General features: G+C 48.4%; 1 protein-coding gene across 3 annotated transcripts; it reads left to right on the plus strand.

The window, feature by feature from the left end:
* Window positions 1-32520: 32520 nt before the first annotated feature.
* On the plus strand, window positions 32521-97477 carry wg (Wnt family member 1 wingless). Of its 3 annotated transcripts, none has more exons than XM_089545332.1 (4): window positions 32521-32631; window positions 65847-66127; window positions 89291-89559; window positions 94229-97477. In XM_089545332.1, the coding sequence occupies exons 2-4, from the start codon at window positions 65917-65919 to the stop codon at window positions 94736-94738; spliced, it is 990 nt and encodes a 329-aa protein (XP_089401458.1). In that variant the 5' UTR covers window positions 32521-32631; window positions 65847-65916; the 3' UTR covers window positions 94739-97477. The 3 variants fall into 3 exon arrangements, with proteins under 3 accessions (XP_089401458.1, XP_089401456.1, XP_089401457.1); XM_089545330.1 differs by lacking the exon at window positions 32521-32631 and adding an exon at window positions 33354-33767; XM_089545331.1 differs by lacking the exon at window positions 32521-32631 and adding an exon at window positions 33354-33764.
* Window positions 97478-136601: the final 39124 nt, after the last annotated feature.

Here is a 136601-nt window from a genome sequence, read left to right on the forward strand (position 1 = left end):
CGGAAAGTTTCGGTTTCAACTACTTCAGCGCCCCTGGCGACTGGAGGTGAACTGATGCTTAAAACTGAATGATTCCTGCACACGTAAGGAGCGCGATAAGGCTGCGCTCGTGGCCGAACTGTCTGAGTGACCTGGAAACAGGGCTGCTCTTATTTCGATGGCGGTGGTTCCAATCCAACTGGGGGATGAAGTTTTTTTCTGCTGGATACCGTCGTCATGACGACGATGTGACGCTTTAGTTGGCTTCCCTCAGGCCACTGTGTGAGTAATTGGCGCTGACGTCTGTATTTTCTAGACAATGGTGTATATGGAAGTTTCCTAGCCCTGACCTCGTGCCGTGCCTACGTACTAACTATCGCGTCCAGGCGTTTACCTATATGTCGTACATAACAAAATTTGGTATTACGAAATAATCACCTTCTTTTCTATCCTTCAATTGCTTTCTTTACATGTTTCTGGTATCATGCAATAAGTGATGGCACTCATAAATCCTAGCAATAAGGGTTTGTGTGCTTATTCATGCTTCTTTTTCATGTCTCTAATTTAGAGTCGTTGCTTCAATATGAGTTATATTATCCCATTGTTGTCGCATTTTGTGTTTCTGTGTAACCACGCGTATTTGTGATTTTCTTTTATTACTCTATACCACCCTGCCGATCCGGTATGAAAGCTGCCACGGGCGGCCTTTATCTCCGCTAACCGCAAACAAGTACTTTGAATATGTTTTTAATAAACATAGATAATGATGATAACAATACTGCAATATAACAGTCCTGAATTTGCCTGCAGCCCAAGGATAATATTGCTCAGAGGAGTCTGAGCCGAAGGTTACATGAGGGCGAGTCGGCAGGCGCCTTGGAGTGTGAGCCATTTGTGACCAAATGATCATAGTGGGCCCAAGGGTAGGGGCTCTCCCAGGGGCGGTACAGCAATTGCTATAACTTCATGGCGGCGGGAGAAAACAATATGTTCAGGGGTTTCGCCTTAATTTTTTCACCCCATGAGGTGAAATAATTTTTCCTAAATCGCAAAAATCTGAATATAAAACGAGGGCAATTTTCACGAAAATGTTAATTTCCATTGCTTATTCATCGATGTCGGCTCCACTGGCTTCCGAAAGAACCTTGTTCGAATGCCTCTGCCAACGGCAGGCAACACCCGAACAGTACAGAAAGGTAGTTCTTTTTTTTTTTCTACTCTGACTGAATGTTTTTCGAAAGCGCATTTGTTACGAGGCTGCAATATCAGTCTTTGAATTTTATGAAAGAATTACAGTGGTAATTGAAGGCTTCCTTGCTGTAGTTTGCATGAATGAAATTACCGTCAAACCTCTCTGAAAACTTTTTTTTTGGACACAATATTGTTTATTTACTCAAACGACAGGAACTCCAATGAGACAGACAGACAGCATTTGAGGCAGAAGTACTGGCAAAAAAAAAAAAAAAGCAGGTTGCGAGACTGCCACTCTTTTCGTCTTTTCCTCAAGAATGCATGGCTCTTAGCATTCATAAATGCGGGCACTGAAGCCTGGCTCCTATCCTGCTAACTGTGAGCTCGATGACCGATAGCGTTCCAAGATTTGCATTCTAACTTAGAAAATGCTTTTTTCGCTCTCACAGAATAGCTCTGACAACGATAGGAGGTCATTATCGTGTACCAAACAATAAAAATTACAGCGTTGATTTTTTTATCTTCAGTGCCACGCAGCACGCGATGGCAGTCGCACGAACCAGAAGCGTTTGTTTAGATTTTATGGGCTTTGGGAAAACTGTATTGCAAGACGTGAGCCTCTACGAAGAGCTCATAGCGTCAAATCACACATATCGCTACCCTTACGAGAATACAGTAAAATGGCCCATAAATAATTAACGCACAAAAGATTGTACGTAACGTGTGTAATCTTTTATGCTGACATAACCAGTGTTCTTAGTTTTCTTAACATCCAAACAGAACGACACTAATTTCTTTCAAACAGTCGGCGCCAGGATTCAGCCATTTTTATTTAGCGGGCTGGATACATTGAGAACGCGCAGAGCTACGGAGTATCAGGTGGTTACTAAAGGTTTTGACTCCGTTCTCAGCATAAAAAGGGAGGTTCCGTTTTCTATGTCCATAGAAGCATCCCACTTGCAACAATTTGCCTCGCAAAATATTGGCGGAAGAATAAATCTTTTCCTTATAAGGGTCCCTCAAAAGTGTCATCCACGGTACACTGCACCCTTATAAAGGCGCAAACTTCTGTGTAGGAGCCTCAGCGTCAACATTCAAAATACTATAGAGGTCGTAAACGTCACCTTGGGTGAGCTGTTGACTTCACTTGCGTAAAGATGCGTTCAAACTCGTCCAAAAATCCGGCGAGCGAAGCGGATTCACTCGCCGCAAAAACTGTAGGACCTATTCTAATCTGTTGACGCCCGGGCGAGGCGGAACCGCCGCGCCGCTGCTGTTTCCCGCTTTTGCACACCACGTCGACGCTCGCGGCGTGCACAGGTACAGTGAGAAAAGAGCATAAATTTACGCTGTCTGCGTACTATAAGCGCATTCATGCTTACGTACGTTAACGCAGGCGCATTCTTACTTTTAGTTCTGAGCGTATGCTAGCAGAGACGCAAAAATAAACTCTGCCTATAGTGGCGCTATCTGGTTGTCAGGACGGGAACTATTACTGTTAACAAACCGGCTCTGCTCTTACGCCTAGAAGCGGCAGGATCGTCATTCTGAATAAAAAAATAAAGAAAATTTATCACTTATACATTTTCTTAGAGGCGAGGTGAGACGAAACGAAGGGCCGGTGGCCCATTTATATGGCCAGTGAACGCACTGAAAAAGGCAGCGACAACGAGAATTCAGTCCGAAGCGAGGGGTCCGGCTTCGAAGGGCACCACCATGTTTGTCGCCGCGCGGCGAAATCGGTCTGGACCGATCGGCCTCGCCGCGCGGCTTTCCGCCCCGCCCGGCGTCAAAAGCAGCCCAATCGGCTTCGCTAGCCGGATTTTTGAGCAGGTGTGAACGCGCCTTAACTTTCTTGTGGTTGGCTGTCCATGTGGTTTTAAATAGTCGTAATATTCATATTTTTCTAATAAAACTTCATCTTTGTCATATATATAGTCGTGATAATCTTTTTTAGGTATATACACACTAAAACTGTCCTGTGGCTTGGCTGTCCATGTGGTTTTAAATAGTCGTACGGTTCATTTTTTTTTTGAATAAAACTTCATCTTCATCATATATATAGTCGTAATAGTCTCTTCTTTATTGTTTATTGTAATACCCACAGCGCCACAAGTGGCATTACAGTGGGGGGGGGGGGGGATAACACATCATGCAAACGAAAAAAAAAGGTATAAAAGTGCAGCACATACAATGCAACCATGATGCAACTTTAATACAGCCTAAAAACAGCATTCACAGAGGTCAAGAGAATAAATCACCTGACATAATTAATACCACCTCTTCAGAGAGCCGGTTCCAATCTCTTATAGACCCAGGGAAAAAAGCATATTTGTACATCTCTGATTTACAGTTAATTTCCTTAATTTTTAATCGATGGTCACGGCGTAGCGAAATATAGTTTGGTGAATGGATGTACAGGTCACGGTTTATGCCAGTATTGGAACAGTAAATACTATGAAAAAATTTTAACCTCAAACAATATCTACGTTTTTCAAGCGTCTTCCATCCCAGCGAGTTTTGCACGTGAAACGCTAAAGCTCCTGGTATAGTTGTTAAAGACATATCGGATACCCAAGTTTTGTACCCTCTCAAGTTTATCTATATTCGTTTTATGCCAAGGGTCCCATACTGCGCAGGCATATTCGAGAACCGAGCGAACGTTTGTCATGAAAAGTAACTCTTTTGTTTCTAAAGGGAATTGCTTGGTGTTACGCCTTAAAAAACCAAGAACGTGAACCAAGAACCTTTTAGGTATATAGCCTCGCACGACGCATTCAATCGACGCGTATTCCACAAGGTATCCAGTCCGTGAAACCAAACTATTTGCGAAAATAATTGCAAGCTTTGCATTCATAGGTATACAGTATATTCAACAAAACGCATTTCATGTAAATTCTTGCTTTGACCGTCTACGAAGAGTATACGGCTGTTAGCTTCGGGCGTCAGCTTGTCGTTACGATGCCGAGCTTTCACAGCCTTGGCGACTCGCTTTGTTCCTATTCGGAGGCAAGGGGTCCGGCTGAATCGATGAATGAATGAAGTACACGTACTCGCCTATAGTAGGCCGCTATAACGTCAACGCGCGCCTCTTTGGCCAACAAAATTATCCAGTCGCTGCCCTCACGAAGGCGAGGTTTGTTCTCACCGCCTCATCGGATGAAGATGCGAACGCGTCAAGCACGTCGTTCAGCCCAGAACAAGGAACACCGCTGCACAGGCAATAGAATCAACGTGAAATTTCACGGCCATAAGCCGGTGGAGAAGCTAACTGAGCGGCGCAGCTTAAAGTAATACAAAAACAAACAAAAAATATTTGCTCAGGTTTCGCCCGACGCCGGGCGCCCTCTGCTTGTGTGTGCAGCAACATCAAAAGGCGGGAGTTTGTTCAAATGTCAGCGCCGCCTAGCTGCGCGTGGATGAACAAAGAAGACAGAAAGCACTGCACGGCTTCATACGGGCAATGCAAAGTTGGTCGTCACCGACGAGTTGTCAATGGACACATGTATATATACTGTCAGCGCTCCTCGGACCTCTTCAGAAAAGCTGAAGCCTCTGTCCAACGCACTACCCGTCCCTCGTTTCCCTCTCACTCCGCCCATTTTGGGCAAACAGAGCAATCGGAGACGTGCCTCTCTGTTAGCGCGTACAGCAACGACAGCTTGTGCGCCTCCGAGAGCATGCAAGCCGCCGACGGAATGTGCTCCCCTGCGCTGTTCGCGGACAGTCGGTCCTCGTCGCGCCGAATCGCTACAGATTTTTCACGCGCCGTGCGCTCTGTAATGAGATTGGGTCGTGGGCGCCTTCTTCTGAGCGCCCTTTGTGTGCGAACACCCTGGCCGGCCGGACAGCTCGTGCGCTTCAGCGTGTATACGGGGGCGTTGTTCAAAGTTGACGCGAATGGCCGCGCCTCGTTTGACGGCGCCGAAATTGTGCCCGCCGATGGTCGAGCCGTGCGACTTCGTCTCTCTGTTTCGCCGCTGTAGTGGTCGTAGCTCAAATCACCCTTAAAGTTTCCAGTCGTCTGATTCCAGAATACGAACTTGTTCCGAGACGTTCGTACATCGAGAAAGTGTTTTATTCCCTCGACGCTCAGCTTTCATCAGTGTGGTTGGACATGGTTTCATGTCGTCACACCGGAGCTACTCTGGAACAACCGTGAGTGACGAGACACGAAGTACACAGCTCTCTCAGCTGCCTGCTAAACCTTAAAAAAATTTCTTTAGACAGTTTATAGACTGTCAATGCAAATCTATGAAGTCAATATACTCTCTACAGACAAATTCTATCGACTAATCTGTTGGCAATAGAAACCCCATTCGTAGTTTGTAGACAATATGTAGATTTATGGCCATGCACTTTTACCAGACTTATGTCTATAAACAGTCTATATAACAGTCTATAGAACATGGATAAACAAAATGAAATATCTGTAAGCAGACAACAAAGTCCAAGTCTATAGACCATTTTTATAAGGGTTGTCAGCAGTGTGCCACACAGCTTTTCTTGGAGTTACATACACTGTGCCTTGCATGTGCATGGGTCATAGAACCGGCTGTGGCACCTTATTTTTATTTCTTTTTTAGACGTCCTCCCAAAGTTTTTGTATATGTATGCAGTCGGTGGAGACATATCAACCTAGACGCTGATATGCGCCGTTGCTTTGTGAGCAAAGAAAAAAAAGAGGGCACCGCCCTTTGCACGAGAAAGCGGCCGCTATAGAGGTCACTATACACTGTAATTTGCATTATATCCTTAAGTGCGGATGGCTCTTAATTTGTTAACAAAAACCAGTGCAATAGTTGCTATATAGAAAATTGCACCCATTCTTAAAAGGGCATTCGAATGAATCAGCCACCCTTATGAAAGGGTGCAGCAAGAATCACCTCACGAGCTTGCTTGGCATTCCAAAAACAGTGGAGCTCTTCCTACACCATCCACGAAACCCGCGCCACAAACAACCGTTCAGCACGGTGTTACGAAGCTTCAACACACAGGAGCACCAGAACGCTCCGTGTACGTTATGCAAGCATACTAGGAAAGCATATAAGGCCATATATTCGACTTTGCCGTTGAAACTAGGGGCGTTCAGTCTCTGTGCAAATGTTTTCTATTTCGCGCTAAACACGATCCACAAAGTTTCAATAGAATTGCACGCGTCAAGCTATACTTATCTGTTCTGAGAAGCAGAGTGTTTATAGCGCCATATTGTATGCATCTGTATCATCATCCATGAGAGGCCTTCGAGACCGCTTGCATCCCAGCAATCCCACAGGACGCAATGACAGTAGATCAACCCATTAGTGTTCTGAAAATAAGGGCGAGTGCAGAATTCATGTTACCCTGACGAGGACACCTTTTCCGCTAAAACTGCGGCTATTATAGGGGATATACCCTTAAAGGCCCCGTGCCCACCCCAGCGCAGCAGACACTCTCTACCTCTCTTTGAGCGAGCCTCCTCTCCTTCCATTCCCTCCTCGAAATTCTTCTCTCCCGCTCCTCGTCGAGTAGGCTCGGCAAGGCAAAATCACCCCTTCGTTCTCCGGTGTAAGCCGGAGGCGTGGTGTCTGTGGAGTGCGTCACAGGGCGACGTCATGGCCCCGCCTTCAATAGAATTCTTTTCTTGGTTTTTGCATTTTCTCCGCACACTGAACGATCGAGAGGCGCGATCGGCTCGACCACCTAGACTTGTTAGCGAGCGCATCCTTTCATACATCTGTTTGTCATTCCCAGTTAACGAGCCACCTTTTCACTTTCTTTTAGGCCTCCCCTCCGTTTCACGAGCGGAGGGTCGGAAGTCGGTTGTGTTCGAAACACACGGCGAAGCGCGGACCCGGCAACCGCCCGTTTGCTTTTCTCCATGCGTGTTTGTGTTCTGTGTGTTTGTGTCTTTTCTCCGCTCCAAAGCATATGTCATTCATTGGAGTCAAGGCGTACGCAAGATGCACGAAAGATAAGGGGTGTGTGTGCGGAGCGGTCATGTGGGCGAGCGAGGGAAAGGCTCTGCTGCACTACTAATTAAAACCTTGTTTTGGGGGGCTCGCATAGAAAAGAAACTGAGAAGGGAGCGCGCACGCAGAGCGTCTCGTGACGTGATCACGGCGAGGGGGGCGGGGGGGGGGGAGGGGGGGCGAACCAACTCCCTCAGTTTTACTATTTTTTTACTTTTTATGGCTAGGGTTCAAGGCTGTCGCCGCACGCTCCCTCCGCAGTTTTTTTTTTTTTTGTTCCTTCATGCGGGTTTGTAGGCATGAGCCAGAACAGAAGGCGCTGCGGAAAGCCTTGTGCAGACGCCGCGACGCCAAGGCTACGCCCAACCTTCTCCCGTCAGTCAGAACGATGCACCAATGGAGTGCCTTTAGCGAAAGTAGCCCCCCTTGACGTCAGCGGGGTGCAGAGTAGTGGGCCGGGCCCGTTTTTGAAGGAAGGAAAGAACGAACGGGCTTTGATTTGAATTTTCGCAGCTTTTCGGGGCGCGCATGGCTCTAATATTTTGCAGAGGTTATCTTCGATGCCTCATCTATGCAGTGGGCTTGTTTTTCAAAAATGTCCGGACCCTGGTCCGTGGCCCTTTAAGGGTGTAGATTGGTTTACAGTCGAATCTCGATAATTCCAACTTAAGAGAGGCTGAGAATTGGTTTATATTGCAGGAGGAAGAGAGGTAAATGATGCAGCACGCGTTAAGCCTTTCGCGCGTACGCGGCCCCTGAGAAATCCGTGCAAGCGGCGGATCTGTGGGTGCTCGAGACAAGCGTCGGCACCACATTGATGCTATACTGGACCGCCATTTGCTCCCTAATGGCTGCCGAAATAAGTACCCGCATTGATAAACGAACAGGCAGAAGAAACGAAGGGATGAAGAGGTGGACGTCGGGGCTTTCTGACTTGCCGTGATGGTTACGCGGCAACGTGGCCAGAGCGCGCGCAGAGAGCGTATACGGTTGGCGATAAGCGGTGTGCGCTGACAGCAGGTGGCGCTCAAAGTAATCACGTGATCAGTTACCATGGTTACTGGCGCACGGAAGTTCACTGCTGGGTCGGAGACGCACCGCTGCGCTGTCATCCTTCGCCGGCCGGGCTGCGCGGCCTGATCAAATTACCTGTTGCATACGCCTATATCCGTTCGAATTATCGGGATTCTGAGCTCAGTACACAGTGGATTGTGACATTACAGCGTGCATGTCTTTGTCTGGTGTTTGCTCATCATCCCATTTACAACTTCCCTCTTTGTTTTACCCATCGCGGTGGCTCAGTGGTTAGAGGGTAAGGCTAGTGAGCCGGATGACCCGGGTTCGATCCCGGGCTGAGTGGTCGCGTTTCGATGGAGGGGAAACGCAGAAGACGCCTGTATGCTGTGCAGTGTCAGTGCACGTTAAAGAACCCCAAGTGGTCTAAATTAATCCGCAGCCCTCCACTACGGCATCACAGCACACTAGTCGCTTCGGAGCATTAAACCCAATAATTTGGCATTGCTTATCTTTCCTTTTTACGCCCCATTTTCCTCTTCCCCCGCACAGGGTAGCCATTCGGAACACCCTTCTGGTCAACTTCCCTTCCTTTCTTTTTCTGCCTCTCTCTTGCCCCAGCACCAGTTCGTGTAAAGCGGAGGTACGAATTAAGCCAATTTGGACCAGCGAGATTTCATTGTAAATCTAAAAAGTCTGCATGCGATTTCAATCCATGTCAAGTCTAATTTAGATGCGCGGTGCCACTGGCCGGCAGAGTGAATTGCATACGAGTCGACATGTACACAGCCTCACGAATGCCATTTTGCGCTGTCAACAGAAGCGAATTGTCGCTTAGTAAGAATGCCAGTTCGCGCCGATATCTTGGTGGACCAAACAAAATTTCTTCAGCCACTTTTGCAGAATTTGCTAACGCACGTGCTGGTGTAATGCAGCACACCAGCTAACAACTCCTTTGTTGATAAAAGTGTAATGTTTATGTACCGCTGCAATTACAATATACTATCTAATGCCGAAAAAATAATGATATATATTTTTTATAGAACAGGAGAACAGACACGTCAGCAAAAAACAAAGAAAAATCGCTTGGCGCAGCTGCCGGAGAAAAGCGTTCCTACAGATCTCTCATAGGCTGTAAAGGCTATCGTCTGCTTCTTCTACTGCTTTAGTTTATTCCCTTTTTCCTTGCCGTAGTTTTCCAGGCTCACCTGGATAACATGGATCACATATCCTCCTACCTACGCAGCCTTGTACTATGGTGTATGGTTTTGAAGACGTGTGCGAATTTTTGTAATCCAGAGGTGAGTTCGGACATGTGGATGGTCTTTGTTGTTATGCAGAGTTGAGCTTGGACATGAGGGTAGACTTGGTCGTTATCCAGAGGTGAGCTTGAACGGGGATCATTACCTAGGTTAGATCTGCAGTACGGACGCATAAGTGAGTGAAAACTTGGCGTGTCAGCCATGGATTCTGCATTAAAAGTTTAATTCTGGACTGAACTTTATTTACATAGAGCGGGACTGAGAATGGCTCTCAGTGGAAGGGGAACGTCTTCGTCAACCGTAGTCGACTGGAGCTAGCAGGCTTCTCTCGGCCACACTCACGGCCGAGTTAAATATCGTTCGGTTTCCCCAGATCCCTGGCTGGGGAATAAAGGTCGACGAGCACTGTCCAATCGGATGGACCGAAGGGGACGTTCTTGTTACCACCCACGGCTGGGCAGGTGCGGGCTTTTCCACTCTCTCGCAGCTGGGTCGATGAGAGGGGGAGATGCTGACTCATCCAGCCCTGCGGGAAAGGAATCTCCCGAAGTCCTCCAGCAGGTGAATGAACTTGCTTCCCTGGTGCACGAAAGCGTTAGGAGTTTAATACCTATTTTTGTGGAATGGGTTGTTTTCTACTTTACATTCATAGATGCCTAGGACTCTTCATACCCCTCCTGGCGCAGTGGTGCAGCGGTTAAGCGATTCGCCACTGCCCTGCGATGGCAAGTGCTGTCACCGGTGGAGCATGTAATTGAGACCCAGGTTGCTATCCGCGAGCAACCTCTCGCGACAAATAATTAATTGAACTGCCACCTGCCACGGTCGGCAGTACTCTCACAATCCAGTGGGCAGGTTTTGTGATGAGGTCACAAGGTCACGTGACCTACATGGCCCACCAGCCGCCTAAGGGGGCCACATAGGTGACAGAAGGGCCACCTAAGGCAGGTTTCCCACAGCCCGGTGGGCACACAGAGCGAACCTATAGACAACGGCTAAACGGATGAATGGAAATTTTAGTGCTAAGCCACTAAAAAAATTTGTCAGGTACTCACAACAATTTTACTGAGATGAGGTTCTTGTGCGCTCAGATGAGCACAGAAGAGCTTTCGTATACGTACCGTCGTCCAACCACATACAACTCATTGGGCTTTAACGCACACGTTCGGCCGGCTCGGGATGAAATACATGCGGAGCCAATCAGGTTATAGCCAAGCTGTCCCGAGTCTACCTTCATGACTGTTCGTCAACGACAACCACGTGATCGCAATGAACAAAGGCGTGCTTCCAAGTTGGAGTCAGGAATAGAATTGTCGAGCTAACTCCGATGCGCGCTCAACCGATTCAGCGTTTTCACCTCATCAGCGCTATATGCGACGCCAAAATTTATACTAATCAAGCTTTCGGGAATCAATTTTGAACATAAAACTGCCCAACTTCAGGAAAAGCGGCCGGACGACTTGCCTTTTAATTGGCTCAAGCTCATACTTCCATCGTCTTCAGCATCGTCGTCGCATCATCCCCATCGCCAAGCTACGTTCAGTTCCGGACAAATGCCTCTCTTAATGATCTCAAATCAGCTTTAAAACCTGCGCCAACCACGGCCATCCTATTCCACCAAGTTTCCTTTGATACCTCCCCCTGACTGTACTGTAACCTGGCCGTAACCGCACCCTAACCGTGCCGCAACCAGGCCGTAACCAGGCCGCAACCAGGCCATATACCGTGACCGCTTTTGTTCTCTTTGAATGCGCTTAGTTTTCACGACACATCATTGCTATGTGTTCTGCGCAATACATGTCCCACGTAATGCACGCCATAGCATGTTTTGGTTTCATTGTACTCATTACAACGCGAAAATTCGACTACAAGAAAATGAAAGAGACTGTATACATAGGATAATTGTAGGGCAGATAAATACAACGTACGGGTCTGCTAGCATAATACACTCCTTGCCAAAAAGAACTAAACATGATACGGGGGTTAGTCTCTGAGGAGTAACTGCGTTGCCGCGACCAGTGCGCGCTCCAATGACTAGCCTTCTCTCCCTCAGAGATTAATTACGAAGTGCCGTCAGCCGCAGTTCTCCTCCGCGAGGCTTAACCGTTCCCCTTGAGAATAAATTGCTGCAGTTTGAAGTTAGTCCCATTACCACCTATTCACATAGACGGTGCATTTGAGGCCTGGAATAACAACTTGACAATTTTATCAACAAAAAGTGCGGTTAGAAAAACCGTTAACAATGAAAACCATTATGAGAGAAAGTCACTTTACTCATCAGCATCCTTCAGCTGGAGCACCGTTTGGCTAAAATTGACCATCACTGAAAAAGAATAAGAAACACTGTGTGCGCACTAATACTCTGTGGTCGCTTAATTTCGGGCCTCGCTCTCTTGAGCACGGCATATCCAGCGGCAGGGTAGAGCAGGTTACCCAGTTGTCAAAAAACGACCAAACCTTGTCAAAAATACGACAGAATGTTTTGTAGTTTTGTCGTAACGACAGACTTTTCTGTCGTAATGTAGTATTTTTCTGTAGTATGTTTCTGTAGTTCCGCTACGACAAAGAACAACACAATACTACAGAAAATTCAGCTGTTACCACAAAAACGTTAGTTGTTATACAAGTTTATGGCCAAAAGTCCAAAAAAATAAATTGTGACGACAGAAAATTTTGTTCTGTTTTCGACAGGGTGTATACTTCCTTTAGAAGAGCGTATTGGCGGGCTAGTTGGTTCATTTGCATGGTTAGGGAAGAACGCACGGACGAGACGCAAGGAACATTCTGCGCCCGCGTGTGTCTTTGAGTGTTCCTCGTGTCTCGTCCCTAGGCTGTTCGCTAATCATGTATACTTCCCTTGTGATTTGCGGCGCTAGCTGTATTATCTTAGCCCCTCCAGTTGGCAAAGTCGATGTCATCCCGTACGCGTTGCCTGTATGCCCATGCAAAAGATAGATAACTATATACATATGCACACAGCTGCCGGCTTGGAGCCGCGGCTACTGTACACCTTGGTCTCCACTCTTCGGCAAAGACCAGCCTAGTATAGGGCTTCTCAATATTCGAAATTATCGAATAGCGAATCGAATATCTTTCAGTTTGATTCGCTGAACGAATGAAATAGTGTGCGTTCAAAATTATTCGAAACTAATCGAATATGCTTTCTTGCTTTCGAATAGTTTTAGAATAATTGACACAAAGTTCGAATAAGGCGCGTCTTTTCTTCGGCGAATGATTAAAAATAAAGCGCGCTCCGACGTCGCGCAGCGTGTTGCTGCGATCGGTTTGCGCGGAACGAAAGGTTCAGCTCCGCGTCGCTTTCCATTCGTGTGGCGCAATTCATAACGCTCATTCAAATCGTCATCACCATTAGCCTAACTAAGTGCGCTGCAGAACAGAGGCTTCTCTCTTATCCCTCGAACTAGTGCCAGCTGTGGCCATCTTATCCTAGCAAACTTCCTCATTTCGTGCGCTCGCCTGTCTCTTCGCCGCCCCCTGATACGCTTGCCTTCATTTGGAATCCAGTCTGTTACCTTTGACGACCATCGGTTATCCTGCCTTCGTGTTACAAGCCCTGCTATCCAAGCCCATTTCTTCCTCCTGATTTCGACTATGATACCATTAATGCGCGTTTGTTCCCTCACCCACTCAGCTCTCTCCCCATCGCTTAACGTTACACCTTCCATTTTCAATTCAATAGCTCACTGCGCTGTTCTCAATCTAAGTTGAACCCTTTTCGTTTCGTCAGCCTCCACGTCTCAGCCTCATAGGTGAGTATGGGTAAAAGACACCTGCTATATACTTTCCTCTTGAGGGGTACTGCTATTCACGACCTGAGAGTAACTGCTAAATGCACTCGAACCCATTCTTATTCTCTTAGTTATTTCATTCTCGTGATACGTATCTGCGGTCCCTACCTGCAGCCCGAAGTAGATGTGCTCCCTTACCCGCCTATCGTAAACTGTGATTTCATTCCGGATTCTTTAATGTTATAGTTTAGTTGTCAGTGAATTAATTTTTAGACCCATTGTTCCGCTTTGCCTATATCGACCCTCGATCATGCTTCGCAGTTTGTTCCCTGAGTTAGTTAGCAAGGTAATGCCGCTAGCAAACTTAAGATTTTTCTCTATTAACTTTTATACCTTGCTCCTTCCAAAAAAATGCTCTAAAAGCTTCCTATAATCAAGAAGAGGAGAGATCGTGTATCCCTACCCGACGCCTTTCGTTATTGGTTGTTTATCACTTTCCCTGTGGGGGACAGTTGCTGTGCAGCCGCTATAGATATTTTCTGGTACTTTTGTACACAGCTCTTCTGCACTCTTGTTACACACACTGGTTATGCTCGCTCATGCACACCTTCCAAGGCTGTGCGGCACGGCAGTGCTCACGAAGGATCAGAAAACCGTGCCTAGATGCCCGGTCCAGGAGACCATGGCTCATACGTAGCCCTCGGCACTCTCAACTACTGTGTATAGTAAATGGTAATTTTCCTATTCGTATAACATGACGGTCAAAGAGTTAATATACTGTAACAAGGTACCCATGTGGGCTAGTTGGTGTACATCAGACATAACTTCACCAGCGAAAGAATAAGACACGAGGAGAAGAATAACACAGGACAACGCTGGACTAACAACTGAAGTTTAATTGAGAAACGGCCAACCTAGGTCACCAGAAGACACATGCGTATCGGACCCACTAAACAAAAGAGACAAATACATAAGTGGCCGATCACCGAGGAGTGGATACACGCTCCAACACTGGCAGACAACAAAATACAGATAATTTGTCTATCAATCTTGCACACGCACACTTCTGCTTAGGAAATTAACTCCCTTGCTAGTGAGATGCAAGGGCGGTGCACTGACGCATGTGTCACTGCCTTGCAGCCTAATATGAAAGGCCTCAAGGATTTCCCTCTCCTCCCTGTTTTTCCCTTTTCCGATAACAGAAATGTTGTTAAAACCTGGAACATATTTTTTAGAACTCCTGCAGTGACGTGAGAGAGTATTTTGATCTGACGAATTTTTCAGGGAATTGTTATGTTCGCGTGCCCGGTCATTAAAGGGAAACTGCATAGGTTTTAGAAATCAGTGAGCTTAAAGGGGTCGAATGTGTGAAACTTGGAGGTAAAGCATGCAAAGTCTTTTTGGGCTAGCACTTCAAATAGTGAAGTAATCGCCGATTAAAATCGGGACGCCCTTCAAGCTTTTCCGCAGCGCACAACGCCAAGTGGGGGGCGCACGATGACGTCATCGAAGGTATCGGTAGATTTCCAACGCACAAACGCCTGCTTTGAAGGAAAAAAACCAATGCTACCGAAGGCGAACCCTGCCGAGAGTTATTTGGCAGCGTCTAACGCGTCAGGGCAGGGTGTGGCTGACGACAGCGGTAGTTTGAAATCATACCTTTCGTGACGTCACGCTGAGTTTCTCTGCACTACTCCGGTGCATTGAGAAGAAGCGCAAAATTCAATCGTTGATTACGTCCCTATTTTAAATGCTAGTGCAAAAACACTTGGCATGATTTACCTACAGCCTACATAGATTTGAATATTTGAATATCTCGAAATTCTCAAAAAAGTGCTGCAGTTGCCCTTTAACACATGTGCGTGTGCAAGATTGATAGACAAATTATCTGTATTTTGTTGTCTGCCAGTGTTGGAGCGTGTATCCACTCCTCGGTGATCGGCCACTTATGTATTCGTCTGTTTTGTTTAGTGTGTCTGATACACATGCGTCTTCTGGTGGCCTAGGTTGGCCGTTTCTCGATTAAACTTCAGTTGTTAGTCCAGCGTTGTCCTGTGTTCTTCTCCTCGTGTCTTATTCTTTCGCTGGTGAAGTTATGTCTGAGTTAATATACTGAATTAGTGCTGCGTAACCACCAGTGGAGATTAGAATTGATACTTTCGGAAGCTATAGTTAAGACTCCATTTAAAATGATTCTCCATCTCCTTCTCTATAATACAGCGCCCACCGCAGCGCCGTCGTTGGCACTTAGCTGTTTCGCACTATAATTCGTTTTGTACGAACATTGTTGCAAGTAGCGAATATTAAAAAAAAAGAGTAATTGGTTCGTATTTCACACGGTTTGAAGAAAAAACGAAAACTTAAGTGGACACTTAAGCCCCGCTTCGAGGGTATAACACGATAACGTTAATGGGTTCCTTCAGTGGCCTGGGATCCTCTTTACGTATCACTACGCATGCACAGACACTTCTTTCTTTCCCCATCACATAACGCTGAACTTACCTTTAGGAGTACAATTGGATAGCATTAGAGATTCCTACCGCCGGGGGCGAAGGCGGGGGGGGGGGGGGGGGGGGGGGGCTTGTTTTGGTGTCAGAACACCCCCTGAAATTTTCTGAGCACTGCATGACCCCCCTCCTCTCCCTCCTTGCGACCTTTTTTTTTTCGTCCATATATTTACACATCGCATCGATATATTAAAATGCAGAAACAAAAATAAGAACAGTGTCGGTTTATTCTCGAGAAGATATTCTCGAGAGGGTCGGTGAATAGTTTCCAGGCCACAGGGTGTGCTTTCGAGCGCTGTAGTCGGAAAGATACGACACCACCGAAGCCCAATATCTCTATAGAGGATAGATGCATCATGCTGACCTCTGAGATTAACCTTGATAACTTTATTTCTATCATAAGTAGCACAATATTCCGCTGAAAAGTAGACCTTGTGGCCTGGGAACTTTTGACTAGCCCTGTACGTTGACGCGGCTCCATAATAGGAAGCGGAGGTTATTGCAGTGGAGGGTTACTCTTCGCCATCGCATGACGTACGACACTTCTTTTAATTGTAGGCCCCGTTCTCGCAATTAAAGATACCTTTTCACGTCAACCTACATTTCATATTTTTCGTTGTCCGCAAGGAATATAAACTATGGCGAAAATAAAAACTGCCTTTTTTTTTAAAGCATCTCTGCGGCCGGGCGGCGTATTCGCCAACTGCAGCCTGTACAGCCACAAGGCTTGAAACCACGGTGAATTGATCACGGTGACTGAAGATTGTCACAACGGCTTACATAAAAGGGATAATAAATCATTTTAAATGGCGTTATATGCCACTAAGCATCACGATTTGCGACCTAAAAGGGAAAAAATGAAAAAAAAAATGAAATTAAAAATACAATAAAATTACAGTACAGAGAGCGGAGTCGAACGGCCGACCTTCCATACGCAACACGTGCCTCTAATCCACTGCGCCATAGCGGCGATGTCAAGCCGTCGTTCTGAATGAATATTTATAACCAGCCTTAATGTGGCTGCTACCTGCCGGTGGGCGGCGCTGTCATCGCTGGCTGTACCGGCTGCATTTGGCGAACACGCGGCCGGGCGCAGGTTCGCATGAATGGGGTAGAAGTTTTGACAAATGCCATTCGTTCACAGTTGTTGACTTTGTTGTAGAGCAGAAGGCTCTGTGTTGTTGTATATTATGTGAAAGTATTGCAAATAGCCGCGATTTTTCGTTGGAGTGTTTTTTTGTGAGAAAATAAATGTTCTTCTAACAAAAAAGCCCTGCTTGCACTCGAGACTAAGTCGTATATTTATGTAGATATTACAGAGAACGAAACAATTAACCCTTCGGCTTTATTAAAGCAGTAAAATTACTATGATATTGTTTGGACGCAGGCTCTTTCTTTTTATTTTTCTACCGGCAGGATATGACACCCCCTGAAAAATATTTCTGGCTACGCCACTGCCTCCCGCACAGGTACTCCTCTGTCGCTTATAGGTTCTGCCTATTCATGGTCGTATATGTAGAATTGGTCATTCTCTACTTTATATTCATAGATGGCGGGGAGTTATCGTATCACATCTGGTGCAGGGGTGCAGTGGTGCAGCGGTTAAGTGATGCGCTACAGCCACCCCGGCAGGTGGCTGTTTCAAACACAGCCAGCGGTGAGGTTTGTTAGAACCATGTTGCTCTTCCCGAGCAACCTCTCGCGACCAGTCATTGTTGAACTGCCACCAGCCACGATGGGCAGTTTGCTTACAATACGCTAGGCAGGTCGCGACTAAGTCACGCCACGTTACCTAGGAGGCAGGTGGACCACTTGCTTTTCTCGACACGCCGACAGTGACGGGGTTGCTGTTTAACAGGACAACTAATGTTAATGCGTTAAAAACACTATTCGTACACGCATATAGCATGACAACCGAATTATAACCGGAATATCTACCCTATACCGTGATGCAGAGTACACTTCCCTACTCTGCCTAATCATTCATAGGCTATTGAGGCCAGTTGTGTTTAATCAGCGGCAGTCATGCAGTGGCAATAGCTTTGCAAACCAGCTATGTAGTTGATTACTCGTCGTATACGCTGAGGGTATTAGCAGCAGTAATTTTTTTGTTGCGAAAGCAACACTACGCGAGTCGCCGAGCCATTTCGCGGAGCTGAGGCAAGGCCATACTGCGCATGCGCGAGGAGCAGTGACCTCACACGGCGCACAGCTGGCGCGCCGCCGCCGTCGCTGCGCGGGTGACTCAGAGGTGCCGCCGCCGCGCTCGCCAGTTTCGCATGCGCAGTAGCGGCGCATAGCTAGCGTGCCGGGGCCGCCACCGCTGCCGCGCGCTCTCCATCGCCTCTCACTCTCTCTCCACGTTGCTTTCGCAATCTTCCAGGTTTAACCAGAGCTAAACCACTGCCAGTTTTTTTTTTAAGTCTATCCCATAGCTTCCCGTACATAAGTGCAAGTCATGTGGAGGTTAGGCATTTAAGAGGCTTTTGGGAAATGCCGGAGGCACATCATTTTATTTTTATGCGAAGCATACTACTTTAGCTACCACTTCAGCCCTTCACCGTGGTTATGCGCCTCCAGATCACGTGATACATGACGTCACACCACGTGACACGATGACGTCACGACAGTGGAGAAACGGGGGCCCACCTCGCCCCGTCGCTGTGATTGTGCGCCTCCAAATCACGTGATACATGACGTCACACCACGTGACACGATGACGTCACGACAGTGGAGAAACGGGGGCCCACCTCGCGCCGTCGCTGTGGTTGTGCGCCTCCAAATTACGCGACACGATGATGCTTCGCATTCTCCAGGCTTAACCAAGTTAAGCCTCAGCCATTTTTTCTCCTGTATGAGCATATCGGCCCGCTGCGTTGCCACGGGACGTGACTGAGTTTAGTCTTACTTCAGGCGAAAGAAGAACCCGCAATTCGTGACGCGCGTGCCTTTTTACGGGGACCACCCTTGCAATGTCTGAATATGCGGGGCGTGAGTCTTTAAACATATATATAAAGTGGAAGACTTATTCCTCGCCACTCTTGCTTTGTCCGCGCTGATTTTTCTCTGTTGTGTCCAACATTCATACAAAAATTTTGAAAATTGGAAAATTTTAAGATCCTCTTATGGAAATATTGAAGGCAATAGTCCAAACTTCTGATATGTAGCAAAATCTTTCTTTTAAAGTGTTTCCATCGATCGCATGGGACAGTTAATACTGCCATAGAAAACCTAAGGGGAATGCGTTTGACGATAATAAAAACGTTAATACAAAAAAAAAATTAAAGAATGGCGTCGGCTGATCGGCGGATATATTGATTGCTATAGTGAAATCTTACAGTATATGAAAAAAATTGCTTTCATTAACGGTTTCCCGCTCAAAAATGCTTTTGTTCAGAAATGTTGGGCATGTTTTGGCTGCGCATCATCAGAAGCGCATTTCTTGTGCCCGCGCGATGATTACTCCTTGTGCTGACCAACCCTGCTGTGGTCGATGCTTTGGGTCAGCCTGATAATTTTTTAATGATCAAGAAACTGCATGGTGAGTTTTTAATGTTGATCTTGCGGGAATGAAATTCGAGAATATTTTTCGCATTTTCTTTTTTGAGCCTTTATGCATGCTTCTTATGAGTGGGCCGGCCACCTTCGGTGGAAACTATCTGGTCACCCAAGATTCATACGCTCACGGGTTGACAGAATGAACAGAGCGAGCAGCATGCGCTTGCGCGTACTTCAAAAAACCAGCGAAGCTACGGAACGGCGCGAAAAAAAAAGGTGTACAATAAAAGGTGTATATATCTTTACTTTTCTATGTATATAAAGCTAGCGATTACCCCAGGATATATTAGGTCAATTTGCCGAACACTACTCACACCAGGGCCTCCGCGGTGGCTCAGTGGTTATGGTGCTCGGCTGCTGACCCAAAAGACGCGGGTTCGATCCCGGCCGCGGCGGCTAGAATTTCTTTGGAGGAGAAATTCTAGAGGCCCGTGTACTGTGCGATGTCAGTGCACGTTAAAGAACCCCAGGTGGTCGAAATTTCCGGAGCCCTCCACTACGGCGTCTCTCATAGTCTGAGTCGCTTTGGGACGTTAAACCCCCATAAACCAAACCAAACCACTACTCACACCAGGAGCTGGACTTTCATCACGCATTATCCTCTTCAGACCTGAGCAAAATTTTGGTTCGCAAGAGTAGATCAAAAATATATTTCTCGTACTTTGTAGCTCGCGTGAACGCAGACACAAAACTTTGCAGCATGGATTCTACAGTTATTCCTCAATAGCCTTTCTTTTTGCTTCATGCTACGGGTCTTTAGACACTGACAGCTCTAAAAACTGTGTTCGGCTCATCATAGCTTTTGTTGCTCTCGCGCCATAAAACCCAGTATAACTAACTTAGACGCTGAGGAGCATGAACAATGTCTTATCCGCCTATTTAGTCAAATATGGAGGCGGCAGAATGCATATTTAGATTAAATTTACAAATAACCTCACTGAGGCTCCAGGAACTTGGGAGCTATATGTGGCCGCTGGGAGCAGGAAACTCATGTATACAAAGCAACCAACCAGCAATATCTCCGGGTATCGAATATAACATATTGATACGTGGCGGCTAGAAGCAGTAATAGAAACAGCAGACGTAATCTGCTACGCAAGGGACCGACGGCTTGGAGTAGTCTCACAGCACACAAGCTTGCACCTCAGCGTCGTCTTCTTAACAAAACCACTTCGTCGTCCTCCCAGCGTCCGTAGCATGACCCCCCTCGCGGCAAAAGCACCGTCCCGGTGCGCACTACACAGGCCAGCTAGACGGCGAGTTGTAAGGTTTGAGGCGGGACACATGGACGATGTCGGTGCGGGGAGCAGCGGCCGAGGATGGCGGATGTAGCGGGGTGATCTCGTACGTCACCGCGGTCACCGGACGTACGACCCGATAAGGGCCTGTATATCGGGGAAGCAGTTTTTCACAAAGGCCCACACGGCGGGAAGGGACCCAGAGTAAAACAAGAGAGCCAGGAGAGTAGGTGACTTCACGACGGCGACAGTCATGACGTCGTTTCTGATTGACTTGGGAGGCTGACAGCCGCTGGCGGGCGACAAGACGGGCAGCGTCGGCGCGAGCGATGGCGTCCCGAGCGTAAGGACTCGTGGAGGCGGTGGCGGGCAGCACACTGTCGAAGGGCAGCAAAGGATCGCGGCCAAAGAGAAGATAAAAAGGGGAGAAACCGGCTGTATCGTGACGCGTAGAATTGTAGGCGAATGTAACAAATGGGAGGCTAATATCCCAGTCGCGGTGATGGTCGGAGACGTACATGGAAATCATGTTGGTGAGGGTACGGTTCAGACGTTCAGTGAGCCCGTTCGTCTGCGGATGGTAGGCCGTGGCGAATTGATGACGGACGGAGCAGAAGCGGAGCAGTTCGGCGACCACTTTGGAAAGAAAGCAGCGGCCGCGATCGGTGAGTAGGTGACGGGGAGCACCGTGGTGGAGTATGACGTCGTGCAGGAGAAAGTCAGCGACATCAGTTGCGCAGCTGGTTGGGATCGCTCGGGTAATAGCGTAGCGCGTGGAGTAGTCCGTCGCGACCGCGATCCATTTGTTTCCCATAGCAGACACCGGAAAAGGGCCGAGCAGGTCGAGACCGACACGGGAAAACGGGTCTTCGGGGATGGGAATCGGCTGAAGGTGTCCGGGAGGGAGAACCGAGGGCGTCTTCCGTCGTTGGCACAGCTCGCAAGCGGCCACATAACGGCGGACAGAACGGTATAGACCGGGCCAAAAGAAGCGGCGGCGCACGCTGTCGTAGGTGCGGGAGACTCCAAGATGACCGGCCGTGGGAACGTCATGAAGCTGCTCAAGGACGCTGCGGCGCAGGTGTTGCGGGACCACGAGCAAGAGGTCAGCGCCGTCAGGCCGCATATTGCGCCGGTAGAGGACGTTCTCATGGAGCACAAACGGAGCAAGGGACGCATCACAGCGGTTGGCAGTGAGGCGGTCGATGAGGGAACATAGAGAAGAATCCAAGCGCTGTTCTTGCGCAATGTTGCGGAAGGCTGAGATGGATAAGACGCAGGCGTCAGCCTCGCATTCGTTGGAGGTAGGCGCATCGACAGGGTAACGGGACAAGCAATCCGCGTCCTGGTGCAAGCGGCCGGACTTGTGGACGACACAAAATGTGTACTCTTGAAGGCGAAGAGCCCAGCGCCCCAGCCGGCCTGTAGGGTCTTTGAGCGAAGAAAGCCAGCATAAGGCGTGGTGATCCGTGATAACAGAGAAAGGGTGCCCAAACAAGTAAGGGCGGAATTTTGCAATAGCCCAAACCAGGGCGAGGCATTCCCGCTCGGTGATAGAATAGTTGCGCTCTGACACAGAAAGGAGACGGCTGGCGTACGCAATAACGCGAAGCTTGTTGCGTTGCCGCTGAGCAAGTAGGGCACCAATGCCATGGCCGCTCGCATCGGTCCGAAGTTCCGTAGGGGCTGAAGGATCAAAGTGAGCCAACACAGGCGGAGCAGTGAGGGCATTGATAAGGGCTCTGAAGGCGTCAGCTTGGGGGGGTCCCCAAGAGAACGGGATGTCCTTCTTGAGGAGCGTGGTAAGAGGTCGGGCTATTTCCGCAAAGTTCTGGATGAACCGGCGGAAATAGGAACATAGGCCGAGAAAGCTGCGCACATCACCGGAGGAGCGCGGAGTGGGAAATGAACGCACGGCGCGGACCTTGTCGGGGTCGGGTTGGATCCCAGCAGAATCGACCAAGTGGCCAAGGACCTTGAGCTGTCGGCGGCCGAAGGTACATTTCTTCGAGTTCAGCTGAAGACCAGCGCGGCGGAAGACGGCAAGGATGGCTGAAAGGCGATGCAGATGGCTTTGGAATGTGGACGAAAAAACAATCACGTCATCTAAGTAGCAGAGGCATGTCGTCCACTTAAAACCGCGCAGGAGGGAGTCCATCATGCGCTCGAAGGTGGCAGGGGCATTGCACAGGCCAAAAGGCATGACTTTAAACTGGTACAGGCCGTCCGGGGTGACAAAGGCGGTTTTCTCCCGATCCCGTGCATCGACAGCGATCTGCCAGTAACCTGAGCGAAGATCGATGGAGGAAAAGTAACTGGCGCCGTGCAAGCAGTCGAGAGCGTCGTCAATTCGGGGCAAAGGGTAGACGTCTTTCTTTGTGACGGCATTCAGATGGCGGTAATCGACGCAGAATCGCCAAGTTTGATCTTTCTTTTTAACAAGCACGACAGGGGACGCCCAAGGACTAGTCGAAGGCTCGATGATGTTGCGGGCCAGCATCTTGTCCACTTCTGCCTGAATAACACGGCGCTCTGCGAGGGAGACCCTATAGGGCCGTCTGTGAATGGGGCGGGCCTCGCCGGTGTCAATGTGGTGGGCGACAACAGAGGTTTGACCCAAGGGACGGTCCCCAAAATCAAAAATATCACTGTAGGAGGACAAGAGGCTGTGAAGAGCAGAAGAATCAGCAGAGGGTAGATCGGCCGCTAACATCCGGGAAATAGAATCCTCACTGGAGGGCTGCGATGTAGGGACATTGGATACGGCAGTCGTTGGGTCAGGAGCCAGGACAGAGACTGTGCAATCGGTCAATGGGGACAGATCAGCAAGTGAAATGCCGGTCGGAAGTACCTGAGGGGACAGGCTGAAGTTGAGGACAGGGAGGCAGGTGCAGTTGTTGGTGATGTGGACAATGGTGTGGGGAAAGAGGACGTTACGATTCAGAATCACAGCGGTGATAGGGCAGGCGACGTAGTCTCCATCAGGGACGGGAGGAGAAGGCGACATAGGGATGTAGACAGCAGCTTGTGGCGGGAGACGAGCAAACTCGGTGGATTGAAGGCGAGGTGAGCTGGTGGAGTCGTCATTGCACAGGGGCAGATCCAATCGGAGAAGGCCTGAGGAACAGTCAATAAGAGCTGAATGGGCGGTTAAAAAGTCAAGGCCAAGGATTATGTCCTGAGGACACCTGGTCAGGACGGTGAACAGAACGGGTATATGACGTCCGGCAATGCTGACTCTCGCAGTGCACATTCCAATCACGGCAGCGGGGCTGCCATCGGCGACGCGAACCGTGGACATGGCGGCAGGCGTTAAAACTTTCTTCAGACGGCGGCGCAAAGACGAGCTCAGGACAGACACTTGGGCGCCAGTATCAATGAGGGCAAGGACCGGGACACCATCCACGAGAACATTCAAGAGATTACGTTGGGCAGCGGGGGTCAAGAGAGGATTTTCAGGCCGGGTCAATGATGCAGCGTCACCTCCGGGGGCTGCATCGGCTAGTTTTCCGAGAAGTGGCGGGAGGTCGAAGGAGAAGGGCTGCGGCGTGTGGTAGGAGAACGGGAGCGGCGGCCTAATGGGGAAGGTGAGCGGCTGGACCCACGAGCTTGCGGAGCGGGCTCGTCACGGAGCGGATCGGGACGTGGGGTGAAGCGGCGCGGGCCGTAGTCGTTGCGGCGATCGACGAAGGAGTAGGGGCGAGGTGGCGGGGACCAACGGCTGCGGCAGTGACGGGAGATGTGTCCGACGCGAGAGCAGGTAAAACAGATCGGCCTGTCATCAGAGGTACGCCATTCGGCTGGATTGCGATATCGGTACCGAGGCGAGAAGCTGCGACTGTAAGTGGCAGCTGCGATCACTGGAGGGTCCGGGCTGGCATGAGCGTTGTCCACGACGCGAGAAGGGACGGCCATGTTCGCAACCTCCTGTCGAACGACGGCTTGGATGAGGGCCAAGGTGTTGTCCGGCAGTGGCAAGGAAGAAACAGCGGGCGTCATCGCCTCCAGTTCGCGGCGCACGATACGGGTTAAGTTAGCAGGGTCGGAAGGCTGCCGCAATGTTGGCAGATCTTCACACGAGGAGCTAGCAGCAGTGTTCGGCAGCCGGTCAAAACGGTGAGAAATGCGCCGGTGTTTGGCTTGCTCGAAACACCGGCACACCTCAAGAACAGAGGCGACCGTGGAACAGTCTTTGCATAGAAGCAGGTTAAAGGCATCGTCGGCAATGCCTTTCAGTATGTGGCCAACTCGATCTGCCTCGGACATGTCTTTATCCACTTTACGGCACAAGACGAGGACGTCTTGTATGTACGCTATGTATGGCTCGGAGGAAGTTTGGGCGCGTGACGCGAGGGCCTTCTTGGCGGCGAGTTGGCGGCCGATGGGTTTTCCGAAGAGGTCGCGGAGCTTCTGTTTACAGATGTCCCATGAGGTCAAGTCCTCTTCGTGGGTTTCGAACCACACTCTCGCGGTGCCGGTCAGATAAAATATGACATTAGCGAGCATCAGCGTTGGATCCCACCTGTTGTGCGTGCTGACGCGTTCGTAAAGGGCCAGCCAGTCGTCCACATCAACGTCGTCGGTACCGCAGAACGTGCCCGGTTCGCGGTGGTGGGCGACGACGACCGCTGGCGGTGTTGACGGAGAGGGAGATGGCTCGGACTCGTTAGACATGGTGGCGAGACGGCGGCCACGGCGGAGAGCCAGCTTGAGGTCGGGGATCGAATTTAGCAACCTCCACCAAATGATACGTGGCGGCTAGAAGCAGTAATAGAAACAGCAGACGTAATCTGCTACGCAAGGGACCGACGGCTTGGAGTAGTCTCACAGCACACAAGCTTGCACCTCAGCGTCGTCTTCTTAACAAAACCACTTCGTCGTCCTCCCAGCGTCCGTAGCAATATTGATGCCAAATAACGAGTACAAATTACAAGCATCTGAAGTTTGGTCTCGCAGCTTCGCTGATGGGTGGGATGAAAACTGCTCTTCCCTTATAATTTTGTCCGATATTATACTTTGTGGTCACTATATGAATCAAGTCAGTAAAGAAAATGTTCAACATTTCTTTGTGGACCTTCCTAACATGAGCGTTGATTTGTGGTTATTGCAGGACAAAGTTTAAAACCTAACAAAAAGCTTTCAACTAAAACGCTCACATGCATGCCATTTTGTTATTTCACGGAACCTGTCGAAAACCAACAAAACTTTTCCACTGAAACTCTAATTTGCGAGATATTTTGTGGTTATTCCGTTGCAACTGTCGAGTATCAAACAAAACTTATCCAGAAATCTTAATATTCATGCTATTTGGTGGTTGTTTCATGTAACCTGTCGAAAAGAAAGCAAGGCCTTTGCACTGATACCCTAACAAGCGTGCTTTTTTATCGTTATTTCATACAATAAGTCTAAAGCGAATTGAAAATTTCCCTCTGAAATTCTAGTACGTACTTTATTTCGTTGTTATTGTATGAAACAAGTTGAAACCCACGGAAAACTGTAACACTGAGCGCCTGTTATGTTTGTTATTTGGTAGTTCATGAGGCCGCCTCAGTGGCTCAGTGGTTATGGTGCTCGGCTGCTGACCCGAAAGACGCGGGTTCGATACCGGCCGTGGCGGCCGAATTTCTATGGAGGCGAAATTCTAGAGGCCGTGTACTGTGCGATGTCGGTGCACGTTAAAGAACCCCAGGTGGGCGAAATTTCCGGAGCGCTTCACTACGGCGTCTCTCATAGCCTGAGTCGCTTTGGGACGTTAAACTCCATAAACCAACCAAACCAACCAGTTACGGCATGAAACTAATTGAAAACCAAGCAACACTTTTGTGCATCCTTAAATGCGAACCTTTCGAACTGAAATCTATGCATCCATAACTCCAGACTAATTTCTGGAGATTTATGTTCTGTTATTTAAGGCGATTACTTACAATTCGATGGCCGATACGATACCTCAGCTTTATCATCTTGTTTTCAGCTCTGATCTTTTGCTGTAGAGAATTCAGCGATAGCAGACCTAATTCACCTCTACATGAGGAACTCAGCTTTGGGGAAAGAAAATTAAGTGAAACAGTGATAATAAACCTAGTCATTATACCGTAAACTCGCATCTGATAAGGAGATGAATAAGATTCTGTCAAATTCATTCAAAGAGTATGGCAGGCAAGCTGAGACGCCCTCTGTTACAAAATTTTTTAGACAATCTATAGACTGTCTATAGACATCTGTCTATAAAGTCTATATACTCGCTATAGACAAATCCTAGAGAACAGTCTATAGGCGATACAAATGTTATATACAGTGTATAGACATTCTGTGGAAAATCTATAGATTTATGGCCATACACTTTTAGGTGTCTTTTTTCTATAGACAGTCTATAATTATGAATAGGCAAATAAATATCTATAGGAAATCAATTGAGTCTATAAGACGTTTATAGACTGTCTGTGGACTATGAATAGACAAACAAATATCTATAGGAAGGCAATAGAGTCTATAAGACGTTTATAGACTGTCTATAGACCACTTTTGTAAGGGCGCCTTGTCGTGGTGCCATATACAAAGGTACTTCGTAAGTTCATATTCAGATAAAACTCGGTTTCACTTGAATCTTGCACCCCGGAGACACTTCTGAAGAACTCGGTCAATCCCAATTTCTTCCCTAAAATACCCCTCATTTAAGCTATTATAATTCGCCACAGCACAAAGCTCTAAGCACCATGCCAAAAATGGCAGTTGTCACGTACTTATTTTATTTATTTTCACACTGCAACGTCGCATGAGGCTATCGCAGGAGGGGACAAAACAAAAACAATGTACGAATACAATCGTAACAATCACCTGCGTATGAAAGAAAACACGCATTGAAAAGGCAAAGCGCAAGAGTGGTCAGGAACGGAGTCCCAAATTGCTATAGTGGGCGGAAAAAAAAACTATTTTAAGAAGTACATAGGAGAATGATGATGGCTTTGAAAAATTTGATTAATTGCTAAATGACTTAAATTACGGAGAATTATATTTAACGTGTTCAAGAACTTCAAACAGTCAATGCGACGACGTGAGGAAGGTTGAGTGAGCGAAAATTATTGCAAAAGTGTCTGCAATATAGCTGAAATATACAGCACACAGCCTTTTGTTAAAACCGATTGAATTCGTTTATATACCCTAAAGCTTGTGGAGATTAGCCCTGTTCGCAGCCGTGTTCTAGGATTGTGTGAATCACTGTTGTTTATGCAAGCAACTTGGTATCTAGTGGAACAACACGCAAAGTGCGGCGCACGTGTTCGAGCATTTCGATGGTTTTGTTAAATCGCAGATTAATGTGCTTAGACCATAACATACCCTCATTGATTGTAAGGTCGGGGTATACTTTTATTCCAGATCTGTATTTAGATAATAGTCTCTGAACGAATATGTGAACAAGGAATTAGATGCGCGCCTGATGAGCAATTTCAAAACATCTTGGAGAAGTTAATGTTAAGTAGAAATTCTTTTATGAATAGCAGTGTTATCAGTTAATTGTGATTTAAAGCGCATTTTAGAACTCTGTTGTTATCGATAGCTTTGCTTAACCTGGAGATAGCTTCTAGAAGTAGATGGGAGACGCCGGAACACAGGCATTGTCCGGCCTTCTTACTTGCATCACTGTAAGAGCACTACCAACACTAACTGCGTCGTTCTTCAAGGATCTGAGATGGATGAGAAGAGAATAAAGATAGGAAGGTTCTCCAAGGCTACTGTGCATTTTTGATGGCTGATTGGATGTTTAATAAGTGTCTTCGCGGTACACAAACGAATACAGGGAGTTGTAGAACAGACGCCGAGATGCTACACATGGGTGCATTAATAATGACTATAGTAAAGGAGAAGAAAAAGAGAAAGACCTGGTTTCTTGAAGGGAACTGTCACTGTTACATTAAGAATATTGTTACCTATATTCACAGAATTTTTCATTCCATAAAAACGAGAGTTGACAGTGAAGAACGTTTGCACCGCAGCGATGGCCTGGTGGTCTGAGCATCCGCCTCGCATTCGGTAGGTGCGAGATTCGATCCCCAGTGCCGCCGGGCACCCACCGGTGATACAACGGGTACAAGCTTACCCCTGATCTGGCGCTCCTCTTCAGAGGGGTGAAATTCTTGGAAAATGACTCTTGGACCCCATCGTATGTAGATCAGGGCGCCTTGTGCCATAGCGCTATTTTAGCAAAAGCTGCCCTTGCGTCATTAAAAAAATATATCACAATGAGTTATTTTTGCTGAAAAATTTACCCGAGAAAACCCGAATTATAACATATTTTGTCGAATAACCTGATTTGTACCCTAATTTTTACACTAAACATAGTACCCAACCTTTACATTGCGAATTAAGTAAACCCCTCCCCACTCCCCACCCCACCAAAAAAAGAAACGATGGCCCTATATATGCAGCGCCAGTACCCAATCAGACTGCTAAGTCTGAAACCCTTTTTTGCGTCTTTAACAATGTATCGCACACATATCTTTCAAAATTAAACAGTTGATTTGGCGGTGATTGTGATAAGATGGTTTGGACATTATTACGTAATTACATTCATTCATATACATGAACACTCTGGATCGATACTCGAAATGAGTGAACACGACTGCCGGATTTGTCCTAGTATGGAGAAAGCTATTCAGTGATGTCTCATCCAAGATTTTTTCCTTTTTTAGGAGATTTCAGAGGTAAATTTGGAAAAAAAAGGAAATTTTCACGGAGTTTAAGAGACTTTAAGGACTTAAATTGTCTCAATTTTCCCAAATTGACGGAGTTTTTAAGCTTCTGTATAGAGAGAGATTCTGAAAAAAAAAATTTTGGGTCGTATTGAGGGGGTTTTCGGTTACAGCGGGGAAAATCACTGGAGCTCTTTTCAAAGGTGTAATGAATGAATGATGCGACCACTGTACTAACAGCGCTTTCCGTGATGCCCAAAATGTGATGAATGACGTTGCTTGCGTTGCATGAAATATTTTGTTCCGACCGACATGGACCACACATATATAACAGACCAGAACGCTGTAGCACACTGCGTCATGGTTCAATATATTTTTGCCAAAGGTTTTGCATTCAGCAACTGCTATTGCACCTAAGTGTTAAAGAGTTTGAACCATGTGGTCTTCTTCTGCAGAGTCGCGCAAAGAACGAGCATAAAAGAAAGAAACCATGCGTTTCAGAAGGAAGATATTGTTCTATGTTAAATGTGTCTGAACACCCCGCGGCTTCTTTCCGTGGAGAATATTCAGCGCGCCTTTTCTAGCGTTGTGAACAAGGTAACGGCACGGATCTGTCTGCAATGCTTATATCTGTGCTTCGTGATGAAATCTGAAATGGGAGGAGAAATCAATTTTACCACGTGGCATTGGGAGAAGCTCAAATGACGCACATTCTGGGTTGGTGTGTAGTCTAAAGCGGTGGATCGAAAGTGTCACATAAAATATATAGTGTCAAAGTTTCAGCCGTAGTGGGCCGAAACATTTCTGCAAGCGTACAAAACTACTGTTAGTAAATATGGAAATGGGTATGATTTTGTTTACATCAACTTCACGCTGCAAAAGCGTAATACGAAGCTAGCATGTATTTGTCATACGATAACGAAGGTCGCCGTTGTATGCCTCCTCCGGAATTTCTCAGGCAGTCTGAAGCGTGTGAAGTCGCTAAACACCTTGCTGTTGTAATCAATCGAATCTCGCGAGAAAAATCGCAATAACTGAGTTAGATTTAATTAAGAAAGAAGTTAGCTGCATTCGTGATCTAACTACATTTATAGCGAGTTAACAGAAACGAGTTAACAGAAACAGAAACGGGGCGAGGGGCAGTCGCCTCGTCAAGCTGCCACTTCGAGCTGCTTTTTGCGACTGCACCATCCTTATTCCAAGGAAAATAAAGATTTGATTTGATTTGATTTGAATAATCAATGTCTCAGCGAGGTGAAATAGCACGTCTCTTTTGCAAATTCTATAGCGACGTAATACATTCAAGCGGAGAATTACCCATCACAAAAAGAACACGCCATCGCACTTGCATAAAGGGAATAAGAAAAAGAACCTTATTTCAAACATGAAGTATGTGGCATTTTTTTCTCTCGGCAACAGCTATCACTGCTTCAGATTTAGGAAGGCGCTTCTAATCAATGGAAGTGCAATTGATGCATCTCAAAGAACAGCGAGCAACGTGAAATGGACAGATGCGTTGTTCGTTCACTTGAACACACTCTCTCTCTCTCTCAAAAAAAAAAAAAAAAAAACAGAGGAACGCCCACCCAAGGTATTTTTTAAAATGGCAAAAAAGACATATCGGCTTCTTCATGCAAGCCTTGTTCACTAAATGAAAAACCCAAAACATGTACCTTAAACAGAGGAACATTGCGTTCCTGGTCATGCTTCTCATGAAATTCATTGATTTTGTATTCATTTGAAATATGTTAATGACCCTTTAGATGAGCTTTAAGTGAATATTGGGCTGATAACGGGTTATGAAAAGAGTGATTCAATGGCTGTACTGACATACAAGTTAGTTAATTAGTTAGCTAGCTAGTTAGTTTTGTTTGTTAGTTATGCGGGCATCACGGCGCATAACTGACACTATCATGAGCTGAATGCGCCCCATAGCGAGAAGTAACGGAAGCGTACACAGATTTTTCGATGCATATCGTTAAGCGAGAAAATTGGAGCGCTGCTGTGTTGCATGTTCAGAGTTAGGGTACATTCAGACGGCGAGGTTGTGAATAGTTTTTTCGCATGAAGTGTAACAGTTATACATTTTTCGTTGCTGCACCGGCCGGCGCAAATAATTCCTTAACGGGTATTTTCATTCGTAATTTGAACACTGATCTCTTTTCGAAGCCGGCTGACACATTGCAGGGAAGCATAGTTGGTGAACAGGACTTTTTGTCCCTGAACACATAGCTGCAATTAATTTTTCATTTGTAGGACGCTAAATACCGAAACAGTATACTCTGAACAACGTTCTGATTATTCGCCATTGCATCTTCTATAGATTTTGGTGTATTAAAATGGCTGCTCAGCGAACATTTTGTTGCTGAGTGTGACCGCATTAATTCGGTTGCGTCATGTTCAACATTCTTAAACAAAAATCTTGAATATTAGAAAATTATAAGGTACTGATATGGAAATACTGAAAGTAATAGCCCATTCTTTCGATGCGCAGCAAAATCTTTCTTTTAAACTATTTCCAGCGTTCGCATGGAGCAGTCAAGATTGCACGTTAGTAGCAAAAAAATGCAAGCCTATCGAAGAGAGATCTACGCATATAATTATTGTTATAGAGAAATCTGACAACATATAAAACAATTGCGTTCATAAACTCTTTCCAGTTCAGAAATGTGTCAAGAATTTTTGGGTATGGTGCTGACCGTACTTCCATGGCGCATGGATCCAAAAAAGCCAATCTGCTCAGACCCATGGATGTGAAAGAAGCCCATTAATAGTGTTTCATTCTTCAGCATCAGTACTGAAATCCCGCAGACGGATTTTTCTTGCCCAGTATGTTAGTTTTCAGTTGACTATTGGCAGCCAATGGGAGTACGAATACCATCCATGTCGGTGAATTTAGTATGATCAGAATTTTCGTAAAGGAAGAAAATAAAGTTTCTGTCGATCGAATTGTTTTCTATCCACGGGGCAATATTCTGCCGAAAAGTGGCAGTGAACTCTCGCCCGTCATGAACTGCGGCGCCGGAAGTCGCACAATAGTCGGGAACCAGTGAGGGAAAAACCCCCAATTAAAGCAGCGGTTGTTGAACTACTGCTGCTGTAGCTGGAGGAGAATTACAACGGGCCTTTCTGCAACACGGCCGCTTTCGGCCACCTCACGGTTGCACTCGACGTGTGTGCGCGGGTGTGTGCATACGCTACGTAAAAAGCTTTCCGCGAACCTTTTACAATCAACATTTCTCCCTTCTGACTCGAACGGCGCCATGTGTGTTGACCAACGCCGGCGGTGATGCAAGCCTGCCGCCGCCGCCGACGAGGCAGTAGTATACGAGTGTGTGGCGCTGGTGAAGCGCATGACTGTTGGTCCCTCCTCCTTTTCTTTCCCTTCCCATTCTTCTCGGCACCAGATTTATGCGCCGAGCGCAAGCGCGAGCACTCAGACGGCGGCAGCCGGATGACCGGAAACGCGGGGTCCGCGATGAATAAGTGAATCAAGTGAGTGGGTTCTCCCGGCGGTGCCGTCGTCGGAAGTACCGACGCCGACGCCCGCGCGCGCGCGCGCAAGCGGCGGCAACGTCGCTCTTCGCGGCTTCGCGATTTCCCCCTCTCCCGCGCCGGCGGCGCGCGCGAGGGTGTCCCTCCCTCCTTCTCCTCTCTTTTTGTCGCGCATTCCGCGTCGGGACCGAGGAGGGAAGCGATTGTCTCTCGAGACGAGTGGTGCTGCCCCCACCACCAGGCTTCCATAATTGAAGGCCCCGCTGCTGCTGCTTATAGTATCATGCGCAGGGCATCACGCCGGGGACAGCGGCAGCAGCAGCAGCCAAGAGTAAGGGGGGGGCGATGTTCGCGCGAGGAAGGGGAAGGTAACGGTATGAGGAAAGGTTAAGCGTATACGGCGCTGGCTTTTTGTTGTCCGCTCTGTTCCACCTCAGCTCTCATTGGAGGGAACAGTGAAGGGCCGGTATCCTGGGGGGTCCTCGTCGGGCCACCCATAAGCAGGCTACGGCGGCGCGCCTCGCCTCCCATTGGCCGAAGCCCCGGAGGTGGGGGGCCGGGAGGGAGGGGGAATCGATGAATCTTTTCGAGTTCGCCGTCTCGTCGTCGTCGCCGTCGGCAGGCAGCGGCGGCGGCGGCGGCGCGCGATCGGAGCCGCAATAGAAAATCAGCAAAAGTAAAGCCAGGTGGGGGGTGGCTGCGGGAAGAGGAAGAAGAACAAGAGAAAGACGACACGCCGGGAGGAGGGGAGAGGGAGGGGTGCGAGGGAGAAGAAAAGAAAAAAAAAGGGGGCACCCGCGCGAAACGTGGAGACGGCCCGGATCCAGAAGGGTCCAGGACAGGTACGGCCGACATGCGCTCGCCCCGGACGACAGCCGCGCGTCGAGGTGTGGTTCGGGCCAGGGTACGACGCTGAGCGGCTCCGGCATGGCGCCGCGACGGTCTTCCAGCGCGCCGCTGCGCCAGCAACGCTTGTGGCCGTCGCCCTCATCGTCTTCGCCGTCGTGGTCCAGCGCAGTGATCGTGATCGTCTTCGTCCTCTTGTGCTTCTGCTGCCTGCCTCCCGGATCAGAGGCAGTGGGCTCCGACAACGTGGCCAAACGCAAACCGGGCCGGGGCCGAGGCTCTAGATGGTGGTGAGTGACCGTGCCACTCGTCGGCGGCGCGCGCGAGCCAGCAGCCACTCACTCGACAAGGGCGTACTCTTCCCCTCGCTAACGGGTTGCCGCGGTTTCTCTTCTTCTGTCCTCCCTTCTCAGGTCACGACTCTGCATAATCCCGGCCGCCTAATTATTATGCCCCGCTGATCGGTATCGCGCGCGCTGCCGCCGTCCGTTCATCCTTCTTCGCATTCTCCTCCCGCGGAATATTCTGCCGGCCGGACGGGGAAAAAAAGCTACTCCTCAGCTTTGCATTGTAAATCAGTGCCCCCATGGCGTCGTCGTCCCCAGGCGCGCTCTTTATCGACCAGCTCGATCGATGGCAGCGCGCCAATAATACGGGCTCACACCAGATTCAATGAACTCGGGTCAGCCGCCTTTTCACTTGAACGCGCTCCAAGTTTTCTTCAGCTCGTCCTTCGAGCAGCCCATAACTGCCCGCGTGCGGGCAATATTTCGTCAGAGAGCAAACACCCTTGCTCACGTAAGTGAGGACGTGTTTTTTGCGCCACACGCCAATAGGCTTGCGCACACTTATTACTTTCGGAAACCACTGTTCATCTTGTTTTGTCACGGCTTCAAAGCAGAAGAGTTGCGAAGAACGTTTATCTCCTGAAACGTCGCTGCTACAAAACGATCAGAAAAACAGCTCAGTGTCCTTGAGAAGCCGTCGGCATCCACAGCCACGGTGCTTGTAAAGACATGCTGGGTCGCCAACGTCCCGCGCTGACGTCGCAATGTGTAGCCATGTACTTGCCAAAAGCGCAACTTAACTTGCCAATGATACAGTTTTATCCAGCACACGTAGCGAAGCTATATATGCCTGCAATAGTGTTTACTGTTCATTTTTCCACTGTAAGAGCTTGGAAGTGAAGCCTGTAGTTACTGCTCGTAGGAACATGTACATATTCCCGAAACATGCTTAACTGGAACACGCTTCTCCTTTTAACTTGCTCCTTCTGCAAACGGAGTTTCCGGCGCAGTTTCCTTTCAGTCACATTCTAATGCAGATATGTTTCCACCTCCTTTTAAAACCGTCAGTGGTGGTGCAATCTATAACCCTCAATGCGTCTACAAAGCAGCCAGAATCGGACGTGCTGCGCTCGTCATAAGAACTGAAAGCAACTGTATGCACGTCATCAGTGATACGTAATCTGCTTACTGCTACACTCAAGTGAACCAAAGTGAATGACGCTCACGTTTCTTCTCATATTTAATTCATTTGTTTAAAAAGAACACTAATTCAGGGGTTAAAAGTGAGATGAACATTTCCCAAGGCACACTTGGGCAGACAGACGTGGCTCTCCCGAGTGTTCTCCAGTCGACAGGAGCGATCGACACCGCGAGCGAATGCTGGGCAGCCGAAAGCCACCTGGCCATGACGCGTCGGCGGAGGACAAACCGTCAGAAAAAGTGTGGGTTTTTCGCTTCCAGCTACACACGGGCGGGGGGAGACCGCACACGCGCTCAAATACACGTGTAACGCACGCACACACACACTCAACCGACGCGGACCCAGCGCACGTCTACACGAACTAATGTTTCGCACCGTCGCCTCGGATAATGAGCGACCGCGCGAATTCGCCGAAGTCACCCGCCTTGAAGCGCCTCGCAGCGCGCCGGCTTCGAACGGAACCTGCCATTTCGGACATTGAGGAGAGCGTCTGTGTGAGCGGCCTTTGAGTGCACATATGTTCATGTTTGAGCACACATACACACAAACAAACTCCCAGCAGTGCGCGTTGACGCGTGGACTTCGCTTTTCGCTGCATGCTTGCTGGCTTGCGTGCATTGTATTGCAGCCACACGCCCACGGAGCGTTCGGCCGTGGAGTAATATATACATATAATGGTTTCAGGTAACAACGTTTTGCTGTTGACCGCGTAATAGCATGCAGGTTTTGGACATCCGGTAGGAAAACGGCGTCGTTCGCAATGCAACGGAAAATGATGCTCCTTCGGGCGTTAACACCATTACTGCTGCTCAAGGTTAAAAGTGACCCAAGGGTTTCAAGGATGCATTGTCCCGTGTGTACTCGTCGTGTGTCCTCGACTGCAGTAGCGCGTTAGTTTCGAGGCCGACAATATGTTATACGCTACTCCCGTCTTTTCTCGCCCTTCTATATCTATCGCTCGTTATTACTATTTTTTTTTTCAATGTCGCAGTTTTTATTGTATTTTTACGTTTTGTTGTTTAATGACTGGTGTGTTCTTTGGAAGTGGTGTGCGAACATCAACTACGGAGAGAGTCAGACGCGGAAAGTTGTGAATTGTCTGCAAATACAATCGCCTTTCAAATCAGGATGTCTGCATGTCGAATTCAATGGCTGCCTCAAATACGATTCGGAGAAGTTGGGTTCTGACGCAATTAATCACGGGCTGGTTTATATACATGCCTACATTGAACAGGCTGGTGTTCGTACGAAACTTGCTTTCAGTCGACATTTTAAACACCATATAGGCCGCTGCAAAAGAACCACATTTCTATACCGATGCAGCGCCTAAAGTGCAATGATTTCCCGCCAAGAAGTTTTACAAGCAAATATTTAGTGCCGAATAACCTCAACAGTCCGGCAATGCCTGTGGGTTTAATAGGAAAATGTTCGCGTCGAAAGCACTGCGTTAATTTAAGACGGCTGCGTTTCTGTATCCAAAGCGGTCGATATTTACTGAGGCACACCTGGTGGCATGAGCGTCATTTGTTCTGGTTTTTATATCTCATTTAAAGCGCTTATTTAAAGCCAATGTTAAAGGGCAACACGAAAGGAGACTGCAAAGCTTTTTATGTTGCTATTTGCATGTGAGCCGATAGTATACGACACGTTTGGTGTGACCGTTTTCTTTAATTGTTAGCCCAGCTTCTCCGCATGAGCACTGAGCTTGCGGAGTAGCATACATGTCTCCGTATGTTCCATCTGTCATCACGTGCGTCCGTTGTCACGTGGACGGCGTCGATTCTACCACGACATATTGCACACCTGTCATGCGCTGTAGCATCAGCGTTCAGCACCTTGTCCTCGGTTGCCTGACGACCATTGAGTTGATTGATAAGGAAAGGTAACATGGAAGGAGAACTTGGGGAGTTAGGGAGCGAGGTGACGGCTGTACATGCCAGGTTGATGACGTCAAAGAGAGTCCCATTACTGTCCCTTTTACCATATGAATGGACGCGTTCATTCTTTCTCTCTCGCGCGGAATTCTGAGAGTTATGCACCCGACAAGCGATCGCATGCTTTGCACTGAGAAGCGCCACAACTCGCCAACGGCGCTGATGTCTTGCGCTTGTTGGCAAGGGACTTTGTACATATGCACCGTCGTTCAAAATCTATGCCTAACGTTTTTCTCCGTGATATACTTAGTATGCTTCGTACGTGTATGAGGTGTGTCTGCGTGCATACAAAATAATGCTGCTATTGGCGATAACAACATTCTGGTAGATGTCAGACATAGAATTCTGTTTTGAGTATTAAGGAAAGTGAACTAAAAACGCTGAGAATGACATTCAGAATGGCAGCGACAAAATAGAGAAATACTAATGAAAAACGCAAGGGATTGTTATGCGATTTTTATTCTTAAATGCGTGCGTTTAAAACGAGCCAGCTTTTGTTTTTTTGTTTTGTTTTATGGGATTTAACGTCCCAAAGCGACTCAGGCTATGAGGGGCGCATTAGTGGAGGAGGACTCCGGATAATTTCAAGAACCTGGTGTTCTTTAACGTGCACTGACATCGCACAGTACACGGGCCTCTAGAATTTCTCCTCCAAAGAAATTCCAGCCGCCGCGGCTTGGACAGACGAGCCAGCGACTAGAAGATTATTGAAACCAGAACGCTGTGCACGCGGTTACCACGCATCATGCAAATAATACCGATTCCGCGCGCACCACAGGGACCAGTACCCACAAATGTCATATATCATTCCTAGACGTTCCAAGAAGAAAATTTCAGACTCATGTCACCCTCATCAACTGCGGACGCACGTTCTTGAGGTGGTTTCAGAAGCGCATCAGTGTAATTTTTATTTTAAAAAATAATCAACGTTCTGTATCTGGCCCAGGGTTACCTAGCCGCAGGTTCTTGGGCGAGCAGAACCATCACACGGCACTGTATGGCGGTGAGAGCATGCAGGCGTGCACCACACACGGAGGGCATTTTGTAAGGTGCAAAGCGGCGTATTGAGGCAGCTATCATCAGCAATTCAGTGGAAGAGGAAGGGAGGCCGCGAGGGAGGAAAAGAAGAAGAAAAAGGAGAAATATGGCGGCGGGTGTTGTGGGGGCACTTGTCAGCCCTGATGGAGATGGAGCGGCCCCAGCGTGTATAAGTGCAGGGCGCACGAGAAAGTACAGCGCGCTCCTCTGTCAGAGCCCGAATGTGCGCATTCTTTTCCGGTGACGATTTGTAAGGGTGCCGTGATAGATGACAACGCCGTGAATGGACGTGCGAACTGGAGGAGAATGGCAGAGGATAAGGCGTCATATAACCACGAGCGAGAAGAGGCTCTCGAACCGAAATTGTTTGGTGAGAGGTGGTGCAGCCTGTGACTGCAAAGCACACGAAGTTGGTTTATAGGAGGCTCGTTCGAGGACACATATATACGCGGGATAGTTTAATATTGAGCTGGTTTGCGTTCCTCATTATCTAGGGTGTTTCCCTTGCCACTAGTTTGTTACATGCAGCCTCCTCTTCCGGAGGTATTCGCTCTCACCTGAACGTCTCTAATCAGTCAGCGTCATAGTATGCAGTGCGACTGACTTTCGCTTATGTCACCTTTCACCTATTCTTACTAAAGCAATTTTTTTGTTTCACTAAATATCTGCGCTGGCACAAAAATGAGCTTCGTAACAGCCGAAATTACGGAAGCTTCATCGACACCAGAATAATTGAAATCTTTGGTGCAGCTGGCTATAAAAAGCTCGCAAACAGAAACTGGATAACTACCATTGATAGGTCACTCCCGCTGTTGCTTGTAAATCGTAACAGAGAATAAGTGCCTGAAAAACGCACTCAGTATGTGCGTGGTCCTCGAATCTTTCCACAAAGCACCACTTCCATTGCATTTGGAACGATAATGAAGAATGAAGCAGCAGTGCGCGCTGGAAGGTGCCCTGCAAATACACAATTAATTTGTTTTACATGCAGTTTCATACAGTGCGAGTTGTCACTTATAAGGTGAGTTCTATATCAGGTGGTCATTTTTGAACACTCATACGTTGATAGGGTGATTGGTCATTAATTGCTTTTTTTTTTCTCATGGGGTAGACGGTGCATATGTTCACGTACCTTTGCCCTGATAAGGCGTGCAAATTACAAGGTTGTAGATTCAGATTGCCTGTGCTGTCCTGTTCTTCGCATTGTTCTCCTTCGGTTAAAAGCTCACGCTCATGTAGTTGTTGTCCAAAGTCAGAAACAGGTAAAAAACAATGTACTCAGGATGCGAGTACTTGAAAGTAAAAGTCGGTTTCATGGGCATTAAGTGCTTCTTTCTTTTTGTTTCCCCGGAAGATAAATTTAACTAACAAGCGCGAAGGATAAATATGCGAGATAATCCCACATTACATAGCGGAACGTTGACTCCGTGATGTCAAAATAGGGGATCAAATGTTAGGGCGCGCTCGTTTTATGAGCATAACTGAAGCAGACTGGAAGGTCTTCAAAATGAGTTCCATCCGAGATGGGGGGAATCGGCTGTTGCAATCTGGAACCAGCAGAGCACAGATATCCACGTCGATGAGAGTGCGAAACAGTAATCGACGAAAAATATCAGGAAAGGGGCATAGGAATGCAATAGTGACTCCGAATTAATCCTTTGTTAAGCCCATATATATCGTTTCTTGAGATTTCCCATGATACCGGAGAATGTGAGTGTGAAAGGTGAAGACGAAAACTAAGAAATACAGAATACGCAGATATGCTTTCCGGCGTGTTGCGCCCACATGTTGTGCTACGCTTTGGGTACGAGTAACGAGGGATCAAAATTGGCCGCAAAGAGAATATAAAGTTGTAAAATAAAGGCAAAAAACATGAAAAAGAATGTGGTCGTTGAATTGCAGTGCAGGCTTTTTGGGTTCTTGGGTTACCAATAAATTGGCATATTATTGCTGCCCTGTAACAAGTGCAGCGTTTTATTTTACAGAATCGATAATACAATTGTCCTTTTCACTTGGTACACGTACAGAAAACTGAAGGGAGCAAATCGAACTCGTCTTTTAGGCCACTCGTTACGGTGGAGCCCTGTGACAGGTGCCGTATCATTCAAACCCGTTATTCTAATGAGAAAAGAATAGTTTGACGATCAGCGTGTTGGCCCGCAATAAGTTTTCGGAAAAATAACCTACCGCATTTCGTTTACTGTGAAGTGAACCACGCCAAATCTATCATGTAAACATCTATAATAATTTACTTACCTATCCACAGATTTAAGTACAGGTGTTTATTTATTTTGTTTTTTTCGTCTTTTATCTCTGGTACCCACGACTCTGATCACTACATAAACAATGAAGAAAAGGATATTAACGTATGCCGAACGATGGGAAACCTCGGTTATGGCCTATAATTATTATTATCTGCATTATGTGTTTAAGTTCTGCTCGTTTTCACCGATTGTTCGCATGTATGAACGAATAACCGTACAAGGGTAAGGGGCCAATTTTTTGCTCCAATTAATTACTCTGCTTAATTAATTTTTTTCTACCAAGTCTTGCGCTACTCAAAGAATGGCCTTCTCTGCCATTCAGTTCATCTTCCACCTGCCACAAATGAGGAGGAGGATATAGAAGAGGAAAGGCAGGGAGGTTAACCGAAATAATAATCGGTTTGCTACCCTACACGGGGGGAAGGGGGTGAGGGGATAAAAATAAAAGAAAGAGAAAGGAGAGTAATAGAAAATTGAAGTCACTATCAAACGTCACTGTTCGTTAAAGTCACAGCCTATCGTGCAGGCCAGAAGTTCTCAAGAAGCGGAGCAGTGCCTTGCAGGCCTTCTCCGCCGACGAACGCCGCTGCCAGGGGCCGAGAATCTTCACTTCCGTGAAAGGGCGTGTATCTAGGCGCTCCAGCGCACGGCTGAGAGACTGCCTTTCGGTGGTGTAGGCAGGGCAGTCACAAAGAATGTGGGTTATGGTCTCGTCTTGCCCGCAGATGGAACATGCAGGACTATCAGCCATACCGATTAAGAATGAGTAGTGATTGGTGAACGCTACACCAAGCCAGAGGCGACACAGCAAAGTTTCTTCTCGTCGTGGTAGGCCTTTGGTCAAACAGACTCTTCCTGGGCTGCTGCCTCGTTGCAGAAATCCCTCCGGCCTCGCGAATGCGCCGTTTAGGGCAAGCTATAATCCACTGCCCGCGACAGTACACCGTCAGCCGAGCAAGCAAGCTAACTGAACTGTATACAAATGAAATGACAAGTGAGGCTATTAGGGAAAGACGTCTGTACTAAACAGCATGTTCTCTTAGTCGTCAAAGGTTTTCGTTACACCTCTTGCGAAAGCTGCCTGAGAAATGTATCCTACTAGACAACCGATAGCAACAGGAACAGCTGGTGTTTGAGAACATATTAGATAAATTTTAGTACTTTCAGCTAACATACAACTGCTTGAAAGTTTCGGTGTGTAGTATATAGGCGTCGTTGCGGTTTCACGAGACAATACAAAGCTACGTCACGTCCGAAGGTTTCAAACGAATTGGCAACCAGCCTTTTCGAAGTCGCTAAGAAGACGGCCCGTCGAAAGCTTAACGAATAAAGGAAACCATGAATTGCTGTGTGTTAACGGAGTTCCAGAAAGGATTTTCGTTCTCGGGTGCGAGTACGGGATAGACGCGCCTTGTTCGCTTCAAAATACAAGAGAAAAAGAACTCCCGAAGTGCACGGTGCATCATGTTTCAAGCGTCAAATATTTGCCTCGTCCACTGCACTCAGATGCACCTGAGCTTCCTTTCAGACTGGGAACCCCTGAAGCACTGTGAGACGATTCCTCTCTTGTTTCTTGGTTTCTCACCGCTTGCTTCCCGCTGCTTCGGTCTGAGGACAACCAAACTGAGCAGTCCCTTCAAAGCCTCTCTACCTTCCTGCCTCACTTGACTGCTACTTTCCTCCACAACATCCTTTGGTCAAACAGACTCTTCCTGGGCTGCTGCCTCGTTGCAGAAATCCCTCCGGCCTCGCGAATGCGCCGTTTAGGGCAAGCTATAATCCACTGCCCGCGACAGTACACCGTCAGCCGAGCAAGCAAGCTAACTGAACTGTATACAGCCCCCGAGTAAAACCAGGCATACTCCCGCAAAGCTGCTGCTACTGCTGGTCTGTTTAGGGTTAGCAATCCAACTTTCAGCAGGGAACGGCTGCAGGTCGTCTCTATATACAGTGCTGTGCGCGGGGCAAGAGGTTTGCTTTCAAAAGTGGCCTGCACAGGTGCTGCACGAGGGCCGAGAGAGGCTGAGAGAGAGAGAGAGAGAGAGAGAGAGAGAGAGAGAGACGAGCGGTCGGAATGTATGCATACAAGGCGTGAGCGTGTGGCATCTTTCGATCGACGATGTCGATGCAGGTGCGTTCGCATCCGTGGCAGACCCTTCTCGCGCGTGCTACGCTGTTTCCCTCATGACCGGCGATTTCCGCGCGCGCCCGTTCTCCGTGCATGCTATACAGCTACAGCCATGTATGTATACAGCATCCGCCGCCATCTATATATATATATTCACGATGTGTTCTTGGCGATCACGACTTGGTCTTTCTCTCTCTCCCTGCTGACCTCTCTGCCTCTCTCAAGTGGCTGCGGCGTTTTCAAGTTCAGGCGTTGAATAACCGCGCCCTTCTCGCGCGATCACGCTGCGTGCGGCGGCGGGCGTGATCTAGGAAATGCGTGCCGCAAGCGGCGGCGGCGGCGTCTGCAGTCAATCTTAGCCAATTTCCGCTCTGGAAGGACCCGTTAGTCTAGGCGGTGGCTGCTGCTCTGCTCCCGAGCTGCGTGTGTTTGCGTGTGTGTTTGTGCGCGGGCGTCGCCAATAAATCTCTTGAATCTACAGAAGGAAGCGAGACCAATGAAGGTGCATGTACTACGTAGGTATATGAAGGGCCACTAGTGCACTTAGCCGTGGTTACGCCTTGTGCTGTCTTGCTCTTTGAGCTGAGCATTTTGTGTATGTTACATGTCATGTTTTGATTGTTCTCGCTGACTTTGTATCGCGTGCTTTCTTGAAGCCGGTTTGTTTTTTTTATTCCTCGCGATCGCAACTAGATAATGATATCTCGTGGTGTTTTGATTGAGATATAAGCTGTGGCTTCAGGAAGGCTTCAAACTGACATATATACTGCGGAAATATGAAACTTACTTTGAAAGTCGTATTCATATAATATAAGCTCTTTGGGCAGGTTCTGATGCAACGCGGAGTATTTTGTTTATAATGTAAGGGGCTTTGCTGTCAAAAGACGCTTGGCCGGGGCGACCAGGCGGAGCAGCAAAATTGCGCGTCCAGGCTCGGACAGTCAGCGCTCTCGTCTCGAGCTAGGCGTTGGCGCTCCCACTGCGGGCGCTGAACTTCTTCTTCTTTACAATAAGGGCAGTTTTTGTCAGTGTGACCCGCCCGGTTCGCTCATAACATGTGAACCGCTGTGAAATCATGCTAACGCGTTGAGATGCGACACAGCACGCAATGCCGAGTCCTCTTAGTCGCTTCGAAGGCTTTTCGGCTGTAAGCGTTTCGGGCTATATGAGACACAGGTATCAAGGGGCGCCTGTCTTCTCAGGCTACTCAGTTCAGCTGTACTGAAGGCCGCAGCAAATTTTTGTGTCGGTGTCCAGTGTCGCATATTTTGCCATCTCCTCTATGGCGCCAACCAATGACAAATTTAGATAGCTATGCGCAGGCCTATAGTGTTGGAGAGCATAGCCTGCTGGAAAGAGATCGCTTTTGGTGCCTGTCATTCAGATAGTTTTGCACTTCTGCCCGGCTTTCACTGCTGGATTTAGTGTTAAACATGCTCCTGTTTACGCTACTGAATGACATGTATCTGTGCTATTCACTGACACATTCTAGGGGCTTTTCTTCTACGTTGAATATGTTTAATGGTTTCATGCTATGCTTGGAATTGCCAGGCCTCTATTGAAGCGCTTGTGGCTAAATTAAATGTCCCATGTTCTCTGTCTCTGTGAATACCTTAAACTTATAGGCAGTGAATCCTTCCAGCAATTCTTATTGTATTCTAAGGTTCGTACTGTTTTTTTTAAAATAAATTATCACGAAACTTTTAAGTAAATAAAATCGTTTAAATATCACTGCTCTAAGAACTAACAGACATTCTGTTGGTGGTTTGAGGCAGGAACTGCTACAAAAACGGGAGCAAAATATTTTGAAAAAAGCACGCTATCTTCATGCTACTATAAAATAAATCTGAACAGACGATAAAAGTTACTCTTTAGTGTTGCCTAACACATAAAGGGCAGCACGGTTTCACACGTTCTCTACGTACATTAAATACAAATCTGCTGTTAAAGATCTTAAAGGGATTTCACTATGTGCGACATAGAACTAACAAATCTCGAATACTTAATAGCCCAGGTTTTGGGAAAGAAGATAACTACAGTGCATTGCTTTGCGCCGAATAGTGCTTGTATAGGAGAAAGTTACGGTGTGACTTATCCACGCCAGAATTTCGAATGTAACCAGCTGCAGTGATCTGTATTTGGTAGAATGGTGGGCCTTAAAGAAAAAAAAATGCTGCTTTCTTGCTACGCTCCACTCTTTCCTTCCTCCTTTCCTGTCCTCTCCCTGCCTCTCGTTTCCGCCAGCCGCAGCTCAGGTGCTTCAAGCTTCGATAGCAGATACCGCGGCTATATATAGCAACATCTTTTCCTTCTCTTTTATTTGGTTTTTAATAAACCGCTAATAATATTAATAATAATAAAAAGGGGACGCACAAATACACACGCACGCACACAGATACGCGTGCTTTCGATATAAATTTGAAACCTATAATGGTCGAAAAATCAGACATTTCTTCGGTATCCGTGAAGAAGCCCTATAGAACACATGACATGTTTCCTTTATAAACGCAGATATTTGCGAATGGGATCTGTGTCACACTCAGTATAGCGGTGGAGGTATTTTGCTTCTCACGTGCGTTATCACGTCTTGCTCACTTATTCTCCTGCAGACTCCAACGTCAGCTATTGCACAACGCCTTGCTTCCGTTGCCGACTTTCTCAGCTGCCAATTTATGGATGATATGGATAAATGTCGAATTATTTAAACAAGTTGTTTGGTTAAAAAATGTAGTAATGAATGGTGCGAGTGATTTAACGCATTCATTTACTACAAAGATTGACCTGAGGGATATATATGTTTATTTTCTGTTTATACGAAAGCTTCAAGGGAGGCGCGATGCGGCGGGACATGTACTATGTTCCGCATGTATAGGTCTACATAAACTGGGTGTGATACATATTTATTTATTTGCACATAGTGCGGCCCTCGCATGAAGCTGTGGCAGGAGGAGATAAAATGTGCGCAAACAAATCGTAACAATCAGCAGCATAATTAGGATGTGATATACTGTGAAGGCACAAAGAAGCGTATACAGTAAAAACACGTCAGCCACAAATCGCGGAATCTAAAAATTATTTCAAAAGAAGAGCGCCAATTTGACCAGGAAGGAAGTTCCAAAACATATGGCCAGGTCGAGCAACAGGCAAAGCGCGCCGGAAATTTCCGAGTCTCTGGAGAGCCATGTACGTATTTATATTACGATATATACTGCGTGAAAAAGGCTGAAGTATTTGTACTTCATTACTTTCTTTACAGGCAATTATTTTTAAACGATTATGTGAACAAAAATTATAGACGCGTGCGCCTTGAACGACATGAAAACAGTTTTGGAGAAATTGATGCTCGAAAATGTAGCGCCCTACTCACAGAAGTTTGAGAACTACTTGTTAAGATTATCGTGATCTGGCCAGAGGTAAACAAGATGTGCCAGATACGCTGTCATTGTCTAGATTTCTTTCGTTCATTTAAGTTTCTCTTGTACTTCAAATAGCCGCAGGTCGCAAAAGTTAACCTGTAACAGTTAACAACCATGTTCCTCATATTCCGAGCGCAGAACTTTCTAACGTAAAAACTCACCAATCTTGATATTTTTCTATCCATTATCCAAAAAAAGGGGTCGGCCTAATTAGTGCCCTTCTTCCTTGGTTGCAACGGTAAAGGCAACCGATTTTACGCACTGACAAAAAACAGCCAGACCTGAAAGGCGTTCTCATTCAATTGACGGTGGAGTAACCCCAGTTAAAAGCAACTTCCATACTTCACCTATCGTGCCGGTCATGTCGGCGCCTCTAAAGCGAGTAGATATTTCAGCGCTAGTCGGACCAGTCAGATTAAACTAATTGACTAAAGCATGACAGAAAGCAAACATGAACTTCAATAGCAAGAGCTAAAGGATCGTAGAAGAAACGTTACATTAAAATTTTTTCATAACATTTATTACTCTATAACAGGCATCAACTGCGAAAAGTACATCCAGGCACGAAATTATATATCGAAGCGACTGGACCAAGATTTGAAGGTCAAGAAATTTTCCTGTGGGGGTGACGTCTTGCGTTGCTCTTTTTTTGTTAGAACTGTGCGAGAATGGAACAGTTTGCCATCAAGCACTGTGTATAATCCGATGAACGATGCTTTTTACTATGCGTTGCAATAATATGTAAAGTGACAGTTAACATTTGTAGCCCCTCTGCTCTAATGTCATACTGGTGATGCAGGTATCCAATAAACGAACAATAAACAATCCAAGGCTGTATATTTACGTCAGAACGATTAAGCTCGGGTCTCTGGAGAACAATGAAGGCGCGGCAAAAATACATACCATAGGGAAAAATGCATGAGTGCGAGCATACGCGGCCGAGAGACTTGGCAAGAAAAAAAATATTCGCAACCTTTGCACTTACCTTCTCACGCGTGGCTTAGTTTGCGTGCTTAAGATTAGGTTGGACGTGTGTAGACCGGTCTGCGTATACCAGTAGCTTGCAACCGAAAAAAAAAAAAAGAAAACCAGACTGACGGGGTTATAGAGTCGGTGCAACAACTAAGAAAGGAAGTTTAACGTGAGGACGAGTATATAGAGCGCTCGTTTTCCCAGTGCATATATGCATATATATGTGCTCGTGTACACAGCTCTCACGAACGATGTGGAACCTTGCCGGATCCGTGCATGCCCGCTCTGTTGCGATTGGCCTCCATGTTCGACCACCATAAAAGCCGTTCTCCAATCGATAAAGAAGAAAGTCGCGAAGGAGCGCCCGAGAATCAGGAGACGCGGTTATTGGCTCGCGCTTAATCCAGCTTGCTATTCTGTTTGAGAAGCACGAAAGTAAAGACGCGTAAAAAAGAAATAAAGACAGAAGCACCGAGAGAGAGAAAGCACATTGACGTGGGACTATAAAGATAAACTTAAGTCGCAGACAGAAGAAAAGAACTAAAGAAAAAAAAAGAATTGCGTAATAAGGCAAGATCAAGGGTAGGCACATATCAGATGAGGGTTCATCCATAGCCCCCAGCATTCCGTTTCCTTCCACTAATCTATATATCACCGATGACGAAGATGTAGAACGCATTCTTAAGTCGCTGGCCACTTCCACGTGCGCTTGTATATACGTTCATCCGGCAGACGCCAGAGACGAGACGGATTATCTGTCGCTATCGCCAGCCTTGTTTATGCTCGTGTAGTACAAGGCGCTCTCGGAGAAGAAGGCGACTTTCCTCCTCGCCACCTTTCCAAGCGTATTTAGTGGGACTCGTGGAAGGAGAGGGGCGAAGGGGGGTGGCGAAGGGGAAGAGGTCGTGCAGGACTGTCGCGGCGAGCGATAGAGATAGATTACGCCGCATGCCCCCTTGGCGTTATGTATCAATTTATGCACCCGTTATCTGCGCCGCGACACTCCTGAATGATTTACAGCGCGCACTGGCCGTGACCAACTCGGACGCGGGGTGCCACTGTAAACTGGTTTCGTTTGTCCCAGAAGCGAGGCAGAGGAGAAAATGTAGAACGCTTCTACTTAACAACTTAGAGAGAGAGAGAGGGGGGGGAGGAAGGAAGACGCAGCAGCTGATAAGCAAGTGTAAATGACTTCGAATTTGGAAAATCCGACTCCTGCTGCTTATCGAAACATCGTGAAACTTTCTTGCTTCGCCGTTTTTCCCCTCACCTTTGCACTGGAGCTGCTTGAGACGTTTTAGTTAATTGAGTTGGCCGAGATGCAACCGTAGAGTTATACTTGGTGTAAAAAAAGCAGGTGTGGTAATGAAGAGTTTTGATCGCGAATAGGGTGGTGTCTTTTTGTTAGAGACTGCTAACCGTTTTGGGAGAGAGGAGTTTCAAAGATGCTGTCAGCCTGTTTAGATCAGTTTAAAATCTCGTTGCTTGTTGTTTTCTTTGCAGCCATCAGCAATCGTTTTGTCCAGCTTTTATGTCGGTTTACTACTGCTTCAGGGAGCAATAATGAAGGTGCTACTAGCCGGCAGCAAACTAGTTAAAAAGACCACAACTCTCTTTAGTTATACTAAGTGTTTCCTCCAACTTGCGCCAGAGTTTGAAAAATGACAACCTGTTCTTCGGCGAGCACGCGAATGCAGGTTTACTGGCAGTCGTCTTGACCAGGTCAACAAATCTTGAAGTACTGCTAATTTTATAATTAAAAAAAAGTAAAAAGACTTCACTTTTTAATTGTTGACTGCATAGCGCCCCGTTTGTGACTAATGACCCCTCTCCTCCGCACACTACAGAAAACGCTGAGAAATATCTACTTCAGTTGCTTTATTCACTCAGCTTTGCATGATACCTTTTTTCGAGTTTTAAACTGTTCCCGCGAGGCATTAAAAATCTCCAAGTTACAAAAAACAGCAATGAATAAACATATCATTTAGAAGACAGCGATGGTTCCACCATAAGCGTCGGCAGTAGGTTTTATTCGTGTAGCCGTTTCACGGCACAACAAAAATAATTCCTCGCAGCACAACGTGGGTATAAGCCTGTGCTGCGCAGCATAATCATGTTAGCAAAAAGAACCGTCGGTGTCCTTCGCAGAACTATCGTTGTGATGGGCAGCGTGTTCATTACTTGAGGCTTTGCGTATCCGGCTTCCTTCCGTCAGTGACCGGTTGGAGATGCTAACATCGTGAGGCGGGAGCGCACATAGGCACATGACATTTTCTAAATAGCTCGAACTCAGTGAAAACGAATCATGCTAAAGTTAATTCGAAGAAATATGGCTTAAATGGGTATTTGTCAATATGCTCTCCAAAAAAGATAGGTAATTTATCTTCGTTAATTAGCAAATCAGCGCCCATTAAAAAAACCTGCTTACCCGGTTAGGAGGACCCTCTAACACTGCACTAGTAGAATCTTCGCAGAGTGTCGTTGTCGTGTTTTAAAGCTTGGCACAAGTTAGCTAAATGGGCGGATGAGATTGATTAGTTTTCGGGGGTATAATATGGTGGCTGCAGCTAGCACAGGACAGGGTTGATTGGAGAGATATGGGAGAGGCCTTTGCCCTGCAGTGGGCGTAGTCAGGATGATGATGATGATTACAAATTAGATGAAATGCCTTGTACATGACACAACGCTGGAATGATATACAAGAAAAAACGAACGTTAAAACTGTTGTACGTTACAAATATATTAAAGCCTAACTACCCGCCTGCGCTCGTGCTAGGTCCAAAGCCGAAACACCTTCATGCGCAGAAAATATCGGTATTAGCAGTTCTCGATAAAAACACACATTCCTACATCAACCGTTACACAGAACCATGGAAGGTGGTCACTGCGCGGGCAAATTATACTAGGTAAAATGTCATACACACTGCCAACCCTTTTAAATTCATTCCACAAATCAGGTATAGATTTACATACGATTTCTGTACGAACCCTACGCAAACATCTCATTAACAATCCTTGCTTGGTGGTGGTAAAACTTTATTTCCCACAGTAGGGGTCCTGAAGGACACTCGGCTAGGCGCCAGGTGTAGAGGGCAGCTCCCACGTAAGCACAGAGAGCCCGAAGCTCTCCGCCGCCGCGCGGGCCTCCTGGACAGCCCGAAGCTGGTCGTGAAGTGAAGCACTCTTTAGTACTTTGTCCCAATGTTCCTTGTTCTGGGCGTAGGCGTCACTTGATGCACAACCGCACAGCATATGGGTCAAGTCTACACGTTCACTGCACTGGTCACACACATGTTGTCCGTCGTAGTCTGGGTCGATGTGCTTCATGCGCCAGGAGTTGGGGTAGTAGTTCGTTTGGAGCAAGCGTAACGTGAACGACTGGCTGCGGGTTAATTTCTTATCCGGGAGGGGAAACGCTCGTCTGCCTAGATAAAAGTGCTTAGTGAGCTCGTTCGGCCGCGTCCCTCCGGTTTCCCCCGCTACTCCACATATCGAGTACAGGAATCAATTATTCACGTACAACAATCCTTGCTTACAATAACAACTAAATCTTGCCTTTTGTTATGTTTACCTCTTGTGACTATCAAGTGTGCGTGCATTAATTTTGAACGTGGTGCTTTCTGTGAGTTCTTTTTTTTTTGTTCTATCGCTGCCTGCATTGTAGGGAGGCTGCGGGCTTCAGTCGAGTCGCTTGTTTCAGAGCGGCTTTTATCCGCAGTCTCCCCCATCATTGATGGAAATAAACAAGTTATTATTATTATTATTATTATTATTATTATTATTATTATTATTATTATTATTATTATTATTATTATTATTATTATTATTATTATTATTATTATTATTATTATTATTTAAAGAAAAATTTTGTGCAGAATGGAAGCCGAACGAAAGACGTAGAAAATGACAGCAAATGAAACGAATTTCGCGAAGAATGCGAACATCACATCTACACCGCGAATCTCTAGAAATCTAAAAAAATGGCTGTCTATACGCCTCCTCAGTATAATGTCAATGTTAGCTCATATTTATGTCTCGCCCTGCGACTCATGGCATGCCATTCAGCCATGTGAAATGTACTGCATGTGCGACACACTCTCGACAATGCGCCCCGCGGGATCATGTGAACCAGGTCGGCCTTGGAACGCGCATTCTTACGAAAGAGAGAAGACGGGAGAGAAGTGCTGGACTTCTTTTTCTTGTTTTTGCTTCGCGCTCTACGCCTGAGCTTCTCGTTACGAAGACAAGGGACCCAGCGGGGAGAACGCTAACGTGACCCGAGTGTCGCCTGTGCACTTGTCTGCGCATGCGCGTGGGCCGCGATTCGGACCGTGGGAAAGCTGCACATTTCTGCCGCCGACTTCTGAGAAACAAAGGCCCGCATCTGTGCACACAGGTACACGCACTCTACTACGTCCCAGCAGGCGCACCCGAGCCCCATAGACTAAATACTTATATACACCGGCGCCAGCGGTACTGAGCTCTTATGCAAACAGCTCGCGACAGTAACGGCAGAAAGCGGTGCTTCTCCGTTTCTCCCTTGTCTTTCCTTCGAGGCCTTCCTTCACCTGGGACGAGCCAGTCGTCCAGTACATCAGCCGCTCGGCCAAGCGAGTCGCGCGACGACCAACCCCGTTCGTCCCCCAAATGGGGCTATAGAAATGCAGACGCCGTGACCGCCGTGTTCGGCGCGCTGCTCTCTCCTCGTGCGCAGACACTGTGGGGGAGAGAGAAGGAAGAGAGAGAACCCAGTGACGCACGTCTGAGCTGTAAGGCTGAGGAAGAATGCGTCAGGAGACATGTCATACGTGCATGCAAAGTCGCGCCTGCTCTTTCGTTCGGCCACGTATAGTGGAAAGTAGTCTCTAGTCCACACATTATACATGGGCAGCGTATATGTATACCATATATGTATACCATTATATATACCATTAAATATGTATGTATACCATTGTTCTGATCCCTCGGGGGTCGAAGTTGAAGGCAGCAGTGGTCGGTGTGTTGTTGCTTGACTGAAACTCTGTTCCTTGATATATTTTTTATTAGGGGTGTGCGAATATTGGAATTCTCGCGAATACGAATATAAAAAAAAATGCTTTCGACTGTTGTGTAAGGGAAGCTGTTGGGGGGAGTTGGTTTCTCTTGACGAAATTAGCAATGAAGCTCGTGTGGTATCCCCTTCGTTTCATTCTTGTGTTACGAGCGCTACATCTGACGTCATGAATATTGTTTCTCCGTTCAGTAAGACACAAAAATCAGAGAAAAAATAAACAGAAAAATGCTTTTTTTTTCTTTTTCAAAATAATACAAGGCCTTTGTAAATAAAATTAAATTAAACAGAAATTGGAGGAAATGCTTATAACGTAGTGGGTTAATGCCCATATATGTAGTATTGGTCATTCTCTACTCAACATTAATAGATCCCTAGGAGCCCTCATACCACTCTTGACGCAGCGGTGCAGTGGTTAAGCAATGCGCCAATGCCCTGCGATGGCTGCCACTGGTGGCGCTTGTGCGTCCCAGGTTGCTCTTTCCGAGCAACCTCCTGCGACCAATCATTAATTTAACCGCCACCTACCACTACGCGCAATTCGCTCACAATCCGGTGGGCACGTTGTGACAACGCCACAAGGTTACGTGACCTATAGGCACCTATAGGTTGCATCTCTGGGGATATTTCGGTGATTTTTCGCTGATGGTTAACGACGCCGACGACTACGGATTTTCTGCGACACGTGCTCCTCAACGCCTACGCGTTAGACTGACTCAGCACCATAAAGAAACACGATGTGCACAGAAAACATATTGCTTGATTAGACAGATAGCATAGCAGTACACAACTTGTAGTGTGGTCATGCAAAATGAGAGACGAACAGAAGCCAATAATTTGCACATGACTGACAACTGAAAATTGAGTACAACCTCCTTAATTTGGACTTCAGTTACCAGAAGAAATGCCCGAATTATCCGAATTTCGAGTTATCACCCCCCGTCCTCATTTCCGTCCGTCCACCTAAAATGCGAAAATGTGGTGAAGCCTTTAGGGAAGGCTGTGACACACCCGTGACACACCCGTGACAATTAGGCACGCAGTTTCGGTGTGCTGGAAGAACAACGTGGACGTAAGCGAAAGCGGCGCGCAGCCTGATATTGGCACTGCGGGCTGACGAAATCTCAGAAACCGAAACTACGCGGCCAGGCTCTTTCTCGGCCTAGCGACAGGGAACCTCCTATCGCCGTCACGCCTTCCGTTATGAGCACCTTCTAGCGCACGGGCTATTCACTATGCAAGAGACGGGAGTTTCACACGACCGCTTGCCCTGCCTGTGATACCTTGACGCGGCCCCTTTTCGGGAGTACTGCTCGAAATATCGCAAGTTGGTTTTCCTGTACATCACAGTTGACCAAAATGAGATGTCGGAAAGAGCTGAAGATAATAGGAGAAATGTCATTAGGTATGTGCGTCAAGTATGTACCTCATTATTAAAGGATCCCACAAAGAACCGCGCTCTTCCGCGTTATGATTGTTCGAAGCGGGTGGTCGGCCGTATACTGCTTGCCTAAGGTGTGGTATGTGAGAGAGCTCATTTGCGCAATTTTGCCGGAGGTCTAAGTCTAACAGCGTCGGAAAACGTGACCACTCCTCAGGATAAAGGTCGCATTTGTACGCTTTTCTTACCACTTTAGACTCGATCTTCGTATAATTTGCTTTGATAGTGTCTTTTTGCTACGCGGTATTCCGGTAGTCCGCGGTATTCGGTCGCTATCGAATATTGAGAAATTTTCAAATATTCGGATAATTCATATTTAGGTTCACATTTGATTCGCGAAATAGATATTCAATTATTCGGAAATATTTGAATATCTATTCCTCGAATCGAATGTGAACCTAAATATGAATTATGCCACCCTCTATTTAACGACAAAGGAGCACCACTAGCGCCGTACATGTATTCCCAACCCTCCGGGTGCGCTAGCCCTTTCCCGCTTTCTTAACCGTGCAGAGAAGGTTGAGCTTCGGAGGACCCGGGTCGGGGTTACCCTCACTACCGCCGTAACTGGAAAGTGGCTTCCCCGTATAAAAGTGGTCTATAGACTGTCTTATAGACAGTCTTATAGACCGTATTGCTGACCTACAGCCATTTCCTTTTGTCTAAACATAATCTACAGAATGTATCTAGACAAAATTCTACTGAAAGTGTATGCCCATAAAGCTACAGATTTTATATAGACTGTCGGTAAGGTTTGTCCGTACGATTTGCCTATAGAATGTCTATAGACTTTATAGCCAAAGAAATTTTTGTAGGGGTCAATTTCGAGACTTATATCATCGCCCCGGGTGCCCAGCCTGCAAATCCACGAGTACTAAGGCAGATATCCCCCCCCCCCCCCCCCCTTTTTGCTGTGGGTTTGCCCGGCACTGATACCGACGAGGATGTGGCACCTGGCTGCAACGTGTCTCGAACAAATGATTAGTCATATACCGCTTGGACACAGCGACTGCATCATTGCTCACTCCTCGATTTCATTAGACCGGCCAACATTTTTACATTAAATTAACCTTCTTTTTCTTTCAACCTTCATAAGTCCTTTATGCCCTCGGCAATAAATATCATTTAAATAAAATATTCGATTCGTACTCGAAATTACGAAAATATTCGCACACCTCTACTTCTTATCTTTATGTGGCGGTGAACACAGAACGTGAGATTTGCGGAAAGAAAGGTAAAGGGTTTTTAAACTTTCATCATCTTGGAGTTCACAGTCTTTTCATGGCCGTATACGTAGGACAATTGGACGTTGTTAGACTTGGGCCGGACGACTGAGGATACACGCTTCCCTCATCTCTCACCCCATTCCTGCCCACAGCAGCTTGAATACATGCCATCCTCTTTCACACATTGCAAGAAAGTAAACCCTGCCGCCGTCGCTGTACCACGAATTCCTGGCATATCTTTCATGAGAAACAAAGACTTCGGCATATCCGACAGTGTTTCGTTCGTTACGAGCGGCCACTCCACACCGATAGAGAGGACGACGGACGAGTCACTTCGAGAGCGTGTTCGCGCTGCCAGTCGACATGATGTTTTCTCAAGGGTTCGACGCGCTCCGTCCCTAACCTGCTAGCGCAACAACATACGCACACACGTCAGTCGCAGGCTTGAAGATCTGAGGATGCTCACAGGGTCACGGGAAGACGCCCCGCTCGCAACAAGAATTCTCGCGTCAACTAGAAAGCAGCGGCACTCGACGGAACCCAGAAGTAACCGCAGAAGCCGAGCTCAAAACAACGCTAGCGCGTCGAAGATGTTATCGACATCTCGCGGCTTGTCACTACCGGACAACGGGGGAGCCCCGTCTGCGGTGCCCATGGAACACTCCCCGCAGCCACCTCACTTTGTACACAGCGTGTTTCACGCGCACGCCCGCACCACCTCGAATTCACGTCAAGACGTCACATGCAGGATGCCCGCTGCGTCCGCGTTGAAGTGACTTCGGCAGCTCGCACAAGGGCTACTTCTCCCGCCCTTCGCTCGTCGCATATCTCCGTACACACACGTCCACCGAGACGCTGCCTTCTTCGAGGTTTGAGTGGCCCATTACGGAAAAGAAAGGAGCTTCGACCCGAGACTCCACCTCTTCCATCAACGACGTCGCAACTGCCTCGCTCCATTCCTTCCCTGAGCTGTTCTCCGTCTGTATAAGAAGAGCACAGCCCTCACGGATGCGCCCGAGCTCGCGTCTCCGTCCGCGGCACTCTCCAGACTGTCCGGGCAGAAGCAGCAGCGGCCCAAGAGCGATCGCTACGGAACGGACGTTACGGAAAGCGCGAGCATCGAATGTGCGCGGTAGCGCGTCCTCTCTCCCACTCTCCGCGCGACGAAAACAAAAGCAAAGGGGCCCGAAACGTCACCGACGGCGAAGGAGCCAGGTTATGTAAGGTGTCCCGCTCTTAGCACGCCGCGTGGCCGCTCTTCCTGATGGACGGTTCCTCTCAGAGACCAGGAACATTTTTGTGGCCACAACGCTTATCGTGAATGAGCATCGGAGAAAAAAAGCTCCAGTTCGTACCGCCCTCCCTGTCCACCTTTCTTCCTCCTCCCAGCCCTGCGCCAATGCAACGCACAGACGAACACACTGCGCTCGTGGTTATTTGGTTTCCCGTCTCTTTCTCGGCGAGGAATGCGAATCCCGACGCTCCCAGGCCCCGGCAGTTCCGTCCGCGACGAGGCATGTCGCTTGGCCGCGCCGCCTCTTGCCTTTTCTGCCCTTCCCATAAGCGCCCGCGCGCTCTCCTCTGACCCCGCGAAAGCTCACACGACGTGGAAGACTTTGGATGCTTCTGGTGCACTGCTCGATTTTATCGTTCCCGACCAGCTTCCGAAGTTGTACCCCAGGTAGCGCTGCGCATTCCAAGGACCGAAATCCATATAACGAACAAAGAACGATGCAGTAAGGAAAAAAGAGAGGAGGTCGTCCCTCCGCTGTGTTAGAAGAGGATTCGGCTCTCAGATGTGCATGTATGTTCTATACGGGGTGACGTTTGAAAAAGGCGCGATTTCTATCGCGCCCGTATAACAAATTAGCAGCCCTTTAATTCTGCTTCGAAGCGAACCGTCGTTTCTATATAACGAGCACGCGGATGTTTAGGGGCGATAGCGATCCGGCGTTCTATGGGGAGTCGTGTTGCATGGCTGCCGTCGCGTCGCGTTTCGAGGGCTCAGTGCTCCTTCTCAATCTCCCCGACAGATGGAGGCAAGCGGAGTCCACTCGGTGACGTCACCCATCCGTCTTGTTGAGTGAGATAAGAGTCGGCCGTGTTTGTTATACCGTTCCCACGTCGTTTTGAATTAGGGTGGTGGAACGCTGTCCTCCAATCGGACAATCAAATCTCGAGCGCTTCGCGTTAAGCTTCGAAGTCTCGCTCCCTCTTTCCGACTGGAACATGCTCTGCATACCTTTACGCCTCGACATTGTGCGCGACGGTATGGGGATGAAATTTGGAGGCTGACGAAAAAGCATGAAAACTGGATGGAGGATAGCGCTACAAGGATGAGTTAAGTATAAGACAAGGTGGATTAGTGCATCGTGGATTGGAGGACAAACCTTTAGTTAATGACATCCTAATGCAGGCACGTAGTCGGGATTTATCTTTAGGCGGACACTGCAAGGAAGGGTGGGGTTGGCGATGAGCTTTATTTTGGGCTGTCGCGAACCGCGTCACGTGGTCTGTAGTCGCCGTATGTCCTGAGTGTTTTTTCATACACTGATTGTAGAGCGAAAGTGGCGGTCTTTTTTTCGGTTAAAACCGAATTTCGCAAATGGAGTTCGGCGTACTTTAACCGTTTTTTTTTCGGTTTAAACCCCTACCAGTAAAGTATAGTGAACAGCTATGATTAGCGCTTCTGTACGTGGAACGAAGTTGCGCATAATAATCTTCCGCACCCTGAACTACGTTCCCGATTCGCGTGTGCTCTGTTCTGTGGGAAGTTTTCTTAATTTATGTGGAACGTTGTTGCTCATATTTTATAAAAAAGTTATCTGAAACTCGGTGCCAGTTATATAGGCGAAGCTTTTTAAAAATATCCGCTTAAGTCCTGGTTACTAACTGAAACCTATATGGAATCCGATCAACCGTCTACGGAGGGGTGCTGAGAAAAGTTTATTCACCAACAATTTGCGAAACCAGGTAGCGCTGCATGCACACTCCAGGAATAATGCGTGGGAGTGGTCGCGGTTTAGTCCTGCCTGGCGATACGTCTGCGCTTAGAACGCACTATATGTGCTATATAAATCCTAGTCCGCCTAGAAACAGGTGTACACATATACAATGCGCAGCCTAATTATCATTGATTTTCCGTTTGTTCTCATATGGGGGTAAGAGAGCTCAGCTTATGCGTAACCAATTCGATGCGGATGCGATACGGATGCCCTGACCACAGAATTGCACCGTAGTTCGTTCGCAAATATAAATGCAATATTCAAATCCACGTCCTCGTCTTTATGTCTATTGTCGACGTCGACGACAGCAGGTGATCTAAAGGAGCGATTCTCACTCGACATACCCGTGCTTCTCGACGGTCACAGCATTAGCGCGTTGGTGGACACAGGAGCTGAGTTTTCAATTATTAGTGGCAAATTGGCAGCGCTTCTCAAGAAAGTCACGACTCCCTGCTCTGGCCTGCAGATCCGGACGGCGGGGGGCCATATCATTACTCCGCTTGGACAGTGCACGGCTAGGGTCCAGATCATCGATTCGACGTTCGTAGTGAGCTGCCTGGTGCTCCGCGACTGTTCTCGGGACCTGATTTTGGGCGTAGATTTTCTCCGTGAGAATGGGGCCGTTATCGACCTGCGGAACAGAACCGTTACGTTTTCTACAGCGAAAGCCGACGACACCTCCGATGTTCGTCAACGCAGCTCCGCCCTTCGTATTTCCACTGAGAGTGTTTTGATCCCGCCGCGCGCCAGTGTTTTTGCAAGAGTTGAATGCGATGATAGGCTACGTGATGGACCTGCAGTCGCCGAGGGTAACCTTTCCTTGCTACTGACACACGGCATTTTCTCGGCCCGAAGCCTTGTCCACCTCCATAACGGTCGGTCGGAGCTCCTGATTACTAATTTTACCAACGAACCTCGTCGCCTTTTCCGAGCTACTGCCATCGCGTGGGCCGACCAATTGGCAGATGTTACTGAGTGTTTTGCGTCCGAGGGCATGGTACAACCGGACACGTCCCTGGGTCGCATCGATATTAGCTCCGGGCTATCAGCGACTCAACAGCGCGACCTACGCACACTACTGATTCAATACCAAACCTGCTTCGCATCCTCCTCGAAAGTGCGGCAAACGGCGGTCACGAAGCATCGAATCATCACTTCCGATGATGCTCGCCCCATACGACAGCAGCCATACCGCATTTCCCCGAAGGAACGCGACGCCATCCAAACGCAGGTGAAGGAGATGCTTACAGACGGCATAATTCAGCCTTCTAAGAGCCCGTGGTCGTCGCCTGTTGTTCTGGTAAAGAAGAAGGATGGGACTTTGCGCTTTTGCGTTGATTACCGTAAGCTGAACGCCATAACGAAAAAGGACGTCTACCCGCTGCCTCGCATCGACGACTCACTCGACAGACTTCGCCGCGCCAAGTATTTTTCATCGATCGACCTCAAGAGCGGATATTGGCAGATTGAGGTTGATGAACGTGACCGCGAAAAAACTGCCTTCATCACACCCGACGGCCTATATGAATTTAAGGTGTTGCCCTTCGGCCTTTGTTCAGCGCCTGCGACGTTTCAGCGCATGATGGACACTGTCCTGGCTGGCCTCAAATGGCAAACCTGTTTAGTTTATCTAGATGACGTGGTGGTGTTCTCAGAAACCTTCGACCAACACCTTGAACGCCTGCGGACCGTGCTGGATGCCCTGCGATTGGCCGACTTAACACTTAAACCCGAGAAGTGCCACTTTGGCTACAAAGAGCTCAAGTTTCTTGGCCATGTTGTGAGCGCCGACGGTGTAAAACCCGACCCCGAGAAAACAGCCGCCGTAGCCGAGTTTCCCCGTCCTACTACAAAGAAAGCGCTCAAGCGCTTCTTGGGTTTGTGCGCCTACTACCGCCGTTTTATCGCAGACTTCTCCAGCATCGCTAAACCCTTGAACCGCTTAACGCGTGAAGATACACCGTTCGTCTGGACTGCCGCGCAAGAGGCTGCTTTCACAGAGCTGCGACGACGGCTGCACACTACCCCTGTGCTTGCTCACTTTGATGAGGAGGCTGCTACCGAGATACACACCGACGCTAGCAATATTGGGCTTGGTGCCGTCCTCGTTCAGCATCAAGAAGGCGTGGAACGTGTGATCGCGTATGCGAGTCGCACACTATCGCGCACCGAAATCAACTGTTCTACCTCAGAAAAGGAGTGCCTCGCCGTCATCTGGGCCACGGTGAAATTTCGGCCTTATATCTACGGTCGCCCTTTCAAAGTCGTCACAGACCACCATTCCTTGTGCTGGCTGACCAATCTCCGGGACCCATCAGGCCGCCTGGTACGCTGGAGCCTTCGCCTTCAGGAATTTGATTATACGATTGTCTATAAGTCCGGACGTAAACACGAAGATGCCGACACGCTCTCGCGCGCACCCGTCGAGCAAGCTGATGACAGCACAGAGGCCGACAATCGTTTCCTAGGTGTGGTCAGCAGTTCGGACTTGGTGGCAAGGCAGCGTGCTGACGCTGACCTGCGGTCTGTCATGGATCACTTAGAGGGCCATGCTTCCAATGTACCTCGACCCTTTTCCCGCCACCTGTCCTCTTTTTGTATTCGCAATGGCGTACTCTACAAGAAAAACTCACGTAATGGTGACCGGACCTACCTCCTAGTCGTGCCATCAGACCTCCGCGACGACATCCTTTCAGCGTGTCATGATGAGCCCACATCTGGCCACTTGGGATTTGCCCGCACGCTCGCCCGAGTGCGTCATGCCTATTATTGGCCTAAACTTGCAGCGACCATCCATCGCTACGTCAGAGGTTGCCGTGAGTGCCAGCGTCGTAAGTCGCCACCGCTAAAGCCTGCAGGTTTGCTCCATCCAATTGAACCACCTCGCACACCTTTTGACCAAGTCGGCATTGATCTTCTGGGCCCATTTCCTGTATCAGCATCTGGCAATAAGTGGATTATAGTTGCGACTGATTATTTGACGCGCTATGCGGAAACCAAGGCGGTGCCGCGCAGTACATCCTCGGAAATCGCGCATTTCTTCATACACCACATCGTTTTACGACACGGCGCCCCGTCTTCCGTAATCACCGACAGGGGCACTGCGTTTACTGCACAGCTCATGCACGAGGTGTTCCAGCTGAGTCACACGACCCACCGCAAGACTACTGCATACCACCCGCAGTCAAACGGGCTCACGGAGCGCCTCAACAAAACCTTAGCGGACATGCTCGCCATGTACGTCGATGTACAGCACAAGACCTGGGACGAGATCCTCCCATACGTGACGTTTGCCTATAACACGGCGCTTCAGGAAACGACTCGCTTTACGCCGTTTCGCCTCGTCTACGGGCGTGACGTACAGACAATGCTCGACGCCATGCTTCCGTGCGCCCCTAACGACCAGGAGCTCACGTCGGACGCCGAGGAGTTTACCCGGCACGCAGAGGAAGCCCGGCAACTGGCCCGTATGCACATCCGACGGCAGCAGGTCAAGGATGCACAACGCTACAACCAACGACATCGACACGTAGAGTACCACCCCGACGACAAAGTGTGGGTATGGACCCCAGTACGTCGCCCAGGCCTGTCGGAGAAGCTCCTGAGCCGCTACTTTGGACCGTACACAGTGTTGCGCCGTACCACGGATGTGACGTATGAAGTCCTCCCTGATGGCACTCTACCGAGTTCGCGCCGTCGACCTCAGCCTGAGGTCGTGCACGCACTGCGCATGAAGCCTTACTGTACGCAGTAAGGGGCGTAGCCTCTTCCGCGTGTTCTTTTTATTTGTACCTGCAGCCGTTGAGCGGCATGTGACCGTTCGCTTGCTTACTTCCTCTCGTTCACTCAATGTGCGCCCACGTTTTTGCTTTCTTTTTGGGGGGAGAGGGAATAATGCCGCCAGGTGTCCCCGGGCGGCGCCGAAAGGACGAGGAAGTGTGGAACTCGCGTGCTCTCGGAGCTGAGACTCTGCTTCTCTGTTTGCGGCCTGTGCCTAGCCTGTGTGATTAAGGACCCATCTGTGACACTATAAATGAAGTTGCCCAGTGACACGTTATATTACTACAGTATTTACCTGATTGTTGCTATATCTCGAGCTTCAACAGTGGAACGCATTATAGTGACGCTGGCACACTAGACTTGCTACCCAGGGGCGCTCCGCGGGTTTGAGGCAGGAGTAGAGAAGTGTTTGACTGTATCGAAAAAGGCAGCTTTGCGTGGCGACAATGGACGAGGGCCGCCTGTCCAACTAAGCCTTTCATGTTGACACCTACACTCGGTAAACGATAGCGAGTGTGGATTGCATCAAGAGCTGTTAAGGCCTCGTTTTTTGAAATCGCGACTTCCATCGTCTTCATTCCAATTCCGTAGACTGCAGAGCACAGCGAAGAACAAATAAGAGGGGAGGGAAAGCGAAGGCGGGCTTTGCAAAGAGGGAGCAAGAAAGATGGTTTGGAAGAAAGGGGGGGGGGGGGGGGGGGTTGAAAGGCGCTGTCCATTGGTCTGTGCCAGGAGCCTGCAGGCGCGAGCAGTCTCGCCATTGCTCTGTGGAAGAGAAGGCACTGCCTATTGGTGCAGCAGCTGTGAGCGCTGCACAAATGAGCGCTTACAGCGAAGCAGCGAGCGCTATAGTTGAATACAACTCAAGAACGAAGCGGCTTTTACCCGGCAAATTTAATCGCACCTTCTTCATTGGTTTTTCATTCTGGATTTTGAGACAGGCTGGCTTTAGCGTTGTAGGGAATTATAACGACGAGGCAGCGATTATATTGCATCTTTTCATGCCTTATGTCACCTATACTGATATTTAACGTCACAGCTATCGTTCGGCTGTTGAAACTGGAACAGCGTGTGAGAAAAATCCAACAATAAGTTATTTTGAGAATAGCACGTGGTGATCTATGAATACTAATGTCTTACGTATCATCATTACAAGTGTTTTTTTCTCAGAAGATCTTTAAAATCAGCTACACCAGCTGTACGATCTCTCGCATATAACACCATACTCCACCCAGCCCTTGAATATGCAGTCATTTCGGACCCGTTCACTGCATCGAATGTCAACAAACTGGATCACATACAACCGAGAACAGCAAGGTTCATATTCAATAAATATGGTCGTGTTTCTATCACTGAATTGGTTCGAGAATGTGGCTTCCCGTCAGTGAGAGACATCGCATATGTAGGTTACAATTCTTTTTTCAGTTATTAGCAGGACATTACAATATTAACACCTCCAGTATCTTTACTTTTTCGACAGGTTATAAAACAAGACATTGACATGACCGAACTATATTGCCCCTAAACTCAAGAAATAATTTTTTTAAGTACTCTTACTTCCCATGAACTATAATTGATGGGAGTAACCTCACTAACGACGCAGTCAAGCAGAAATCATTAAAATCTTTTGAAGAGCACCTGAAATAATGTATTGATATTGTTTTGCCTTTGTGCATGCGAAATTATGTACATGTATCCATCCAGCTAAGGTCCTGAACAAAGACCGTAGTATGTATAAAAAAAAAGTAATACAAAATCATTCCGCAAGAATTTACTGTGGTTTAAGACAGGGCCGCGATCGGCGCGGTGACTGCTCGGCAGGTCTCGGGATTTGTTTCGTATACGTCGTGTCTGAGAGCTTTTGAAAAATAAGGGGCGCGCGAAGCCTTTGCGCAGTAACGCTAGTAGCAACTGGTGGTCAATTCTAGAACCCGGAAAGAAGCCAACGTTTCACGTTTCCGTATTGTAGTCTGGTTTGCTCCTTGCACTGCCCGTGGTTCGCGCATCGGTCGCCCCATGAGTTCGGACAGTATTATTTAGAAAAAAAAAAACAAAAAAAAACAGGCAAACCTATGCGCGAGTAAATGCGGTAGCTTGAAGTGCTAAAAAGTTCAGTAGTTGTTATGGTGTGAGCAGTTCACAGCGCTAGGCTCACAAAAAAAAAAAAAAAGCTGTTCCCATGACGCTCGAAGTGGCCTGTAAACTTTCAAAAAACACTGTACACCGTAAGGCTATCACAGGCCTTGCAATTACACATTCGCTAGTAATTCATCACATTGAGAACCCGGTGATTTGTTTTTAGCGCTTGCGGATTTTTATTTTAAAATTGCGAGAAATACGTTGTTGCGATCTGTGCAGGTGGATTCTACAGCAAGGAGACAATATGCATGGTATAGAGCTCAATGATAAGATGACTAATTAAATAAAGCTAACTAATAAACATTTCTAATTTTTATTTTAAGGGACGAGGTTGTATTGCGAAATTAGAGGCCGTCGATATCAACAGTGAGTCCAGTGTTTAAATTGTTTTTATGGGCAATGTGGTCAGGATTATTGAGCGTCAAAAATACGCACTCCAAACCTTGTTGAGTTGGCTTTCTCACGTTACACACGTATAAAATGGTGTCACTCGCATTTCTAATGGAACTAATACAGACGTCGCTGGTGTATTTAATGACATAGTAGCAGTTAACATCCTTTCGGTGACGATACTACGCGCAGGAACACCATTTTATAAATGATTCAACGCGGGAAAGCCAACTCAACGAGGTTTGAAATGCGCAAATTTGACTTTCGATATTTAGATCCACATTGCCGATAAAGTAAATATAAAATTGGACTCGCCTTTCATGTGAATGACCTAAAATTTCGAAATATAATCTTGCCACTAAAATCAAGCATAAAAAAGTTAATGAGTTAATTTTAGTAATTATCATGTACATAATGCCCGCCTTGTTGTATAATCAGCATGAAGAGACTGTACCGACATAACTCTCACAGTTGTTAAAATAAAAGTCTGTAAACGTTAAAAAAAAATCGCCTTGAATAAAAGCCAGAGGGAACATGTGTAATTCTTGTCCGAAATGTTTTCACTTTGGCGAACTTGCGTCCGAGTGCCACCAGAAGTGCGTGCAAAAAAATAACCCGTTTATTAGAGTAGCAACGCGGTCACAAAGCTTCGACTAGGAGTGATTTGTACGCGCCGTACTTCTGGGAGCGGCGAGGCAGTGGCATGACAAAAAGCACTGGCCTGACGTCAAACAGTGGCATGACAGGAAGCGGTGGCATGGCATTGCTTTATTCTCACCATCCTGATTTTTCGGATTCACTCCGAAACCTAAATAAATAATTATGCAATAGCTCTGCTATACATAATAAGCTATATGTAATAGCTCTGTTATTCGGACTTTCTAAAGGAAGAACTCTAAACATTCTAAACAGAAAGCAGTAAAAAGGGAGTAAAGTTGTCCCCCAGCGCACTCCTTTTTATAAAACAGAGACTCCCATATAGCCGTATTCGTGTTTACAGTGCATTCAGGATGCATGTGTACAGTCCTTGTCAAAAGTGTACAGCCCAAGGGGTCTGCTTCTGAGCCCTGCAGAGCGGCTCCTCTTGCATGCTCAGGGGCCCTATCTCACGAAGGCGGGAGGAACTTAAGTCCTCAACCCTCCCAAGCTTAGGTCTGTCAAATGTGCTTAATAGCCCCGCTACACGGCTTGGAAGCAAACCCCTTGGGCTGTATAGCTTTGTAAAGACTGTACATGTTCAACGTTCTTAATCCATAATTTTTGCAACAGCGCTGCACAACGAGGACAACGAGCAAAGAGTGACACAAAGACGGCGCTGAACTTACAACTCTGTTTTATTGGAAAAAAGAAGCATATTTTTATACAATCCAGCAATCTACGAACATACAAACCGTCAGTAAAAACGTTCACACCCAGACGTGCCTATCACAGATAAAATCACCACAAATCAAAGGTGCATTCCCCGAGGCATTGTCTACTATGCAGCAGGCTCATTTCCTTAGCTGTTATAGCTACAGATGAAGCACTGACACACCCATTTTTCTTTCTAATGATGTGGAATGCCTCAGCCAGTTCCCTATTGCGCCTATCCGTGTGCCGATACAACACCTCTGTATGTGCAAAAATTTTGCAGATATTTTGTGCAGGTATCTGTGTCACTCTTTGCTCGTAGTCCTCGTTGCGTAGCGCTGTTGCAAGAGTTATGAATCAGTACCAACTCGCCCAGACTTCCATTCTTCTGCAACGTTCTTAACTCTGTTCCGTTTTGAGGGAATCTGAGCTTCCTATGCACAGTCTTTGTCAAAGGTTTAGAGCCCAGGGTGTTCACTTCCAAGCTTTATACTGGGACTCCAGGAGCATTCATGGAAGTCCTGCCTATTGCAGGAGGCAGTACCAGAAATCTTCTCATGTCCAGGAAATTTGGAGTGCTAGAGATCCATTAAGAACGACACAGCGTGGCTCAAAAGAAAACCCCCTGGGCTCCAAACTTTTGACAAAGACTGCACTATATGCAGCAGCGCGAAAGAGGGAGTCCGCGCGTAACAGAAGGTCCCCAAGCCTACGTAACGACTTTCGGTGCCCCGCGTGGTGTTCGCAGGGGCCTCGCGTCGGGCGGACCCGAGGAGCCCAACAACGCCGTGGTGGCCACCGCCCTGGGCAGCCCCGTGATGAGCGGCACGCAGCTCCAGCTGAGCGTGCCCCTGAGGCGCAAGCAGCGCGGACTGGTGCGCGCCAACCCCGGGTCGCTGCAGGCCATCGCGCGAGGGATGAGGCTGGCCATCGCCGAGTGCAAGCACCAGTTCCGGAACCGCCGATGGAACTGCCCCACGCCCGAGTACATGCGCGGCAAGTCGCTCTTCGGAAAGATCGTCCAGAGGGGTGAGTGACGGGCCCGGCAGCCCTGTTTTATTATAATGCGAGTGCATTATATGGCTCTATGTCGCGTCAGCAAAGAGTGTCCGCAAGTTTGTCCGCGCGTTTACGTCGTTCTCTGAAGATAAATGTGTGAAAGTGTGTGTGTGACAGATATTGTGTGATAAAATGTTGGCATTGCAAAAGTTTGGTTGATGAGGTGTAATTAGCTAATTAATTAAACGCGAAGGAACGCGAAGAATACTCTTAGATGTCAAAATATCCATGGACGTCGATATAGTACGTGGACGTCAGAACAACGACGGACGTCGATGTAGTATGTGGAAGTTTTGCTTTCGCACTGCTCCAATGCGGTTCGCCGCAGTGATATCAAAGTTTTTCTCTGCTTGAGCTGCCATACACGCTCTAGGCCATAAATGTCTAAAATGGGACTATTTTCATCAATGTGGCCCTCACGAGGAACGATTAATCCGTAATGAGAGTAAATGTGGCTGATGTCCCACTGCAGTTATCCTCTAAGGAAGTAATTGGTGCTCTTTGAGGGAGCTATGGTTATGACAAGGCGCCTATAGCACTTCTAGTGATTTTCGGAGTGCGCGGTCTAGATCATGCACTCTGGGATAAAGAGGACTCCATAAACCTGAAGGGAAGAAAACGGGTATAGGGTTTAGTTCTTCGGAGGCAGACTGCACCGTCACAACCTTTAGTCCCTCAAAGAGCAACTATTGCTCCGTTAAAGGCAAACTGCAAAGGGACACGCAACGCGGTTAGTCTGGCCACGGGCTAATCATTATACAAACGGTGCAATCAGTCACCCATTTTAGATAATTTTGGCCCATAGTGTGTGCTGCTCTATAGCATTGTTTCGTTATCTTAACCCTCCCTCAGGTCTGACTCATAACAGAAAAGCATGCTGGCTGGTTTCTACAAAAAACCCAGGTGATTTCGATTAAAGTCCGAGCTATGAAAATATTATAACCCTTTGTGTGGGTGGGTTCATGTGCCGTTATCAGAGCACATCTTTTTTTTTTCTTTTTGAGCAGTGCTTTTGAAATGGATAGCGACGAGTAAACGATATATGTAGAGCGTAATTCGTAGGGGCATCACAAGCTTGAACATCGAGTATATAGTAATGCGAGGGAATATTTTAGGTCTCACTAATAATCCCTGGTTCAAAGCGGCAGGTTTCCTTTTCTTGAGCATTTCGTTTTATTGGTTTCATTGCGGTTTAACGTCCCAAAGCAACTCAGGCTATGAGAGACGCCTGATGGAGCTGAGCTTGATGGAGGCTTGAGCCTTGAGCTGATGGAGGACAAGAATTGTGGGCATGCTCAAGAGGAGGAAGAATAAATAAGTTTATTGCCTATATATGTACCTCCCAAGTGGTAACTCGCTTATTTTTCGAACAATTTTCTCACGGATATTTACCATTGCCCGCTTGAGTGCACCAAGGGCCAAGCGCCAAGCCAAGCGCCATATCACTATTCATATTCAAACTAGAAATTTTGAAAGTATATATAGGCGTACAGTTTACCAGATCAGTCCTGTGGAAACTGCGAAGGTGCACTTGGACTTAGAGAAAAAAATTAGAGAAAAAATACATTTTTTTTTCTCAAATTTTTTTAAAAGAAGTGTACAAGCTTCGAAATTAAGACAGGATTCTCGGAGAAAAGCTTTTTTTTCTCCTGGTCTCTAAAGTTTTCTACCTGGAAAATGGATTTGGCCAAATGATATCAGTTATCTGGAATGCCAGTTTTTCCTTGAAGCAAATGCGACAAGCTACGAAACAAAAGTGCGGTACAGAAAGTAGAAACATGGTTAAGAAAGGTAAAAGCATAGAATAACCGCTCGAAAGACGAGGACGCTTTATTGGTTTTAACATACCAAAGCAACATTTCTGAACCGCTATGTAGAAATATGGTCAAGAAATATAAAAATATAGAAAAACCGCTCGAAAGACGAGGACGGTTGATTGGTTTTCACACACCAAATCAACTCTACGAAACCGCGACGATACGCGAACTCGTGCTAACAGCCGAACACCACAGCGCTCGATCCACCGCGACTGCTAGAAATGAGAGAGAGAGGGGAAAGCCTATTAAAAGAGAGAGAGAGAAAGAAGACATCTGCTCCGGTCAGGTCGGGAGAGCACCCATACACTTGCCCATACACACAAATAGGACCCATATAGTATGCACCGGTAATAACAAGAGACGACGCAGACAGCGGCGGCAAGTAATCGGGTTGCTCGCGCGGGGTGCACGTGTGCCGGACGCGTGCACGACGGTGAAGAAAAAGCTCTTAGGGACACGGTGTAAATCAGGTAGTCGCGGCAGCAGCACAAGCAAGCCTCGATAGTGCTACGAACAGGCCCTCTCCGTAGAAGGGACGACCCCGATACGACCGGGCGCCCCGTATCTTAATGACCGATCGCAAAGAGTGCACGCGCCCACAGCGCTGCTTCTTCGACCAGCGGCGGCAGAGGAGGTCTCCGCCGACCAGAGCGCGGTGAAAGTCCGGCCAGACCAGCAGAGCACTCGCGTCGTCTGCAGAGACCACTGAAGCGAGCGGATATGCGGGCTGGCAGGTTTGACTCGGTGAATGTACAAGTCGGGTCACGAACTAAAATCTATACGTTGGCAACCTTGAGTTTACCACCTTTTCTTTCTTTTTGGTATTCTCTCTCTATCTGTTTGTTCGCTGTCTCGTGAAGTCATGTTAGACAGATTTCAGAACCTGCTTTCGGGCAGCACGCGTCGTAAAATGAAGTGGAACAGGCGCGATATGAATCGTGTAAACCGAGAAGATTGATGGAATGCACATATTGCGTCAACGCGAAGCGTATCGAGGTCCGACATGATTTGGCAGACTCACCACGCATTCCTGACTGCCTAAAAAAGTGCGCGCACGAACCGGCTTTGAATGAAGGTTCGTTGGAAAGTTGAGCGCATCTCTCGTTATTTGTATCAGCCGGTCTACATTTTCGCTGCGTTTAGCCGTACTACATGAGCTGATTGAAAGAGTAAAAAGTGTTGCTGGAGTTAAAAAGAATCGCCAGTGCGGCTTTCGGGCTCATAGAAGCGGCACAACCCATTTCTTTAAATACCGTGAAGATATGTAACCGAAAGAAGAACAGAACATTGTCTTGGTAAGACGAGAGCAAGCAAGAAAACGTCTTTGCATACTTCACGCACAGTTGATTTATTTATTTATTTTTTCTTTAGAACAATGGCTGAAGAGCTAAAAGGAACAAACTTTTCAAGCGATTGGTGATTTTCACGACCAAGAGAGGGCGCCCCAGTTGATCCAGTATGGCTGCGTTACGGAGGGCTCCTCCGGCGGGGCCAGCCTATAGGTAGAATTTCCCACGCACTGGCTTGTCTGAGTGATCAACCCCGTCTTGTGCTGTCTTTTTGTTCGTAGGCAGTGTATAGAAGGCATGCAATGAATGCAAGGCAGCCATGATAACATTCTTGCTGCCCGACCGTATTCTTTTCTTGCCATCCACCCGTCTGTCTGACTGATTTCAGCGACAGGATGGTACTAGGCAATTAAAGTGCAAAATGGAATTCCAAGGAAATCACCCCCCGCCCACTCTCCGTGGATAGCAAAACATCATATCACCACGCACGCATGTTTTAATAAGGCCGTCAATTACGGAGATAGGCACAATACTCTTCGCGCTTGAAATGTTCCTGTTAGACATGTGTGCTCAACGATGTTTCGTAACAAAAAGCGCTTCTTATTTACACATGCCATTCTAGTCCAGGCAAATAATCTGTTTAGAAACGTAGATTGATAAAAACATCGCTCTCATTGTCTTACAAGCGTTCCACTGCAGCTTGGAACATCCTGTTCCCATGGTCTCTCTGCATTAGTGACATCACACAACCCACGCACTGAAGCTTAGTGTCTCTTCTATCTCCGTTGCGTGCAAACATCCATGTAACAGCATTCTTATGATGCATTTTTGCACCAAAATTTGGCAGTTGCCAACGTCTGAATGTGCCTGCGAACTACTCAATCAACAGAGAGAACGATGTTTTTAAGTGAGCGTCGATCCTTCTTGGGCTAGTTCGCGGTGCCGCCGCAAAGTGGCGTTAGTTTCGTGAAAACTGCCAATAAATGTTACTAGCTTAGCCTGTTATAAAACTAAGCTAGTGAATGCGACTAGTGCAGTGGCCTGCTATTAGGTATAGAATTTCTGCCTGCTAGAATAGACTATAACCAAAAGAACGAAGTTCAGGCTACAGCACAGTTTGTGAATTTTGCATTCTACGTTTTTTTTTTTAAGCCTATTTGTGTACGGACGTTACCGAAGGCGCTTCCACAGCTGCCATCCACCATTCGAAGGCATGCCTTTCGAGCGGGTCAGGAAATAAACAAAACAAAACAAATAACGGCGACCACGTAAACACACACGTACACACACGCGCGCGCGCACAAACGCCCGAGTGTTCACAAAGATGGGAGTCGTGATACTTTTTCCTTTGCATTCTTTTCAAAAAGTGAACGTGGGAGGATATATATGCGGGAGGCAGTTCACGATTCCTGGAAGCGCGCGTGAGCTCGGCGTGCGACAATAAAAACCGGCATTAGCACCTTTTCAGCGGCGGCCACCGTCCAAGCACGAAGGGGCGGCCGGGAAAATAACAGCCTCCTCTTTCGAGCGCCAGGGGTCGCCCTCGCTAGCACGAGCGACGACGCGAACGCAACTCAGACAGCTTAGCGTCTGCTTTCCGAGCAGAGGTGCGCGACCAATGTGGGCGGTTTTTTTCGCAGATACGTCACGTTTTTCGGTATAGCCTCACACAAAATTCGCCGAGAAAAAAAAAAAAAGGAAGCAAATAGCGATAGAATATATACGAATTTAAGCGAGGCTGTGTATGGACGGATACACACATGACTGGAAATGTTTCTTTTCATAAACACACACACACCAAGAATAGGAAAGGTGCAATCGAGTCTGGAATTAGTTCTCTCTGCAACCCTCTCATCGGTTTTCACTGCAAGCGCTTTAATATGTTCACTTCGTTCAGCTAACGCAGCCAAATTGATTTGGAAGCTATCTTTCTCTATTAAGGCGAAAGCCTTTAATGTCTCATCGTTGTAAGCAGCAGTTGTCGACAGAGAATGTCACGCTTTTCAGTTGGTCGAAACGGTCGTGACGTCACAGTGCGCCAATTTCAAACGGGGCCAATTGTACTTTGGCTAGTAACCATGCAACCAATTGAAGGGACCATATAGTGACGCTCCAAGTAAGTGGGACTGAGCTTAGTTAATTGCTTAATTACCCAATTAGCCTAATTAACTTCTCTAGTCAGGCCATATAAATAAATAAAACCTAGTAAGAAATTGGTCGAGCTCGGGAATCGAACCCCGGTCTTCGGAGTGCGAGACGAGCATGCTATCCACTCCGCCATGCCAGCTCGATGGTTTGGAATGAACAAAGGCACGTCTAGTGAATACGGTGTCTTCGCTCACTGCCATCCTCCTCCCTTCCCTTCCGGTGAGGTTTAGGTGTCCACCGAGATATGAGAGAGAAATACATTTCCTTTCCTCAAAAACCAATTTACCGACGAGCGAGGCGTAGAACCGAATGGGCGATGGCGTTCTATGGACTCCTTGGCAGCGTTGCAAGACGCTCTCGCGTTCCACTCTTAGAGGCGAAGCTTAACATCTTAACCACACATCAGTGACCACACTTTAGGTCAAAAAAGTGTACCCCCCCCCCCCCCCCCCTGAATTTTGACGGGTGTCTACCGAGATATGTGAGACAGTTACTGCGTAATTTTCTTTCCTCAAATACAATTTTCATTTTCTTCATTACGGGCCATCTTCGTCTTTCTTCTTTCACTCCCACTTCCTCCGTTCCTCTACGGTGCGGTTCAGGTGTCCACCGAGATGGCAGAGATTTACTGCGCCATTTCCTTTCCTCAAAAACCGTTGCGTTGAAACGGCAAGGCATCGCGCCGAACGGGTGGTGGCGTCCCATGGACTCCCTGGCAGCGCTACAACACGCTGTCGCGTTCCACTCCTAAAGGCGAAGCTTAAGCTTAAGCTTAATTAGCAGTTAATTAGTATTCAGGCATTAATCAGTAATTAATCATTAATTAGTGATTTGTCATCACTTAGTAATTAGTACTCAATTACATGTGACGCCACCAGTGCCACAGAAGCACTGAAAGTGGTGCGGAAAACGCTTTCGCCTCTACGCACTTTAGACAGTCAAAGTGCCCCCTGAATTTTTTTCTGGCCCGTAAGTCGTCTCGGAGGCTGTGTCATTGCGAAAGGGGAGCTCTAATCAATCTAATCAAGCTATATATAGTAAAGCTCATAAACTCATGTATAGCACTCGGGAATAACATTTAGTTCGATTTTGTATTCAGGGCTCATAACCGCCTTGCTTTGACGCATAAGATTCGCATTACAATAATTTCAACGGGATTACAGAAATCGACTGGCTAGGCATATACCAGCTGCACATTTTACTCTTCGTGTCTTGTTGTTTGCATGCTTCTTTAGTTGTCGCGTGCATTTCTTGGATATTATTTGGTTTCTAGACGTGCATCGTATGAAATAGAGAGCTAAAGGTCATTCAAGTATTTGTTTTAACACATACACCACAGGCACACAAAAAAAGAAAACTTTCACAACGTCAGCTTGGCCTCTCGAAACACCACCTTTCAAGTTAAATGAACCGTCACCTGAAGAAGGAAGAGCGTTTGCAATTTAGAAGCTGCCCAGAGAAGCCGCAGAAAAAAAAAAGTGCAACTTCGCCCCTTGAATGAGATGGCCATGATTGTGTCAACCTGTCAGAGTTCATTAAAAGTCTCTCTGTTATATTAACTACATTTAAGTTAATCGGAGGTATCCTCACCCATAAATTATAAAAATTTCGCCACGGATGAAGACTCTCCACTTGATCCTAATAATGCCTATGCCTTTCAAATAATTTCAACACCAACCGCACAAACTGATCCCAAATGCATCTCTGCGCCAACAAGCTGCACTACAGGGTCAAACTGCAACGAGAACTTGAATTATTTATCGTCTTGCCCCGTACACGAGCGAAGAGCGTGCCCTGCCTTGAACTTTCCCAGGACGGAGTTATAAGAGGCTGCAATTTTCGTACGGTTGGTCGTCAAGGCATTTCCACCTGGACTCACTCCACGCCCGCGGGGCATGAGGAAACATAATCGGAGAAACTTCTCGTACTCTTGTCGCTCGCATTACCGAGCGCAGTTCGCCGAAAAGAGAGCGGAAACGGATGAATATAAACCAAACGAAACAACGCCGAAGACTATAAGTGAAAAACAGTGAGGGCTCGGCGGTGACAAAAGAGGTCAGAGGTCAATCGTCGGCTCCTCTCCAGTCATCAAGTGGTGGGAGGGTGAGGGGGGGGGGGGGGGGGGACACCGGCGTTTCTCCAAAAGCGCTCCATCTACGGGGCAGTGTAAGCGACTCGCCAATGGTCATCGTGCGTGCACAGGGGGCAAGCTTTGTGAAACGACGCGACCGAAGGCTTGTACGTGTCCAGGTGGGAGGCTGCAGAATTGGCCCTGAACGGCTGCGGAAGAGGGGGGGAGTGCTTGGAAAGAGGGGCAGTCAGAGAAAAGGGCCTCGTGCATGGTTTTGCGCGCGGGTCTCCGCCCGACATTAAATCCCCCCCGTCCCCTACGCAACTGCTCGCTGTAAAGCAGTGCCTACCCTCCTATCGTGAGCGTCGGGTTGGGCAGACAGGGCATCGTGAAGTCTGCAACATTAGCGGACGGCCCTTTTTTGTCATTTTTTTTTCTGCCTACGCCATTCTGTTCTGTCCGCCGCCTGACTCTCTATGGGCCACTGAAATATGCATGTGCTAAGCGGCGACGACCATGCAGGCCGATCGCAGTGCGTTTGCTTCCACCTGGAAAGAACTTTATATACCTGTACGGAGAGGAGAGCCTCAGAGATTACAGGCAGCGTCGACTCAGGAATAAGTTTGGTTAACTGTGGGTCGTGCACGAAAGCCATAAAAAGGTAATGGAGCGAGTATTGCACCATGATGCATTGCTTGATGGATTGCGCCATGGTGCATTGTATATTGCATGGTGTCACGCGTTCAGTTTTGAGCGTTATTTGGTTGTTTCTGAAGTGGATGAGGCAGCCATATTGTTGATTTATACATTAAAGCTTTCTTGCGTTCAGTGAGGCCCCCATGCATCTGCCGAAAATTCCCTAGATTAGACTCGAAAATCCCTATTTGAGGTCTTTATTCCCTGCTGCAGCTTCAAAACTCCGTCGTTTTGGAAAAATTGAGACGAATTTGGATATAAAAAATTACTGAAACTGCGTGAAAATTTAATTTTCGTTAAATTTTATTTCTCAGATTCCCTAGAAAAGGGAAAATTTCTGGAATAGAACATCATTGCCTGCATTGAGGCCGAAGAAAAGACGACCTCTAGTGTTTAGTACAGAGCATGATTCGATCTTAAAAAAGAGACAGAATGACGGATAGAGTCAAATTTTCTGCTTAAGCGTGTTATCAAAGGCCATGGATATTTTTCTCCTGTTTTTTTTTTTTTCTTGCTGTTATTTTCTTGAATTAAGCGTCCGCTGAGAGTAAGATTTGTCTTGTAACGAACTACTGAGTTTGCTGTTTAACCCTTGTGCAGATATCTTGGAGTTCACATGTGTTTTGGGGCGTCACACCGTACTCTACTTCAAAACTGGAAGTGGCTGTTCAAGCCCCTGTAAATCTTCGTAGGAGCGCCGCAAAACGATAAGCTTCTGGACACCGAGTGCTTCCCTCTATAGCGGGCTTCTTGGTTGTACATATGTGTACAGTGGCGTAAACACTCAACAAGTGACGTAGGATTGGATTGGTCATTTGAGTAGTAGAACAGCCTTATATAAAGTGAAAACCGTGACCCATTAGTGTACAGTTGGTGGATATTCAGGAAAATAACCAAAAAAAAATTACTAAAGGACAGCCAGCTAGAGATCGAGCGAAGTGATATCGTAGGAACCTTACTGATGGTTCCAGCCGGCCTAAGTAAACTTTCTTCTTTTAATTCATCTCTGAAACGGCGGAACAAGGCGTAGCAAAAACGTAATAGAACGTCTTGAATAATATATCATCTCCCATTAGGTAGGCGCACACAGCATACGTATCATTGTACAGATCAACATGAAAAAAAGTTAAACGGTCACGCATATACACGACATGCTTGTGTACGGTCTTTTGTCATTCCCGTGGTCCTCTTCCTGCCTTAAAGATTAGAAACTAAGAAATATGGAGTTTTGACTTCCAATCGACGATCAGCTGCAGAACGCGTCTGTCCTTCAATTTACAACCTTAATATATTCATGTTGATGTTGGCAACGTTGCCATTAAGAAAGGCTTAGCAACGATTAAACAAGAACTAGTACTGGGGAGCAATTAGTCGTGATATTGGCTGCTGCTCATGACGTCCTTCTCGTTTCACCAATAAGAAATGAAAGAGAAGTGAGAGAAAATTAAGAGAACACGGCAGCAGTGGTATATGCGGTCTGAGTGCTCGGTTTAGACCGACACGACGCGGTCGGGAGACCACCGCGCTCGCGCTTATATTGACCAAGGTGTGAGGAAAGCGTCAGTTCCGCGTCCAGACAATAACCAGCCGCGCTGACCGCGCACCACTTAAAGCACGCACGCGCACACGTACGCGCTAAACGGCCCCGTTGCTCCACGGAACCTGCGCCCACGCAGCCCGCGGGTCAAGGGGGGAGGGGGGTGGGGGGGGAGACGCTGCGAAAGGAAGGAAGGAAGGGAGGACAGGCGCAGCATCAACCGGCTGGATGCGTGCATGCTGCTGCGGGGGCGACAGCAAAAGGGAAAGTTGGTGGTGATCGTAAAACCGGAGGGTTGTCATTATTAGGGCCATTAAAAAGGCACCTGGACCTCTCCGGGGGGGCTCGGGCCGTCAGCGCTGAGCGAGGCTTCCACTCACTCCTGAAGACCTTCTCCTTTCCTATACTCCGCTGAACGGCGCTATGGGGTACAAGAGGAGACTGCGCGGCACACGGACTCATCCCGACTATAGCTGTTGTTGACCGCGCCGCGCCGTGGGTCGAAGAGGGAAATTTCGCGAGACGGGGCCCTGTTGTTTTCTCTTCCTCGCCATGTTCCCGCGCGTGCGAGGAAAGCGAACGAGCGCCAAGAAGAAATAAGCGCTCTTTCCGTATACGCGCTCGCGCGCGCCGAGCTCCGAGGCGCGCGAGAGCCCTTTTACGACCTCCTCCGTGGTCTTCTTGTTCCGTCTTCTCGCTCGTTGTCTCTCCCACGCCGCAGGGGTGTATGCGCGTCGGAACCTCGCTCCAGTTTTGCGCGAGACGCCCCATACGTATATAGTGTACGCGCATCCAGTCGCCGACGCGCCTCTGTGCTTCTCGGGTCGTTGTCTGCAGCTCGTTTGCCGCCTCGAGCTCGCGGGAGGGTTCCATGAACCCTGTAGGCCAGGAGGCGACGGTCTCTGACCGGAACTGCAGAGGGAATGCTATATACCCTTCGAAATCATAGAGAACCCCGTCTGTATCCGTACCTGCTGGAAGCTTTCGACGCTTCGCTCGCTGTTGCGGCCGGCCGCTCGCTATGCACGTAATTTCCATCACTCGATCCTGCAGATCGCGCTTGTCAGTGAGTGCGAGCGTTGATTGCGACGCCTTTTGGAAACAGCGTGAAAAGGAAGGGAAAGAAGAAGGAAAGATTCGTTCGTGAGCTCGGGATTGCACCTGCCCGCAAGAAGCTGGCAGGAGAGGGCTTATTCATTGCCGCGAGTGCCGGCTGGTGCAAGCTGTTGTCGATAGCACTGCCTCCTTGGTTCCGGAACTGCAGGGTTATTGTCTCCTGCACTGTGGCTTCAACAAGAGGAAGGGATGATGGTTCCCCGCTCGTCAGCGAACCCGTAATTGCAGCTGCAGCTCGGCTGGTGTTTAGTTTTCTTCTTTTCTTTCTTTTCTTCCTTGTGGGGTCGGTGTCAACGGTTCTGACTGATGCTCTTAACTACTTTCATTCGATTATTCGACCATGTAGTGTTTTTTTTTTTTTAAACGCACAATATGTTTAAAATAAGCGGCTATTGCAGGGATTGGGCAAATTATACAGTGTTCTGCGAACACGCGGATTAAGGTGCATACAATCTAAAAAAAAAGAGAACAGTTTTACTTTCGCTTAACAATTCCCATCTGGTCACAATAGCAGCCATTGAAGAAGCACTAAATGAATGTTAAAGGTCCTTCGAACAAGCTACGGGGAATTATTTCGAGTAATTCATGGTACTTCCTGACACAGTAAGAGCACCATAAACGATCAATTGCAGAGGTAGCATTAAGAGAGAGTGGGAACCATGGATTATAGAACAAATTCTGCACTCGCGGACAGCTATCTGTCGCACTGCAGCAGAGGCTGGGCAGGAAAGAGGCGTGCCTTTGCCCCTGTGCCATGGGGAGTCTATTATTTATTATTAGAGTTATGGATGCGAAGGGTTGAAGAGAGGAAGTTGGATAGACGTCGCTAGGGTTGAGGTAGCCCACTCACCGCGGCTCGGGGGCAAAGGCCCGCCTAGCCTCTGCTGCAGTGCTACAGAAAGTTGACCGAGCGTACAGTTAGTGATGTAAGGTGAAGCCATGAAGAAGAAATAAACTTGGGCAGTCCATGCGATGCTGATAAAAGATCAACGCTAAGAGTATAGTGCAAAGGGGACACAAGGGAAGCTTAAATGGACGTCGGAGGGCAGAGTCAGGTGGCAAGGTAAGATAAGGAAATTTTCGGGGGCTAAATCGGGCGCAGTTAGCACAGGACATGACTGCTTACAGACCAACACAACAGGTTCTTATCTTCATTGAACTTGGTCGGGATTTTAGTGATGATGGTTGTCATTATGGCAGTGACAACGAAGAAGGGATTCAAACGCCCCGAGGACGCGACCAGGGATCACTGTCGAATTTTGTCAGCTGTCAAGCAACGTTAGCATAACAGAGCAGGCCACATGCACACGCACGGACGAAGAAAAAACCTGACGTTGAAGGCGCGTAACGTAGTTGTTTCACAACTAGCAGAATATTTATGAGGACTGGGGAGCAAGCCAACATTTACGTCTTGTGTTCATCACTAGAATTGTTAGAAAAGAAGAACGCGCTGCTCCACCGCCGTTTAGCTAACACAGAAAAGTTTTCGTTGAAGGAACGAGCCCAACTTCTTGGAACAAGCAGAGAGAGAAAAATAACGGCTCGAAGGCTGTATGCAATCCATGTACGCAATACACAACAAGTACAAAATGATCTCCCAGTGGTTAATTTTGTTTTGGCGTTGGGAGGACGATATGTTGCGCAAGTCAGTACCTCAGTTGCATTTACACGCAGTGGCGAACGGCGGCGGCAATGCGTTTCGGCTTGGGCGTGCGGTTGAAATGGCTCCAGGAGCCCGCGCAGCTAGAGCAGCGCGCTGCCCCGGCTGCGGAGCTGGTTTCGAGGGACGACGGCGACGCCGCCAAACGCAGGAACGGGCACCAAGGAGCTGCCCGCTAAAACGTCCTCTTAGCTCCTTGGTTTCGGTGACTGTTGGCTTCCGTCATGTACGCCATAACGAGCCTCTCCTTTTCCTTCCCTTGACTGCTCAGCACGTATAGGATTGATAGATTGCAATGACCAGTGTGCTAGCGGTAACTCCTGCAGGAATTTACCACGCAAATCCATTTCTTTTCGCGGTATTATGACACCCAAATTTGTGTTGTTCTGGGCCTGTATTGCAATACTCTCCGCCCATGTGTACCTGAGTCTTTAGTAGTAATAAAAGAATTCCCTGAAACGCGATCACTTTCTATTGCAAGGATACTATAGGACGCAAGACCAGGAAGGCATGCCTCGAATATTACGCGACCTGTAATTCCCAGTTTGTACTGTTATGATTAATTTGTGCTAGCAGCCGCATTTGTGAATGCCAGGAATTGTGGCAGCTAACGCCACCATTGTATAAAATACAAATCTGAGATGAAGTCTGAAGACGTATGGACTGGGGAAGCTTCACAACCACCGTCAACGCCGAACTCTGAAATTCCGAAAGCATGCCGATGCTCACGTAATGTCTTCACGTGACCTATTCATGAAGACACACTCTAAGAAAAAAACCGGCCCAGAGAGGAGTAAAGAGAATTTTAGTCCTCAAAACGGCCCGTTCGTCGCGTGCGAGCAGCTCACTGAGGGCATATGCATGCACGAACCTCAGCAGCATCTCGGCTGTGACACGCGTTGATGATTTCATATGCCAGCAGATAATTAGGCTTACCATGCTCACTAATGATCACTACACGCAACAGACTTCCGATTGGCATAAAAGGCCCGCACCTCATAGACTTCACCCAGACGTGAGCTCCATAAGTAAAAAGAAAGCTCAAAAGGCTTGTAAAGACTCATCCGACCCTTATACTGCGGCATGTCTAGCACATCTCTCAGACAGGTCTTAATCCTCTTTATTTCGCTTTCAGCCGCGGAATCAAATCGAGGATGTTGTTGGGACTTTCGCGCGCTGTGAAGCGACGACCCCATAAGGCAGACGACCGGCAGGAATACCCGAAAGCGCTTCTCAAACATCAATGGCTGCTCTTTTTTCCGCATGAATTCTTTTTAGCATTCTGGGCGCTCCTCGCAAAGCCTACTTGCGCTCGAATCATCGCGTAACAAGGCAAGGACTCGATTCACTTCCTCGATTAGCGCTCCCCTCATGAAACCATAAGCCGTGGTGCGCTCGGTATTACGTATTCATCGATATTACGTAAAAGAAAAAAGTGACCATCGCTGAATGCTGTTGCGTGGCGCAGACTCTCCTGTATATCATCTGGGGTACATCACCGAAGGTACGCCTGTCCGCATATTACAGACTCGACTTCCATGAAGAGAAGAGAAGGGGGAGGGGATGGGGAGTAGGGGTTTTGATGGGACGTCTTCTCTTCGTAGCGTCTCTCTCGGGCGCAAGCAGCGCGACGCGTTGCGGCGATGCGCGAGACAGGCCAGCGACGCGGCAGAAACAGGGCTTCCCAGGTGGCGTTGCTCGGGCGCGGACCGGTTTAAAAAGAGCGGCCGATAGCCGCCGCCGCCGCTACAGCTTAATTGCCGAGCGGCCCCCCAGGTGGACGGAGCAGCACTTCGGGGGCCGCGCGCGCGCGCTCCGGCGAGGGCTCAGCGTTCAGCTCCGCGAAAGAGGCAGCGGCGCTGGAGACGACGCGTGTATAATATACGGCGCTCCCGGCGCGCGCCGCGCGTTCCTTCGCACGCCTCGGGGGCCCCGAGCTGTGTAATTAAGCGGTCAGACTTGTGTGCTGAGAAGTGGGCGCGGACTCTGTTGGACCAGCGGCGGCTGCCGCGGAGCTCGCCTCTCGCGTACTCTTTCTCCTCACGCGGGAGGCTTGGGACGGATTCGCACCAACACTGCGCAGGTCGCCGCCGCCTCGTTAATGTTACGCACGAGCGTCGCCGCCGCCAGTGGGCAGCGCGGGCGTGCGTGCTCCAGCGTTTCCGGGACGACACTGCATCCTAGCGGAGGAAGGCAGGACGCCGAGCTATACGCCGCGGAGGGGCCGATAGACTGAACGCGTGCGCAAGCTATTTCGCAATTTTCGCGGCCACGACCGGACTGGACGCGATGGCGCGCTCTTGCACGGCCAGACTAGACTGGACGAAGTGGTGGCGCATGCGCGCTTGCGGAAACAATAGGAGCTCTTCTTGCACGATCGGGCTGCCCTGGTCGCGGTGGCGGTGTGTTCAGTCCAGCCCGGCAGTAGAACAGCTCGAATTGTTTAAGCGAGCGCACATGCGCGGCCACCGCGACCAGTCTAGTCCGGCCGTGCAAGAAGAGCTCTCATGGACGCTAGCCACCGCGTCCGGTCCAGTCCGACCATGGAAGAAGAGCTCTCGTTTTTTCCGCATGCGGGGTTCCAGTCTCACTGTGTCGATATGGTCGCAATATTGTCTACCCAGCGAAGCTCGTTGTAGGTACTACGACCCTGGCAGGGATAGGCAGCGGTGCTTCACCTATCAGCGGTATATCTTGGCTGTCAAGCTTTAAACAAGTGAGGTTCTACTTCGCGCTACCATAGGCGATTTTCCAAAGTTCATTCATTTTTTTGCTGCTGCTTTGTGCTGCTGGAGCTCGCTCTGTTTTAGTGTGTGCGTGTATGTGTGTGTGTTTGTGTGTGTGCATACATGCGTGTGTTAAGTGACGCTTGGAATGCATCTTGTACAGTGTATCATTAGCAGCTCTAGTGCCTGTCATTAAAGCCGTTGTACGGGAAGCTGCAGTGGAAGGACATTTTTACATTTCCTCCATTCATTCAATGCTAGGTAAAGTGAAACCAAATATGAAAAGTATGCAACCACAACGGTTCAAACAATGCAAAACGCACATCGAGGTCTCAGTACTTTTCCTCCCCGTCTATTCTGTCTATTCGCATGCACTGGGTGTCGCAGCTGCATCCTAACCCAGCCACGAAAACCAGACACCGTAAGGGTCATACAAGCTCCTAAACTCGGCAACAATTCTTCAGCGTTCTCTCGACGCGCTCTTGGAGCCGCTAATGAACCTTACGCTGTCCTTTTATACACGTGCAGCAATGGCGGCGAAATTAATCGAAAGATATTCAGCTTTCTTCGTTTTCCTTCAACTCGTTTTAGTTTCTGCTTTGCGCAGACGCAAGAGTGTGGCGATATACCAGGCCAGCCGCATACAGGGTCGTCCAGTATTAAGGTGAACACGCAAGCGTGTGGCAGCACTAGCGCCAGCTTGTTCGACACGGCCGTGCGTCGAAGCGAAGTGGAACACGATGCGAAGCCCCACCTCCAGGCCCGTCTTCGCCTGCGCCACTTTTCTTTGACGCCAGGCCACTTAGGACGCATTGGCGCTCTTGAGAGCGGGGGCAAGAAGCCCCTCAATCCTAGAGACACACACTCGCGTGTTCACTTATTAAGAGTGAACATCCCTTCACATTGACCAAGCGGAAAAGCCCACCTGCCACTGCGCACGCGCAGCAGGCAACCGATGATGGACGTGCATGCTTTAGTACGTCCGCTTCAGTAGGGCCACCCCTGGGTTTTAGTTAGTTAGGTTGGCTTCACCACATAACAGCGACGTGGCGTGGAAAAAAATTATCGAAGACACTTTGGAAATTCTAAAGTGTGCTTGGCGAAAGCCTTGTGGTCAACCCACTGCCGCTTCCCCTAACTGCTTGGAGCGGAATCACTGGGCCGCTTCGGAGCCATGCGTCTCACTCACTCGACTGCAACGAGACGTCTGGCGAAGGAGCGGAAATGCAGCTGCCACCGCCGACGCGCGCGCGCTCGTTCTACCGCTACTGTGTGACGTCACGGTTGGTATGCACAGCTGCACCCCCCACCTGCGCGCCGGTCGCTAAGGAGGGGAGGAGGTTGCGCCACTGAGCGGAGGAGAGGCCACAGTTGGCACGATTCCAGAAGCGTGACACCTTTGCTGATAACTTTCTGTCGACAACGATGAGGCATTAAAGGCTTTCGCCTTAACAAGTATATAAGGGACCGAAGGTCACCTTGAAGCATACCCCACGTTCACCTCATCACGCTGTTTGACGACGCTAGAGCTGCCAGCCGTTGCTCAAAGCTCCGCAGACGACCCGTCAACGCTGGCAAAAAGTAACCGAAAAGCGCCGTTAGGAGAAGCGCCACTCGCAAGGACGCGGCGCGCAGTTTTATATATCGACTGATGGGCGAAATTGGAGTTCGATATACAACGCGACTTCCCTATCCTTTTGCATAGGGTTTTGAAGGATATAATCTTTGTGTTCGATGTATAATATATATATGTATATATATATATATATATATATATATATGTACGAGACTTTATTAACAGATCCAGTAGGTTTGCCCACCCATTGCTCTGCAGGCCGATTTGAAAGTACTGTTTTTCTGGAGCTCCTGAATATAATGTGTTTTATCTTATTAACATTTGCTCAAGTCTTATTAACAATTAAATTATTCGGCTTACAGAGAAACGTTGCCTGGCACAACGCAAGAATCGGGAGTCTTCTGGCACAGAAATCCGAAAGAGTCTCCGCAGCCGCACTCAGTGTCTCTAGTTTATTTGCGTATATATATGGAGGACTGAAGCAATTGTGACTGTAATGTTGCGATTCTGTCTGAATACTTTTTTAACTACACAGGCCAGAAAATATGTTGCTTTTTCTTCTTCTAGCTAGTTCTCAAAAATAGTCGCGTTCCGCGGCGAATATCCATCCCCCTTGCTTTGTGTATAGATTTGGGTTGAATTTTCGTTTTTTTTTTTTTGAGTAAAGGAAATGGCGCAGTAGTTGCCTCACATCTCGGTGCACACCTGAACCGTGCCGTTAGGGAAGGGATAAAGGAGGGAGTGAAAGAAGAAAGAGATGCCATAGTGGAGGACCCCGCAATAATAATTCCGACCGAGTGGGGATCTTTAACGAGCACTGACATCGCATAGAAAACGGGTGCCTTTTGGGTTTCTGCCCGTCGGTGGACTTCTCGGTTTTCATTTTTTTTAGTAAAGTTCGGTGGTCTTCTTTCGGTGTTTGTTTCAGAACGTAAGTTTCCGTTTCTTTTTTTTTTTCGGCGAATATTATTTTCAAGAAATGAGTTACTGACTTCGGTAATTTAATGTGTCAATGCTGCGTGGTCAAAAGTCATAACGCGTTTTTGTCATAGTGAAAAGTTGATTTACCACCGTTTAACGTACAGATGGTAGAACTCGGAGTTATGCTAATAGAAAGAATTACTATTGTCATTAACAAAGTAACGTAATTTGAATGAGAGCCGACAGACAGGAATGAAAGTGGACGTTTATTTCTTAGAATTAGGTTGACATGATATCGTTCGGTTGTCGCGCTGGGTTGAGCCAGATGACAGGCCATCAAGTAGTCTGCGTGTTGATGGCAGTGATGGAAATGCCGCTCAATCGTCGCGGCAGCCAGAACAAGATGCTTTACCATGCTTCGTTTCGATGTCATACCTGCAGTTGATAAACATACTTAACTGACTAACTGCCCTAAGCGAGTGATGATAGTGAACAAACAATGCATAGCTAGCAGGCGGCGAGGAGATGAGGCTTCCCGGTCTGCGGAGGAGTGTCGGTAATCGGAGCAATACCTCAAATGGCAAAAGTGCGCTGCTTATCCGACAGTACCCCGTCTCACCACGTCCATGACTTCACTACGCAGTTAACTTTCAGCTTCAACTGAGTGTAACTCGTACTCAGCAGCCAGCCAGCTATGCCTGGCACGCCAAGAATACTTACCTCTTTCGATTAAAACATAATTTCGAAAACTGAATTCAGCGTACTTTTATCGTTTTTTTTATTTATTAGTTTTACACCGAAACCTCCAATTTCCATGTATAGACGAAGTTTAGGCATTCTGGCAAGGTGTAGACAGTCCTTGCTGCCCTTGTCTTGTCACTAACCCTCGCATGCCATGAGTGATTAGTTTGCCCACTGTCTGTGCGTGCGTACAGGAAAGGAAAGGGGGGATATCAGACGACAACACAGATTTATGACTGTCGGCAGACCCGACAGTGGCGCCTCCGCCGGATGGCAACGACAGTTCGTAGGTAGCCCTGAATGCGCTTGGTCCTCCAGGCGCCAGCTCGAACCTCTCTTCGAAGGTGGAGTGGAGAAGAAGGCTGAGAGGTTGCAGTGGAAAGGAAAGGCGAAGGGAAGGTTCAGAGCTCGGCTCGGCAGCCCACCACTGGCGAAGGAGGAGGAGGAGACGGCGCACGGCGACGTTCCGCCCCGAAAGCACACACCAGTGAGCACGGGGCGCCGCCCACAGCGCAAACTCACCGCTTCCTGCGCCCCACCGCTCCTTGTGGAGCCGATCCCGTTCGTGCCGAAAGCCTGGCGGCAGTGAGCAGCGGCGCGCAGATCGGCTTCCGCCGTTAGCGTTCCCTCTCCCTTCCTTTACTCTCTAACCGGAGCTCTCTACGCCGGAGGACGCCCGGCTTGCGCACGTGCGATATGTGTACACGTTTACTCACTCTGCGATCTCAACACGTTCTGTTTGAGGGGCTTCTTTCTTTTTTATCTATCCTTTGTCTTTTTTTCCCGTACGAAGAGGATGTGAACCAGGAATTTTTTGTACGAGTGTAAACGTGCCTTATGCGCCGCGTGACTACATTTAGCTCGCGCGAATCGGACTGTTCGGAAGACCTCGTTCTGTGCTGCTACCATTTTCGAAGACTCCGGCGCACGCATTCTGGTGGTGCCGGCGTGTCCTATGGCTGCCAGGAGATCAGTGCTTTGCACGAGATACGCAAAAGACATTTCGTGCTGGTGGATCATCATCATCAGCCTGTTACGCCCACTGCAGGGCTAAACCCTCTCCCATGTCTCTGCAATTATCCCTGTCCTTTGCCACTTTCGGCCACCGTGTTCCCGCGAACTTCTTAATCTCATCCGCCCACCTAACTTTCTGCCGCCCCCTGCTACGGTTGCCTTCTCTTAGAATCCGCCTCGCGTGCAAGAGGGCCGGGGTTCGAATCCCGATGCCGAGGAATTCTCTACCGGGTTTAAATAAATAAAAAAAAAACTCCGCGTGTCGATGGAGTACCATAACTAGGCCGGGGGTGCGGTGATCTCGGTGACCAGAACAGACAACGCACTCCCACACCAGAGCAGGAATTGGCCACTCTGGTGTAGTACTTGGCCACAACCTTCTATGCTTCTATGAAGAAACCAATCGGAATCCTGCCGGTGCAGCTGCCATTATTTGATAACATGCGTGCGTACCCTTTAACGTAACATTCAAGTGATTGTTTATCTGGGTGACGGAAATTAATCTCTATTTTTGTGCAGAGCTGGATTCAGCATTAGCCGCCATGCGTTATAGCGCGAGAACATCGTCTGATACTAGAAAGCTTGCTTGAACGCATGTGGGAATGTGGGAAGGGACTACTGCTTTGCACGTTTGATAAGGCTATATTTAAGCCCTCACCAAGCGACGACGCCTGAAGGACCAGTAGACCAGAACAGCCACGGTTGTGTAAAGCAAATGTGAAACGGAACTAATCAGTGACACATGAAATCATTCGCCAAACTGAGTCGGCTCAAGACAGCGCATAGGAAAGAGGAAGCACAAATGCGTTGAGATAAGAAATCCAACTTTATTCTATGGTGGGAGAGATATCGACACAAACACGACACCTCACAGAATTTTACAGCTGCTACGCTTTGCTTGCCGTGGCTCAGGGTCTTAAAGTGCATGTGCTATGCTGTCGTGGGCAGCAAGACGTCCGCAAAATAAAATTTTGCAACTTCAACGGCGTTACATATTTAAAAAAAAAACTAATTTTTTACTGCTTTTGTAGTACGAATGTTGGTATACGTCGCAGCTATAGTCCGTAAAGCATAAAGTCGAGCCCGGATATTTCGAACTCGGGTATTTCAAATTATTGGCTATATCGAACAAACAGGTTAACACCTTGAAAATCCTGTGTAAAATTATAGAAACGTCGCGCTGTATATCGAACTCCAATTTTGCCCGTCATCTGATATATCGATCTGCGCTCCGCTCCCTGCAACTCGCGCTTCTCCTGACGACACTACGTTCACTTTACGTGCGTGGAGACGAGTAGGCTGCGTGTCCTTGGGCATCTGCCGGCAGCGCTAACGCTGTGAAACCACTTGATGAGGTGAATGGCGTGAAGGCGGCCTTCGATCTGCTGTACTCAATTTCCACGTCGCATCGCTTTCATGTGATGAAGTCAACCTATCTAAAGCCTACACCATGGCCCACGCGATAGAAGTATACTTCTGTCTCTTTGTTGCCGAAGGCGTTGTGGAAGCCAACTGTGCCTATATTTCAATTAATGCTCATACTATTTATATTGTACTGGTAACATGATTAGACCTCATATGATATGCAGTGGGCAGTTCCAAAGAACCGTCCGCTGCAGCTTCGGTGCGAAGCAGAACGCGGGCAGGACACACGTATCTGCAAGTAGCGCGTCATTTACGTGGGTATAATGTAATCTTGCTTGTAGGTTACAGATTAACGCATTGTATTTTTTATATCGAATTATCGATATATCGAACGATTTCACGATCTGTTTTTAGTTCGATACATCCGGGTTCGACTGCATATATGTCGTCAGGCCCACGTAATCACGTAATGCGCATGCCTCACTCCTGCAGCCTAACTGCTATTGGAAGTGAAAGAGCACTCAATGCTTTCCCAGGTTGTCAGCTTTTCAAGAGCTGTGTAACAATAGGGGCGCTAAATGAGTTGTCACCCAGGTTGGTTGTTCTGTCTAAAGCAGATTTCTGCTCCCAGCAGCCAAACATTTCCTTAGTTGCTCGTTATTTTCCGTCAAATTGTTTGTAATTTTCATTTCATTTCGCGTTCTGTGTCGTGCATGTATTTAATTAAATATACCTCATAATGCGCTGTAGTCCCGGAGACCCGTAGCAGAAAACATGGAGGAAACTCATAAACGAAGAACTATTAGAGCCACCGGGATGCAATTTTATTTTATTTGCATTCACTGGAAAACCTGGGCTGGAGAGATGTATTTGAGTTAACGCTGACAAGAACATTTGCTCGGGTTTGACGAGGCTATATACTCAAGTGCCTTCTTGTGCAGAGTAATCCTTTCTGAAAGGAAACTCGAGAAGTACCTCTCCGCGTGGTCTCTGAAGAGAGACTGCGATTTGGACTGTCCTTTCACCGTAACACTCGCTGTGAACTGCACGATGATTATTTGTGAAAGGAAACACGAGACGAACATTTCTGTGTCATCTGAAAGGAAACTTTCCTTTGGACTGACATTTCGTCGCGACATCCTCTGAGAACAGCATGCAGATATCCTGCTCGAATCCGACACGCGTACAAACGCTGTGGAGATGCTTTCATCAAGAAAACCTGGCATTGACTCCAGTGAAATTATTTCAGCAAAAAAGGCCTAGAAGTTTATGACAATTCTTTATGTTTCAAACTCAATTCTATTTCTAAAGAACCTTCGCGTCGACTGACCAATTCCTGTGTTAACAATGGCACGACAGCGCTCGAGCCTTTGGTTAAGGGCTCAAAGGATCAAACTGGAATCCGGGGTACTGCTTTAAAATGAAGTAGTACAAAGCGCTGTTGGCCGTCTGAGAAAGATGGATAGATTTTAAGAAGAACACAGTTTGCTTTTCGCCTTTCTATTATGCATATGATTTTCTATCGTTATTACAGATCTTTGCCTGATTAGTCACCATTAGCAAATGACAGCACAATGCATGGGGCAAAGTAGAGGGCCAATAAAATGAAACGTGAATACCGTGGCCGCAACCTTCAAATATTTTCAGCCATCTAGCTGTCAGCCCCAGGAGACTTACCTGTATCTATGCGTGCACAAAATGTGCTAAAGGGCCATAGTCTACTTCCGTTATTACATGTAAAAGTATATTTCATCACCATGGAATTATTGTAGTACCCCAGTACACCATCATCTCGAAATTTATTACAGTGAAATGGTTATCATTTCCAGCACCATGAAATAGAATAATTCTTCCAGTAGTATACCGCCAGTTACCTGCCAATTTTTCATTGGGCGTATATTATAACAATCTTTCCTCCTTATAGGCTGTTGTTGTTCGACGTCTATGGGTTGAAACCCTTAGTGAAATAGATCATTTGCCCCATCTTGTGCAGACCAGAAACACGCGTATCCATGGCGCTTTTTAGCCATGCTGCCCTTGCTTCGTTAAACGTATCGTCGCAATCATAATCGCAACATTAAATTGTAACCAATCATCCAGGCTCATGTCTTGAAGCATAATCTTCGTCTATTTACCCAATCATGTTAGAATACCATTTCCTTCACTTCTCTGCTCATAGTGCACCGATTGCTCCATTTAGATGCGTATAACCGTATAATTTCATGCGTATACTGGGTGGAACAGTCAAACTCAATATGTACCTATACCAAATCGCCCACGTTTCCATTCTGCTAAAAAGAAATTTCATTCTGTATAGTTTTTATCTTTGCACTTGTTGTCAGTCGTCTGACCTGCGTGTTTGATTCATATTTCCTATTATTGTTTCCTGTTGTATTTTTATGTTCAGTCTTCGTGCTGTATCCCGCTGTCATTGATCGCTGTTATGTACGCCGCAGGCTGCCGCGAGACGGCGTTCGTGTACGCCGTGACGAGCGCGGGCGTGGCGCATGCCGTGTCGCGCGCGTGCAGCGAGGGCGCCATCGACACCTGCACCTGCGACTACCGGCAGCGGGGGCCCCCCTCGGGGCTCGACTGGCAGTGGGGCGGCTGCTCGGACAACGTCCACTTCGGATACAAGTTCGCCCGGGCGTTCGTCGACGCCGCCGAGAGGGGCCGCGACCTGCGCTTCGTCATCAACCTGCACAACAACGAGGCCGGCAGGCTGGTACGTGATACACTTCATTCACCCCAAAACCCCCACTTCCTGCACTTTCGAACCCTCCCACACAGATCGACACCGAAGTACGACACCGCACGCTGTCGAACTTCGCCAGAAGTGCGAAGTTCGCCAGAAGTGCGCCGAACTTCGCACGCTGTCGCACTTCGCTGTCGAACTTCGCTGCGGCGGACGTGGGCGCCAGCCAGCGTCGTCGCGTTCCCGCACCGCTCCTCGTGACCGCGTATATGCGCAACCGCGGGGACAGGTCTTGACCCGCGGTGTGCCTTCTTCACACCCCTGGGGCAGCACACCAGCTCCGGGGGGCTGCCGCGACGCCGCGGGGTGACTCCAAATGGGGGCTCTTTAGGCGCCCGCCCCCCCCCCCCCCCCCCCCCCCCCCCCCTCGCGCCACGGGGCCATGAAGAATCGCGGATTGGGTTTCGGAAGCGAAGGCCCCGTCGAAAAGCGCAGACTGGCACCCCCCGCCGACTTGCCGACCGCCAGGGGGGCAGTGGGGGCCATAACTCAATGTGTCACCGAAATCCTGCTCCCGGGGCTCTTGCCCACTCTCGAACGGCCTTCTTCCTATAGCCTCCCCTCCTCTTCTTCGCCTTCCTCCCTTTTGCGCTTCCTTCGTTTCTTGTTTCTTCCACTTCTTCTCCGCAGTCGAAACCAGGCTCTTTAATATTGCATCTTTCTGTTTCTCTCCACGTCCAGCTTTTCTTGAACGAAGACGCGGACGCAGCGGGAACACTCGGTCTTGTTTTGCTGACTCCCTCAGGGCTCACCCTCTCCCTCTTTTTGCTCGACGTTGGCCGCGTTGCTGCTGCACTCTCCCCCACGCCGACACGGAGTCACTAAATTGAAGAGACTCTATCGACGCCGCGGCTGGCCGCGGCTGTTGCGAGGATGCTGGGGAAGGGAGAATCCGGAGACCGCAGCAGGTATTGAAAGTGGGGGTATACAGACAGGCGGAGTGTGGGACCCGGGTGGTATTGGGTTCTCGGTGCTTGCTGTATTCGGCGTGCATATGAGGCTACAAGCACGGCTACATCTCGTAGAGGGGGAGAAGGAGCCGCAGCGCACCTCGGAAGTGAAAGAGGGTGCCTTTCCCACTTTTTGCGATGGACGGTAAGACGCGTCAGGAACGCTCGGGACAGGATGCGGAGGGGGCAAGCGAAAGGAATGCGATACGGGGATCTTTCTTTTTTTTTTTTTCTTGCTCTCTCTCTGTCATACCTGTTGCTGCCTCCTTTACTTTTGTTTTTTTCCATCCCCGGAGCTGCCGCTGACCTTTCCTTGTTCCAAGGCCTTGTAGCTGCGTGGCCAATCTCCCTCCCCTCAGTGCAGTCGATGACAAGCGTTGCGTAAGTGGTCGTGTGGGTGGGAGGTAATGCGTCTTGCTCCACAGTGACGTGTTGTTGCTTGTTTCCTTTTCCCATTTCGTTTTGTTTCATCTCATGTCCTTTCCGCTCTATCCCTCTCTCCTTGGCTTCTCACCGCTTTGGAATCCTTGAGACCGACAGTCTCGTATAGAGTATACAGGCACTGGAAGAGAGCCACCGATAATAACTAAGAGCTTGCGCGCGGTGGGGGACCTTATGGATCCCGAGCCGCGTGAGTATGCGACTAACTTGACAAAACAGCTCTTCGGCTGTGTCGTGCCTGTGTCAGCGTTTGTCCCATTCTCGTTTTCTTTTATCGGCGAAGCGCTAGCTCGCGACCTGAGCTTCGTTAATGGCTGGCCGTATGACTGATAGTGGGGTAGCACAAGCCGTGTGTGGTGGTGCCCCCTCTCCTGTCCCCGTCGTGATTGATGCGATCCGCAAGAAATGGATGCATGCGACGCCTCTTCGGTTGCTCCCTTTCCCTCCGCTCTCTTTTTAATCTGCCTTCAGCATCGGCTCCGTTGTACGCGCTTTGAGAATGGCTCTCCCTCGTCCCAGAGCTTGTTCGTGGCTTGACGTGCGCTGTGGTGTCCTATGTTTTGCGCAAAAGAAACACACTGCGGCGAACATCGTCTCTCTTCTCTTTATCGATGAGTCAGCAGAGACATGGTTTGTTTTGCATTCCACACACGTCGATGCTTGCGCAGCGATAGGAAAAAGATTGTAAAAATTAACAAGGTGCTCGTCTTTCTCGTAGTTGAAAATAATTGTGAGCAAGCATATGATAGTTTCAGGGTTAATGCTTTTATTTTTTTGGACTGCAATTCATTCAGCGGTTATTGCTGTTTTTGAAAAGAAAATGCGCCGGAAGTAATGAGCACATCACTAATAGAGCGAGGTTAAATATTGGAAGTGAAATGTGGCATTGCACATATGTTCAACAGAGTGTGCATTCAGAATACAACCGTCACCTTGTTTTAACCTCAAAGCACTCAACTTAGAGGAGTAAATGACCCTTTTCGTCGGTTTGTTGCGCGTTTTCTTGCTTTTAAACTTTATGGACTGGTTAACTCCTGAAATTGCGGTTGCCACAGCTTCCTTATAGGTATAGGTACTTTGTGTTCACTTTAAATGGCCCTCAGATAAGACTCCGTGCTGACTAAACCAGCTGGTGAAGCCCTCTGCCGTGGTGAGCTCCGCAGCTCATGATGACCTCGTCGAGTGAAGAAGCCTTTTTGTTGTTTTTATTTTTGTATACGTGCGTCAAGTATTTATGCCTTGCACCTCCGATCTTCGTGGCTCAGAGTTTATATGGCGGCCTGCTCCTGAGGCCAAAGTAGTGCGTTCGATCCCTTTCCTGGCAGCCGCATGTCAATGCAGGCGAAATGTAAAAGACCTCGTGTACTGGCAATTCGAGGTGCTCTAAGGAATTCCATGTGGCCAAAGTTAACAGAGTAGTCGTGTCTAATTCACGGTGGTAGCTTTGGCTCGTTTTTTTCTGCGCTGATAGCTGTACGATGATCTTATATCCGACGTTCCTGGTGTCTACTGTTGGTAATGTTCATTGTCCATCGTTTTTTCTTGTCGGCGTAGTGCAATACAACTGAAAAGTGCCTTCGCCTGCTGGCCAGAGGGTGTTGTTTATGGGTACCTGAGGGCGGGAGAACTCATTGTGTGCAGGTGGGCAACAGTTTGGAGCGGGAAAATTCACTTGATGCAGGTGTGCAATAGCGATTTAACGGGCAAACTCATAGATGCACGTGTGCAATAATTATGGAGTGGAAAAGCCGATGGGGTGCAGGTGTTAGCAGCCATAGGCTGGACAAACTAATGGGTGTGGTTGTCCAGTAGCTATAGGGAGGGCCAGCTGATGGGGAGAAGGTTTCAGTAGCTATGATGACAGTCAAGTTATCGGGTGCAATGTTTAGTTGGTTTGGAGCAGGTCAACTGATGGGTTGTAAGTATGCAGTAGCTAGGGAGTGGACATAGCCATGTTTGCAGTAAGCGTAGTATCGTCTATGTCTAACTCATTTTTGTGTAGGTGTGCAATGCCTGAGCAGCGGGCTAAATGACGAGGTGCAAGTGTTCATTAGCGCTGAAGTGGTCCAACTCATTAGGCGCGGGTGTGCAGTCCATGGTGGGGGCCAATTCACTTGGACAAGGTGTGCAATAGCTATAGAATGGACGTGCTCATGTCGCGTACATTTCCGGTAGCTTTGAAATCAGCCAAATCATGGGTCTAGCTGTGTAGTACCTCCTGAGCGGGTATAACCTGACAGGGTGTGAGTGTTCAATAGCTATAGAGTATCGACCCGCATTTTTTGTCTAGACCTGCATTTAGCTATGCAATGGGCCAACTGATTTGGTGGAGGTGTTCGGCAGGTATGTGGAGTAAGCCAGCTGACGAGAAGTAGGAGTGGAGTAGCTGTGGATTTGAGCAACTAATGCGGTGTAGCTGTCATTGAGCATGATCTGGGCCAAGTGATGGGGTGCAGGTGTTCAGCAGCTTTGAATGGGCCAACTCAAAGGGGCAGGTGTACTACAGTGGCTATTACTGTCACTTCATCCTGGGTGAGCGCGGGAAGCTTGAAGGTCGTTAGTTTTGGTTTGCCTTGAAAGCAGCCACTGGCGCCTCCTCCCAGTTTTTGCCTGTTCGCTGCCTCTTTATTCCCTTTTGCTGTGCGCTTCACAAGAAATCTTGGACGAGCTAAGACTTAGGCAAATGACTAGTTTTGGACTCTTGTAACAAGCATTCTCGTTGTGTTCTGAAGACAGCAGTGCGACTTAAAGTGTACGCATTTTATTACTTTTGAGGTCACAAATGAGTAACTGTGGTGCAATCATCTCGTTGTTAACTAATTAGAATTTGCAGCTTCGCTATGCTGATATCGCAACCAGCAAGTAAATGCATTAAAGCAGTGGTAAAGACTGGTTGGAACGTTTTGCGTCAGCTCCATGGTTGTGTTTCTATAGGGATGCTAAATTGAAGCTGAGAAACATACCGATTACACGTGGTGCCGTGTATGCCTCACTTCACTAAGGCTTCTGTAGGAGACATTAGGGCGGTAACTCGTTTGTTTCACAAGGAGTAAAGGACGTGTCTTCAGCTTAAGATATATTTTACATAATTTCTGAAAAAAGTTGGCATGCAGATGATCGCGGTGATGTAGGGCTGTTTCTCAAACTTCATGCTATATAACGGCGCGCAATGAAATAACTATAGCATATCTCCCCTGACGGACAGTCGGTGTCAGTGCAACCAACTGCTCCCATTTCCTTTCCCGCAGCAGGTGACGACGGAGACGCGCCGCGAGTGCAAGTGTCACGGGATGTCCGGCAGCTGCACGGTCAAGACGTGCTGGATGCGGCTGCCCTCCTTCCGGGACGTGGGCAACCAGCTGAAGGAGCGCTTCGACGGCGCCTCGCGGGTGCTGCTCAGCAACCAGGGCAACATCCGCGGATTCCGGGGCCGCCGACGCAAGGGCCAGCCGCGATCCTTCCACCTGAAGCCGTTCTACCCGGACCACAGGCCACCCTCGCGCAAGGACCTCGTCTACTTCGAGAACTCGCCCGACTTCTGCGTGCCCAACGCTCGCCTCGGCGTTCACGGCACCCGCGGCCGACACTGCAACGAGTCGTCGGCCGGCGTGGACGGCTGCGAGCTCATGTGCTGCGGTCGTGGCCACCGCACCGAAGTCCGCGAGGACCTGGAGCGATGCGCCTGCACTTTCCACTGGTGCTGCCAGGTCAAGTGCAAGGTGTGCAAGGTCCGCCGCACCGTGCACACGTGCCTCTGAGTGGCCCGACGTGCCTCTGAACGGAGCAGCGGTGCAGTGCACCCAGACGACACCGGTGGGCAAGCAAACGCGGGCGACGCGCTGGTCTGTGTCGTCATCGGAGCACGTCCCTCCCCCGGACGCCCACGTGCGAACGCAGTGCGCGCGTCCCGAGCGTTGATCTCTTTCGCCGGCGGGGACGTTGACGCACACTGGAACTGATGAAGTGCAGGACATAATCGACGCCTGGGCGCCCTGGTCCGCACACGGCGCACGTGAGGCCGGAAGGCTCTACAGGACTCCTACGCTTGTTGTCGGCCGTGCTCGGCGAGTTGAACGATGAGCGCAAAGTGCGTTCTCGTGTGTCTGTTTTCAACGAACTTTGCCGGTGAGCCGTGGTGAAGAGGGACTGCGGTGACAGTACGTGTTTATAAAGGACCGAGTGATACAGAGTGTGAATAAGGTGCTCGCATTTGAACCGGCGCCAGGTCAGAGCCGGGAAGATTGTTTCTTTTTCGCCCGCCATTCAGCCCTCCTGTAACAAAGTGAGACGCGGATAACAGTGCCATTAGACTGACAGGAGCCGGAGTGCTGACGGAAGTGCTTCCTTTTCTGAAGTACTTGAACGAGACAGATTTTGCTTTCGACGAAGCAGCGTCTTACATGCTCAGGCCGTGCGCAGCATCATTTCGAGTTCTGCTTTAAAAATGCGAATACTACGAAGGTACAGAGACAACTTCTTAGACAAAAAGAAGAGCACATACCAAATATTACCGAAGCAGATAGGAACTGTTTTTCACTCATAGTTCTTTTCATCCCAGGAGCTCTTGCCGAAACTAAATGTTATTCTCTCGATGCAAGGAAAGCAACGTTTGTGACAAACCTAATCATGCAGTCTATTAGCTGCCGGTCTCTACAGGCAGCTGGCTCATGTGTTTAGCTTCGCGCTTATCTCTCTTCAGCTTAACGACAGATATAAGCTTCAGCTTCACCTGTCTCAACCGGAGGGAAAAACCATACAGGAGCTGCAAGCGATGCTGCTGTTTAGTGCATCCATGAGTCTGTAAAGTGTTCTTCCTTATAGAGCACGTTAAGCAGTGAAGCCGAAAGCGTGCTTACCGTGAAACGGCACAACACAGAGATCACTGCCCGTTTAGTGGGATCAAATCGGTGTCGTCTGAGATGGAAAGTTGTGCGTCACGTCTGTTCTTTCCCTATAACTATCCCAGCGACGCCGCATTTGACAGCTCGCAGTGAATGCGCGATGAGTTTGTTTTTGACTACGGGCAAGACGGGCACAAACTGACTGGCGCAGTTTGGGGGACCCTTCGATGCAGTGCAGTATATCATTACTCGGATGCATGCGTGTTAACTTATTATTATAATTAATACCCAATGTACATACACAGTACGATCATTCAGCTTTTTTTTACTATCTTGTCTTTTACATGTCTTCACACGTGTAGTCTTTTTCACGCATCTCCCTTGACCACGCACTTCACAGTGGCTATGTGCTCGGCTACACTTTTGACCACTGAGAGAAAGGGAAAAAGAAACGCTGTGTTTGATGATGGCGTACTTATGGATTTAGAGTTCGAGAAACACTTACTTGTTCGGCCAATAATGGGTACATATCGGCGCTCGTCATTATCTACAGACTTTGTAGAGAACTTTACAAAATGAGGAGACGCTTTAAGACCTGTAACAAACCATGGTCAGCCTGAGAGCTGGAGCAGATCAGACTAGACAGTGACCCTAGAGCAGAAATTACAATTCACGTTTCAGTAGCTCGTATCACACAAGCCGACAAGTTAACTGTTATACCGAAAAGAAATTTGTAAATGCTAATTGAGAGCGAGATCTGGAAAAGACACACGAGGACGTACTAGACCATCGTACCATATCGTGTAATCGCCATCTAGCTACCGGTAACAAACGACTCTAACTAAATCTAAATTTCGCTTCACTAAATCATCCAGACGTCCTTATATAATATTGTGGGCACAGCTCGTCAGTAAAGGTCAATCAACCAATCGACCTTTTCTTGTTGATACTCATACATTTGTTTTCTGTTCTGTTGGCTGACTATACAATAACAGAGAACGAACAAAAGTGTTTGGGCTGTTTGAAGACATATATGAGGAGGAGATGGTTGGTATTCTGAGAGTATTTAAATGATTTGCAGCACTATAGTGGTGATTACGTCAGACGCTGCCAACCAAAGCTTCAAAATATGGCTCCTGCCTCAAGCACTCGTAATGTGCACGCAGGATAGCGATCCCAGAAGCCCGTGCTGAAATGGGCTACCAGCTGTCATTTCACTTAACTTATTCCTGTGTTGTGAATCGTGTCGCAATTCCTATATGTGCCATCAGTGACGAGCGAGTGTGTCCCCCAAGGTGAGCGTTACCTGCTGTTTTTGCTTTGTGTATTGCTTAATGTTGCTGCAATCGAAGCTATTCGTTTTTTCACCCGGTTTCTAGAGATAACAAATGCTAGAAAAAAAAAGATTGCTTATGTACAATGTTCCTCGCATCTATAAGGATGTCCACTGCAGCGGCTTCAGATTACTCAGGCAATCGGCATGTTCTGTATTGTGTATGTTCCTTTGTTTTTTAAAGGCAGCACACTATATTTTTTTTTTCAATTAAAGATAAGAAAAGGTTTTTCCTTTGTAATGTGTTGTCAGTGGTTGTTATCAATGAAACTTGCTTCAAACTTGTTTCCCTTTCTTTTTTTTCTACAACCTTCGCACCTGCCTTGAAATAAATTATCCTAGAACTGTTCGTTACACTTGTGGTTTATTACTCGCGGCGTTCATCAGTGCTTCGGTGATTAAGCGATTTACATGGGAAATATCTGAAACCTAACTCAGCGAGGAGAAAAGGTCACTTTCTTTCTTTCCTTCTTTCTTTCTTTCTTTCTTTCTTTCTTTCTCTCTTTCTTTCTTTCTTTCTTTCTTTCTTTCTTTCTTTCTTTCTTTCTTTCTTTCTTTCTTTCTTTCCTTCTTTCTTTCTTTCTTTCTTTCTCTCTCTTTCTCTGTTTCCTTCTTTCTTTCTTTCTCTGTTTCTTTCTTTTCTTCTTCCTTTCTTCCTTACTTTCTTTCTTCCTTTTTTCTTTTCTTTCTTTTTTTTCTTTCTTTCTTCTTTTCTTTCGTTATTCCTTTCTTTCTCTTTCTTTCTTTCCTTCTTCCTTACTTTCTTCCCTTCTTTCTTCCTTCCTTTATTCCTTTCTGAAAAAGAACTTCGATGAACCTAATTTTAAAACATGACTTCGGTCAGATCTTGCTGTGAAGTGTGTTAGCCTCGCTGGCGTGAGGATATTCGAGAAAAACAAGGTGTACACAGGGTGGTGGAGAAAGTTGGGCCATGCATGGGTGATGGCGGTTATCAATTTTGTTTTACCGAACTTGGCAGTAATGCTCAGCGGCGTGTGCCCGCATTCGTTCCTGCATGCGGTCGTTCAGGCACGCACATTGTGAAGCACCGCTGTGTACAGCACCATTACCCAATTAGCACAGCTAATCGTCCCAATATTGTAAATATATAGGCAAAGGCCGTTCCTGCAAAGGACCAGAGTGAAATCATTGATTTGCAATATTGGGAATATCGGGAACAATATTAGGAATATTGGGAACTCTCGAGCTCTGTTCGATTAGCCGAAACGCCGCATAGAATCGAGCGCTGTGGCTGCGTGACAAGTGCTTGCTTGCACTGGTGGGCGTCCTGCACGATGGAGAATGCATCGCACGCCCTCTACAGAAAACAGGTGTTTGCTACTCGCGCTAAACGCAGACTGTGCGTGCAAGTCGAAGCAATAAGAAATGAAATACCTGATTTTTAGGTCACCAATGTATACTCACTGAGAACAACTGAGAAGTAAAATCTTAGTTTCTTTTTTAGTCCATTTCTTCTGGCAAAATGACCCCGCAATAGTGCTTAAGAGTCCAAGCAGAGGTAAAAATAAACCCGGTTCTTGAATTGTGAACTCGGTGTTCCCTTTAATATTGCCTCTACCTGTACATTTCGGCTCCATAGACGCCGGATAGACGTACTGGACAGCGACGACAAGTTGCTCTTGGCCATCGCCTTTTCCCCCTCTTCCTCCTCCGCATCGCCGCGCGTCAAGAATGAGAAGGTGAGCAACAGTGCGAGGTGCACAGGAGAGAGGGAAAGAGTGGGAGGGAGAAAGGGCAAGAGAAACGGCAGCGCCTCAGAGGCAAGGCAGCATTCCGATCTCGCCGGGTCTCGCTCCTGTCAGCCGCAGAATTGACACATCAGCGATTTTCGAGCCCGGGGCAGGCAGGCAGGCACAGCGAGCCCTGCATGCGCCGGCGCCGCGTTCGCGCACACACACGCAGGCAAGGCGCGCGCTTCTTCCTCTCTATACACGACGCCGCCCCGTCCATTTCGGCAGGCGCTTAGGGAAGCCCGATGCCTAATAACCGCCCTTGCCCGGGGGCCGAGAGCGGGCGGGAAAATTTATTAGACTCTCACCCCCCCCACCATTCGAGCGGTGTCCGGCGGCGGCCAGCAACAACAACAGGAACTGCGCCGCGCGCAGGCTGAAGCTTCTGCAGGCCGATTGCCCCGCGCGAGAGGCGTGACCGTCGGCGAGGGGGGAACCCGGCGGGCCACACAGGACGGCCGAGGCGCGTGAACCGGCTTGCCCGCCGCCGCCGCCGCCGCGCGAGGTGTCGGACCCCCGTTGAAGGCGTCGGAAATTACCGATAACGCCGGCCGACGCGAGAAGAAGTGCTGTTTATCTCCCCCCAATTGCTAGACAACCCCCCTACTCCCTCTCGCACGCACAGACTATGTACTACCTGTACCTGTTGTGCCTCTCTCTCTCTCTCTCCGGCTCTTCTGACTCCACTCTTCAACTTTTGTTTTCTTCACGACACAACTCTCCGTGTTCCCCCGCCGCGAAGCAGCTGAAAGAGACGACAGAGGGAGCGATGCTGCTGCTGCTGCTGCTGAGAGTTCTTTTCAAGCGGAGAGGGGGGAGTTTGTGTCATCCGCGATGACCGCCAGTGCAGCGTGGTCTTTCTTTAGGTATCCTAACGCAGGAATGAGCGCCTTCCAAAGTGGTCGGCTTTCATCGAGATTACATTTTTTGTTTTCTTTTCTTCTTCTCCGTCCTCGTCTTGTTCTCCCCCCTCCTCTCCTCTTCTTCCACCTCTTCTCCAGAGGCCGAGCTCCATCGCGCGACCTTCGGCAGTGCTGGCGGTGTTGACTCTCCTGTCTTGACTGGTGATGGTTGTACCTGTACTGCCGCTGCTGTTGCGTGTTGACCCTTTTGTGTTGCTCTCCTGGCTGTTAACCCCCCTTTTATTCTCAATTCGTCGCTCCGTTTTACTGCAGTGCCGCGCTAGGCCGAAGACTTAGCACGCGAGCGGACATCGTGTTATGCGCGAACACTTGATTGGCAAATGGTTTCTCTTCACCACTGAGCGCCCAATTTTGTCTTGAAACATAGCTTGAAGCATGCACTAGGTCAGAGCTTTCTTTAAATCGTATATGCCTTTAATGGATGCATTCACGATTTAACTGTCTGTTTCGTTCCAAACTCCCACTCGTTTTTCAGCAGCAGACGGGACCTGACGTAAGTACTGGGTGTATCACCGAAACGTACGAGGCCTCAGGTGATCATTGAAATTTACTTCACGCCGTTTGGGTGATATGCATCTTAGCTCAAGAATAAGAGGACCGCGCAGACCAGAAGACATGACAAGAATACCGCCTCGCGTCATTACAAACGACAAGACGGAATTGCCCTTTCTTCGCTTAGATAAACAGTAAACAACTCATGCGGGCACCTAGTTCTTGAGGAAAGTTTTCGACCGCATTCGGCGTCGCCGCGCAGAATCCCTCAACGACAACGAAATAGTACGCTGTTAATACTTTTCTTGTTATTAAGCAAGAAGTTAATCGCAAGAAAAGAAATACATGCTCCAGAATTTTCATACCTGGCTTGTTTAGTGTAGTCAAACATTAAAAAGATGATTTGGTTTACTTTTGTAATTGGCTAGCGGAGTAATACAGGACGTCGCAGACCTTGGCTCAATGTTATCAACCACTGTTTATTTTTTAAGTTGCATCCTATTTAAGGCTGAAAGACGTGTGCCTGCCATACCCTGATTTAACAGTATGTTGTCTATGCGAAAGGTTGGCAGCGAAGCTCAAGAAGAAAATGCACAATCCCGATGAAATGACAGGTGTAATTAGGCGAAAAAGATCTGCAGTCATTCCATATAAGCTCACTGCCTCATAAAAGTTGGCGCAGGTATGACGTCAGCAATTTATTTGCGGCTGGAAGGAAGCTAAGCACAATTTGCCAAGCTGATCAGCGCGTCAGGGTAGGAGGGGAACAGCATAATGATAACACCGTTACGATTAACCTCCTGAGTAATTTCTTATTCGCTGATGGCATTGCCTTGCTAAGCCACTCAGGACGTTAACTGCAATGCATGATTAATGAGTTAGGCAGAGCAGAGCAGTACGGTGGGGCTAAAAATTAACATGAAGAAAACCAAAGTAATGTTCAACAGCCTATAGCAAGGGAACAGCAGTTCGCAATTGGTAGCGAGGTGCTGTAAGTAGTAAGAGAATAATGTCCACTTAGGGCAGGTAGTGACCGCTGATCCGGATCATGAGAGGGAAATAACTAGAAGAATAAGAATGGGGTGGAGCTCATATGGCAGGTTCTCTCAGATCATGAATGGCAGTTTACCAACATCCCTCAAGAGAAAAGTATACAACAGCTGTATCTTAGCGGTACTCGCCTACGGGGCAGAAACGTGGAGGCTAACAAAGAAGGTTCAGCTTAAGTTAAAAACAACGCAGCGATCTATGGAAAGAAAAATGATGAGTGTAACGTTAAGTGATCGGAAGCGGGCGGAATGGGTGAGGGAACAAACGCGGGTTAATGACATCGTAGTCGAAATCAAGAGGAATAAATGGACTTGGGCAGGGCATGTAATGCGAAGGCAAGATAACCGCTGGTCCTTAAGGGTAACGGAGTGGATACCAAGAGAAGGCAAACGTAGCAGGGGGCGGCAGGAAGTTAGGTGGGCGGATGAGATTAAGAAGTTTGCTGGGATACGGTGGCCGCAGCTGGCAAAAGACAGGGTTAATTGGAGAGACAGGAAAGAGGCCTTCGCCCTGCAGTGAGTGTAGTCAGGCTGCTGCTGATGACTATCGTTATGTTTGAATAAACGATCGAAAGTTAGTGCTTGTCTTGCCTTCTCGTCTGTGGTCCTCGTTTTCACGCGAGCGCAAAACGAACTCGCCAAAATATATGTTATTCTTCGTGATAATAAGCCATTCGCAAAAAGTTCGGAAGCGGGTTTACAACAGCGCGTGCCTATGCGGCGGAGGAGGAGGTTATGGAGAAAGGAAAGGCGCACCTAACTGTGGGCTGCTGTCTTGGCGTCATAAAATGACGTCATAGGCTTTCGCCTCTCCAGCAGCGTGATACGTCGCCGTGCATATATGTCTCTGTGAAACGTCTTGTTATCAGAAAATGGCTCCACCGCGGAGGTTAACCGGCAGAAAGGTAATGCTGATGGGATAGAGACTTCAATACTGATACAGACCTTGATAAGTTCGAGGAATGCATACAGTATGTTTTGTCCGGGCCAGTGGAAGGTGATTTCAGCCTTGCTTTCTCTTATTTTAGTCGTTTCCTGTACCTCTATTTCGTTTGCATTGCTTAAAATGTGTTTGAAACAAAATTAGATTATGTTCTAAAATAGATTAACACTAAGTCTAGCGTTCCGGTACAACAGAATGCAAACGACATGAAGTTACGTTATGAAATGGACAGAACCAAATTGTCGATAGAAGTTCCGGAAACATGCAAGTCGTGCATGCCTATACCCTGACTTCTATACTATTTCTAGCCCCTCGAGGATTCTTAAAAAGCACCCGACCTTACTCAGCCGGTGGCGCGTCACACAGCGGTTTGATAAAGTGAACGAAGGCGTCGTTGAGCTATAGGAGAAAATGCCTGCCAGTAAGGTATGCTCTTTATATAAATCATGCCCACACTGACTGCGCAGAGGTGCGTTCATTTATTTATTTATTTTCTCCAAGTACTCGACTACCGAGGGTCGCTAATTAGAATCTCGATTATCCTGGATGAGCTTACACACCCAGCGTGTGGGCTTGGCGCTAATGAGGCTGGAAAGAGGAAGGGACGAAACGAGTCAATTATACGTCGTCCGATTCCGCAGCTCCAAGTATGGCCGCCCATTGTACGCATGTATCACTTAACCGCGCTTCGCCTTAATCCCAAAATATCGTGTCCTGAAACGATCTCCCGTGAACGCCGCGCGCATATGGGTAAGTACACTTAGCCAACTCGCAAAAGAAGCATGGCACCTGTAACGATTGTCGACGAAGAACCGGGCGCAAGCATGCCCCCTTCCCCCACCCCTTTCATTTCGAAGCAATAAACTTGAGTGAGTAACTCGGAACGGGTGCCCTACCCACGCAAAGAAAGCTTGCGATTCAAAGAATTTTCATTGCTCACCGCTGTCTTGACGCCGCGCGTCCCGCTTGCTGATGACTGGTCAAGGCCCCTGCCCTTACGTGGGATCGTTGACTGCAGGCTGTTAATAAGATGGTGCGTCATGCAGTCCGCTCATCGGCTACGTGCGAAGGCATTACTTTGGATAAAGATGGAACTAGTGAGTGAGTGAGTGAGTGAGTGAGTGAGTGAGTGAGTGAGTGAGTGAGTGAGTGAGTGAGTGAGTGAGTGAGTGAGTGAGTGAGCGAGCGAGTGAGTGAGTGAGTGAGTGAGTGAGTGAGTGAGTGAGTGAGTGAGTGAGTGAGTGAGTGAGTGAGTGAGTGAGTGAGTGAGCGAGCGAGCGAGCGAGCGAGCAACGTAGTCACACAAAAGCACAAGTAGAGGACTATGCCTATATTAAACTTTTCCGCAGAAGAATGTTTCGCGCATTCATAGCATGCAAGTTGAAGCGCTCTACAGCCTCTCGGCGTCTCCTCAGCGTGACAGAGGATCGGTGTGAGGTCGCGGTGCATGTCTTCGTTGATGACTGACAGAAAAAAAAAAAATAATCAGCCTCGCGCGAAAGTCTATAAGCGCCAATTCCAGAGCCTTTTCATCCCTACAAAGCACAACGCGGGTCTCCCCCATGGAGAAAGAAATGCGGAATGCGCCAAGAAAAGCACATTAGAGGATCGACGGGGTATCGCTTTTCTGCGCACACATTCCAGAGTTTTCTTGGGTAACACGACAACGGGCGAATAGCACAAAAGAAAGTCCTCTCTATCCCTCCGGGCACAGAAGGGGCAAAAGAGAGATCCAACCGACTCTTAACAAACGGCATCGACAACAAAACGTGTCGCCCGCAAACGGTGGACAAACGGTATAAGAATACCAGGCAGCAATAATAATAATGGGGACGCCTCACGGCTTACAACGGGCCTCACTGAGGCGTAACTACATGCTACAGCCCCAGTGGGGAGGAAACCCTTAGAAGCCGCCGGGATAGCGGCGCCCCCTCGCGGTCGTCTCACGCGGCCGACGACCAGCGCGCCACCGCCCGTCGCGGCGCCGCAGGAGACGCGTTGTCCGCGGACGATCATCGCGGTCATTATACGCGCAGTGTCCGGTCGCGGCTGCTGCCACACAGCGACGACCTGGACGACGCCAAGAGGACTCCCGAAGAAGCCACCGCGCGCGCGCGCGCCAGCGCACAAGATTCTTTTCTTGCCAGTACGCCTCAGCGGGGCCACGGATCGGTGTGAGGTCGGAATCCATCGGTTGCCTCTTATTTTCTTTATTTGCTCCCCTCGCTTGTCCACCTCTGTGAAGCAACCGGCTGGCAGCAACAGCAGCAGCGGTACATACATATGTGTACCGGGTGTCCTGTGCGTCTAGGTGTTGTGGTGAGGAGTTTGGCAACAGAGAACAGCGCTCTCGGTTCCCGCGGCGGGCGCCCAGCGGGAAGCCATGCTGGCGCGCCGTGACGTCTCAATGCAAAAAGGGGGCGCGAACGAACACGCCTGGGCGACGCTTCTCTAGCGCCCGTTCCTCCTCCCGTCTCTTTCTGTGCAGCCGCTCGCACCCTTTCTCGCATTTCTGTTCTTTTGCTCTTTTTTTATGATCCTACCTCTCCGATGCCACACACGGAGTGGATGCCCGTGTTCAACCCCCTTGCCACATGTCCTGTCCGGCGTCCGAGCTGCTCTCCCTTGAGGGCCCTCATATGGACGATTAAGATCCCCGACTACCCCATCAGTACACGGATGGCACACGCTTAACTTTGTGACGTGGAGTCTCTATTAGCCTGAACAGCCTGAACTGGACGCCCAAGAGGTCGACGCGAGAATGGACATGATGGTACAGAAAGGAAGAAGCGTGCCTTGTGGGAGATTTCTCCGCTCCTCTAATACATCGTTTAGCTTGGACGCCTAGCCGTGAAACATGGCTGCATTTGATTCCCTTCGGATTAAAAACAAACGAGAACATGGGCCTGCTGACGGAATGATACGACGTGCTTGTGAGAGCACGGGGACTTCACAAATTGTTTGTCGCTTGGTGTCGTTTCAGGAACACCCGCTTGGAGGAGCACCCTTGAAAGGAGGCAGCAGCCACTATAGACCGCAGTTATGCATCAGTGTAGAAAAACAAGAACAAAAAAGACAACAGAGCAGATGTTTGTAGTCCTCGCAGTTGAGATCGTACGTTAGCAGTAACAGCATCAACAATGACACTAACAACAACAACAATAATAATAATAATAATCTTTGTTTTCAGCAAATTGATGGGGCAGGTTGGGTTGGAGATAGACAAAACTTGAAAAAAATGGCTGTGTTTTCCTTTTAAAGTCCACGCGGCTGAACTCAAGTTGAAACAACAAACAGCGCAGTATCGAAGACACCCCTCTTAAGTTTATATTAAAATTGTAGGTATCTTATCGTTGTGAGTAATACACCCGATTCCCGGGGCCAACTTGTGTCCACAATAATTAGAGATTGCTGAGGACATCCGGAGACCTATAAAGACATCAACTCGTTGGCACTAGAACTGGCAAAAGCTGTCGTTGATTTTCTCTCTCTCTTTTGCTGCTCTCAGGCAAGTTAATAGAAATCCGCGCCGGTATCCGCAAGGAAAACGACGAAATGCAGCGTGTGAGACTCGAATTGCCAAGGTTCATATATACGTCTTATACCCGAGGGACTAACAACAGCACCGAATATGTCTTCGTTCCGAGTCGTTAACAAAATCACCGTGCCGTCGTTTCTCAAAGCCTTATTCGCTAATGCAACGAAGGATGCTCGGCTCTCTGAGTGGCCACGCAGTGCTTTGTTTGCGTGAACTTCGGCCCTGGAAACAAAGTGCGAATACAAGAAAAAAAGACCGCTTCCAGTCTGTCGAGTGCTGATACCGCCTCGCTATTTTGTTTTTTCTCAGTGGGGCTTTTCGAAAACGCTTATGCTGACGCGTTCGAGTACCAGCAGCTGCACTCGTATTATCGCTATAGGCAGCTTTTGTTAGCTTGTCACTTAAGGAATGTATGTGAATAAGATTGAAGGGACTCTGGTGCTTTGCAGACACTCCAGACACATGGAGATAAGTAGCTTCTCTTTTGCTGCAATCCCGCTTGTTGGCAATGGGAAAACCAACAATGTATCTTTTAGGCAACAAGTAAACCTATATCTGTCTTGGGCATTCCTTTAAGTGCTTGCGCATTTAGGCCGCTGCTGTGTTTTTAGTTCCGCGTTTAACGAGGTAGTTGTCTTTGTCAGTTATTGAGGAAGTTTTATCTTATTTTAGGCTAAATAAAGCCTTTAATAGCTCATACTCGCGGTGTCCATCCATGCGCTGGAATCGTGCCAACTGTGGCCTCTCCTCCGCGCAGCGGCTCAACCTCCTCCCCTCCTTAGCAACCGGCGCACCGGTGGGGTGCGCACCTGTGCATAACAACCGTGACGTCACACAGCAGCGGTAGAACGAGCGCGCGCGCGCGTCGGCGGTGGCAGCTGCACCGCCGCTCCTTCGCCAGACGTCTCGTTGCAGTCGAGTGAGTGAGACGCATGGCTCTGAAGCGGCCCAGAGAGTCGCTCGTTTACTACAAGCACCTTTTTGTAACTCAAATGGATATCGGCGAACACTGTGGCCATTCCAATGGGGCGCCATGTACAACATGGTGTATGCAGTGGGTTGACCACAAGGCTTTCGCCAAGCACACTTTAGAATTTACAAATTGCCTTCGGTAATTTTTTTTCGCGTTCGGAGAGCAAAGAATGCAAAGACGGTGAGTCCGGCAGGGTTAATTTCAAACAAGGAGAAAAGACTAAAGCCCCCCTAGTCGGCTGAAAGTGCATGCACAATCTGCTTGTAACACGCCTTTCTGTCATTAAAATGTCTAGGTCAATTCATTTTGCTCAATGAGTTTCTCATGAATGTTACAAGCAGTAAATCGACGAGCACAATATTTTTGCACGAGCAAAGAAAAAACAATTTCAGAAACTTCCGTATATTTCCTTCAGATACTGAACAATGCAGTCAAACTTCGTTGTAACGAAACTTTTCACAACGAAAGAATGGATGTAACGAAGTAATGACGATTCTCCTTAGAAGCTCGGTCAATACGGGTTATAACGAAGCTACGGCTATAACGAAGAAATCGCCGGGCCCCTTCAAGTTCGTTATAACGAGGTTCAACTGTATACGCATATACTCATTGCTTTGTTTTGCTCCTCGACATTAAGCATAATCAGGAGCATGCGTTAAATGCGTTTAAGTTGCGTATTTCAGGCGCGTTAAGAGGGATCATTCCGCAGTGCGGTGCTCCTTCTGCGGTGTTGTGTTCTGCGGGAAGCCGGTCACAAAATTCGGTTCCAGAGAAACAAAAAGAGGGGGGAGGGGGGGGTGGAATGTAGGGTTTAGTAGGGTTTACGCTTCGCATAAAGTAAAAATGAGGCACGCAATTTGTCTTATTGCACCTTAAGAACGCCGATGCTTAAATAACTCAACATCTAACACTCCGAATTACATCTCTGGGCTCGCGAAGGCTCATATTTCCTAGTTACCTTCTCCAATTTCACCCTGCTGCAGCAGACTCTGCACACGATATACGAACAGAGAGCAGCTCATCCGTGGCACTTATACACGGACGTACCTCATTGAAAGGAGCCACCGCCGGCGAGCGAATTTATCGCTGGAAGCGAGGAATCGGAGTAAAATACAACCCGCGAGGGCGACACCACCACATCCAACTTTTTTTTTTTTTTTTTTTGTATATACCGGCCGCGCGACTGGAGTGGCCTCTTTCTCTCGGGGTTAGCCGGTAACCTGACTTCCGTCGCTCGCAGTCTTCGCGCGGCGAGAGCGCCGGTGATATGTGTGCAAGCGGCCGGGCGTCTTCTCTGTTTGCACAGCTTCCTCCTCGTCCTTCGTTTGCTCATCTAGCGCCGCACAACCCCTCCATCTCCTCATCAACACAAACACGCAGGCACACATGCGCACGCACACTCACCGGCACCGACTTGGTGCCGTTCTATAGCTGCTTTCTTCAAAGACGTCCACGACGAAGTCTCCAGCCGCACATCCGTGCGGGGCGGCTTTTTTGCACACCTTCGGCGAGAAGGATCGGCGGCCCCTCTGACCGACAGGAGGCGCTTCTTCGCTTTACGGGCACGTCGGGAGAGGAGGCGACTGAGGCGCCTCTTAAGCTCAATTTAGCAGTGTCGTTAAAGCGTATGAAATGATGATCTGTCTTGGGGCGGCCGCACAACGCCGAAGCCTCCCGCTGTTTCCTGCCCTTCTGAACCGAAGTGCCGGTGTTGGTGGCTGCAGTGATGGCGCGGAGCCCCCGCTGCTTTTTTACTTTTTTGTTTTACCTGTTGCTGCTCCTGCATGCCACAGAAACCGCACGCATCGCGTGGCGGAACTGCGCAGGTCTCCTTGCTTGTTGCGCGAGCCTGTTCTCTCCTTCGCGCGCTTCTTTGCCCTCCCCACTCAACCTCCTCTCCTCCCGTAACCTTTCGCGGCAGTTCTCCCCTCTCCCCTTAGGTGCCCAACAGATCGTGCTGGCTTTCGTGTAATTGTTGTACGGAAGCTATATTAGAATTCAACCCCCCCACCACCTCCCCAGACACGCATGTTGTTCTCTTCATTTGTTCTTATACGATGTCTGTGGTGTTCTTACTTCATAGCAGTCGCTGAGGACGTGTTGCTCGTCCTGTCACTTTTTCTGCTGCTCGTTCGCCCGCCCGTCAGCTCCTTTGTTCCCCGGGATGTCAGTATTTAACGGCGCGGTGTGTGTGTGTAGAGGGCGGTGGGGTGGGAGACATTTTTGAAGAGCTGCATGCTGATCGTGCTGCGTATTATTCCCTAGGACTGAGGTAGACGTGTAGATCTGCAGTAAGCCCGTAGAGCGTGTGCAGCATGTGCAGCCATGGAAAAAAAAAATTACGGGGTGTGGCTGCACGATTATATGTGGTTTATGAGGGTTTAACGTCCCGCAGGGAAGTGCTCCAGAAATTTCGAACCCCTGGGGTTCTTTAACGTGCACTGATATCGCACAGTACACGGGCCTCTAGAATTTCGCCTCCATCGAAATTCGACCGGCGCGGCTGGGACCGAACCCGCGTCTTTCGTGTCAACAGCCGATTATCATAACCACTGAGCTACCGCGGCGGCTTTGAATATACAGGGTGCGTCACCGAAGACTTTACACAATTTTTAAGAATAGGCTTTTTGTGATCGAAAAGCGCTTCCTGCGGCACCGCAGCAGTGTCAATGGTGCAGTGCATCAGAATAAAGCTAAGACATGTTAACTAGTAGGCTGCTTAACTAATATTCAATAGTTAAGTTTTTAACTATTACTGTAAGACTCATTAATTATTGAGAAGCATGTCACATCGTAAGTAATATCCATATCAGTTTTTAGAATTTTGAAAGCGTGGTTACCCTTGGCGCTGTGGCCCAAAAAAATCTTGGCTAAAAGCGCTTGTATTTTGGCGCGATGATTCCAAAATTTGTTGCCAAAAATACATTGCTGCGGTACGCCGTTGTCCAGTCGTGTGGTATTCTTTACAACGGATGGAGGGTGCTTCTCCCGTCGTACTTTTAGGCTTTTTACTGGACTGGTTTGCCTCCTCATACCGCAAAATTTTGTCCATGACTGTACACCGGCTCTACTTATTCCTTTTTTCAAGTAAAACATTAATTAACGGAAGGTTGAACAAACTTCTTGTTCATTTGTATATTAGGACGTTTTTATGTTTCTGTATTTGCATTGGCTTTTAACTGCGGCTAAATAAATGATGAACAATGAAATGAAGATAGGCTCCTCTTTTCCTTCACTGTGTACTGAGCCCAGTACTGTCGGTTGTTGGTAATGTATAAAAAGAAATTTAACGAGATTACTGGTGCAGACGACAGGATTTATCCTATAGAATGTATTTCGAGGAATACCCCAAGTGTGAGTAGGTCTCAATAAAGGTAGTAATTACTTATTATCGACCACCTGAGCGCAGTCACAAGGCTACAAAGGAAAGATAAACTGCTTTCTCAGAAATCTTTGCACTTGAAGGGAAATTTGTCCTGCATGGTCCGAGAGTTGAGCCTGAGACCATCGCCTTTCCGGGACGGTAGATGTGCCCAATAAGTCAGCGGGACCCGCCGCGGTGGTTCAGTGATTAAGCCACTCGTCTACCGAGCCGGAGTACCCGGGTTCAAACCCGACCTCGGCGGACGCGTTTCGATGGGGCCGGACCGCAAAAGGCGCTCGTGTGCTGTGCGATGTCAGTGCACGTTAAAGATCCCCAGGTGGTCGAAGTTATTCCGGAGACCTCCGCTACGACACCTCTTTCTCCTTTCATTCCCACCTTCCCTTACGGCGCGGTTCAGGTGTCCGCCGAGATATGTGTGACAGATACTGCGCCATTTCCTTCCTGAAAAACAATTTTTTTTTACTGCTGTCGATAAAGAACATGCGCGTAATGCAAAGTTATTCGTGTGTTATCGGTACATTAGACAAGCCCGTTCCCAAATTTGCGGAAGCTTATTAAGCATTTATATCATGTTCCATCGATGAGTTCACGCAAGAACACCTAGCATTCTCTGCTGGCTGTAACATCCAACGCTAGGAACTATGATGTATGTATACATACTTCTGTCCCGCGGAGAAAGTTGGCGCACTTAGGAATTTCTGAAACGGCACATGACACCCACATACCGGGCTTTTCAGCGAAACCTGTCATTAAACTTTAACAACAACCTTTTTTAGCTATAAAGACAGCTTAGGCGACGTGATAATACTAATATTTGGTTTGGTATGGTTTATGGGGTTTAACGCTTGCCAGTGAACGTCCTCTGGCTCGCGTGTCACGTGACCTGCTTTGTTTCGCCCGGGCTGCGGTGCTCGCCGCTGCTCTAGCATAGGCGGTACGGAGAAGGCCATGTGACGCGTGCCCCACGGAGTTGCTTGTATTGACGGGCATTTTTACAATAGTTCCGAAACCACGAGATCTTCGAATGGAGAGAGAAGTCGCGAGGATTCATTCAGGCACAGCGCCGAGAGTAATGGCATTTTCGAAATTCCTAAAAGTGATGCGGCTTGACTACTGCTCTGCTAGAAATCTCTAATTACATCCAAGCGCGAAATTTTAATGGCTAAAAAGTTAACTATTAGAATTTAGATAACCAGCTCACTAGTTAACAGGAGTCGCATGTTTTGCGGCGTTTGCCACAAGTGGAGCTACGCTACCTCAAAATCCATATTTAAAGCTAATAAATCCTGCCTTTAAAAATGAGTGGTGTGCTTCGCTGCAACACCAGGTATACTGGCCCCTAACTCCCTCTCCCCTTGAGAAAGAACGACAAAACTTTCTCGGCCTCTCCCCCGGAATCCCGAATGAAGCGCGGGCTGACAAGATGTGGCCACATAACAGCTCAAGTTGCCAGCACTCGTCTACACAGTAGACAACGACCGATTACTGCAGCTTTCAGCTCATGGGTCTTGAGGGGAGGCTCGAGTAAACCCGCATTGCGTTCTTCTAGAATGCAAGAACAAACGCGTAATGGTGGTGATTTCGATGCTCCCTTTTTTTCTATCTCTTCCTGAGTACAACAAAAGTAATTTGTTGGTCAAACCCGACATCCCTCCTCCTTCAACTTGCTGACAGATGATCTTGCAGACACGCGTGTACTACAAAACTTCGAACAATATTACCCGAGCTCCGGAGGACGAGGTGGGACGGAATAGAAGGCAAAATAAAAAAAAAAGCAAAACAGAAAAGAGAGAATGGAATTCGAGGAGAAGAATAAACCACCACCACTGGCGCCCCAGAGGGCTGTCGGGCGAATGTTCCTTCCCCCTCGTTCTCCTCGCCCCATCCGCGTCTTTAAAGGAGGCGCAGCAGAGACACGAGGTGGAATGGGGGTTGAAAGTGGGTGGTGGGGGGGGGGGGGGGGTCGGCCTGAAGTGCGCGGTTGTGGCGGCGGCGGCGGTGGCACGGGCATTGCGCGCGGCAGCAAAGGCCCGCCAAAGAAGAATTCGCCCGGTTCTCATCGCGGTAGACATCAAAGGCGAGAGCGTGGCGACATCTTGCAGCCGATCCCCGCACTAGGGGCGGCATGTTCGCCCGCTGCCAGCGGCCGCGAGTCAGCCCAGCCAAGCGAGCGGCGGCACTGGTGAAGGTGGGGAGGGGGGGAGAGGGCTCGGTTCCCACGGGGGATTTGCACAGGAGCGAGCTTAGCCGATGCGTTCTCCTGCGGCCGCCGCCGCCGCCGCGCTCGTGTTTTTTGGTTCCGGATCTGCCGCGGCGACTTTTTCCTTTGCCTTCTCCTTCACTACCTCTTGTGCTCACGTCTCTTTGAAAAGAAGCAAAAAAGAGAAAGAAAAGGCAAGAAGAGAAACACACACACACACTGGCTACGCTTGCTGGTCTACGTGGAGTATCCTGCTCAACGGCAGCGGTGGTGGTGGCTAACGCGTTTTGTGGCGTTCGCTGGAGACCGCAGGCTTTCGGCCTAAACGCTCCGTCGGTCAGGAGCAGGTTGAATGGGATTGCTGCTGCTTTTTGCGGCTGCTCCGCCTGCCGCCGCTGGTCCTCCTGCTGCTGCTGTAAGTGCTATCACGGAGCATTTATTGAGACAGGAATACAAGTTCGCGGGACTTCTTGGGTTTCCGCCGCCGCTGCCTCCTCGTCCTCCTCTTGTCGTAATCGGCTTTCCTCTCTCCTCCTCCTCCTCCTCCTCCTCCCCTCTCCTTCTCTCTCGCTGCGCCATCCTTTCTTTCGCGGCCTTCTTATCCCGACGGCCAAGAGCGAAAAGAACACAACTCGTCTCCCGTCGCCTCGACCGAATTCAATGTAACCAAGCGGGCTCTACCTCATTCTCTCTCTTATTATTCTTTTTTGTTGTTGTCTTGCAGTGTCCCATTCGATCCTGCGCCGACTCAGTGCGGTAGCGACTATTCCGTTTCGGAATGGAACCTAAACATCCACTCTCAACTGCGAGGCATTATGGACGAGAAAATGCCGGCAGCGTAGAGCGCGCTACGCACCCCGCTTATGGAGCGAAAGTGAGGCGACCGCGCTTGTAGACGGTTTCGTGCTCGCCCTCGGCTTGTCCTCACAACACACATTGTGGTCGTGTCAGTTTGGAGTGGTGGTAGGGGGACCCGCTGAGAAACCTCTTGACGGGGATCGAATGGCTCTCGTCGTAGATCGCCCTCCCCCGGTGTGGCCCCCGGCGATGATTGCCCGAGTTTATGGTGGACGCAGATGTTCATGCTCCGTCCGCTTACGCCATGTTCGCCAAAACTTTCGTTTCCGTGAATCGATTCGAACTGCTCCATCTTCTTTCTCCCTCAATTCCGCTCCTATTTGTTTGTTTCTCCGTGTGTGTGTGTGTGTGTGTGTGTGTGTGTGTGTGTGTGTGTGTGTGTGTGTGTGTGTGTGTGTGTGTGTGTGTGTGTGTGTGTGTGTGTGTGTGTGTGTGTGTGTGTGTGTGTGTGTGTGTGTGTGTGTGTGTGTGTGTGTGTGTGTGCGTGTGTGTGTCATATGATGGTAAAACATGTTCCGCAATCGACACCTGTTAACTCCTTTACTCCCTTTTATTCCTTTATCTTTCTTCCTCGAGGCTCACGCCACACCTCCACTTTACGAATTGGAAAAACAGAGCAATCAAAGACGAGACACAAGAAGGACAAAACACCAGCGCTGACTAACAACCAAATGGTTTATTGCTACAGCTGAGGCAGCATATAAATGAAATGGCACGAGTAAAAACACACAATAAGCATGAGAGAAAGATACCGCACAACCACAAAACTTGACTAAAAGAAAGGCTCGTCACTGATTAAGATACGCAAGTTCCTTTGATAGTAGATTTATCGATGGGCTGCTGATACAGGTGTTACCAAGCTTTTTGATATGGCAAGCCTCCGAAATGAGCCTTGTGGTCTCATCTTTATAACGGGCGATGATAGTGGTCCGATTGAGGTGCGCTTCGCAATCTTCACACTCAGAACAGTGCACAGCAAGATGGTTTCTGCGTGACTTGTTCTCTATATCTTTTGCATGTTCACGCAGTCTATCGTTGATGCATCGTAGCGTCTCACCGATGTAGAAACTGCCGCAAGAGGTCGGGATCTTGTAAACGACACCAACACGACACTGAACAAACTTCCGCTTATGCTTCTTCTGGCAGCCTTTTTTGCTTCCATCCTCATTAACACGCTTGCACAATTCGCTAAGTTTATTCCTGGCTGAAAAAACCAGCCTAATGCCTCCTTTGCTCACTATCTTCTTTAGATTGTGCGAAACTTTGTGCACATACGGGATGCACACTGTTCTTTTTCTTTCTGCCAGACCCGCATCGGTGCCCTTGATCTTTCGCAGACTACATTCTGCAAGCAGGGACTCAGCAACATTTGACACCATCTTCGTGGGGTATCCTGCTGCAGATAGCCTGTTCACCTGTGCGTAGAAACTGCCTTTTGTCTGATGCAGACATGATCTTCGCAGTGCGGCTCTTAGGCATGCATTGGCGATACCGCGCTTAACAATCTTCGAGTGAGCTGACCGGAAAGGGAGAAGGCTCTTCCTGGACCGCGGCGAGTATGCCCATCAAATATTGTTGTTAGAAATTGTCAGTTCCATGTCTATAAACCTGAGCCTATTATTAGAGGGGAGCTCTGAAGTCAATTGGAGGTCATTAAGTTCATAACAGAACATGTCAAAAATCTCTGCAGCCGTTTGCTGTGCGTCATTAGTGCGATATAAAATTAGAAAGTCATCAACATATCGCATTATCTTAACAATGGGCGCGTCATCGAGCTTAGTTCGAAGACGCCTGTCATAACTTAAGTAAATCGCTTAGCACAGGAGCGATGCTCGAGCCAATGCAGACTCCTAGTTTTTGGATAAAAAATTTACTGTCTATAGTGACAGAGGTTGATTTCACCTGCTAACGTCCATTCCACATGCGTTTTGGAATTTTGTTACGCCAAAGCGGTCGATGCAAAGGCTGACTTCCGCGGTCACAGAGCGCTGAGGCAAGGAATGGTAAAGGTCCTTCACATCAACCGAAAAAGCGCTTACATGTGGTGGGCACTCTTCCCGCAGAAAGTCTGAAACAGTCTCGGGCTTCCTGATGAGGAATGGGTCGTCCACCTCCAGGTGAGAACGGCACTTCTGCAAGAAAACAGCGACTTCACGTTGCCACGTGCCTCTGTCTCGTGCCTCTGCCCCGTGCCACGTGTCTGTAAGAGGCACGTGGCAACGTGAAGTCGCTGTTTTCTTGCAGAAGTGCCTTGCTCACCTGGAGGTAAGCTCTCCTCTAGCGCGCTACTTTTTATTAAAGGGAGTGCGACAGAGGACATCTTACTCCCATTTGTTGCGAAAGCAACACTACGCGAGTCACCGAGCCATTTCGCGGAGCTGACGAACGGGCATACTGCGCATGCGCGAGGAGAAGGGACGTCACACGGCGCACAGCTGACGCGCCGCCGCCGTCGCTGCGCGGGTGACTCAGAGGTGCCGCCGCCGCGCTCGCCAGTTGCATGCGCAGTAGCGGCGCGTAGCGTGCCGGGACCGCCGCCGCTGCCCCGCTCTCTCCATCACCTCTCTCTCTCCTCGTTGCTTTCGCAATCCTCCAGGTTTAACTAGAGCTAAACCACTGCCGATTTTTTACTCATGTTTAAAGTAGCACACACACTTGTTGAAAATATACGCACATTTGGCACGTCCGACACAGTGGCAGAGGTTGATTCCAGGCGTCAGTGATTTACTGGAAGACCCTATTAAAAGGTGAACTAAGCAGCGGCAAAAAATAGAGGCAATAGAGGGGCCGCTGTTCCGAGGCTCTTTAATGGAAATAAACCCTCTTTGTCTCGACAGCATGCAACTTTCTCTCGCCGCTCTTACACACTCCCCGACGTCACTCCGCGCGCGCGTACGCTGAGTAAACGGAGCGCCAGTACCTACTGCGAATCCCCCATCGGGCGAAAGAGTTTACAAATCGTTTCGTTGTAATTGCTCTTCTCCCGCCCACAGCCCTTCACCGTCCGCGGTGCCCCAAACAAGAAGACCACCGGTCCTGCCACGCGTCTCGGACCGGCGCCAGCGCTAAAGATTGCACCCCGAGTTGAGACGGGAGGCGCTTTACAAGCTGCGATGAAACAGCGCAGCACCAACACGCACATCGCGATCAGCAGGAGCCGCCGGTCGCGGCCAAGGGCCGGCGTTGCAGCCTCAGAGGCGACGCGTGAGCGCCGCTGGCGTTTACGATGTGGCGCCGTCGGGACTCGAGGGTGCAAGAAAAAGGGCTGATTCAGCGCGGGCACCAGACGCCCCTTCGGGGGCAAAGGAAACTCGTTAAATGGCCACCCGCCCAGGGCGAAGCAGTATAGTGGATGTTCCCGTACCGACGCCGCCAAGACGTAGAAGCGCCGGCGCCGGCTGTCCAGACACGCAAGCGCATACGTGTACGAGCCTCTTTCCGGTGGTCAGTGGCGCACGTTGACCGCGTAGGTGCCCGACTGTAATTGAAAGCGGCCGTCGGCGCATGTTTTCGCCGCTGGCAAGCGCTCGAAATACGCTGGCCCCCGCATTCGCCTACGCAGAATTGACAGCCGCGGGCTGCGGCTGCCGTGTGCGTAACACAGCTCATGGCCCGAACCACGTTACTATAGTTCATTCTTTCACTCCCTTCTTCTTCCTTCTCTCACAGCGCCGCTGAGGTATCCATCGAGAAGGCAGACAGTTACACTGTAAAAGAAGAAAAACGAAAATCTCCGGTTTTACGCAATTGGAGGTAATTTGTGGCCGGCCAAATTTCATATTTCGTAAAATGTAAGCTCAGAAACGAAATAAAAAGTCGACAGAGACAGTTAACACTGCTTACGTGTGAGAAGGCGTAAGCCGACCCGCTCACCTTGTGAACGCAGTCGTCGCTCGCTGCAGCGTGACGTAACCCGATGCCACGAAGGTGGCAGTTCTACCTCTGCATGGCTCACGTCGCCGCGACGCCGCCGCATCCCTTCTGATCAGCTTGGTGGTCCGCCTTAAGGGTATGTCGCGATAGGTAATGGGTCAATGCCCACATATATGCAGGATTGGTCTTCTTTAACTTTTCATTCCATAGATCCCTGTGAGTTCTCATATACCACCCCTGGCGCAGTGGTGCAGCAGCCAAGTGGTTCACCACTGCTATGGGATGGCAGGCGCTGCCACCGTTGGAATTTGTGCAATCCAGGTGGCTCTTGCCGAGCAACCTTACGCGACCAATCTTTAATCTACCTGCCACCTGCCAGGTCGCATGTGGACGCCATCTTTTATGGGTACCACCGAGTGTTATCACGCACGCACGGGCGCGCGCGTGGTGCTATGGTGGTTATAAATAACTTGGTGTCTATAACAGAATCTGATATTTAGACGGACCCTTTAGCGGCTATTGAGCAATTCGAAAGAGTTACAAAAAACTAGGCATGGCTCAGGAGATTGTTTAAGGGATTTAACGTCCCAAAGCGACTCAGTCTATGAGAGGCGCCGTAGGGAAGGGCTCCGGAAATTTCGACCACATCGATCCTTTAAGTGCATTGGCACCGCACAGTACGCGGGCCTCTCGAATTTTGCCTCCATCGAAATTCGGCCGCCGCTGCTGGGGTGAAACCCGCGTTTTTCGGGTCAGCTGCCGAGCACTGAGCACCGCGGCGGCACTCACGAGATCCATGCTCTCAATAAGAACATAAAGAAACACATGCAGGTACATTGGACACAAGAAGATGCGCAGAACGTGCACCAAAGGAGAGCAGATGTTCTAACACACCTAGCCCCATCCACGAATGCCTCCCCAACTAGCCTCCCTTTTGATCTCCGTTCCGCTCTTCCCATCTTGACGTCCTCTGTAAGGAGAAGTACACGTGCCGGAAATTCCCCCGTGCACCGATCCCTTACGTCAAAATTTAACGAGGTTGGAGGAGGTGTCCCTTAGAAGGATTAGGGCTGGGGCGGCCCTTACCAATTAAGTATAGTGATGTGCCGACCTACAGTGCATGTCTTAAATGTTCAACGTCCGCCGCTGACGAGGATGTTCTCCACCTGCTGTGGACGTGTCCAGGAACAAGGGCTTCAAGAACAAGACCACTACAAGAAGTTCGTCTAAAGGCTGCTAGGTAGGAAGACTTCATCCTGTGGATGACGAATAACACCCGCCGGCTGTGCCTATCACCTCTCACCTGTACCCTCTCAAACGTCGCCCATCAACTGCAAGAGATTCCTTCAACACGTATGCCTATAGCTGCATCTGCGCCCCCTGGACGGACGGACGGACGGACGGATGGATGGATGGATGGATGGATGGACGGATGGACGGATGGACGGATGGATGGATGGATGGATGGATGGATGGATGGACGGATGGATGGATGGATGGATGGATGGATGGATGGATGGATGGATGGATGGACGGATGGACGGATGGACGGATGGACGGATGGACGGACGGACGGACGGACGGACGGACGGACGGACGGACGGACGGACGGACGGATGGAATGGACGGATGGAATGGACGGATGGAATGGACGGATGGAATGGACGGATGGAATGGACGGATGGAATGGACGGACGGACGGACGGATGGATAGGAGCGTCCCCTATGAAGCGGAGTGGTTTCCATTGAATTAACCCAATTTTTAACTTCCGAGTGTTTAACCTGTCGTTTAATGCTCTTTCTTTCTCTGTACTCGTGTCCGGCATACTTACTGGTTAGTTTCCTAGTTCTTTTCCGCCACTTTGAGTCAACGCTCTTTTGTGTAAGTATTTAAATACCTTAGCTGCCCACCTGTCATGGTCCAATTTCCTCAGGCGTTCTTCGTATAGTATATTACTCTGAGCTTCCCGTGCTTCGAACGATGTCCAGCCCATATCCCCCTGTAAAATAAAGTTGTTTCCATCCATCCTATCCCCCTGTACTGCCTCGTTTGTTGTTTTGCCGCGGGCACATAGTACTAATCTTCCAACAGCTCTATGATTTACTCCTAATCTCGGCTGAACTTCTCCCCTTAAGCGCAGAACCACACTCACGAAAGTAAGCCCGGAACCCTTATTCCTTTCCAAATACCTCTCAGTACTTCACATTTCTACACCTATAATGCTCCATGTTTCATTATCCCGGCATCACTTCGCCGTTTTGCCCTAAGAGACTGTTGATGCTTTTCCGTGTATATCTGCCCTTCATTTAGCCATATCCCGAGATATTTGTATTCGGCCACTCTGGGTATTTCATGGCCTTGCATTGTAAGCACCTGACCAGTTGCATCGTTGAAAGTCATCACACCTAACTTAGTGGCGCTAGAACTGAAACCTAGAGCGTCTCCTTCGTCTCCACAACAATTAACCAGAGTTTGCAGATCTTCCTGGCTGTCTGTTATAACAGTGCAATATCGTCCGCATGCATTAAACCCGGGAGCCGCTGCTTAATGACATTTACGACTAATCTGTACGACAGATTATAACCTAAATTACTTCCTTGCAGCCTTCTTTCCATATTTAACACATAAAGCATGGACCCCTTATCGCGTTTTCACGCCGCCTGGTGTGAAATACCCGCACGTGAACTGCATTGTCTGTAATCGAATCAAGCGCGAACGGGCAACCCAGTTGCACATCCTCTGCGTCGTCTCGCACGGAGACGCCATGGAAGCGCGTGCTTCTGCTGCCTCGACAGGCGCACTCGCGCGGAAGCCATGGCACATAGCAGTGGCGGCAGTTGTGCCGATGGCCTACGTGGTGGATAATCCTACAAGAAGAAGAGGCGCGCGGAGTGTACGGTGACTACCGTGCGGAGCGCCATCGTCGCTGAGGAGAGGAGGAAGAAGGGTGAGAGAGAGAGAGAGAGAGAGGCCAGCCATAAGCGCGCCCAACAGCGGCGGTGGTAGAACGGAAGTCGTCCTTTAGCGTCGTCCGTTGTAACAAGGCGCGCGCTCGTGCAACCCCCATCATCCTCGGCGGCGAGTGTATTATCATTCAGGGGGCGGGTGACCCCTGCGTTGCCGCCGCCGTGCTCCCGCGTGTATCTCCTTCTTTAATCTGCTTATGGCGGGCTACCGAGAGGAAAGAAACCCCCTGCATGAATCGGCCTAGCACCCCTCCTTCTCTCTTCTTGGTCCGTCCAACCTCCTCGCCCTCTTGTGGTCATGCAGCGTTCATTCTTGCATGCTTGGGTGGGTGGCCGGAGCGGGGGCACGCTGCTGAGTGTGCTCTTTTTTTGTGCCAACTCGCTTTGTGCGCGCACACACACACGCGGGGAATGTCAAATCTCGAGATTCCTTAGATAGCGCGGCGCCCCGTAGTATATGGGCAGAGTGGTGAATAATTTCTTGCGTATGAGGACGATAACAACCTCTTCTCCTCTGCGTATACCCCTCCAATATCCCGAGTGTTCTGAGTTGCCTAATCTTCCTGACGTTGTTCCTCTCTCTTCTGTCTTTTTCTACTTTTTTCTTTAATTTTTCGCGGCCAGTAAAACAAAAACTACCGGATACGCGTCGGGTATCCGCGACGCTCCATCTATTGACTAAGGTATGAAGGGACGTGTGCTGCTGTTGGAAATCAGATGATCCAGAAGCCAATGGCGGGAATGGGACTTCGAGAGGAACAACTCATTGGGGCTGATGGAACAAAAACAAACATGCTTAACTAACCTCACACCATCATTGTGAATTTAAACTAAGCTTGCCGCCGCGGTGGCTCAATGGTTATGGTGCTCGTCTGCTGACCTGAAAGACGCGGGTTCGATCTCGGCCGCGGCGGTCGAATTTCGATGGAAGCGAATTTCTAGAAGCCCGTGTACTGTGCGATGTCAGTGTACGGTAAAGAACCCCAGGTGATCGAAATTTCCGGAGCCCTTCACTACGACGTCTCTCATAGCCTGAGTCGCTTTGGGACGTTAAACCCCATAAACCAACCGACCAACCAACCAACCGACCAACCGACCAACCTTAACTTGATTTGATGTTTTGAATATATGATCGAAGCGCACAGGCGAGTCCAGAACAACTGCGTTCCTCAGCGAATTTCTCACGGGCTATGAAGGTGCGAACTGAAAAAGTCCTCTGTTGCAATCTGTTCTAATCAGTGTCATAACTAAGTCATGTAATCAGCCCTGGGTGCTGTGCGCACGTGCGATGCGCTACAAGTGGCGGATCTACGGTCGATCCCCCCACCCTCCCTCTAGCGAGAAATTTTGCATAACATACGGTTCAAATGGGACTCCACCTTTATCCTCCCCTCTACCAAGAGCCTCATTCAATAGTGAACCACAATCCGGCCCCAGATGTTGAGCACGACATGGCCCCTCTGACTAAAGCTCAAATCTTGGAGGCTCTGTTCATAAATGTTCTGTTATGGCGAGCGCAGAGAAATGCGGCCCTGCGGACCACGGCGTCGCTGCATTTCAGGCGCCAGACCTTTCTGCGGGTATGCCCTCTTGTTCTCCTCTGCTTCGTACTTTATCGGGGGCGCAGCGGTGAGGATCGCAAGGGGCAAGAGAGTGGTGCTCGGCCGTCGTCAAGACGCTGCCGCGGCATCCATCATCTTCGGCTCCACAGTGGTGCTCGCCCGCCTTTGCCCTTCTCTTGTAACCTGTTCACTAAAACAGCCTTCAGTGCGGGCTCCTCTAGCGTTGTATCTATAGCGCGCTTTCTGTACCCGTGCACTGATGTAGGATACATCTTAACCAGAGGAATAAGGACAATAAGAGCGTTGATTAATTAACAGACTAGGGTTATTATATTCTAGCTGGAACCAAGAGGCGAACTCAACAAGGAGGGGGGGGGGGGGGGGCATGTTATGCAGGCTTCTGATAACCAGTTGTCTATTAGTAGAACATAGCGCACATAAGGGGAAGGGAAACGCATACCAGGGGATGCAGGGATCGGGTGAGGTGGGGATATGAGATCAGGGGAAATTTGCTGGGATATAGGCAGGCAGCAGCTGGTACCGGACAGGATGAATTGAAATCAATGTGAGACTCATTTCACCTGCTTTGGGGTTAGCCTGGCCGATGATTAAGTTCTTTGAAGTTGCGGAGAACTGTCACAATGCGTGCGCAGCAACGTCAGCATTAACAAGCTGCAGAGCACATGCATACTCTTCAGTGAAGCCTCAATTGCAGCAGCCTACAGGCAGTTCTGCCAACCTCCAGAGCCGCTTCTCCCCCAATTTTCAAGCAAAAATTCCCTTGATTTCCCTAGATACAAAAATAGTGTTCAATTATGAAAAAATGCATATTTATACGTAGTTCAGTAGCAAGTTTTATCATGCAGCTACCTTATTACCAGACGTTGATAAGCAAATTCGCTGTAAATTTGAAATGAAAGATCTGAAATGAGCTTCTAAACGAAGCTACAAGATAAACCGTAGCACTTTTGGAAATTACATATTAAACGCTCTATATATATCGTGTATGCGTTTTTTTTTTCACTGTGCGCAAGAAATTAGTAAACATGCATCGGCATGCGGAATTAACAATTTTTTCTCTGATGTGTCGGTTTAGACTTCAGCCGATGAATACCATGGACAAAATGTCTGGAGGTCGCTTGAGAAGTGTACGGAAACTGCGATTGTTCTTCTTGCCTGTCATATTGTGTCATGTTCAGTTTGATTTAATTGGTAAAAAAAAACCTTACATGTTTCGTCTCTTTTGCGTTCAAAATTGCAGTGCTTATCCAAATTGGTCCTGTGCTTTATTATGTCTGAATTCTGTATGCCCTGCTGCCTTGTAATGGGCTCCGGGCCTAGTCAAGCTACTCTGAAGTAGCTTTTTGCCTAGGGGCCTTTTTCTCTTTTAGAGAAATAAAGAATATGTGTATGTGTATGTATATAAAAGCTGCTTGTTCATTTGCTGCGATTTCTCTAGTGGGTGGCTGATGTAACAGTGAGTCAATTAAAACAATGAAGCAGTGATTGTTACAGCTTTTGTATGCCTAATGTCACCTTAACTCACTTTGTTCGTCGTGGTGGAACTGGGAATTATGGTTTATCATTTTGGAGGGTCTAACGTCCCAAAGTGACCCAGGCTAAGAGGGATGAACTAGTGAAGGGCTCCGGATATTTCGACTACCTGGGGTTCTTTAACGTGCACTGACATCGCACAGTACACGGGCCTCTAGAATTTCGCCTCCATCGGAATTCGACCGCCGAGGCCGGGATCGAAGCCTCGTCTTTCGTGTCAGCAGCCGAGCGCCATAACCACTAAACCACCGCGGCGGGTGAACTGAATTGTTCCCCTAGTCAGACTAGCTCAGATGTCCAACACGGCGCTCCTTTATAAAAAAAAAAATGGAGCCCGTGCTCTTTCCTAGTTATCAAAATAAATATGCAGATATGCTTACTAAATAGGAATTACACGTCGTGCAGCGAGCTCCAAAGACAGCGTGAGGAAGGGGCGTGCGTGTTGAGGGAAGGCAGTGACACGCCAGATCGCAGCAGTGTGTGCCACTGGCCACGTCAGGGGTCATACACGTCTGACTATATCCGTGTAAAGGCTGGTTCACATGCATGCAAGCGACTGAAAATTGAGCAGCGCAGCGCTGCGAAAAATTTGTAACTTGTTGGAACATCGCCGCTCTGACTGCTGGAGCCGCCGCGATGGCTCTAAACAGCTTTTGCACCGCAGCAACAAAGCGTTTTCACTTCCATGTGAAACAGGCTTTACTCGAGCTCGCGGCGGTGTTTTGCGGGCCTCCGTCAGTTGTAGAGCAAGAACAACGAAAAGCTTGTACTGTCTTTCCAATTTGAGAGAGAAAAAAAGAACTCTCAGAGCAAATGAAATTTCCCTAGATTATACAAAAAATCCCTTTTCCCCTAAATGACGTCCATATTCTCTAGACCTAGGGAAAAATCTCTATAGGGTTGGCAGCACTGCCTACAGGGGTGGAGGGAAGAGTGAACGGGAAGTACTCGAAGCCATGAACAGCGCCTAGCGTCAATCCGGGGCATATGGGAGAGTCGCATTAGGGAGTAGCAGTAGATGGAGGTGGTAGTTTGCTAAATGTGACCAGCAGCAAGGGAGCGGTGACTGACCTTTGCGGGTAAAGCTCCGTGTACGCGTCGTCATAGTGAGCACTACCGTTTCATTACTCTGATTCTTGTGGGTTAAGGCTTACTATGACAGCGCCGACGGCGATGACGACACCGGTCACCCGCTGAGAAATCTTCGCGCAGTAACTATCACTGTAAATGTTCCCAATGGCTGCTGCATCCTTGGCGCGATCGTTGGAGACGAAGTCACGGACACCAATCTTTTCTGATTACTGCGAAGGAAATATGGAAACTAACATATAGTTTATAATTAAACCACCATATGGTTAAACTACCATAAACTACATGGTATGCTTATACTATATGGTATACTATATGATACTATATCTATATGGTATACTATATGGTATGGTTAAACTACCATAAACTACCACGCGAACGTCCTTCGAGTATGTCGGTAGCACGACTGCTACACTGACTGTCGGCCATGTGTTTTCACTGACCGCGAGAGATTTAAGCGCTCAATCTTTTTGCGGTCAAGGACAACTTTCCAGGACACCAGCAGTTAATAACACTTTTTTATTTATTTACCCAGAGAAAAGGGCACGACGAAGTTCAGCTGGAAAAAATTTGAGCATCGCTCATTAGAGGGGAAACGACAGCATTGAAAGGGCATGAAGAAACATCCGGAAGGAAGAATTAGTGGCTGCAGTCCCTTGAAACCACGCAGAGCTGGTATGCGTGGCGGTGGACGGATGGGTGCAGCTAGCACGAATCGACTGCCCTGTGACCTGCTGCACATGGTCAGCTCGTTCCACTTAATCTTTAATAAAGCGCCGCATCCTGCGTCGAGACGTAACACTGTCTTGTTTTTCCCTCTACTACGAAGCAACCCATTCATACAGCACATTTTCAGGGTAAAGTGTACAATACAAAGGTTCTTTCCGCGTGGCTTTGCCTCCAGGTCAGAACTGTACGTAACCAATTTCCTCAGTTCCCGCTTGGGGGCATGGTTGTAGTTAGGGCTCATAAAACGCTGGGCTCGTATATACTGTGCTTTCCTGTGCTCAGTCTTCATTTGAAATAATATACCGGGAAGGGAGATTTAAGTGTCTAAATGCTAAGTTTTATTTGCCAGCATTCACTTCATCACCTAAAATACTTGCTGCGCAGAACATCGTTTTTCTTGCACCCATAGGTGGAGGCGCCCTGCCTATGCTGCATACCTTGAACTCCTGAACTCCTTCAATTGTCGTGCATTCTGTATAAAAAGTTAGATCATCATTATCATAAACGCCAGCCGCGTTTTATATCGCAGGACGATGGGCTTTTTCACTGATAATCCGGTCAGCCCTCTCCTACTAAAGCCTTGCGGCAACGCAGATATACAACCCTTACAAAAATGTAATAAGGGAGTAATCACTCATTGGCATCCACCCAAGCGCAGCCATACGGCTACAAAGGAAAGCTATAGAGCTTTCTAAGAAACTTCGTAGTTAAATAAAAATCCGTCCTGGTCCGGGTTCGAACCCGGGACCACCGCTTCACCAGAGCAGTCGCTCTACCAACTGAGCTCAGTTGCTAACCGCTGAACTAACCGCTCAGAAAGCTGTATATATCTTTCCTTTGTAGCCGTATGGCTGCGCTTGGGTGGATGCCAATGAGTAATTACTCCCTTATTACAAAGTTACTCCACCTTGGGGGATTCCCCTAAACATCTGACCTTACAAAAATGCTTCTTGAGACAGTGTTGGACTTCTCATGTGCAGACTCAATATGCCATGTTGAGTTTGTGTTGGAACCAGGATGGCCTCGCGTTGGTGAATTATTGAGGCCGAATTGAAGCTCATTGGAAAAGTGGCCACTGTGCTAGAGTTGAGCATCTTCAACAGAATTTCTTCATTGTTTTCATGTTGAAATGTGAAATTACGTTGAAATTCTGGGGCGATTCAACACATCATTCTGAATCTCGGTTGTGGTTAAAAAAAAATTCCTAGAAATACATTTCTATTGCGTCATATGCCCACCGATGCAATTTTCGGCGGTATAATCACATTTATTGCCACAATTTCTCGTTAACCTGACTGATATCCCCAGCCGTGTAGTGCTCCACACATACGCACAAACACACATATGTTAACATAAATATATACACTCTCGCCTGTACAACCATCCCATAAAGAACATCAAACAGTGTTGCACATGAGGTTACAGCATGACCTCACTAAGAGTTCATAACTTTGCCACCTTAAGCACAATCTCAGTTTCCCCCTTATGATTTATGTCTCAATGATTTATGTCTCCGCCGCAAAGTTGCACGACTATCACTTTTTCATAAACTTTATCATCATCCATCACTTCATAACGACATTTTTTCTTTGCCTCCTTCGATTTTTACCGCCGTGATCATCCCTTTAAAGTTAGGCGTTTCACGTGAAGGACATTTAACTATGCGCACTCATTCTTACCACGCACAATATCTGACTGGAACACTCTGTCTTCACATATCGCAACCACCACTGATCCTGATAAATATTTTAATCTTATATCTTCAATAACTACTGCTTAACTCTTTGCGTACATCGTCATTTTATTTGCTCATGGCTTCCTTTTTTGCAGGGTATGTTACTAAAATGATTCTTGCATTAGTGTTCCGTTTGTATAATTTTAATACTGTAGTAATTTTCACTCCTTGCCGTGCTGTCATACTTTTGATTCTTTTACTTATTTATGTCTTGCTAAGTGTTTTATTTGTGGTTTTGTTTTATTTTGATCAATTGCCTGTTCGCACCCCCCCCCCCCCCCTCCCCAACAAGGAAGTTTTTTGAAGGCCCTTTTGTTGCAAGTTGACCCAGCGGCATTTTGTCTTATAATTTAAATAGGAGTTTCCGTTTTTCGTTTTTTGAAAATTCAACAAACATTTTTGAGAGGGTTGATATCAGAGAACAGTTGCCGGCTTTCTTCGGCGAACATTTTTTTTTTTTTTTACGGATGAATTGCCGTTTTTTTTTTTTCGGTGATATAATGTGGTGTTCCTGCGCGCTAAGATGTCACATATAATTTACCTTGACTTTTTGTCAGGTTGAGCATTCGCTTTAGCAGCAATTAACGCACTAATTATCGTTAATTACTAGCAACGCATCTATATCAATGCAGAGTTGCATAAGGAAACGCTGTCGCCAATAAAAGGAAGTAACGGAAGTAAATGATGGAATCGTTGATTGGAAGTTTGGTTGGTTGGAGTAGAAGTTTGTAAAAGGTGAGTTGCAATATTTTATTGCTGGGCTATTGAGCAAGATCGTGGAATCACGTGGTCTGCTTGTTGAGGACAGCGATGGAACTGCCGCTCAACCATCGCGGTATCCAGAACATAACACCACGTCGTGACACTTGCGAGTGGTTTCGAGCGTCCTGGCATGCGATGGTTAAGCAACTGGTTAAGCAGACCACTGTTTTAACCAAATAACTGCCCTAATAGGGTGTGGACAGTGACCAGCGCTACAGCTGCAGACGATGTTTAGTAACAAATTGTATCCTCAGAGCCTGGAGAGGGCGTAAGGTAGCGGAGCGATTGCTCAAAATGCACAACGGCGCTTCTTCATCAAACGCTATAGTATACCAGCGTCCCACCACGGCCCTGGCTTGCGCAACTTGTTAATGTTCAGCTATGACTGAGAGTAACTTTTACACGACAGCCAGTTAGCTGCGGTGCATATGTCAAGAATACTAACCGATTTCGGTTAAAGCCGAATTCCAAAACTTGAATTTGGCCTTTTTTATTGTTTTTCTTTTCGGTTTAAACCGAAAAGTCCAACCTCTATAGCCAATGATGAAAAGTTTTAAGAAGCACACCAAATTGGGGAAATGAGAGCTTAGAAGCCACTTATAGTCGACAAAAGCATAATCTTAAAGTGACATCGCTACCAAATAGTACGCTTAGCCTTTGAGGTGTTTGTCATTAACTGGCACAGTGAAGGATGCGTCTGCGTGTTTTCGTTCGCTTTGGTGCTACAAAAAAATTTATTCGATTTGTTTGCCAAAAAGTGCAGTTTTTCTTCTAGTGCCCTTTTTTTTTTACTTTATTAACCTTTTCTATCTGATAAATCAGTCATATTATGATGTATATTCAATTCTTTGCCAACTCTTCTTCCTCTGCCGCCGCGGTGACTCAGTGGTTATGGTGCTCGGCTGCTGACCCGAAAGACGCGGGTTCGATCCCGGCCGCGGCGGTCGCATTTCGATGGAGGCGAACATTCTAGAGGCCCGTGTACTGTGCGATGTCAGTGCACTGTAAAGAACCCCAGGTGGTCCAAATTTCCGGATCCCTTCACTACGGCGTCCCTCATAGCCTGAGTTGCTTTGGGGCGTTAAGCCCCCATAAACCATAAACCTTCTTCTTCCATCCCTTTGTTAGTGCGCCGTTTTTTCATTCCCATTCAGTATATACACTCCAAACATAAAGGAGTAAAAAAGGCGTAGGCTGTCCGCAAGCGCTCTCCCATACAGGTGTATTCGTGTTCATAGTGTACGTCCCAAGCGAAGCCTGCATTCAACAGACTCAACATTGATTCAATTGATTTGTTCAATTTTATTTCTCAACATTCACACAAGGCATGCTTGTGAAAACATCTAGAAGCTAGCTGGGATGCATGCAATTCAGTTTCAAATTAGAAAATTGCAGGCATAACAACAATTAATTACATACATATAAAAGCTCATGAAATTAGAAAGACATAAATGGGTACATAGAGCAACAATATTCAGAGCACCAATCCTCTTTTACAAGTACACAAAAATACATGGAAAGAAAATACGCTGGCTTCACTCATTGTTTACAATATTTCTTCAGTGACACAGGAAAAGTTTTACAATGTTTGAGTTCACTTGGAAGCTTGTTCCACAGCTTACATGACGGTTTCATGACGGTTTCTAATCTGACCAATGTGTTGCTGGCATTATACTGGCTCACGACATGAATTTTCAAAAATTTCTCTAACTGACATTAACATATGCATTGGCAAAAGAGGGACCTGTGAATCCGAGCTTGTCGCGGATTTTGCGAGCAACGCATCCAATTGCCATCGTATACATAAAATAGCCCGAACCTGCATGCATGGCCTTATACGTTTGACCAGCGGGAGGGCTTCGTCATTCATGCATCCTACGCACACGTCTGTCTGCTGGGACCGAGGAAGCAATAACAATCTCGGAGGCGCTTCGTGGCCAGTTTTACAACCGGCTAAAACACCAGGAGAATTTTCGTCGTAAACGCCGTACCCGCTGAAACGTTCGAGTTGGCGTCACTCGACAACGCTGTGGGTCAATATTGAACGCCGCTCTGCGATGTCGCACGTCAGGCGCTGGCACAACAGTCGTCGTGGGTCGCATGCGGGAAAAAACAGGGGCACTCCCTTTAACTAAACACGACTTCGTATTGACAGGACAAGTCACGATGTCTGAACGTGGCTATTTATGGGATTCTATGGGGGCAATACACAGAACCTCCGACATCTTCGGTGGCATTCTATTCACTGATTAAATTACTTAGTTTCAAAGCCGAAATTTAGCCTTAACATTGCGTGAACTGATAAATGGTTTGGTTTTGGTTGGATTATTGGGGCTTAACGTCCCAAAGCGACTCAGGCTATGAGGGACACCGTAGTGAAGGGCTCCGGAAATTCCGACCACCTGGGGTTCTTTAACGGGCGCTGACATCGCACAGTACACGGGCCTCTGGAATTTCGCCTCCATCGAAATTCGACCGCCGCTGCCGGGATCGAACCCGCGTCTTTCGGGTCAGCGGCCGATCGCCATAACCAATGAGCCACCGCGGCGGTAACTAATAAATGAATATTAGCTGAATATTAATGAGAATAAATGTGCAGATAAAATGAACATTTAATTCAGGTTTAGAAAAGGTACTTGAGATGAGTCACATGACGTAATAATGTGCACACAGAAATCCGTGTTAAAGCTGGAAGAGTAGTATAACATATCCAACCTTCACGGAAATAACTTTAATTGTGAGTAAATTGTGGAATATTTTAAGATAGTGCTGTGAACAAACTGAAGGTAATGGTGTAATCATCCGACGCGTCCTGCTTTTAAAGCTTGTTTTGTGCTCTTACGCAGTAGTTAAAACTGCCTTAGAAGACCAATGGGGTGAGTTTTTGAGGATGAATAGCTAGAAACTTCAAGCGTCCCGAGGAGGAATCGGCTGATATAAGCTGAACTCTTACGATATGCGAAAAAATTGCTTTCATAAACAACTTCTCGTAGAAAAAAATGTGCTTGTCCAGAAGTCCTGGGTGTTAGGACCACAAAACTGCGGAGAACGTACCGTGAAATTTTCAGTAAAATCAGAGCAAGTAGAAAAAAACACCGGAGTTGCCCTGTAAGGGACATTCCGTTATCTATCCTCCTCACGATTCAAACTCGGCACCCTATAATGACGAAATAGCCGAAAAGTGGCGTATACAGACGTAAACGGGGACTCCGTGATTACTGGCAGCGAGCGGTGCAGCCAAGCAGCAGCCGAAGATAAAACTACCGCCAGCTGGCCGGACGTCGAAGGCCTCTATCTATCAGCTGTCGCTGCCATCGCTCCGTTTACGTTTGCACCAGCTATCCCACGGGTCCAGTTCCCGACTCCCACAACGAAGTTCTCGCAAAGAACTGCGGCCTGCACTTCAGCGACCTCAACCCCACACAGTGTACGATGCTTTTGAGGGTTGAGGCTGCGCGCCTGGCAGGATAGTCCGAGCGCCGTGGAGTCGGCAGCGTCGGCAAGCCAAGCTAGTCTAAAGCGGCAGCTCTCACCGTCGAGCCACCATCACAACTGATGAGTAGAGACTGGTAGTTGCAGACACACTTAAATTCCGTAATAAGAGTCCCCGTAGCACTGGTAATGCAGACCAGCGTCATGGAACACGGAACACGGAAGTGAACATGGAACACGCCAAGCGGTCCGTTTGCTAACATGGACATGGAGGCGAGCCCAACATTAGCTACCCACAGGTGTTTTCCTTGTCGCAGGTGCGTGCCGTTGCATGAGCTTCGTTCGAGGAGCACTTAGAGGGCCATTTAGAGGTCATCTGCTGCGCCGTACTTGTAAGTCGAGGCGCGTCAAAAACGAAACCACGTGGGAACGTAGTTTCGTTTTTGACGGCGAAGCATAACCGCAGAGCATCAAAACATACCGAAATTCAGGCGGTCGAATGTTGTGCCGTCAAGTATCGATTTTATTTGACTTCCAACATTCAGGTTGTCCTTTCTTCAGTCTGCATGGTTTCATAAAAGCGCACTAGAGGTCACAAAACAAAATTTCTATACTTCAATGCCGATCAAACTCCTAACCTTCATGCATCTTTGTCACCCTAAGAGATCCGTGCGGTTTTTCGGTTATTTCATCACCGCGCTTGTACTTGCAAGATTGACCTGTGGCGTAAATACCTGTACTACATCTTGAATAAACAGCGCGAACGAAGACGAGCACAAACGACAAGGAAACGGACGACACAGCGCTGTGTCGTCCGTTTCCTTGTCTTTTGTGCTCGTCTTCATTCGCGCTGTTTATTCAAGATGCTTAACCAACTAGCTCGCCAAAACGTGTTAACCTGTACTACAGTTCTTGCTCTTTTCTACCTATACAAGAGCTTTGTTTTCCGTAGGAGTGGTTTTTTGGGGGTTAGGAGCAGGCATTCTATCGGTACACGCCAACTTCAATTTCTCCTCAGGGTCTCTTTAAAGACCTCTCCGACTGCGACTATTCGCTCATTTAGTCCGTTCCTGCCCGTCTACATGCTTATAGCATCGAAATACAAAAAAGGTGCGGGGTTCGATTCCCTGTTGCGCCGGGTACCCACCGGCCATACAATGGGTACAAGCTTACCCCTGCCTGATGCTCTGCTTCTTCAAGGTGAAATGCTTGGGAAATGGGTGCCCCACCTTGAGTAGAAGAAAGAAAACCTTGTGCCATGGCCCTCTTTGGCAACAGATGCCCTTGCGCCACATAAAGTCATGGTCATCATGAGATACAAAAGAAAAGGTGAAATGAAAGGAAAGAAAGAAGAAAAGAAACGAATACAAAAACGAGGATAAGAAAGAAACAGAAAGAACGGATGGTTGAAAGAAAGGAAGGAAAGAAAGAAAAGAAAGAAAGCAAGGAAGGAAAAAGAAAAAAGTAAAGAAGGAAAGCAAGAACAACTGGAGCCTCACCCCTGCTCCTCGCACCGTGTCCGCCAAAGTTTGGCAAACAAAGGGCGTCGGCGAACCGCGCTTCAAGGGAACAAACTCGCGCTTGCTCCTCACGACGTCGTCGGTCGACGATGACGACGACGGCTGTGCACGGCGACCAGGAACGACACCGTCCTCTTTCTCCCCCTCTCGCTGGTCGTCGTCTCGCGGTTTCAGGCGCCGTCGTTTTTCCTCGTAAAAAGAGGCGCGGGCATCCTTTTGGCGGGAGCCGAGCCGCCGACGTCCGTACACGTCGCAGGTCATACCACATGCGTGCCTACTGTGGATGCATGCAACACGCGCCCTGAGTTACGGCCTGGGAACGCGGGCTTGCTTGTGCGAGAAGACGAGGGATGAAAGACGCGCGCGAGCCACCGACAACGTTTGGCGATGGTGCACGTGTCTCGCAGGGGCAAGCGGCCGGAGGTGTAAGGCGACAGCTTTATACAGTGTAAGCATACAAACAACAAAAAGAGAAAGGGGGGGGGGGGGGTGCCCAGATAATGCGAACAGTGCGCGAGAAATGCAGTGGCTGAGAAGGGGACGTGAAGTGCCGATCGACGCCACTTCTTTCGCCCGGACCCTAACGCATGCATATACTAATATCCCAGAAACATGACACTTCTGCACATACACTGAGGCAGACTGCAGTGAAAAATGAACACTTCCGGCTCCTTTTCTCGCTCGAGCCGAACGATGGCACAACAACAAACCAATACGTATGCCAACAACTTCAACTAACCTCTGAACTTTGGCTCGTATATATATGGGGCTTACGTCTTGCATGTTTCTTCTCTTGACCATTGCTGGGAGATTCGGGCAGCTCATTGGCAGGTGCAAGGGGACGCGAACAAATATGAAAAACTCCCTTGATCTCTGCCATAATGGGAGGCCCTTTGCAGGGATACACTTCGTAACGTGCTTTGTGTAGGAAGTACGTAAGAGGGGAAGCGACATCGGCACACCTAGGAGGAAAACAAGAACATAGTTCCAAAAAGCTGCGAAGTTCCTTCACTGACTGTTGGGCTGTGAAGTTGGTGACAGCCTCAATCTTTTTAGGAACTGGTCGGACACAGTTCTTACCCAAAAAGTGACCGAGAACGATCATTTGGCGCTCGCCAAAGTGGCACTTCTTAGAATTTTGACCCGCTCTTTGAACGCAGTTGAGGACGATGGCGAGGCGGTTGTTGTGTTCAGTAAATGTCTTTGCAAAGATCAAAGCACCGTCGAAATAACACAGACAAATCTGCCACTTCAGACCGCCACTTCAATATTTCGAACGTGACCGGCGCATTACAGTCCTTTAGTTGTGACAAATGCCATCTTTCCGGTGTCATTCGTTTGCATTGGTATATGCCAGTACCCTGACCTCAAATCAACGAAGGAGGCGGAGTGAAGACAGTTGATGGCATCGTCGATGCGTCGGAGCGGTTACACATCTTCATCTTTTTTTTTTCTTTTTTTTTCTGGGGGGGGGGGGGGGGAGATGGTATTTAGACGACGATGTTTGACGCAGAATCACCACGTATTATCCCTTCTTTTTCACAAGGATAGCTGAAGCCGCCCAAGGGCTTGAAGATTTCTGGATAACTCCGCTGTTTAACATGTCACGAACTTGATCCTCTATACCTTACGTTCGGTCGGTGACTCGCGGTAAAGACTGAGCTCCATGTACGCGAAAAAGTAAGTGACGCGACGAGGCGGCGCGGCGACGACGGCTGGCTGTCGCTCCTTCGCCCACCGGCCAAGCTCCATGCATAGCGACAACCATGGCGACAACGCGAACGCGAAATGAAGACGACGATCAGTGTTGCTGGCATAATACACCGCAACGCTGTTTGCGTTTATAACAAGAGTCACATTATTTGTAAGGATTAAAATTTTGGGCAGAAAAATGTCAAATAAAACGTGTTTACAGCTTTGTCATAGTATGTCATTGCATGTCATTTTATGTTATTGTCACGGGCGCCGCCATGTTGCCTGAACATGGGGCGCACACCTGTTTGAACCTCGCGCGCTTTCTGACCTCAAACGACGCATACTCGCTAACCCTAGCAGCACAGTAAACACAAGCAATCTGAAAATCTGGGGTGTTTTATCGCTGAAATTTTGTGGTTGACGCAAGTTCAGAGAAAGCGAAAGCTTCGTGAGCATTTAGTTTGCCGTGAACGTGGGGCACAGCGTAGCGACAACGACGAATCGGTGGTGAAGCAAGATTCCCGGCCAGAGCCAGCGCCATCTTTGCCAGAGCCGGCTCGGTAGTGACGTACGCTGCCAGATTAGCTGCTATTGGCTAATCGCGGTGGCAACTTCCGGGCGACGAGCGAAATTTTCTGTGAGTGCAGATCCGAGCGACACGACAAGCGACACGGGTATTTCGTTTCGCGCGACGGTGTCGTTCGTCGCTTGCCGCTGTCGCGTTCGCGTTCGCGTGAGTTTTCGCGTACATGGAGTTCAGCCTTAAAGACTGAGCTCCATGTACGCGAAAAAGTAAGCGACGCGACGAGGCGGCGCGGCGACGACGGCTGGCTGTCGCTCCCTCGCCCACCGGCCAAGCTCCATGCATAGCGACAACGCGAACGCGAAACGGAGACGGCGATCAGTGTTGCTGGCATAATACACCGCAAAGCTGTTTGCGTTTATAACAAGAGTCACATTATTTGCAAGGATTACAATTTTGGGCAGAAAAATGTCAAATAAAACGTGTTTACAGCTTTGTCATTGCATGTCATTTTATGTTATTGTCACGGGCGCCGCCATGTTGCCTGAACGTGGGGCGCACACCTGTTTGAACCTCGCGCGCTCTCTGACCTCAAACGACGCATACTCGCAAAGCCTAGCAGCACAGTAAACACAAGCAATCTGAAAATCTGGGGTGTTTTATCGCTAAAATTTTGTGGTTGACACAAGTTCAGAGAAAGCGAAAGCTTCGTCAGCATTTAGTTTGCCGTGAACGTGGGGCACAGCGTAGCGACAACGACGAATCGGTGGTGAAGCAAGATTCCCGGCCAGAGCCAGCGCCATCTTTGCCAGAGCCAGCAAGAGGCTCGGTAGTGACGTACGCTGCCAGGTTAGCTGCTATTGGCTAATCGCGTTGGCAACTTCCGGGCGACGAGCGAAATTTTCTGTGAGTGCAGATCCGAGCGACAGGACAAGCGACACGGGTATTTCGCTTCGCGCGACGGTGCCGCTCGTCGCTTGCCGCTGTCGCGTTCGCGTTCGCGTTCGCGTGAGTTTTCGCGTACATGGAGTTCAGCCTTTAGGCTTCGGTCGTACCGGAGGAGTAGAACCCGCGTCGATCGCATGATGAATGCTGGAACGTGGAAGGGGTGCTGGATTGTCTTTGGAGCAGTCGAATCCAGTGACATGCTTCAAAGGCATCTCCAGTAAAATGCGTCGCTCGTTTGTAGGAATAGACTTGTTAATCATAGCCTGAACTTGGGACTCTTCACGGGGGTGTTCCGGCTCTTCAAAAGCGCGGTTACTGAGCGCCGCGACTGAAACAGGCGAGCCTTCCTCGAAATTCATGCCACGAGGTAATAGTCCATTCTCCAATAGTTCATTCTCCACAGCGCGGTGTGGCCACGAGTAACGGGGACTATGCAACAAGGCACGACGATACTCTTCTTGGCGCACGTAAGTGCAGTGGGTTCCATCGCGGCGTCGAAGGCGTCACACAAAATTTAGATGAAATAACACGCACGAATCCGGCGTACATCGCCTGCGCAAGTGTGTCTTCCGACACAAAAAAGGCTCCGAAGTCCAGAGAGGAATTTTCCGCTATAGCGGACACCAGAGTATACATCTCAATCAAATCCCTGCAATACGACAGTATAATGTTTCACCGAACTGGACAAAAAGTCAGCTCCAATTATAGCGTCATGCGTAGAATGCGCCAGCCCATTAAATTTGCTTCTAAACACTTGCTCACCGATAACAAAATTCGCGCAGCGTACAAGTAGAACTGTTTCACCCCCAACTCTAAAAAATCCCCACCATGATGGACGCTGACGTAACGTTGGCCAGGCGCCCAAATTTCGAGACAGTACGACGAAGCTCCAAGGCCTCGAACGTTCTGCAATGGAGTTCAAACTGTATTTGCTAAAGAGGAAATT

Source organism: Amblyomma mixtum, chromosome 5 (genome assembly GCF_055824585.1).
Source record: "Amblyomma mixtum isolate Tamu chromosome 5, ASM5582458v1, whole genome shotgun sequence".
NCBI lineage: Eukaryota > Metazoa > Arthropoda > Arachnida > Ixodida > Ixodidae > Amblyomma > Amblyomma mixtum.

Bases quoted from the DNA above. Each gene is read 5' to 3' on its own strand.
- wg (XM_089545330.1), top strand. From the start codon at position 33,559: ATGGCGCCGCGACGGTCTTCCAGCGCGCCGCTGCGCCAGCAACGCTTG. The intron at 66,128-89,290 runs GTGAGTGACGGG...TGTACGCCGCAG, and splicing joins CGGAAAGATCGTCCAGAGGG to GCTGCCGCGAGACGGCGTTC. The intron at 89,560-94,228 runs GTACGTGATACA...CCTTTCCCGCAG, and splicing joins ACAACGAGGCCGGCAGGCTG to CAGGTGACGACGGAGACGCG.